The following is a 144,179-nucleotide window of genomic DNA, read 5'->3' on the forward strand; positions in this document are numbered from 1 at the left end:
TGGCAGTTCCTATACTGTTATCGGATAGATTAAGGTTCGTTGTTTGAAAACAGGCTGTTTCTCTGTAACCGTATAACTTAATGCTGAGATAGGTTCACCTTTAAATTCTTCTGTCTGGGTCGGAATTTCTCTATAATTTGTTGTAACAAGTTTTTCTAAAACTTTTATCTTGGCACTCAAAATAACCAATCTTTTTAATGCTAAAATAAAAATGATCAAACAAATAATATTCATAATTGATGTTATGTAAATTCCATCAACATTAATTATCTTCTCATTTAATTGTTCAATTTTCAGACTGCCTAATGTGTTATCAAACAGAGACCAAATTCCCTCTATTGTAAAAACGTTTCCCATTTTTTAATGTGAGAAAAAAATTCTCTTTTAACTAATTCCTTCCTTTAAGTTATCTTAATTGATTCACCAAGTCTTCCAACTGCATAGAACAGTAGAAGTCCAAGGGAGTTTCAAGGCAGCTTACCTGGTGTGGTAGCAATCGAGATGGGGATCTAAAGAGAGAGAGAGCGAGCCCACTACCCACCAAGAGAGAAGCCAAAGAGACTCCAGCCCATGTGGGGTGGAGACTCTGGCCACGTGCAGCTCTGGCCTGTGCCAAGGGCCCTATAAGGCCACAGGCAGCTTTTTCATCCAGCTGTGTACAGCTTGGGTCTGAGTCCCAGGCAAGTGGCTTTTTAGTGAATTCGTGCCACAAACGTTAGGGCGCCAGATGTAAGACGAATTGCTAAACGGTCTTATTAATAAAAAAACAACAACAACCCAGAGCCAGATATTGCGGTTAAAACTTAGAGATCAGAGGAATAGGACAAGCCACAGCCAACCTCACCTGACCGACCCTCAGCCTCCAAAGAGACCTACTTCCTGTATACCCATGCCTATACACCTTTCTGTCCCTGCCTTCTCACTTCTTCTCTCTGCCCAGCTACATCACTTCCTGTCTGTCTGTACAGATCTCCAGACCTCTATGGTTAGTGCTGGGATTAAAGATGTGTGCCACCATGCCTGGCTCTGTTCCCAGTGTGGCCTTGAACTCACAGAGTTCCGGATGGATCTCTGCCTCCCGAATGCTAGGATAAAGGCATTTGCTACCACTGCCTGACTTCTATGTTTAATATAGTGGCTGGCTTTTCCCTCTGATCTTCAGATAAGCTTTATTTGGGTATATAATATATTGAGGGACACAATATATCACTGCAGTACACCCATTCTGTCTTAAAATTTTGTGTGAAACATCAGCCATTTTGAATTGATCTTCAGTTTAAACAATCATTTTCTCTTCCATATACTTATCCTGATTTTTATTTTATTTTATTTTTTTGTAGATTTCCATTTTTCAGGTCCATCAATTTTTAAGGCTTCTGCACTTATGTTTTTAAGTTCCAAGATCTCTGTACTCTCTGAACCCCCCTTTTCTTCCTTTTAAAATAACTTTTTAAAAATTATTCTTTGTATCTTTCACATCATGCATCCCTATCCCACCCATCTGCCGTCCCCTTGTATCTGTCCTCTGCCCTGAACTGCTCCCCAATAAAACAAAATAAAATTTAAGATAAAAAAGGAAAATAGTGGAGAAGGGGGGAAGAAAGGGAAAATCTCATTGTGGAAGTTGCAGTGTGACACAGTGAGTCATACAGTAAACCCCTTTATCCACACATCTTTACAGGCATGCATTCATTGCAAAGAATGATTGCTTTCATTAGAGGACCATGGTCTCTGCTGCACTATTGACACTGGATCCTCATTGGGACTCCTCCTGGACATCCCATTACTGCCCTGTGTTGTGGAGATCCTGTAGCCCTGGGTCCGCAGAACTGTCCCACCCTAACTGTACTCTAGCAGGTCACAGATGGGGTGAATGTTGGAATGGGTCAATATTTAACCCTCTGAATCCCCCTTTTTCTAATAGCATATTATTCTTGCTTGAAAGAAGTATTACTTTTCTTCTCCCCATGAAAAATTTAAAACTTGTTGCTACAATTTAAACTCATCTTTAGACCTCCATTTCCATCAATGTTACCTTGTTGCATTGCTTTAGATTATTTCAGGATCTTTTATCAAATATCTAGTAGTTTTTGGCTGTCAATTTTGTTTAAGATAAAGGCAAGATGGGCCTATCAGACTTGTCAGCCAGATTGTTCCTGCAGTCCTTAAGGTGTGGCCCAGTGGGTAGCAGTGGGTGGGTACCTTTTGGCTTTAATTTATGAGCTTCCCTCTATGCAAGTCCTCCAGTTCTTTTCATAGAGATGATTAGACCTTAGGCAAACAGCTTTCTAGAAGATAATTAGGTACTGGATAATTAGGGACTATTCTTACCATTCATTCAGATTTTGATTTTTAGTCCCTTATTCCATTAAGGGCTTTCCTTCTAGATCCCTGCATGCCTACTAGCTTTAAGGCTCACACCTATCTGTAGATTCATCCATAGAGATACATGTCCATTGCCTACCATGACTTCAAAGCCCATTTTCCTGGTTTTATAGATTGGGGAAGAGCAATGTGCTCCTTACACAGACATGAAAGTTGAGTCTGGTGGTCCATGCCTGTCCTCCCAGAACTCAGACTATGGCAGGAGGATTTCTAGCCTCTAGGACAGGAGAAGCTAAGTCAGAGGCCACATAACAAAACATAAACAATAAGAAAAGACTGGGACAATATGTCCTATTGATAGCTCAGGCCAGCAGCCCTGACAGTGCCAACTGAAACTCTTTTCAGTGTGTGCACAAATCAGGCTGCTATTCCTGAAGGGCGGTAGGTTTCATCTTTCTCCACTACCTAGGTCACTCCCCATTTGTCTGTTGGTGTCCAATATGTCAAAATGTAGTCAACAATTTCTAGAGTCTGTGGCCTTGGAACTCCTCTCTTTTTGTACCATTTTAAAAACTTCTGTATTGGGGCTGGAGAGATGATGGTTCAGTGGTCAAGAGCACTTGTTGCTCTTTCAGAGGACCTGCAGTCCATTGATAGCCCACATGGTGGCTCCCAATCATCTGTAACTCCAGTTGTAGGGGCCCCACCGCTCTTCTACTCCCAGAGGGCATCAGACATGCACTCAGACATGTATATAAGCAAAACGCCTGCAAGCAAAACACAAGGTAAAAACTACTTTAAAAAATCTTCTGTTTTGTTATTTTAGTAAGGTCCAAGGAGAAACTGTTCATAAAGTCACAGGCTTAATCTTTCAGATTTAATAATGGAACAAACTATTTTGATTGGGTAAACCCTGAAGAAAGTCCATGCTTCACTTTTCCAGAGTTAGAAAAAAACCATAACAGTGTTTGCCACAGCTTATACAGACAGAGATCCTAGTTCTTGGTCAGCTTTGAGGATGACATACAGAATTCTAAAGCATTGTCTGCTTGTCCCATGCAATGTGATCACAGACTCTGTGGATTTTGAAGAGTTGTCCTAGGGTGGATGCCATTCTACCCACCTTCATGTCTGCAGGTCTTTTCTGTTTTGTTTTGTGCTCTGCCTTTCTAAGTCAACTAGAGAAGACCTGGCAGAAGGCATTGAGTCTGTCTTAGCCACATTCTGTTTCTGTGATGCTGATATGGTAAGGGATGTGGCTGTGTAGTGATTTCTCCAGACTGGCCACCTGGACCCAGTGGCCAAGAAAGTCCTTATGCAGAAACAGACAGGCAGTAGAATTAGAAAGACTTGTGAAGGAACAAATGAGTCTGGGCATCTCAGTTGCTGACTTAGTTAAGGAGGGTGTTGCAATCAGCCTCTAAAAGCTAGGAACAAATGTTGAAAGGTTAGATGTTCTTCAGTATCCAGAACACAGCTCTGGCAAATACCAAAATATTGGGTAAATAAGACTTAGGTCAGCTTCTATTTTAATCTACAAATTTGACTAAATTCATGGGTGTGTGAATATGTGCCTATACCATCAGACCTAGGTTCTCTCATAAAACAATAGCAACAACAACAGCAACAACAAAACAACTCAGTAGTTTCCTTTATTTTATTAAAGCTATTTTTGTTGTTGGCACAGGCTGTTTTTATTTTCTTTTTTAAGTAACTGTGGAAGAACAGCTGGATGACTCCACTGGTAATTGCTCCTCCCCTGAGTGGCTAAGTACTGGCTGGGGACTGCAGACCAGCTCTGAGGTAGGCCACACTCCAGCGTCTAGCAGAGGATTGCCGAACAGGTATGGAGGGCAGACATCTGCCCTGCTCCACACAGTCTGGAAGCTCAGGCTGGGTAGCAGTGCCCTCAGGGTGAAACAGGCTACTCACTCTAAAACTCGTCCTTGGTCACAGCCTCTTCTCCTATAACTCCTCCCTTCCTTTCATTATTTTCAAGATGTTTACAGTATTGAGAACAGGGATGACCTCATGTGGGTCTCATATGCTCTGTATAAGCAGAACTTTCTAGAACAATATCTATCACATCAAACCACCTGGGTGTGGTGTGGCACTGATGGGAATGTTCGGAAAGTAGAGGAGAAAAGTGTTATATATAATGATGGAAAGTTGTCCCTTGTGTTACTATAGAAACACAAACCAAGGTACTATGGACTCCACTTCAGACAGATGGAAAGTCTCAAAAGGTGCATTTGAGAAAGGAAAGATATTCTGCTCAAATAATGACATAGATCAAGCAAAAATTCAAATAATAATAACAAAAGTGCTACTGCAAACAAGACTCAGTGCTTGTGTAGGAAACATATACAGATTTATAAGTTCTTGCAACTGACCTAGTTGGTGGAGTCCTCCCAGGACATTCTCAACTCACTTCTCTCTTGTGATCTTTTTCTGTAGGGACTAGCACTGTTAGAACAGAACCCATTGTTCTATATTCTAGCTAAGGCTGAATTGGGCATATAACCAATTTCTAGGCAGAAGGGCTCCTTAGAAATCTGGACTGCACAGAAAGATGCATGGAACAGAACAGGACCAGGAAAGTTGTCACTGTGCCCTCTTTCTTTGGAGAAGATGTTCATTAAACTTCTGAGTATCTATTGCCTTTTGAACTCCCTAGGTGGAAGTCAGGATCACATCACTGAGCGATCCCATCTAAGCCTATCTTAAGACACAGGAGTGATTATAGTTAGGGAGAAGGTGATGGGGTGTCAAATCTCAATATGTACGGTTAAAAACTCAGAAATATGGTGCTAGGCCTTTATGGTGTGGTAGTGCCTTCTTGGTGGTGGTAAGAAGGGATACGGGATTCATCTCAGTTTGCTTGGAGTTTGTTGTTTTACCATTGAAATGCTCATATCAATGAAAGCCCTATAACCTCAGAGAGGCATAGACACTTGGTTACCTAAAGCTAGGGTGAAATTCCCAAAACAAGTTTGGTAGTAAGCAAGCTTCAGTACATTCTAGTTCATTTTCTCTCGGTACATGCTATCACAGAAAGGATAATTTATAGAAATGGGGCTTATTCTGTCCCAAAGTTGAGAGGCCAAGAAGTTGCCTTCTTGTAGGCAGAGTCATGAATGAACTGAAGGCAGAGTCATGAATGAATTGAAGGCAGAGTCATGAATGAACTGAAGGCACAGCAGGTTAGGAGACGGAACTTGGAAGAGAGCTAACCAATAGGTAAGTTAGGACTTACTAACCATTAACTGCACGAACTGATCAACTCATTCATGAGGGCAGAGCTCAAACAGCCTCCTAAGATCTTCCTGGCTCCTATCCATCACTCATAATGAGTTACCTTTCAACATACACTTCAGACACTAAAGCCAGTGTTCAAACTATAGTACAGTGGAAACAGATTCCTGCATTTAGTGCTTCTTGATGGCAGTGGGCAAAATTTCTATCATGGTTACAGTTTGTGGTGGATGTGGCTGTTTCCTCCCAGAAGCTGAGTCTTGGGTCTTTCTCCCACGTTTCCAGTGTTTTCATGAGTTGGTGAATAGTACGTAAACACCTTTAGGGATGTAGCTTCCAGCTAAAGCCCCTAACTAATACATTATCTTTCTCTCCAAGTCTATCCTTGGCACCTGAAGTTAGGGTAGTCATATGTAACACAAAATTAGGGTGAAAACCAACACTGAAGGATGGCTGAGTGAAAAGAAAGAATGAGTTGTGTTCTTCCTGGATGTGTTAATTGGTTTCTGTTGCTGTGGTGAAACACCACCATCAAAAGAAACTTGTACAAGAAATGGTTTATTTCAGCTTACAACCTCCTGATCACACTCTATCACTGTGTGAAGTCAGGGCAGGAACTTAAGGCAGGAACTTGGAGGTAGGGACTGAAGCAGAGGCCATGAAAGAATGCCGCTCACTGGCTTGCTCTCTATGACTTGCTCATTTTGATTTCTTTACACAAACCAGGGCCACCTGCCCAGGAATGGCACTGTCCACAATGGTCTAGGCCCTCCCTTATCAATCACTAATTAAGAAAATGCCCCACTGACTGGGTTATAGCCAAAAATTATGGAGGCATTTTGTCAATTAAGGTTCCCTTTTCTCAGATGAACCTGGTTTGGGTCCAGCTAACAAAAGCCAACCAGCACTGAGGCAACATTGAAGCAATGGGCAAGTCCAAACATTGCCTTTCTATGACCTCTCTTAATCCAAGAAATGAATGTCTGGCTTTCCATCATTGTGTATAATTTTAGGAAAAGAGCCAAAAAGTTTTAAGCTATCTCAAAACATGCTGGCTCAATTTAAGCAGCTATGATGTGACCAGCATTTTTTCATCACTTAGTAGGATTCAGCTTTGGACTTTTCTGCCAAAACTGTTATTTATGATTTCTAGGAAAGCAAGTCCCACATTTCCTTGCATGCTTACCCCAATTCTTCTATGCTTTGAAGTGTTTTCTAATTCTTTCATTTATCATAGAAGATCCTGGATAAAATATGAGAATATGGTCAGTTTTATAAACATTGGATATGGAATGATAGTAAAATTTGCTGTTTAAAGTCTGCTGGGAAGCTTTTGCTGCTTTCTGTGGAAGCTCATAGTTACATGGAACTGGAGAATTACTTCACATCTTTTCTTGCTTGTGTTATGACTCTGCAGAAATGGTCCTGGAAGAGACGGTCAGAATACCTTGTTAAAAACAAGGGGGCCCCTTCTTCCAAACAAAGGGAAGACAGATTTTGGCTGGATGAAGTTTTACTGGATCAGATGATCAAGAGAGAAGATTGATAAAGAGTGACATGAAGGAATGGATGAAGAAGAGGGAAAGAATTAATCAACACAAATAATGAAAGGTAGATAATAATGAAGAGATAGCATGGAGTTCTCAGACAAGAAGCAGGGCATCACAACCAGGCAGTCTGTGACTTACGATAAGCTATGACCTCATTTGTCATCTTAATTTTTAAGAAGTCTCTCCATTAACTTTATTGTTTCCTCCCTTCAGCTCAGTGACTCTGTAAAATGCAAGGTGACCTCAGTGTTCGAAGAAAGAACATTTTATCAAGGGAAGATGCTGTTCTCAAGGCCCAGTGCTTATGGCCAAGTTCTCTCCAGCCTGGAATCTGTCTGCAGCAACTATAAAGTAAAGGAGATGTCATTTTCTACCTGACAGTTCCTGCTCCCCGGGGCCATTGTCTATTGCAGAACTGCAGTAGGGATCCACTGCGGAGGAGGAAGTGTTTAGAGTTTATTACTGGGACGGAAGCCACTGCCACTACTCACAACCCCTTCCTGGTGTGTCTACTTCCTTCCCAGCTGCCTTTCTGTATCTTAACTCTTCACTGTGCAATGTTTACCAGAACCCGGAATGGTAAACCATCTCACATGCCTACTTGAGCAGCCTTCATAAATAATTACCATGGTGATGGAAATCCCAGCTATGAAAGTGACTTTTAGGGAGTAGCTGCTTAGTTCTATTTCTGAGCAATTTTAAAAATGGTATTTGTTCATCACATATTAGCAGACCATTATCCAAAGCAGAATCATTTAAATTGGTTATCTGAAGCCCCATTGAAAGGCTTGTGCACTACTAAATCCACGAAGGATGAAACAAACACTCAGACTACTCAGACCATAAAGGCGGAAGGGAGCACTGTGAAAATATTGTAAGTCCTCCATTATCCTTTGCACTACTTGCCCTTCCAAACTTCATGTTCTCTCTCTCTCTCTCTCTCTCTCTCTCTCTCTCTCTCTCTCTCTCTCTCTCTCTCTCTCTCTCTCTCTCTCAGCCACTGGGTCCATTTTATGCTGTTTTTATATGCTTGCATGTAGGACCATCAACTGGGGCATGGGTAGCCATACAGGGGCTTGCCTCAAGAAAACCAGCTCCCTCTCCCAGCAGCTCTCAGATTTCCACAGATCCTTGGCTAGAGTGGGACTTTGTGATCCCTTTCCCCATGCACGTGCGGGCTTGGGGTGACTCAGTGTTGTGCGGATCATAGTTGCCATGAGCTCACGTGTGCAATGGAAAACATCATTGGCCGGTTGCTATGGTTCTGTATCACGCTCCTACAGCCAAACAGCCATCGCATTCACCATCTTCATCACATCAGCTCCGCTGATCTTCAAGAGTCAGTCATATCTGGTCTGTGGGGTCCAGAGGCCATGCTGCCACTGGAGCTGTGCCATTCTGGGTGGCCTTCACCACCACCTGGGGTCATTGTGACAACGAGACCCCGGCTGCTATCGAGGATCATATTTGGGTCTGTGGGTCTGTGGTCCTACTGCAGTCGAGGTCTGGGTTGATGTCTGTGGCCCTGTGGGAGCCCGTTTTCAGGTTCCTCGTGGCTTTACTCAGCAGGTTTGCATAGAGAGGATGATCAGGACCACAGGCCTGAGTGCAAGTGTCTGAGATGGTCTGCACTTGGCTGTGCTGGGGGGAGGTCTTTTGTTCCACCCCTTGGCGATTCTATAAATACCTTAGTGCAGAGACAATCAGGGCTCATTGGAAAAGGTTCCAGGCCCTCTTACGGCTATCCTTATTTTCTATCTGTTTGTCTCCACAATCTAAATCTTTCTATCTAATATTTCCTGCTCTTGTCACTCAAGAAAACTCAGGGGAACTGTGGGGTTGGTGGGTAAACGTCCCACATGGCCCATGTTGCCCCTAAAGACCACATGAAGCCTGGAGTCTGGGCTGCAACCTGTGGCCTTGTTTGTGTCCAGGGGCCATGCTGCTGCCAGAGCTATCCTGATCTGACTGGCCAGGGCTGCCACCTGGAGCTAGAATGTTGACTGGGGCCATGTCTGGGTCTGTGTTCCAGCTGTATCTGGACTATGTTGAAGTCTGTGGCCCAGGTTGCCACTAGGGCCCGCATGGAGACCCAAGCTGGGTCACAGCCTTCAGCCTTGTTGGAATCTGGGAGCCATGCCACAGCAGGGGCCATACAGATCTGAGTGGCCTGTGCTGTCCCCCAGGGCCATGGTGTCATCCAGGCCCAGGCTGCTGCTGAGGGCCATGTCTGAGTCCAAAGCCTCAATAGGCCATGATCTGGATTGATATATGTGGTGCCTGTTGCTACTGAGGGCCATGAGGATGACCAGCGTCAGGTCAGCCACCTGAGTCCAGGTTGGTGTCTGAGGGCCATGATGCATGCGGATCTGAGTGACCTGCACTGCTACCAAATGCCATGGTGATGTCCAGGCCAGAGCTGCAGCTGAAGGCCATGTCTGGGTCCATGGCCCTACTGCAGCCACTCTGTGTTGATGTCCGAGGTTCCTGTTACCATCAAAGACTGTGCAGACACCTGAAGTCTGAGGCCTTATTGGTGTCTGAGGGCCACCCTGCTGCTGGGGCCAACGCAGATGAGTAACCTGCACTGCCATCTGGAGCAATGGTGACATCTAATGGCTGCTGCTGAGGACCATGTCTGGGTCCATGGTCCTACTGTGACTTGGTTCTGTGCTGAAACCTGAGTCCCTTATTGCCATAAAAGGTCACCTAGAAGGCCAGAGTTGGGGCTGCAAGCTGAGGCCTTGGTGGCGTCAAGGGCCATGCTGCCACCTGAGTGGACAGTGCTTCCACCCAGAGCCAAGATGTCATTTGGGCCCAAGCTCACTTGGAGGGCCATGTCTAGGTCTGCGATAGCTGGGGTCTGTGTTGATGTCTGAGGTCTGTGTGTCACCTTAGGGGGCTTTAGGAGCCATGCAGAGATGAAATCAGAGGGCCAGGCTGAGCCAGCCCCGCCCTTCCCTGGCCCAGGGAAAGCTGACCTTACCTCTTGCTGGGCACTGAAGCAAGAGAGCTGGCCCCTGCCTGCACTTGGGAGAGATGGCCCAACTCCTCAACACAGATGAGAGTGAACTGACCCCCAGGGCATGGGTGGTGTTGTTTGTTTTCACTCTTTTACTCTTTTGGTTCTTTGTTTTTTTTTTTTTTTTTGTATTTTGTTTTTTGTTTTTTGAGAGCCTGCCACTCAGCTCCCAAATAAATCACACACGGAGACTTATCTTAATTATAAATGCCCAGCCTTAGCTTGGCTTGTTTCTTGCCAGCTTTTCTTAACTTTAAGTTATCCCATCTATCTTTGCCTCTGGGCTTTTTCCTTTTCCTAGTTCTGTATATCTTACTTTCACTCTTACTCCATGGCTGGCTGTGTGGCTGGTGGCTAGCCCCTAGTATCCTCTTTTCTTGTTCTCTTGCTCTTTCTTCTTTTCCTCCCAGAATTCTTCTTCTATTTATTCTTTCTCTGCCTGCCAACCCTGCCTATCCTTTCTCCTGCCTCGCTATTGGCCATTCATCTCTTTATTAGACCATCAGGTGTTTTAGACAGGCAAAGTAACACAGTTTCATAGAGTTAAACAAATGCAACATAAAAGAATGCAACACATCTTTGCATCATTAAAACAAATTTTCCACAGCATAAACAAATGTAACACATCCTAAAATAATATTCCTCAACACATGGACACAGAGGAGCTGACTCTGCCCCCTCGCCTGAGGCAGGTAGCCCCAGTGGCCTGGACTGACCTGCTACCACCCAGGCTGACAGCCAAGCCTTGGGTTGGCCCACCCTAACATCTACCCTATCTAGGACCTGCTGGAGTTTGTGAGGGGACTGGTCCTATGGAACAATACACACAGGATCTCCAAGACTCGGGGCAGTCATGGGATATCCCAGAGGAGTTCTGGTGAGGATCCTGTGATAATGGTGTACCAGAAACAAGAGACCTTGAACCAGATCAGTAACTCCTTGCAATGAACATTTGCTAGTAAAGTTAATATGACAAAAGGGTATACTATATGACACACCAAGGCCCCCAATGCCACCAGGATGAATGAAGAGGTGCTGGAGAGGTGGGAAAGGAGAATCAGAGGTTTTGTTTGTTTGTTTTTGTTTTTTGTTCTTATTTTTGTTTGCTTTATCACTTATTTTGTTTTGTTTTGTTCTGTTAGGGGTGCTGCAGGGGTGAAGATATGGGGGAACCAGGAGTTGAGCAGAATTGGAATGCATGATGTGAAACTCCCAAAGAATCAGTAAAGAAAAATTAAATAATTAAAAAAAAAAAGGCTAGCCAGGCGGTGGTGGTGCATGCCTTTAATTCCAGCACTCAGGAGGCAAGGCAGGTTGATCTCTGTGAGTTCAAGGCCAGCCTGGTCTACAGAGTGAGTTCCAGCACAACCAAGGCTACACAGAGAAACCCTGTCTTGAAAAATCAAAACAAAAAATAAATAAAAGGCTTTAAGTGGGTGAGTTTTGTTGTATATATTTGTTAGCAAACACATTCATGTCTTCATCTCCTCAATGAAGAGATGAGCACAGCACAGCCACCAGAGAGTGCTTCCAGTGAACAAAGGGGGAGCTTTGTTCATCAAAAGCTTAAGCACAGCCAGATGTAAGACTGGAAGAAGCAAAGCATGGAAATGAAGAAACTCACTGCTTACAGCTGTGGAGAATTGAGATACAATGATGGAGACAGCAGAAAGTCATGCTGACTGGACCTGGATCTTGTTCATTTTCCTAGGCCTCAGCACAGATGGGAACATGTGTCCTGATACTCACCCCACTCCTTACCCTCTTCTTCACTCACCCAGAGCTCATCCGTGGCTTGGTTGGGAGGCAAGATTTTCTTTCCATGTTGAAATCTTCAGTCGTGAAGGATTTCACTTGTCTCTCACTGCAGTAATTCTGAGCTTGGCTTTAAGCAGTCTCGGAAGACTTGTTGGAGGGGCTTGTTTCTCATTTCCAGTGTTGATGGTGCAGTGGTAGACCTCTGCTGTATTTTTTGTCCAGTTTTCAACCCTTAGGACCCCTCCTAAGCACAGCACCTCACCCACATCCTTACAGATTTCCGTATCAAGCAGGGCAGCACCTCTCTGACTTTCTGGCTGGGGAATCGAGTAGGGGACTGGATGATACTGCGCAGGACTCTGCCCAGCCTGGTGGCACACTAAGGAGCAGTAGATCAAGATGATCAGACAAGATCTTTGTTGACTTCTCTCAATTCCTGTGTATACCAGTCTTATAATGTGTGAAGCTCCATGGCATGCACTGTGAAAGAATGAGGACAGTAGCAGGAGGATTGGGCTTTACATGGGGAACATGAGGGAAGCCTGGGCGATTGCAGCCAACACACTCCAAAAGGACAGTGGAGCTGGCCTGGGCAGTGCAGTTGTCGCTCCACAAGAGTTAAGTACAAATCAAAGAATATGCCCCAGTCAGGCAGGGTGGTGCATGCCTTTGATACTGTCATGCAGGAGGCAGAGGCAGGAGGATCTCTCTGAATTAAAGGCCAGCTTGGTCTAGGTAGTGAGTTTCAGGACAGCCAGGGCTACGTAGAAACACCCTGTCTCAAAAAACAAACAAAAAAGTCCGACGGTGGTGGAGCACTCTAGCACTTGGGAGGAAGAGGCAGGATCTACTGAGTGAGTTCCAGGATGGCCAGGGCTACACAAAGAAACCATGTCTCAAACAAAACAGAGAGAGAGAGAAATGTATGCTGCTGCTTCATTTATCACAGGATATCAGAATCTCAAGGGTTATTTGCCAAGTAACGGTGGATTGCCGCTCACGCACACTCCCAAACTGTGAACCAAACACCCTCTTTAGCCATACCATATTTCTCTACTGATAGATCTGGACACAGTGTTTACAATAGGAGCACAAGTAAGGAGGGCGTTTATTTACAAATAAGTAAAGACTGAACTTTTAATCTAGGTGAAGGGATTGCTTAGTTTCCTAGTTTAGTTGGAAACCAATTTTAATTTCTCCTTCATAGCCAGTAGGTGGCGACCAAGATAGCAAACAAAAAAAGTGACAACAAACTATTGTTTCTCTGTAGTGGGTTTTAAGTTGGGAGCTCAGTGGTACACTTATGTGTTGCACTACACACTGTAACTATGAGTACTCTACTCAGTTAGTTTTCTCAACAAAACATCATCATTGTCACACTAATTTTGAGAGAATGGCAATATATTTTAAAACTTTTAAAATGAATTATGGTTGTCATTTCACGTACTTGTCTAATATCAACCTTCTACCCATAGCTCACAGATTGTATTTCTGAAAATAGGAGTATTATTATAGTCAACTTTTTAGTATGAAATTACTCAACAAGGGGTGTGTGTGTGTGTGTGTGTGTGTGTGTGTGTGTGTGTGTGTGTGTGTGTGGTGTTGGGAGTATTCTTACTATAGAATTTGAAACATCAGCTTTCAGAACCCACAGGTCTTCCTTACAGAGATAAACAACATGTGAACACCAGGGAATTGTGTTTTATTGAGCTCCCTTCTGATTTAATCTCCCATCTCCCATCTAGAATTATATGGAGATTCCAGGCACCATGCCATGAAATAACCGTCCTCTCAAGATCCAAGTAATGCCACACGAAAAATGGGCAACACAAATTGAACCTTTTTTTACCCTCTGCAAGTCTATTTTTGTTTTTTGAGAGGGTGAGAGGATGGAAGGGTGGACCTGGGAGGAATGGGAAGCTAGTGTGATCAGGATTCATTGTATGAGATTCCCAAATAGTTAACAAAAATATTATATTTTGGGGGAAAATTTTGGAAATGATCCACAATTCAGAGTAGGCAGCTCTCAGCCTGCTCTGGTTATCTGTTCATTTAGTTTTGATGGATGATTGAAGTCAGATGCCACAGAGGAGGCCCAGTGAGTGATGGCTGCTAAGCTTCTAACTGGTGGATCCCCCATTCATCTTTTTGCAGCTAATTCATTTGCATAGGAAAACTAGATGTTAGCCCAGTGGAGATCTTCTCAGTCTGAATATTGGCCATTTTGTCTCATTTGACATGATCCTCGGACATCCAGACTTTCTGTGAATTTGTAGATTTAGATGAAAATGAGAATTCTCTTTTTTTATTTATGGAGTTGCTAAAGTTTCTTCCTTCCTTCCTTCCTTCCTTCCTTCCTTCCTTCCTTCCTTCCTTTCTCCCTCCCTCCCTCCCTCCCTCCCTCCCTCCCTTCCTTCCTTCCTTCCTTTTCTTTCTTTCTTTTTTTTTGTGAGACGGTTTTTCTGTGTAGCCCTGGCTGTTCTGGAACTTGCTCTGTAAACCAAACTGGCCTCCAACTCACAGAGATCCCTGTGCCTCTGCCTCCCAAGTGCTGATTAAAGGCATGTGCTACCACTGCCCGGCTTTTCTAGTGTTTCTTTTTGCTTTGTCTATAATAAACACACAGACAAAACATCCATACACATAAAATACATTAAAATTAAAGAAAATTTACAAGACTAAAAACTTAAATGTCCATGAAAAGCTATCATCAGAGACACACATTTTTAGACTGTTAAAATTGCTTCCTTCATCACTCTTAGGTAAGCAATTATTAGGTTTTCCTCTTTTTATTTTTATTTAAGAAATAAAATTGCATATATCGATCAAGTATAATATGGTGTTTTGAATACATAGGCAGTACAAGAAGAGATGGAGGCAGGAAGATGTGTTGGTCTTTGCCTCCTAAATCGGTAAGATACAGGCAGGTTCATCACGCCCAACTACTATTTATTGCTCCTTTGAAAAATTTAAGTGTGTGTTTCCTCTGGGGGGGAAAAAACCAAAAAGGACATGGCTTCACACAAATTACAACCTCTACTGTCAGATAGTTGATGTGGCACACAGTTTCTATTTAACCTTCAGACTGCACTGGACCCTTAGCCATTACACCAGCCAAAGCATCAGATCATAATCACACACTGTACTTGTCAAATTTCTTTAGTGCATTTCTAGGACATCTCTTTAGGGATCACAGTTACTTTTGTGGCTTGCTCTTCCATCTAGATGTGTTCTGTGTTCACCATGGTTTCATCAAGAGCTTATTTATTTTCAAACTGACTCCTATTTTTTTTTTACCTTTTCACCTTTTGAGAATTTTCATGCATTGTGGCATAGCAAGATGGCCCAGAATTGATGTAGATACTGCATGCTCCAGTCCTGCTGCCTATGAGTTCATAGGCATTCATGTGTGTATCTGTGTGTATACACATAGTTACATCGCACCATGAGAAGCTGTGAATTGTGTTATTTCCAATTTCATTCGAATGTGACACTACTTACTCTAGTTTTATCCCTTTGGTTTCAATAGCTACTGCCTCCTCTAACAGCTGCTTCCAGTGTCTTTCCATCTCTAAACAACCATACACATGGACTCTTCCCTTCCCAGTTATCCTCTTTCTTTCTCTTAGGACCCCTCACTCTAAACTAGCCACACCCATACAGATGCAAGGATGACTTCCCACATTCAGCTTCTGAGGCTTCAGTATGTGAATCTGCGTGAGCCTCTGAAGTGCACTCCCCAGGCTCCTGCCACCGTGGCTGCACACACAAGTCCTAAACTACCCCCCTTCAGCTTTGCACTGGCATTGGATGGGCACCCTCTTCATGTTACCCAGGTTCCAGGCTAATGTTATATTTACCCCACCTCCTCCTCACTCTCACCTTGCTTCCTGCTCCAACCTCCCCTGTGTAGGGATGCTCCAATTGCTTCCCATGGGCAACAACTCCCCATGATGTGCTTCTACCATCACCTCGTCATCCTCTTTAGATTCCAGCATTTTGGATCAGAACTACTTCTACCTCCACTAAATGTTCCCCTCTCTTCCTGCTCCTAGACTCGGTCTTCAGACCAAACTATCCCACAAACTCACCAGTGTCACACTGTTGGGTCTGAGGCCAGGATGCGCCTGTTTTGCATCCACTATTTGACTGACTTGGTCTCTTACCCCTTGAATAGAGTGCTCTTTCCAACTCTTGGGTTCTGACTCCCTCTGCAAAGCAGTTGTCACAGTTCCTAGGAGGCTAACCACGGCTTTTCTACATTTTTAAAAGTAGCTACACATTTACCATAAAATGACTCACCAGATTAAATTAATTTATCCCATAAATATTAAGTTGTGAAGTACTTTTGGAAGTACATAATTTAAAATATCATGTAAATTTTATTTTCATTGTTTTCTGACTCATGAGACATTCCAAGATTTGCTGCATTTTTCTTGGTTATATTTTATTATTTTTGTTGTTGTTGTAGAGAAAAAATATAAACGATGAAATTTTAGTACTTTGAAGCTTACTAGTTGTGTTTGGTTTGATATTGTACATGATCAGATGTTTAAAAGGTTTAGCATGAGAGTGAAAAGAAATTGTTATTTTTCATTTACAGAGAACATTTTATGGAAATAAACTAAATCTAGTTTGCTAACCTTACTTAGCTTCAGGCAGCCGTTGGTCTATACAGTCTGTGCTAGGTAGGTAGGCCTGTTCGTCCATGAAGTCTTTCCCTCTAAGGTCTGAGATGGCTAATCCTGTAAATTTGGCTGGACTTAGAATTATCACTAGAAACACAGTTCTGGATTTTTCTATACGGTGTTTCCAGATAAGTTTACCCTGAAGGGAAGATGCCTTCCTTGAATATGGGTGGCATCTCCTATAGGCTGGAGTTCCCAGCTGAATAGAAAGGAATGAACCAATAACCAGTATCCATGCCCCCTGACTGTGGATGCACTTAACCAGCTGCCTCGTGCTCTGCCGTCATGACTTCCCACCATGATGAACTGAATCCTCAAGCTGTGAGCCCAAAGAAATCCCACCTTCCTTCATTTCCTTTGGTCAGGTATTTTGTCCCAGAGACGAAAAAGTGACCAGATCCTACTTGCAAAGTGATAGACAGCATAAAGCAGCAAAGGTATCTTTCTGGGACTGTTCTTGAAGGGTCTACATGGTACAAGGCACACAATCCATCTACCCTGTTTACTCTCTTTTCTCATGCTCCTTTTGGGCCAGCACTGGGCTCCCATCAGTGAAACATGACTGTAGATTATCACAAGCAGAAGACAGAGGCAGCTGTACAGAAGTTCAGGAACTTTGCCGTCTCAAGCCTATACCTGATGGTCCTGCAGGTTCTGGTTTATCCACATTTCATTCCAGACTCTCTATAATTTCAAAAGAAATGCCTTCCCAGTAATATTGATAGTTTTGCTTTGCTATTTAAATCCTGTATGATAGTATGCTTGATCCATGAAATACTTAGAATGTGATACAATCACTTGACTTTATGATCATTCTGCACTTCAAAAACATATATTGGTTGAACAAAATGAATATAATGTCTTTAACAAGTGGAAACTAGAGGTGTAAACTTCTCAACTGTGAGTCTCCAGATATACCTAGAAAGGACAGGGCAAAGGCTTGGTTGCCCTGACGCTACGTGACTTTACCCAACCCATGGTGGGCCTGGCTACCTGTTCAGGAATTTGTCAAAGTGCTTTCAGCTGCAAATTTTTCATTTATAATGTTCTCAACCATCTTTTCACCTCCCCAAGCAACATCTTCCAAAGTAGTTGGGGGTGGCGGGGAGGTAGGCAGGTAGGCAATACAGGAAAAGCTTCTACCTTCTGCAACTTCTCTAGAGTAGCCGCTGCTCTTCACTGGCTCTGTCTGTACTTGGCAGGCAGTACAGTGACATCTGGGCTAACCCCGAGGATGGGGTGTGCTCAGAAGTCTCTGCAGAGAAACACAATTGATGTCAAACCTTCTCTAGAGTTCTTGATTTCAGAAATTATCTCAGTTCTAAACCAAAGTTAGAATGTGTGTGCGTGCGTGTGTACACACACGTGCACACAGAGCATTCAATGAACTGAAAGTGTTTAAAAAAGAAAGCACGTGAAGTTTGGAAGGAAAAGCATTTGGAATAAGGAGGAACTGCAGCATAGGGAATGAAGAAATGGATTTAATCAAGGCACATTATATGCGTGTGTGAAATTCTCAAATAATGAAATGGAGATAAGAAATAATGTTTGTGTCAAGATATTTGAAATTATTTACTTACTTTAATCACTGAGTGATTTGGTTTTTTAGGTTTGGGTTCATTAATAAAGACAATTTTTTCTAAATACCTGTGTGTTCCCTTTAAAAAAGAAGAGAAGGAAATAAGGAGTGAAAAGGGAAAGAAGAAAAGAGGGACAAAGGGAAGGAGAGACAGAAGAAGGAGGGAAGGGGGAGGGAGGGATGGAGGGAGAGAGAGGGAAGGGGAGAGGGAGGGATGGGGGGAGAGAGAGAGGGAAGGGGGAGGGAGGGATGGAGGGCGAGAGAGAGGGAGGGGGAGAGGGAGGGATGGAGGGAGAGAGAGAGGGAAGGGGAGAGGGAGGGATGGAGGGAGAGAGAGAGGGAAGGGGAGAGGGAGGGATGGAGGGAGAGAGAGAGGGAAGGGGAGAGGGAGGGATGGAGGGAGAGAGAGGGAAGGGGGGAGGGAGGGATGGAGGGACGAAAAAGCAAGCTTGTATACTTTGAGTTAACTTCAAGACACAGCATCTCATATCGGGAGAGCTGCATCCTGTATTCAATGACATATTTAGAGGAATGGGCAGTTGTGTCTCACACAGATTATGCCATACTATACATTACGTTTTAAACATTGTCATTAATTTTTACATAATGCTGAAATAACTGACATACTTTAATTACTACACAGAAAAGTAGATTCAAATTGCACGAAGAACAGTAACACGATAGTTCTATTGATTCCTTGTGGCAGAGTCCAAAGCCTGGCAATGCAATGTTTTCCTTCATGGCATCATTCAATTACATAATAACTATGGGAGGTTTTTCCAAAGCAATAGGCTATGTTTTTGAATGACCAGTATCATTGTCACTGGAGAGCAGGGTCAATGATTGCTCACAGTACCTGACCCTACAAACACACTTTGCAAGCAAAGGTTTTCTTGTGACACACAATAATTGTCAACCTGGAATTTCTCCAGATATATTCTCTCACCCTTAGTGACTGGCACTGAGAAGAGATTTGCGTCTTCCTACCCACAGCTGTACTCCAAAGAATCCCATTTGAGACCTAGAGGAAACAACTCTCTCCTTTCTCTTGACCAAAAAAAGGAGGTGAAATCCAGAAGTCCAGAAATAGTGCAAAATTAAAACATCTTTCACTTAATGACAGTCCCCTTTTGATGTCTAAGGTTAGTAATTTGAAGGATTTTGCTTCCTGTGTGAAAAGAAACAATGAAGATGATGATTGCAAAGGACCTTTGGAAAAAGCTGTGTGCTTTGGGGCTTTGGCACTTGAAGATTCTATTTTCACAGAAGATCTCAGATGTTCCTTGGAATATCAGTGGAAAATAGTAAACCACTTGTTTGACTGAAGGATAAAAAACAAAAACAAAAAACAAAAAATCCACAGCCACACTCCTAAACACGAACACACACCTGGCGGTTGGCTACATCTAACTCAATGCTCTCACACCAATCAATGTGTTGGTGGAAGTAGGTAAATCTGCCTGAACCAACTCCATCTGATTTTGGCTAACAGACTTTCCAGAAAGTGACTCTAGTATCTCAGGGTAAAACATCAAACAGGATGAAAGTTATCAGTGGAAAATTGCAAGGCAAACACGAAGCGAAGACACCAATAAATTATAAGAAACACTTGCTGTAAAATAAATTCCAATTTTGCTCATTTCTACCATTACTTTAGACACTCAGTGCTTGAGGTGATTTTGAACCTACAGTGTATGGACAGCTTTGCGAGTCAGCTTTGTCCTTATCTTGCAGTCTAGCTCCATAATACTTGGAAGTCACAAAATTAAAGTGTATTTCCAAAAAAACTATAATCTCCCCCGCCTTTTTTAAAAGTTAGCACCCATGAAGAAGGCAATATGAGTTGTGCGTGAAAAGCCCTGCAGTGTAATTTGACAGTCTACAAGAACCACAGCTGTGGCTTGATCATGCTAAAAAAGACTGGTTTTCTTAAACTGACCATCTCCACTTATGAAAGTATCTTTCAATTATAAAATCATTTCAAGTGACCCAAACATGCAATCTACCTACTATGTAACAAATCAATATTGCTAATAATGCGATGTGATAATGCTTTTGTTATTTTTATAAAATCCATAATCCCTAGTTCTAAATACTTAGTATCTATCAGTAGTTAGTTAATACTGTAATATCAGCTATGCTGGAAAATCGTGTTATTGTTAAGGGAACACTGCTTTTAAAAAATGTTTTGATCAAGTTTCTTTGTATATATGTGATTTAAAAATATTCCTTTGTAGCTGAATTCTAATTTAAACCCAAAGATTTGAGTACTCTAGAGCTGGACCATATCTCCCACTCTAGTGGTAAGTTACATACAGGCACATATGTGATATTGTATTAACTGAACCCATGACAAGAATTACTGTATATCCACATAGGCCTAAATGTGGAAGGGATACTTCAACAAATATACTTTTCCCACCTAATTATCACCTCACTTGGTCGATGATCTTTTGGTGATAAACTCTGTGCTCACAACACTGCCATTTTCTTTAAGACAAGTGAAATACTTGTGACATGACATCTGAAATACTCTGTCATGTCAAATTACCAATCACCTAGACAATTTTTCATGTGTCAAAGGCGTAGAAAGAAGACACTGGACATTGTAGGTGTGATGCAGTCCATGAAAAGACTGCAGACTTATTACAAGGTTTGGAGGTTTTTTTTAGAGTGAAGAGATCACATTTTGTAAACAGTTTGTGCCCAACTTATACAAATGGCTAGAGCTCAAAAAGGCTTCATGATGCAAAAATCAGCATTTCAGAGAAATTTAAAAGTTTCACTTTATCATTGAATAAGTTAATGTCTATGTACCATCTTGCATTCTTTAGCTCCTAAGAAGACACATTGGCTTTGCACAGTACCTTCACTTGAAAACCTGTAGTCACCTGACACCATGGTGTTGAAGCTAGTCAACAAAATGGAAACACTACCTTCAAAAGCCCTCTGAGAGTCTTTCATAAAAATTCTTCTAGTCTTAGGGAAAAACTGATTCTACCTTTACCAGGAAAGGCTATCTGGGATTCTGACAGAAGCTAACTTTGACCTGACATTGTCAAGAGCACTCTCCTGCTATGATTTTTACCCAGCGTTTGTCAATAGGTGAGTTTCTCAGGACTTCTTCTGATTTTGGCTTTACATGTGTACATTTTACAATGGCAGATGTTCTATGAAATGGTGGGTCTCTTTTCTAGCTTTCTTTTTGATACAACCCTTTTCTTGTTGGGAGGGAGATGGAAGGCACTCAACAGAAGACAGCAGAGATGTGCAGTTGCCCTGGGAAGTGACAGAGCATCCCCCAGGCCAGTGTTTCACTCTAAGTAGCAACACTCCATGATTTTCCAGATTCTGAATCCACAGGCACCACCTGCAAGTGTGTACAGGACCCCATGAGTCACACCCTGGGAGAGCCCAGTGGATGATGCCCACCTGTGTTCTCCTCTGATGCCTGCCTCTATCATAGGGCATAAAGACTCCGAGTTAAAAATAAAAGAAAGAAAGAAAAACAAATGGATACATGAATTCCAGCATCCAGCCAGAAGTCCAGAGGCAACAGTGAACAGAGAAGGGCACAGAGCTTCACGCCTCGTGTGTGGATTAGACAGGGATTTTGTCCGTTGGGGATATGACATCTTCCACTGTGCCATCCTTAACGATGTTATTATGTTCAATATCCAAGTTTTCTTTCAACTTGTTGAGCTCGAAGTCATGAATAATTTTGATAGTCATTAACTTTTCTCGTTTGATTTTCTCTACGACATCTTTTGGAACATCGGGTATCATCCAGGCCAATAAAAATTTTAACAGAAACACGACGTGCTAGGAGTGATAAAAGAAGATCATAGATACTGTTAGGATTATCAAGAATTTAGTACGGAGTCCTTAAAGGTCCCCCTGAGCATCTGATAAACTCTGTTGGACACAAGAAGCACGAAGTTGAATCATGTATACACATACAGGTGTATGTGTGCATGTGTGTATCCTGTAGTTTCCACACACACAATGGAGTTAAATAACTATGTTTAAATAAGCAACTAGAAAAATGGAACATGGATATAAAAAAGCCTGCTCTTTATGGGTACCCCATCCTAAGAACGTAATAAAACATCTCTAAAATAATCCTAATTTCCTTTAGACAGGGAAGCTCACACTCAACCGTGCCATTGGTGATTTAGTGTGAAGGAGAAACTTGAAGCATACTGACCATTTTGTTTGAGATTCTTAGAATATTTTCAGGAATGAAGGTCACCAGCAGTGTAGTGTAGAGTAAAAAACAAGAACATCAGTTTGGCATTTCTATGAGACACAGTAGAATGTTCAGGAGCTATGTGAAGAGTTCTTATTTATTTATTTTTTTTAAAGATTTATTTATTTAGTATACAATGTTCTGCCTGCTTGTATGTCTATCTGCAGGCCAGAAGAGGGCACCAGATCTCATTACAGATGGTTGTGAGCCACCATGTGGTTGCTGGGAATTGAACTCAGGACCTCTGGAAAAGCAGTCGGTGCTCTTAACCTCTGAGCCATCTCTCCAGCCCAAGAGTTCTTATTTTTAATACCAGAAAGCTGTGAGCACAGAGGCACAGGCTATGGTGTAGAGTGGAGGTAGGGGCATGCATTGAAAGCAAAGTTTCTGAAAAGTGAAACTCAGAATACGGAATGTGGACAAGAAAGAAAGAGCAAACACTGTGGGGATACAGGAAGGGAGAGAAATTTCTCACCCAGGAGTTGGGCTGCTCCCCTTGGCTTGCTGAGAACAGAGTCCCAGCATGGTTATTAACACTAAAGCCTTCTCCCCCTTCTCAGCTAGAACCTCCACTTAGGAGTCTCACCAGGAAACCCTTGCACAGCCCCAGTAGTTCCTGATTTTACCTCATCATACTATAATCCCATCTAAGGTACCTCTTTCAGAGCCATTCTCTAATCTCATGTATCAAAAGGAAAGAAAAAAGTTCCGTAGTAACTCTGGAGAATGAACTTCAGAGCTTCTGGGTCACTGTGGTCAATGCTCAGACGCTCAGTTGTGTGCATCCCATACCTACTTAGGTAGGATCTTTTTCTTTCCCTGAGTGTCTTTCTTTCTCTTCACTCGTGTGCTTAAAATATATGTTAAAAACATCTTAGTACAGGGTTGAGTGATGACTCAGTGGTTAAGAGCACCAGCAGCTTTTCCAAAGGACCTGGGTTCGATTCCCAGCCCAGGGCAGCTAACAAATGTTAACTCTGGCTTCAGGGAATCTGACACCATCTTCTGGTCCATGTGGGCACCACACTAATCTAGTACACAAACATACATGCAGGCAAAACACCCATACACATAAACTAAATTAAATAAATATAAGATGGACGTTCTTAGTAAACACTGGCAGTCTCCGAAGAAGTCGATGCCATGCTCATGAGTGTGCTTGGATGTATTCCTTGAGTGCTTTTCCTTCTAGTTCTAAAATTAGTTGTTGACTGATGGTGTTCATGTGTCAGTATGTGGATGACACGGAGAGGTCATAGGACAACTTAGAGAAGCTAGTTCTCTTATTCTATCACATGGGTTCTGGAAACCCAACTTGAATTATCAGGACTGGAGGCAAGCACCCTTACCCATGGAGACATCTTGCCAGCTCCCTTCTTGCTATTAAAAATATAAAACAAACAAAAACCAAACCCAACACTGCTTTATACTGGCTAGGCCTGAAACTCTTTCTGCATGGACCCATTGGGGATAGGAAACTGCAGACTGAACTGTGGATTTCTAATGAAAGGTAGGCACACACCTCTGCACACTAGACTTGTAACCTTTTCCCTTTAACCCCCTGATTCGTGAATGTACAATACTATCCACTGTGCAATAAATTGTCTAACAAGAAAGAAAAAGAACAAGACAGACTTGAACCAAGAAGAAGGAAAGCTAATGAAAAGAACAAAGGGACGGCTCCATCTCTTCACAGGTGAGGACGTATGATCACTGAAGTTTGGAGCAGGGTAGACATCACAGCAGAGAAACCATGGAGAAAGGGGGCTTCTGAGAAGGAAATCACAGAGACAGACATTTTCCACACACACCCCAAACCTGAAGGGTGTGCTTACAGATCTAGGGACCTCAGTCAGCTCCTGGGACAACTATGCAGTCCAGTAGCCAACAACTTGCTTGTGAAGGTTCAGACTGGCAGAGCTGGCGAGAGAACACTCAATGTTGGTTCATCTTAAGGTCATTAACAAGGGACTGGGTGGCCCTGTCCTTTATAGCAGCATCAAAAACTGGACCAAAGTGGAGCAATGTCTTAAATGTTTTTCAAGAGTGCCTAAATTGAGGTTAAAAATGTAGCCAGGCGGTGGTGGCGCACGCCTTTAATCCCAGCACTTGGGAGGCAGAGCTGGGCGGATCTCTGAGAGTTCGAGGCCAGCCTGGGCTACCAAGTGAGTTCCAGGAGAGGCGCAAAGCTACACAGAGAAACCCTGTCTCAAAAAACCAAAAAAAAAAAAAAATGTAATGGCAAACAACCTCAGACTTTTGATTTCAGAACAAATGACTGTCATATTTGTGGGTAAACATTTTAATATTCAAGGTCTCAAAAACAAGCCACTTATAAGCTTTTAATATTTAAGGTCTCAAAAACAAGCCACTTATAAGCTTTCTTCAGAGAGTTCCTGAAAGATGAACCTCAAAATTAGGTAGCAAACCCAAGGGGAGTACTCTTACTGGCTAGAAGAGTGATCTAAACATTTTATGGGAAATGTGAAATAAATTAAAGAAGAATTTAAATCTGATGTAGGGGAAGGAGGGGGAGAGAAAGGAAAGAAAGAACAGGGGTGGGGAGAACATAAACCTAAGCAAAGAGAAGTTTTAGGAGGCTATGGCATGAAACAAAGATTACTAATATTTATAAAGTCATAGTATATGAACCTTAATTAAACTCTTAGGTGAAACTCTGATGAATACACCATTTGAGAGTTGAGCATGATTAAACATCAAAACTGTATCATTTAGTGTATAAAGCATGTACCAGTAATTCTGACCATCAGTCACTCTAAAGGGAATGAATAAAGGCTGCTGATGAACTGAAATGGTACCAGATCCAGGATGCATGGCTACTAACTCACCAAACTATTGTTTCTTGAGATTTTGTAGTTCAGGAGAAGAATGATGGAGCTCTACAAATCAAATATGCATACATGTATACATATATTATAATTATCTTGAGGGGTAGGAGGAAGATGATGGTGTATATATGAAGACAGTGTCAAGTGTGCTCCTGTGTGCTACATGTCACTGTAGGAGGTCAACAATCACAGCCTAACACTAAAATCTGGGTCTGTTGGGACATTGTTCTGCTAGAGCTAAACTGTGACACAAATGGGCTTCAAAGTTGAAAGTGTTTGCCTTTGGAGATCAGGATTTGAGGCTAGTGAGAAATGTGTAAGGCTCTATTAGCTACACAGAATTATCTGATTTTAAACATGCATGCAATGCCTGTATAGCAATAATGAGTCCTGTATAGCACTAATGAGTCCTGTATAGCAGTAATGAGTCTGAGGAACCCCAGTTGAACAGCATGTGCTCAGGTTGGACCTGTGCTGTACTTGGGCACTCCCCAGGGGGACCACATCTTATTTTTTCTCTTCCTATTTAATGAGTTTTATCCATCCTTCCTCTGTGATAGTTACATTTTCTTGTGAACTTTCTCTCCAAATATCGCACCTCGAAGGAGTGCCCTGCAGCGGGCAGAACCAAGGTTTTCGACTGATACACAGATGGTACCAAATCCCAGCTCTAAGTGTAGCTAACTTACCTTAAGTCAATGACTTATTTTGATGACTATCAGGCTCATCTGTCAAAGGTAAAAAAGTAAGGCTAGTTGATGAGAGTGCTCTGGAACAGAGCCTTCAGAACAGATGTTCTGCAAATCAGCCTTTTCCTGACCTTCGCATGCATTTCCTCTCTTTTCCTGTTGCCAAGGTGCCTTTACCAATTGTAAGTGAATGACAAGCTCCCAAAGAGAAGTTGCAACTTACGACAACAAATGATTCCTTAAAAAAAAAGGGAGGAAGCTAACTTCCTGATGGCAGGTGTGTTTAGAAACAGCTGCTTAGGGGAGTGGCAAAGGAAAGGGGAGAGATGAGAGGGATGGGGCAAAGTCCAGGTCAGCTTACTTCTATTACTATGATGAAGACCAGCTTGGCAGCAAGGACATGCCAGAACTGCATGTTATGGGCATACTTGTTCTCATGATCAGGAGGGTACCTGTAATCTCTGTACCTACAAAACAAAACAAAACAAAAAGAACAAAAATGAACATAAATAGGTAGACCTATAGATAGAGACGATTTATGGCAGATAGCTATGATAGATGATAGACAGGTAGACAGATTGAGAGATAGATAACTTATGATAGATACAGATGATAAATAGTTGATAGATAACAGGTAGATAAACAGACATGGAGATAGATGAGAGATAGACAATCTGTGATAGATAAATAAGTAGATAGATAGATGATAGATATATATGACAGGTAGACAGAATGACAGATTTGGCAGTAAGTTTAATAAAGAGATCTGAAATAAACTTTTATTATTTCTCTAGGAAATTGAGAACAAACACAGGTCACAGGAAAGTAACAGATAATATTAAACCTTTTTCTGTTCTCACAGCTCCAGGCTTGTACTACTTACCCATATTACCTCCCAAAGAGGAGATAAACCAGAGCAACTTCCTTGGTATCGTGTTACTTCTCCCATGAGAGGCCAGGCTACCATGGCATTTCGTTGAAATCCTCCTCCTATCTGACCCATCCAACTTGCTATGTGGACCATTTCTGTTTTCCAGAGACTCTGTTTCCTTTTAGATGTACTGACAAGGCAATGTTCTCTTTCTGGACTCTTCTTGTGCTTAGACTTTCAGAATATTCTTTTCTACAAACTCCCTAGACCGATGTTCTTCAAAAACTCACCCCAGCTTTTAGAAAGTGGTGAAACCAAGAAATCAGACAACAGAGATCTCAGTCTTGAACACTGTGCCATGATCCCTTTGTAGCCAAATGTGCCATAGATCAGTGTTTTGTCTTATTATCCTGAAATGGTTTTCTTGCTCCTTTTTGGAATCCCCAAGGGAGAAGTTAGTGTGAGATTGAAGTTGTGTGTACAAATGTGTGCATATGTCTATCAGTCTGTCTGTTATCTATCTACTGTTTACTTATGATCTATTATCTATCTGTATCATCTATTATAAATTATCTCTACATATCAATCTATTTATCTATGAATATGTATCTTTATCATATATTAATACCATCTACCTATTTATCTCTATCATCTATAAATCTATCTTTATCATATATCTCTATCATCTATATATATCCATCATCCATCTTTACTATATATGTCTATCATCTCTATATTTATCTATCAATCCATTTTTATCATCTATCATCTACTTACCATCTATATCTGTCATCTCTCTATCTCTCTATCTGTCTATCTATCTGTCTATCTATCTATCTATCTATCTATCTATCTATCTATCTATCTATCTATCTACCAATCCATCCATCCAACCACCTGCCTATCTTTATCAGTGATCTATCATCTATATTATCTCTATTATCTACTCACCTACTTACTGACTATTGTTTTCATATTCTATGGTATAAAGATCCCCACAGAACATGAAACACTGGGTGTGGTAATAACAGTTCACAAATCCCACCTCACACATTCTACCTGAAAAACCTTTAAGTAGAATACTGGTGAACAGGTCCCATTATTACTTTGTTATCTCTATTTTCTTGGTGTATTTTCTGGGGATAAATGGTTAAAATTCACTAAATTAACCATACTGACTGGTAGATGACATGGTTCAAGTCCAGGAAGCTTGTATTAGCAATTCAAAACCAAGAAGCTATTTAAAAATAACATGACCTCCACCCATAATATTCCTTCCTTTTGTATAGTCTGCCAGGTCATATGATGGATGAATTCCAGAACTGATGCATGGTATTAACCCAGGAAATGTGTTGTCTCAAGCAAACCTTTTACATGATAAGGCAAACATTAGGGAAAAGATAATTTAAGGAAGATATTAAAAGCACAATGCTAGACTATAGACAGAGGAGACCTGCAAGTGGTGAAGTCTTTCTTTTCCGCCGGTGCTGTGTGGTTGGGGAAGTCGGCTATCAGGAACACTGACAAGCTGTTGTTGACATACCCACTCAAGGGCTCCGTGGAATTCAATGAGTAGGCATAGAAGTAAACTAACCGCGGGATGATGTCAGATGTGAACGCAACAATGAAGGCCTGATGGACAAAGAGGAAGGACAATGATGAGCCCAGCCCAGTGCTCCAAGTCTGACTTGTATGCAAGCAAACTTCTGTGAGCCACATGAACATGAGATGACTTAAATACCACTCTAGAACATTCGAAGGCTCATGGGTAGACTGGGATTGATCTTCCAAAATTCCATAGCTACAAAATAGCTAAGTCAGGAATTGAACCTATGTGTATTTGCTGCCCCAAAGCATGCTCTCTTTCTCTCCTTGGTCTTGTCATGGCTCATGATCCTCATTGACACATTCATTCTCCTTAAATTCCCTTGTCTGGGCTAGGAGAGAGACAGGTGGGGGATAGGGGAAGTTATGTGTCTGTATCTCTGTGTTTTTGTATCGATGTGTGTGTTTCTATTTGTATTTGTGTGTGTCTGTTTATATCCATAAAATCTGTGTGTATGTGCTTATATATGTGTATATCTGTGTATATTAATGTATGGATATACCAGTGTGTATTTATGGCTGTGTCTTTCTGTGTGTCTGTGTGCATCTGTGCCTTGTGTATGTGTATTGAGTGTGTCTATAGCAGGCTGATGAATTAAAGGAAAAAGTGTGGGTTGGCGCTTTCTTGGAGCTTATTACAATTAATAATTCAGAACTTCATCTATGGTGATGCTATTTTTTCTAATTCCAATGGTCACAGAAATTGTTTGTTTATTCTAGACTACATGAGTGCATTTACAACCATCTGTCTGACTCTGGCACCTGTGCATTTAGTGATATATTTTTTAAAAGCCATTTCTGTTACTTCTGTGACTACAAGGACATTTGGTATTTCTGTTGCTTATTGAATACATCCGCCATTTTTATTTCTAATATTGGTCATTTCAAAAAAAATTTTAAATCTGGTACAGAGCAGGCTGTCATTGTTTTAATGGGTTTGGGTTTTTGTTTTGTTTTATTTTATTTTTTGTTTTTTTCAAGACAGAGTTTCTCTGTGTAGTCCTTGTTGTCCTGGAACTCAATCTGTAGACCAGGCTGGACTTGAACTCACAGAGATCCACCTGCCTCTACCTCCCGAGTGCCAGGATTAAAGGTGTGTGCCACCACCTCCTGGCATTTGTTTGTTTTGTTTGTGTCTTTTTTTTCTAGCAAACTAACTCTTTCTGTACTCAGTATTTATGTTAATTATTATTTTATCTTTTAAGTTGACTATTATTAATTTTGATTTTAATTTCTTTACTGCTTCTATTTGCGTGTTGTGTCTCTAAGTTTTCCTTTGGTGGCTGAAGTCACATGCTTAGGTTAGGTTTTTCTGTTTTGGTTTTTAAAGAGCATTACCAGCCATGGATTTTTCTGTAACTGTGCTCCACCTCATTTCTTCATGCTCCCACTGTATTTGAACTCTACAATTTCAACCATGTTTCCTTAACATAAAGCTTTCTAAAATAAATCACACATATTCAGTTGTCAAATCTCCTTTTGATTATCTCAGTAAAAGCTTCAATTGATAAAACATAATTTTAGATGAATATGAAGGTTATAAAATTAGTGTTTGTGAAATTTAGTTTAAAAAATCATTTTATAAGTAAAAGTAAGTAAATTTATACTCTATATTATACATATTTGTGTATAATCCATCTTTGACTCCATTGTTCAAACATATTATATTGTCACTGGTTTTCTGACTAGATTAGCACAATCTGTAAGACACTATCATCACGAAATTCCAATGGGAAAATATTATTTTCTTCCTATTGTTCTTGATCAGAAAATAAAGTTGAGGGTGGCTTGTCCTTACAAATCCCCACTGTGATGAAATTGGTGCCAATGAGGATTGAGTCAGGTGTCATTCATGCTCAGCCACCCCACAGAAAGAAAAGGAAGGGCGAAATCACCCCATGGAAAGAGGCACTTACATTAGTTGCAACAGAAAGGATGGCCATTCCATAGAGAATGTCCTGCCAGACACCTATGGAGTGAGCTTTCGCAGCGACAGGTCTCCTATACTGAGTCGTCAGCTTCCAGGCATCCACGCGGATCTCTACAATGTTGTTCATGAGAGCAAACAGGGGGGCCAGGGGAAAAGAGGCCACGAACAATGTGACAAACCCGAACTGAATAACTGGAGAGACACAAGTCAGCCATCATTACCAAGGAGACGAAGGGCCATTCGACCTAGCTCCTGCCACTTAGACCCTCACCTCTTTTCACCTGCCTCATGATGAAGTGAACAAGCAACACTGATCCGTTCCTCACTCTTTTTAAGGAACCTACAACTACTCTGAGGGAGAAGCAATGTGGGTTTCAAGGTGTCACAGCTTTACCTAGAAAACTGATTTGTCTATCTAATTTCAGTATCTTCAACACCAAAAATAAATACAATACAGTCCGCCAATGAATTCACTGCACAGTTATCTCCTAACTAGAAGAAGGTGTGAGAGTTTTCAGTGTAAACTAAGTCTTGGTTGGCTCTCAAGACACAGAAGCTAATTTTGCTATAAATACTATTTCGTACCCCCATGTCAGTACTAACTTCCTCTGCCTGTATATACACATACATGCAGAACTTCCACAGTGAAAAAAATACTGTTTCATCACTCTCGAAAGCAAGAACTACTTAATTGTATACTGAGTTGCATGAAACAAGAATTCCCATCGTTTTATACAACAATGTACACACTATTACCCAACTAATGGCATACAATATAAAGTACATTATGGTAACGCTGGTTTATCTTGAAGGATAAAAATGTTTTCTATCACATCAGCAGATTTTTAAGATAAAATATATAGCATATATGATAAATATTAATTACTTAGTCATTTTCAGATCACCTTTATTGCACCAGGATTTTGATAGTAAGTACATAAATTGCCCTCTATAGTTTCATCAAAGCAGGGGATATTGGTGAGCAGAAGTGGCCTTGGCAGACCACACAAACAACCTGAGCACTAGTTCTCTAAGGGAACAAAGGAAAACTGAATCATTTTTTTCATCTGTTCATATATCCAACCACCATCCATTCATTTATCTTCCATTGATTCATGTCCCTGTATCTTCTTCCATCCATCTGCTATCCTATATACATATTCCTGCCATCTGAATATATATATATATATATATATATATATATATATATATATTCACCTGCTATCTATACATCTCTCCACCATCAAAATATCTATCTTTATTTCTTTCATATGTGTGTGTACATCTGCCATCTATTCATCTACATGCCTATCCATCCATCCACTTACCCACCATTCATCTACACATATACAACCCACCTATCCATCCATCAATCCATCTGCCACTATTCACATATCTATCATTATCCATCCATCTGCCACCTATCCATATATCCACCATCTATCCAACCGTTCACCTATGTTTTATTCAGTAATTCAAACATCTACTATACATAAGAAAGAAAGAAAGAAAGAAAGAAAGAAATTGCGAGAGATGGAAACTATTCATTTTATTAGTGTTATTGCTGCCTCAGAATCATGATTGGAACTTACCTGTTTCCAAGTACTCATAGAACAGCCCAAGTTGTCCGAAAACCTGAAGGTCATTATCTTGCTCCCAGCGACTGTATAGTTTCTCAGAGTGGGTTCGGGTTTTTCGACGTCTCCACCAATTAAAAATCAGGCTGTTAGAAATGATAAAAGTTGACACTTGGAGAAAGAAGCAAGAGAGCCAGTGTGTCAAGTCTGGAAACGGTCAGAAAGGGAGGAGGCTAAGCACCTTAACCTAGCGCAACAGGAGATAAAGTCCAAATGAAAACCTAGTGCTGTTTTCGCCACGTACAGAGGTGAGGAGAAGGCAAGCGATCTGCCTCTGCCTGCTGACAAGAAGAGCGCTCACTCAGAGACAGTCAGGTTGATAGAGCATCTGAAGGAGATGGTTAGTGCCGGGGGCAATAGCCAGTCTCCACACCACTACAATGCTCAGGAAACACTTGTAGAAGTGAGAAATTAAGTATCGTAGAAAGTGTACACGAAAGGAAAAGCAGAGGCTTATCTGAGTACATGCAATAAGACTACAAACCACTGACCAACCAAATTCCACACCATATAAGGTAGATTATGGTAGTGTGGGGATCGCTTCTGGGAGAGGGAGTCTTTAAAACTGTGGCCCCTGGTAGGGCCACATACCTCCAGTGCGTGGCCATATACCTATGAGTATAAACTGAGCTCAGGGAACCATAGCAAAAGAAAAGTGAAAGAAAGTCTAGGATGTGGGAAGTGGATGGGGAGATGGATAGTAGTGGATTTAGGAGGAGTTAGGGGGAGAGTGAACTGAATAGGATTAAAGTACAGTATACCCATGCATGAAATTCTCAAAGAATCACCACAAATTTTATATTAAAAAAATTAAATTACAAAAGTATAATATGCAACATGCAGAATATCCTACTGGGGATCTAATACAGTGAGTCTCCAGTTAAATCCACTTTACTCAACAGCAGAAATAGTCACTTAAAAGCACCATAGGGGGTGAGGCTTATGTCTTTAATCCCAACGCTACAGGAAGCAGAGGCTGACAGATCTCCATGAGTTATGAGCTCCAGGCCAGCCAGAGCCACATGGTTAGACGGTATCTCAAAAACATACAAAAAAAAAAAAAGGCCTGTATTGACACATCACACTGCAGTCAGTAAATATGTACACACGAGTGAGTATATGTAAGAGTTATTTGTCAATTGATAATAAAACTAAAGGGGAACTAAAGAAGAACCCCCCACCACCACCACACTTTTTGAGACAGGGTTAATCTATATAGCCCTGGCAGTCCAGGAACTTAATCTGTAGACCAAGCTTCCCTTAAATTCAGACATTTCCCTGCATCTGCCTCTCCAAGTGCTGGGATTAAAGTCATGTACCATCTCCTGGCCTAGAAGAAAAGCTTTGATGGCTATGCAATTAAATAAATACAACAAAAACCTCTATTACCAGAGGCATTCTACACTGTTCATTAAACATGAGTTGTTCCCATTTGCTTAGACATTTTCTCACAAAGATACCATGATAGTAACATATATATATATATATATATATATATATATATATATATATATATCCGTCTTCTTGCACTGTTATTTAAATCAAACATGCAATGTGTGAGTCATACGTACGGTTGACAGGCTTCATGGATATTTCCAAAAACCTGTTTCCCAATCATGATGATGGTTAGCTGGGTTGTCAGCTCTACCAGACAGCCTGCAGGATCACACTGTTCAGAAACAAGAGAGGAGAAAACAGAGATAGAGGAGGAGAAATGGAATTTTGCAATATATGGAATATCAGAAACTCAAGAAAGTATAGTAATGAGTTATAATATGGTCATCAGAAGCAATGATGGGATTTGGGAGCCATTCAGTCCCATAGACCATGGACTACTACCAGGGTAGCTGCATCATACCCATTTGTGGACTATGTTAGATATACAGACTTCTGAGTCTTAGAAAATTGTGAATCCTTATGTCTAGGCTAGGATTAAAAGGTGGTATAATTTCCATGTGATCAATTTGAAAACCATTGGTCATGTATACCAGACCACAGAAGAACCATTTCTTGACTCTTGACCCTTTGCAGGATGTTTTCAAGAATAAAAGTTCTATTCTACTTACTCTATATTTTACTGCCAGATCATAGGCTCTTTGAAGATCAGTGTCAACTGTCACCCTATTAGAATGTAGTAGAATCACTTGGGCAATGAGCCTCTGGACATGTATATGGAGGATCATTTCTATTATAGTAATTGAAGAGGGAAGACCTGCCCACTGTGGGTGACACCACTCTCTAGATGGGATCCTGGACTGTGTAAGTGGAGAAAGGGGACTGAGCAGCCACAGGCATTCATTGATCTCGGACTCCTGACGGTGGATTCCATGCGACCTGCTGCTTCAAGTGCCTGTTGCCTTGACTTTCCTGCCATGAACGACTGACTATACTCTTGAACTGTGAGAGAAAAGAAATCCTTTCTCCTTTAAGTTGCATTTGCCACAGTATTTTATCATAGCAACAGAAAATGAAACAAGACAGGTTTCATACAAATTCTTGCTCAAAGGAAACTCAAAAATCTAACTGATGATAAGACGGATCAATGGTTGGAGCCAATGTCGGGACTTCTACAACTCGACAATGTCTGAGTTAGTGCTAGGGAGAAAGGTGGGCCTTAATTATCTGAGACCATAGATCTGAGCTAGAAGAGAGTCCTTACCTCTTCACTTCTCCATACGTTAAACATATATGTGTACTTCCCAGGGTAGCCCATGAACTTCCCTTTAAAGAAGGCCACATAAAAGCAAGCCGAGTAATAATTCACAAACTGGAAGAGAAACATCTTCAGAGTGAGACTGCTCTCATACTCCTGGTAAGTTCGAGGAATTTCTGCCAATAAAAATCACCAAGGATAAATGCACTTTCCCTGAATGCTGTACTTAGAAGTGGCTATCGAAGCATACCATTTCAAAGTGTGTGAACATGCTCCTCATTCTGATCTCAGTTGAGCAATATTGAAGAGCTATGTGTTTGTGCTAGCTTCCTGCTGGTCATGCTGTGTTGACCCCATGGCCGGGAGAGCCTAGGAAGCAGTCACTACATTTCAAGGGTGGGGATTTCTCTAGGTATAAGACAGTGTGAGTGTGGGGTTTGAATCCCTACAAAATTGGATGTGCCCCTTGCCATCACTGCTAGACACTGCAGCAAGTCCCATCATGCTTCTCTCTCCTTTGCTCCTGGTTAAGCTGGTGTAAACCAGGTAAGCTTATGTCAAGGGCTGAGACGGTTTCTAACTATATTGTGCTTCCTTCTCATGAACTAAACTGTGCCTGTAAATGCTGGCAGAGATAGCATGTGCTTTCTCTTTTCTTAATTAAAATGCAGTTGTGGTTTGTAGTTTAACAGATTCTAAAGATAAGAAACTATTAATTTCTCTCCAAAGACTGTTAGAGCGTTGTGAGGAGTGCAAGAGTAAGGGAACACACTTTCTTCCATGAGTTAGTGATTTCCCAGTAGAACAGCGGATGCAGACACTCCCATGACACTTTCAGGAAGAGAACAAAATATTCTAAGGACACAGATAACTTCCTTTTGGTGAAGCTTGGCTGAATTGATTAAAAACATCTCAGCCGGGAGCTCAGGGATAATTTTCACTGAAGAAGGCCATGCCTTTTTGGTGTCTTTAAAAGCACCTTACCAGCTCTGATTCACTCACTTGCTCTTGCCCAGAGAAAAAGTAAACTTGACTGAGAACACAAGATTTGAAGGTGATGCAAGGGCTGCTTCCAAAAGTGCTTGCCTGCTGCTTGCCTTGGCGTGGAGCCGTGAGAGGGATGCCCTTGACTGCTAGCTAAGTGGCTAGCCTTGTCTATCTCTGGCTCTGGGTTTTTATTAGAAGACCATTTAGGATTTGTGCAATAACTGGCGTTCCAACGTGGGGCAAGAATTTCCACCTCAAACCCAAGAAAGCTTTAAAAAGGGGTTCTAAAATGGAGCCAAGAACAGCTTCCTAGTTGTGTCTCTCATGCGAACCGTGATGCAGAGACGCCAGCCACCACTAAAGGAGCAACAAGATGCCCAGCAGACGGGTAATGCCACGGCAACGTGGCAGCAAACATATTAATAGGAATGGGTTAATTTAAGATGAAAGAGCTAGCTATGAAGAATCCAGAGCCATAGGTCATACTGTGTGTTTACTTGGGACCGAGTGCCTGCGGGACCAGGAAGGACACAGGAAACCTTCTGTCTACAGTGGGTATTAAGGAATTCTTAAAGAATCAGGTGTGGATCTACTCTGAACAAAGCAGCCTGAAAATTGTGATTTTCAGAGGCCATTTCCCTGGGAGAGGGTCCAAAGCTGGATGTGTAGTGTTGGCCGAAACCGGTGTTTCAATCACTTTTGTAATTTGGCCAGCTTACCCATTTTTGTAATCCAGGCAGATATCCTCTCATAAAAAAAATTCAAGATCACAATGACAATGCAGTTCAGGCATGATCCGGAGAGAGAGGTGGCCATCTGGGGGGTGAAGAAGCTCTTCACATTCTGCAGGGTGGCTTCACTTTCCATGAAGGTGGCAAAGGTGGCAAAGAATGACAGGCGATACACGATGATGGACACCATGCTGCTGAGGAGGAGAGCCATCTGAGGGGAAAACCGAGAGCCACTGCATGTGCCGTTTTCCCATTTTGTCATACTGCTCAGCAGCCGCTCAGGCAGAGTGACTCCTCTGACCATAGAGGCATCAGAGAAGTCACCACAAGGCAGAGGGCTTAAAGAGAAGTCATTTGGTGGCTATGGGTTAAGCATAAAATAGGGGAAAACCATTGCCCATTGTGACAGAAAATATTGTCAACGTGATAGGAGACAGGACGATGAGTGCGTTATCTAGATTAGATTAATTGAGACAGGAAGACCTGTCTTAACCGGGGGTGACATCACTCTATGGGTCTGGGATCTGGACAGGATAAAAAGGGGAAACTGAGCTGAGTACTGACATTCATCTCTTTTTGCTTGGTGACTCTGAATGCAATGTGACCAGCTGCCTCCAGCTCCCATTGCCACACAGTCTCTGCCATGATGGACGGTGCCCTTGAACTGTGAACCAAAATAAACTCCCTTTCCCTTCAGTTGATTCTTACCAGTTACTTCATCATAAAAATGTGAGAAGTGACTACTACATTCAACTTTTTACTTCATTTCCTCAGTGTTTACAAATGACAGCCATATTTCTGAATCTTTAGCTACACCTGTCATCTATCAATTCATCCATCCATCCATCCATCTATCCATCCATTCACCCACCCACATACGTATATATGTATGTATGTATGCATGTATATAATGTCTGTCTGTCTGTCTCTATCTATCAAATCTCTATCACTATAGATTAATTTTTAATGTTGTAAAGAAAATAAAAACAATAATTCTGAACCAGAGACTATTATTGCCACTAATGAATCCCCCTTTCAGGTAAAATTCCCCAAAACATGATCTAGGCTTTCGTTATGTAGTTCCCACGTCAATTTTGTATGCATTGTATATTGCAAAGCACTGTGGCTCTGTATCAATTCAATGACTAGAAAACTTGATTTTAAATTTGAGGAAGCAAGTCCCATTGAGTGATAAGTAGAAAACGAAAACAGAACAACCATCCTGGAGCCATGCCTCCAAGTTCCCTTCTCAGAATTGATCCTGGGGTGGCTATTGGTCCTCCTTTCATTCACATTTTTCTTCCAAAAGTTGTTACGTAAGCCAAGAAAACATATCCCAACTAACTCCTTCAAGATACTAAAAAATATTTTAATAAGAACTGTTAAAAAGTACAGTGTATATGCACTGAAGTTAAACCACAGTCTAAAATAGTTAATTTGTTTACACCCCAATATGACATTCTCTCAGGGGCTACCCCCTCCCCCAAGCTTCTTCCCCAAAATAAAAGGTAACTGTGACAAGTATACAAATTTAGAAAGGAAAAGAAAGTAAAAAATCACTGGGGTGGATAAATGTATTAGTTATAGATATGGAGAAAAACCAACTCCCTCCCATAGATATGTCTTCCTTGGATTTTATTCTCTTTATTTCAACAAGAAAAGGAAGTTTAGTAGTTTAATTGCTTGGTCACATGCGTAGATATTTTGAGGAAGATAAAGACAAATGGGTAACGTTGATAACACTAACCAGAGACTGTAATGAAGATGAACCTGACACTCTGCCTTGTTTTCAAGGTATCAGTCAATGGGACAGACAGGGACAGGTTGTGAAATCAGGACTCTGCTCTCCTCCCCACCTCCGCCCCGCCACACGCATCTTTCTACAAATTTCAGTCTTGGGGAAAATCTATGTAAATTATGGCATGCTTTGTGTGAGAGGTGTAGTCAATGTAGGAAGAATGGGGCATTGCAGGAATGGTCCAAGAGCTGATGCATCAGAGCTATGGAGAGATGCTGGTTAATAGAGGACTGTGTTCTAAAGAAATGGTAAAAGGTTCCAAAATGGTGCTTACCCCGAAGACCACTGTGGTCCCTGACACAAAGTACCATGGGATGCGGTGGCACAGAGGCATGTGTGGCTCCAACTCCTGTAATGTTGGAGAAATAACAAAGTCACACTTTGTCCTCACAGTTGGGACTCCAAATGACAGTAGGAAGATCAAGGAGTATGCTAAAGGTAGAGATCTCACAAAGTGCTCTCTCATTCCATAGTCCATGGCAAGTACCTCCTTCCCTTGAAGAGAAGGCCATCAGACCCTGAAGTGACATCCCACATGAGGTGAGAGACTTAATGAGGCAACCTGCTTCCTAAGTGTTGGGTTGTGGTGGCTTCCAGGGCCTGACAGAGACAAGACAAAGTCCAAACCTCACCACTGATACATGATGAGGTACAACTTCATTCCATCTGGAATGTTTCCTACTTGCTTTACAGCATATGAATTTTCTGGGTTACTACCCAAAACTCAACAGGTCAGGCTCTTCTACCTCAGTCTTCACAGCCTTTAATATACAAGATATTAATTGGATCCGCTGACATTCTGAGCTACAGTCAAACATGTATTTTTATTTACGAAGGTTGCTATAAAGTAAAGAAGAGCTGTCAGAAAACATGCAAACCACAGAATTATACAAAATATAAGAGTCCACATTTATGGATTTTCAAGTTGGACCAAGAGCTACAGAACATTCTCTGGGCTGAGAAGCCTTCTAAGAGCTCTATGGAGATGTAGGATGTGCACACATGTGTGCACACAGAATCTTCTGCACTGTCCCTGTGTGTACCCAACGGATGTGTGCTAATGTGTGCTAGTGCCCGTTGATGGTTCCTATTTCACAGTATAAAAAGACAACAGAGGCATGCCACTTGGCTTCATCAAAAACAAACAAACAAATAAACAAAATAAAAGATAGACTGAGTGTTTACATTTGGATTTTATGGCAAGAAGTATGTATAGATTCTCCCTGATTCTTTCATTTCATTTAGCTCTAACAGATTTGAAATGACGAGGCAGGAATTTTTCATTTCTGGCAATAGGTTTTAGTGTTTGAGCACAACCAGAACTCTCACATGTGGGTCTGCATCAGTGGTACATGACTATTCCAGAGCAGCTGATAGCAGAGGGTTCCCTGAAGAAACCCCTACTCCATGTCTACCATACCTCCGTTACAGGATTTATCTTCTTTCGTTTACACATGGCTTCGAACTCAGGCCTCAGCTGGAGCTGCTGATGTTCTTCTTCGAAGTCTACCAGATCCCACTCATACTCAAGCCTGGCTTGTCGCTGTTTCCAGAACTCCAGAAACAGTGTGACTGCAGTAGAAGAAAGCACCGGGGTGGGACCATCAATAGACGGCCAAACAAAAGTAGCAGGAGAGCAGCCCTAGGGGCCGAAGGGGTGGCTTGCAGTTTAGAGGGCCCGCTCTTCTGGCAGAGGATCTAGTTCAGGCCCCAGCATTCACATCTGGGGGTTCACAACCACATTTAACTCCAGCTCCAGGAGATCTGATGCTCTCTTCTTGCCTCATTGGGCACCTGATGTGCACATATGGCATGCACATGCATGTGCATGTGTGCACATACAATTGAAAATAATAAAAATAAATCTTAAAAAGAAACTTCCACTTCTGTTTTTAATTATTTTGTTTGTCAAGCACTTCATATGTTGTCAGTTGGAAATGCTGACAATTTTTTATGGTGTGTTTATCAGTGACTACCGTTGTAACACTAAGTAGTAACAGAAATTATTCATTATGAATATTCAAGTTAACTTCTTAGTAGTTAAAAACTGTAAATTTCCAGATGGTCTACATTGCTTCCTCATGCAAAGAATCTGTTACAATATTTCATCTTGACATTTGCTAAACACTAACAGCTGGTATGAATTTCAGAAACAGCGTTCGGTGACCGCGGTGTGGTGACACCTTAGGTACACTGAACAGTTACACCCTTCTCATGTCAGAGTTTGCAATTCTGAATAGAAATGAAGAAAACAAGGTAACATAGGCAGGGACAAAAGATGGAATGGAGAAATATCTAGTAAAAGAGTATTGCATGAAAATAGAAAAGATATATTCTAAAACCCAAACTAGAGTCATGATTTCCATGGGTTTCTTGAGATTACATAAATCCACAAGGATCCCAAGAATATCCTTGGAAGGGGATTTCTGTAAATTTATAGAACTCCTGGCTTGTGCATTTTGGATTGAGCTTAAATAGGACTTGATATTTTTCCATACAAGAAAGAGTGCTGTTGGACCCCATGGAGGACAGGCCTGCCCTCTCAGCTGATCAGGAGGCTGAAGCAGGCAACTGGCAAGCTCAAGGCCTGCTTTGGTTAGAGTAAGTTTAAGACCAGCCTGAGTAACTTCCTGACTCAATATAAAAAAGGAAAAAGAGGCTCAGGGATGAAGTGTAGTTACAGATTCCTGTGCAGCATGTGTGAGGAACTAGGTTCAGTTCTCTGTATGGGGGGGGTGGGGGCAGGGAGAAGGGAAGATAAAAAGAAAAGGGGAGAGAAATGACAGTATTCAATACGTATTTGAGCACACAACACACCCAGCCCTGAAACTTTGGAAACTAAAGCCTTAAGAATGCTTGTCCTAAAACTGGTAGACCAGTGACTGGAGTCATGAGTCCATGCGTACCTGCTTTGAGATAAAGGCAATGCATGGGCCCATTTCCACCTCTGCCAGGTAGAACACTATCTGCCCTACAGTGGACACTGCAGAATATGTCAAACTACAGTCAAGACTGAGTCAAATGAAACCCCTGCATTTCTGGCATAAACTCTGTGTGGGTGCACATCTTAGGTGAGAAACACACAACACAAGAAAAGTTAGAAAGAAATGCTTATGGCTTGGTTATATAATCAAGCTTCTCAAATGTAAATGATGAGTTTAGAAATATCTTAAATATATGGTGCAAAGAATTTCTTTGCTTATTACATAAATACTAGCAAAGAATTACAGCACTAAAAATGCTTCCAGTGGCAAAGGAGGTCCAGTCATCAGTGAATATCAAAAACATTTGTGACCAAATAACTGCAAATCAAAACTAAAATGAGATGATACCTAATCCATCAAATTGCATCTCCAGTGTTACAAACTAAAATCAGAATGTGTGTAAAAGTCCAATTTTATGTAAGTCATATAAAAATATAGTAAAGCTTTTAGGTTGTAAATACAAATTTTCCCCACAAATTCACATGCTAAGTATTATTCTTAGAAGGTTATTCTATAAATATATAAAGATATTTGTTCCAAGAGCTGGGGATATAGTTCAATCTGTAGAGTGCTGGCCTAGCATGCCCAAGTCCCTGGTTCCATCGCCAGCACCACATAGACTCTGTGTCATGGTGCACACTAGTAATTTCAGAATTTAGGAGGCAGAGGCAAGAGGATCAAGGTCATTCTCAGCTACACAGAGAATTCAAGGCCAGCCTACACTTTATGAAATCCTGTCTTAAAAAAGAAAAGTGTATTCCAAATTCATGAGCAGTCATAATAAAAAGACAGCTAAGTTGGAGGAGAATTTGTACTCACCCCAGATCCCCATGAAGATTGCAAAGAACACGGTTGACTCATTATCAAATAGATGGGAGAACTGTAAAAGCAACAGCATCATAAAAACCACTTAATATGAAACAGGTCACCACAGGAAGGAAGCTCCAGTCTTCATCCCACCATACAGCACACTTACCTTTGAATGCAAACATGTGGTGTTCAGTCTCCAGTAATCACACAATTCATCACAAAGTGGACACATGATCATCCGACCTCCGATGTTAGGGTCGCAGATTTCAGTGCTACCCAGAGAAGTCACAGAAAATGCAATGTAGTTTGGAGTGAAAAATCTGACCAGCTCTCACCAGACTCACTGTTTAATGAGCTTCCACTCACAACAAATGTGGGAATGAAGCAAATATTTCTATAGTGGCATAAGTCCTACACAGTCTAGAGAACAGACTCCTCAGACTACATTTTAAAAAACAGTTTGACATAGAAGACCTAAGAAGGATCAAGCAAGACAGCAGCTAGGATGGATGGGGAGCGAGAGGTCATGAGGTACCACCCCTAGCAGAAGAGCTATTGACAATTGATGGCTGGTGCTGGTAAATGGAGAGTCAGTTTTCTTTGGGGATGTGGCCCCTGAGAGGCCACATGCTCCAGGACATAGTCCTCCATGCATGCATATGAGGTCAACACCAAGTGGGCTCCATTTTAAAGTGAACATAAGAAATTGGGAAGGAAAATGGTGGAACACAGAGGAGGAATTGAAGGGGTAGGGGTAGTTTTGATCAAGACACATTGTATGCATTATAAAATTCTCAAACAATAAAAAGAATAAATGAGGTTAAAATAAGTGAAATTAAAACCAAAACAACCACAAAAAGGCAGTTTTCATAAAACCCTTGGCAAGGAGAAGCACTACATGGGAGGCTGCTTTGAAAATACTGCTTGTTGCCACAAGGAAGCATTTTGTGGGGGAAAATCAGGAGGCTGTAGAAGCTTGGACAAAGGCAGTCTCTATTTGGGCCAGTCTCTTGTGCTCACCTAGTTTCGTTATTTTCCATTGATAATAAGCCATAGATGAAGCAGGCTAAGCCAACCAGAGCTGCGACCAACAGCATTTCTGTGTAATACCCGAGAAACACAAAATAGATACCAATCTTTTCACCAAAATAATTCCTGTGAAAGAGAGACAAAATCAGAGGCTGGGAGGAAACGGTGGGCCAGATGCACTGGCAGGCAAAGTTTATGGTAGTAGAGATGAAAAGAAATAGCTATGTAAGAAGGAAACCACTACGGACAGAATTTAAATGTTAAATAATATCGTATTGAGAACTATCAAGAATTTTAAAGTTTCCATGTGTTTTAAGTAAGTTATTAAATATTAAACAAATTTATAACAAATTATTAAACAAAGAAATGTTGCCTCTATCAACTGACAAGTTAAAGTGGCAGACATAATCTGCCTGGACGACTGTCTTGCTTCTTTCAACAGTTGGAGTGGGTACTCCGGTGGCGCTCAAGTGTGACTGTAACCCTTGCTTCACAGAGTGGAGAAGTTTACAGTGTCGTTCCAGACACCTGCTCGTCCTCACAGCCAGGTTTAGCTGCGTCCACCCTCAGAGACCTGAGGACAGCCCTCCCTGCCTCAGAGAACTCATCACCGAGTCTGTGACCTTCCCACAGATTCGACCGCCCTGAGGGTCTGAGAGTTTTCTGCTCAATACTTTGAGAACTACAGAGAGTGACCTGCAGTTTCCAAGTTTGCCCTGGGAGGAGGTAACAGTGAGTGAGCAACAGGGACATAAATGTCACCTCCCAGGGAGGCCGGTTAGAGCAGATTTTAAGTAGATTGCTCATGCCCCACGTTAACTCTTCAGCTTGTGAAACCTTTCTAATTACAAAGGTGTCTCCCTGTGTGTCTTGCATCTTGTGTTTTCTTTGAAACCTTTTTGCAGTTCTGCTTTTGCTTTTTCTGAAATGCTGTCTATCACAGTCCCTAAGCAATCTGCTGTCGACACTTCCCCACAGCACATGGGAATGGACCTGCATCTCTCTGAGATTTTACTAAAGAGTAAAGCAATTTCCATAGCACCGCACAGCATCAGTATCACCCAAAGACACTAATATTCTTTTCTATTTTTCTTTCTGTCTTTCCTTTTTGAGATAGTCACACTCTGTAGCCTAGACTAGCCTTGGACTCTCAGCAATCCTCCTGCTTCAGCCTCCGCCGCCATGCTGGAGTTGCAACGGATGCCTGCACGATATTTAAGTACTAAATACTTAATTTTTTAAAACATATTCTATTTGATCTTCCTTTGCCACATTAAAGTTTAAAGAATCTATCTTAGGAGGTACAGTGAGCATATGTTGCCACAGGCACAAGAATTCTCAGGAATCCATGAGGAAACTGGATGTCTTAAAAAACTAGGTTTTTGTTTGTTTTTCCTTATTTGGAATTTCTTTTTTTTTTTTTAAATTGGGAATCGATTTTTTCCCATAGCATATATTTTGATTATGGTTCTTCTTTCCCAGCTCCTTCCAGGTCCTTGTCTCCCTTCACCCGAATACACACTTTTTCTTTCTCTCTCCCTCATTAGAATACAAAGAGGAATGTAAATAATAATAAGATAAAATAAAAACAAACAAAGCGGGATAGGACAAAACAGACAGAAAAAAAAAAACATCCAAAGGAAAAGCAGAAGAAATACACACACACACACACACACACACACACACACACACACACACACACGGAAAACACATAAAAACAAAACCAGAAACCATATTACATAAGCAAAAGACCTGTACAACAAAAATAAATAAATATAAACAATTAAAAATGCTGTCAAAACACTGTGAGACTGAAAACCTCCAAAAAAATACTGTAGAGCTGGTTTGATATGGCCACTTAGTGCCGGGCATAGGGCCTGCCCTTAAGGACGGTTTGTGTACCCAGTGAGTCTCTATCGGAGGAAACTAACTTTTCCTTTGTAGTAGTTATCACCTGGATATGATCTCTAGGTTAGGAACGGGCGTTTATGCCTCCTCTTAACTCTTGGACCTTGCCTGCCCTGTGCAGGACCTGTGCAGGCTGCCACAGTCCCTGTGAATTCCCATGTGCAATGGTCTTGCTGTGTTTACAAGTTCTTGTTTCCTTGGGGTCCTCCACCTGCTCTGGCTCTTACAGTTTTTTTTTTTTTTTGCTTCTTTCGCAGAGTTCCCTGATGAATTTGATGGAGACATCCCATTAGGGACTGAGTGTTTCAAGGTCTCTCATATCGTGCAGTCGTGGGTCTCTGTATTTGTTCCAATCCACTGCAGAAGGAAGGTTCTCTGATGACGGCTGAGCAGGACACTGATCTGTGAGTGCACACTGTGTCATTGGGAGTCATTTTACTGCTATGTTCCTTTAGCAGACAAGTAGTACTTAGTTTTCCTCTAGGTTGCTGACCTCTCTAGTCTCAGGCTCTTGGCCATTTAGGCAGTGCCGAGCACGGGTTCCCTCTCATTGAGTGGGCCTTTATTCAAATCAGACCACGGATGGTTACTTTGACAACTTTTGGGCCTAGCTGAAAATGGCCACTTTCACCTCCCTTTCACATTTCAAGAATAATCTTCCTTGATATTAAAAATTTAAAAGGCCTGTAGGCCTATAATTATTATTAAAATAGTCTCAATGTAGGAAATTGCTGAACCATTTCCTAAGTGGAAGCAAAAGAGAATTTATTGTTTACAAAATGAGGAAGCATAGGAAGTGTTTTTACTGAACTGTGGACTTGATGGATAAACTTAAAAGCACCGAATAACAACTAACCTTTGTGTATGTGTAACTCGCATACTAAGCAAGTGTCTTCACACCAGGCTGCAGTCATGGCCCTCATCTTACTTTTCTTCCTTTTGTTTGTTAGTTTGTTCTTTGACGATCTCATACATGTAAAATGTACATTCTGATTATTTTAACCCTCCTTCTTAACCTTCATCCCAACTTTACACCCCCTGCCCCCATTCATGGCTTCATTGGTGTTGTTTTCTGTGAGTTTGACTAGTCTCAATTTTAATTATGGGTGTGTATGTGTCTTTGGACTTGTGCACAGAAGGGTAGTGCTTATAGAGGCTGGAAACAGGCACTGGATGACCTCATCTGAAGTTACAGGTGGTTGTCCCGGAACTGCTCAGATGTGGGTGCTAGAAGTTGATCTTGTGCCCTCTGGAAGAGCAGCAGATGCTCTTAACTGCTGAGCATCGCTCCAGCTTCTGCTGCAGTTTTGACACAGGACCACACAAAGTTGCCCAGACTGGCCCTGAGTTTAGACTGTACCTCAGGCAGGCCTTGACTTGTGATCCCTCCCGTAGCCACTTGAGTAGCTAGGGTTATAGACCTGAGCCACCAGGGGCTGGTCCAACTACACCTTTATTTGAGGGCACTGAAAGCGAAAGGCACATCATTTGTATTATAGTAAAAATGTAGATAATTGAAATACCATTTAATATTAAGTATTAAGACATTAACCTTTTCACTATTTGTAACAAAAATCTAATAATATAAGAAATACTTAAAAGACTAAAATACACAAACATTCCATTATTCTAAGTCCTCTTATAAAAGGGGTGTGTATATGGCATTTCTTAAGATGTTCATTTTCCGTGGGAGAGCTGTGACTCGTGCTGTCTATATACCCTCTGTAGACAGAGGAGGTATTGTAGTGATGTCTGTGATGAAATAACATGAAGACGTTAGGTAGAACTGATTGGAATAAAGCCTTGAGGAATCAATGAACAAAAGTCAATATCTATTCTGAAATAATTCCTTTGCGTGTAAGTTCATTGGCACCTGAGGATCAGGTACTCCACTGCTATGGTGTTATGAACATACCATTAGAGTCATTGCTGATCTATTTATTCTAAGTTATTTAGTATGAAACAGTTGCCAGTTTTGTCTCTGAGCATCACGACAGAGCAATAGGCACATGAAAGAGAAATTACAGGAAGCTGTGAAGCTGCACAGGAAAAGGTGCTAACGAAGCACATGCAGCTGGAGATGAAGACACCCATGACAGCAATGCTGGCATTAATATTTTCCTTAGAGTATGAAAAAATCATCACTGTAAATTGCAGAAAAAAATTAAAAATATTTGGACATGGTATAGAGTTCACATGAGTTGTGTGATATCTGAGAGAGTAGGATTATTCATTGGAATCCTCTCTATTTGTCCTCTCTCTACATCCAGTCACCCACCGGTTCCCATAGTTCTGTCATAAAGATAGCTTTCTAACTGTCCTGGTTAGGGTTTCCATTGCTGTGAAAAGACACCATGACCATAGCAACTCTTATAAAAGAAAGTATTTAGTCAGGGCTTGATTATATTCAAAGGTTTGGTCTATTATCATCACGGTGGGAGGCATGGCAGCACACAGGCAGACATGGTACTGGAAAGGTAGCTGGGAGTTCTACATCTCAGCAGGCAGCAGGAATAGAGAGACACTGGACCTGTCTTGAGCATTTGAAACCTCTAAGCCCATCCCCAGTGACTCATTTTCTCCAACTCCTACACTAACAAGGCCACACCTCCTAATAGTGCCATTCCCTGTGTACCTATGGGGGCCATTTTCATTCAAACCACATTCCATTCCTTGTCCCCCATAGACTTTTAGCCACATCATAATACAGAAATGCATCTAATCCAACTTCAAAAGTCCCCATAGTCTATCAGTCTCTACCCTGTTTAAAAGTCTTAACTGTAACTCTTAACTGTAATCCCCTATAAAATCAAAATGAAAAAGTAGATCATACACTTCCAATATACAGTGGCACAGAATATAGACTACCATTCCAAAATGGAGCATAGTGAGGAAAAACTGGAGCAAAGCAAGACCGAAAACCAGCTAGGCAAACTCCCAACTCTGCATCGCCATATACGTCAAACGTTCTTCAGATCTCCAACTCCTTTCAGCTTTGTTGACTTTACCTCACTTCTTTCTTGTGGGCTGGTTCACTCCCTGTGAGCCGCTTTCCTTGGCAAATATCCCACAACTCTGGCATTTCCTTGGGGTCTTCAAGGCAGTTGAGGCTTCGCCTTCACAGCCTCACACAATGGCCTCTCTGGGCCTCCATGCAGGGACACCCCTGACACAGGCCTGGCCTCAGCAGCTTTCCTTAGTCACAAGTGGACATTCTATAACCTCTTTCTTCTATCCTTGACTCTAAAGCCAAAAACACGTGACTGAAACTGCCAAGTTCTACTGCTTGCTGGATTTGGAACACGCCTCCCTCATTCAGATACATTTTCCCCTGCTTTCTGTTTTTGATGATTTCCTTCACTGCCTAAGCCTGGCTGCCCTGAAACGCACTCTGTAGACAAGGCTGGCCTCAGACTCAGAGATCCGCCTGCCTCTGCCTTCTGAGTTCTGGGAATAAAGGTGCACACCACTATGACTGGCCCTAAACTTTTCTTTAATTCCTTTTCACAAGATTCCCTGTGGACGACTACACAAAGGTTTCCTGGTGTGCTGCTGTCATCCATAAGCATAATTCTCTGGTGAGGCATCTGTTATACTCTCTTGTCAAATTCTACATTATCACATAAGTCTCTCTGATATTTTAGATAAATGTACTTTATTGATATGTTTATTATACACATTTTTCAGGCTGTACTATGTCTTTAATCAAATACACTCTTTATATTGTGTGTTCTGTCCGATTTGAGAAGTCTGTGCCCCATTCAAGACATAGAGATTCTTCTCTTCTATACCCTTAATTTTTTGTTTTGGTAATTTTCGATATGATATGTATTTCTCTGATTAATTTAAATTTATATTCATATTTGTGCACAGGAAATGGTCCAGATACACATCTTGTACATGTTCATCCACCTGTGTCAATTTCATTTACTCTCACAACTGCCTTTTTCTCACATGGACTTCTTAATCATTTTTGCTGAGAATCAAGTCATTATTATATATGAGTATTTCTGAGCTCTCTTTTTTATTATAGTTCTCATTTGGAACCAATTTCAAATACACAGAAAAGTTATGAGTAATTAAAAACATTCACATATATCCTTTGATTCTATTATTTATTGTATATTGATTGCATGCATGTTTAAAAATTTAAAATTATAGAACCAAGAACTTTACAGATCTCTGAGGTCAACACATCAACATTTACAGACTACTTTCTCCTGTATTCTAAATTCTTTTACTTGGGGAGTGAAACAAAATTAGTATACTCACTTAAACTAAAATGTAGACAAATCACATCACATTCTCAAAGGAAATAAAGTATCATTTCCATGTTAAAGATGAACCACATATCATTTCAGTACCATGACCAAGTGTGTGCTGCTTATACAAAGTGGGAATTAGGCTGATCATGTCCTGGCTAAATGCTAGGTCTTGACCCTTAATAGCCATGCTGCATCCTTCCTCTTATAAATGGTGTCAACAACTACCTTCTTCCAAATGAAAAATTAATAGTAAAGAGAGGAACGATGAGACACTGTCACAAAGGCAGTGATCAGAGCCTGCTGTAGAACTGCGGACACACTGGCTTTTAATGGCCACAATGCTAAATGTACTTACCGAATCAAATCTAAAGGCTGCTCCTTGTAAAAGTAAGAAAACCGAGCCCAGTTCTGGCGAAGGATGTACCTCTCATTGATGTGAGTAGGAGTTCTTGATGGCTTCCAATACTGGCCCTGTGCACAGTCAAGGAGAGTGTAAGAGAAGAAAGCAAGAGACACAGATGATGGGGAGGGGCCTCTGGACCGGCGGCCAGTGGACAAAGGTGACACCATCTTTTACTCATAGATTTCCAATTTATATTCCACTCACGTGAAATCATTTGCTAACATTATCCAAAAACCCACAGTCAGAGTGATTTATTTATTAAGTTGGCCTAGTAAGCAAAGTACTACTTATACCAGTAGCTGTTTAACCCATCAAAAAAAATTATGTGTACTTAAGGACTGCTGAGGATAGAGTGAATATCCAGCTTCAAGTTTAACACAAGTGAAGATTTATGATAAAGTATGATATTTTATATCCTACTAATTCAAGCTTTTGTTGTTCTGTAGATAATACCACTGAATTTGGAGAAGTGAAACTTAAAGACAGTGTCCTTAGGGTGGTATTTGGGGATGGTGTAAAACACCACTCTAAAAAGCACACAAGAGGAATCCCACCACTTCCAAATTTACAGATGTCAAAGATAATGAAGTCTAGCTGCTTCTAAACAACTCAGCGTTATTCATTTCCAATAAACAAGGGAGGCTGTGCTGAAAGGCTGGATGTACAGGTTAAAATACCCCGAGACCATGGCAGGAGATGGATTTATAACAGGGCAATGTGTTAAAAGAATCAATGTCCTGCAGGTAAGTAAAAGAACAAAAATCCTCAACGTGTGCAAGACATAATCACCTTTATAAAGAAAGACAGACATAGAATGCCTGGCAACATGCGTACTAATCTAACAGGATCTTTCTGTATTATTGGTATCTTGACTCTGTAATCCCCATACTGTTCTTCTCTGGAAGACTGTGGCCATCTTGGGGTGGGAGGCAATAGAGAATGGACAGTTTCTCTTCCTTTACATTAAAGGATCTCATGTGAGTTAAAAGGGGAAAATACTTCTATGAAATTGCTGTTGCAGCCTACAGAAGATCACAGTCATCCTTGCAGAGCCAGCTTACAGTCCTATTTCACAATGCAGATTGGTTGGTTGCAGTTTAAGTCACATGGAAAAGTTTGGCTGAAGGCCTTTAAAAGTCACTTCTAATAAGAGACAGAAAGGCTGTGGACTTGAATGGAAGGAGAGGTATGGAGGATCTTGGAGGACTTTGGGTGAGGGAAAACCATGCCAGAATATAGTGTATGAAAAAAATCTATATTCAATAAAATAAAAATAGGAAAAATACCACTTCAGCAGAGCAGCCATCAAACAACCAGTAATCAAAATGGAGAAAAATCTCTCCCGTTTGCTCCAATGGAAATATCTGTTTCTTCCCCTTGCTGAGGGATGTGTTTCTTGCAGGAAATATCATACAAAAGTCTTTTCCAGCTAGGACAGAGCAACTGAGACAGAAATGAGAGCCAAAGGATGGTCTCAAAGTAGAATAGACATCTCCAGCTACATGATTTCTACCATGAAGCCATGGTGAAACTGAATGCACTTCACCACTCAAACGCAAACGCCCCCACCCACCCCCGCCCCAGGTTGCCAAGCTATTATCAGGCTTGACAACTAGGTTCAGCACCTGGAACAGTTACTTTTTTGTGGAACACGTAAGGCCCCCTATTTTTGTGCATTGAGTCATCAATCCCAAAGAAAAAGTCTTTGGAATTTTGGTTGTTAGTGAAAATACTTCTGATGACTGACATCCTCAGCACCCTCAGCTAGACATCTGCTTCATTTCAGGCAATCCCTGATCTCTGAACTTGAATTCATGGTTGTGTGAAAATATTAGCCAGCAAAAATGTTTTCCTTGTGACTGGAGCCAGTTCTACATTTGATGGATAAGCATGAGTGCATTTGCTCTTTAAAAAATTCAAAATCTATGAGAAAAGATGTGATAGAAATTTCTGAGTAACATGTCATCCAATTTTTTTTTATGTAACTACTATTTCCAGAATAGCTACTAAAGAAAATATTGTGTGCAAATATAAATGACCATTAAAAAGACTTTGCATTTGAAGTGCCAGCACGAAAAGGAACTGAGAACACGTTAGCCTTGCAAGTGCACATCTCAGGCTGGAAGCAGGGAATCTGGAAGATTTCCCATTGTGAAGGAAAACTAAACAGTTCAGAAAGAAATCGAAAGACGTTGGACAATTGCTCCACCCCCCAGGAAGGCAGGCTCTGACTGTGAGAGAGGGAATGGGCTCTGCATTATGGCGGTCGCTGATACTCACATCGTGGAGTGGATAGGCAGATAAGTACGTGCCGGAGTTCAGCAGTCTTTCGATCCCAATCTTTTTCTTCCCTTCTTCCACTCCAAAAGGGCATCGTGACAGAATATAGTAAACCTGCCAGGGAGGTACCAGGAGAAGTCAGCACATGAATTCTACCAGGGAAGCATGCAGAGAGACCTCAGCACATTAAATCTATGAGGTAAAAGTGCAGGGACAAGCACACTGAACCTCTCAGCTAAGTGCGAAGAGACCTCAGCACCCCGCGGAACTTCATGCTTTTCACACTTGGAAAATCACAAGTGAACAGTGTCTACTCTGAATGGACACAGGCTCTGACTGCAGAAAAACACTTGTCTTCAGGGGCTGTGAGAGACATAGATTGAGGAGTTGTATAGAATTGGTAGGTGTTTCATTCCTGGGTTCTGACAATACCCCCATGGCCTTGCTGGGGGCCTGGGGTGCATGAATCATCATTTATTTTTCTCCTCTTGTCTCAAATTCCTCTGAGGTGCTCATATGCCACAACTCTTTACTAGAACCAGCATTTTAGGTACCATTAGTAATAGTTCACCTGGAGAAATAGGAGATCAAATTGATATATAGTCAGGCTGTTTTCAGTATTTCTTCAGCCAATCATGCTGATGATATATATGGGGCCTTTGCCTGACATCAACTTGTTAAATTCATTAACTTAAATTGGTCCTGTGTTGTAAGATATTTTGTTTGTGTTCTGGCAAATAAAGTTTGCCTAGAGATCAGAGGGCAGAGCTAGCTACTAGTTAACCAAGAGGCCAGGCAGTGGTGGCACACACCTTTAATCCTATCACTTGGGAGGAGGAAGCAGGAAGATTGGGAGTTCAAGGCCACCCTGGGCTACACGAGATTGAACCAGTCTAAAAGAGAAACCGAGCCAGGTGATGGTGATGCACACCTTTAATCCCAGCACTAGGGAGGTGGAGACAGGAAAATAAGGTGGGTGGAAACAGGATCACGGGCCCCCATTTCATCTGAGGATTCATAGAGGTAAGAAGTTTCTAGTGGCTGCTGCTCTGCTCCTCTGATCTTTCAGCTTTCACCCTCCATCTGACTCTGAATTTTTATTGTTAAGACTAACTAGAATCACGCTTCAGTAATGTCTCTTCTACCACTTTCTAATCACCTCTATCAGCTTTCTCTTTGGTGTTTCCTGTGATGGTATTTTTATTAATCCCCTTTATTCCGCTTTGTCCTCCAGGACCTTGTCAGAATGCCTCCTTTTTCAGCTTTCTGATTTTCCTCCTTCTGTCACTGTGTTAGATACAATGCTCAGCCCCTCTTCTCTCACATTTCATCTCTCATAGACTCATTGCCTATGGTGGATACTCTCCATGAATTGTCATCATCTAATCTGGTCATCCGTCTTAAGGGCACCTAGTATTCAGTCTTGCTAACATAAGCTTGATGGTTATGAATCACATGGTAAAAAATATTTTATACGCTTTGAATTATGACCTTAGGAATTGGTCACCAAGGTAAGAATTCTGCCTCGGGCATTAACAAAGTAGAAAATTTATTCTAATGTGTATTGAGATATACAATATGGAGGTAACAAGTTACACATACTGTTGTCAAAGAAAATCTGGACTTGGCTAAGAATGGCTTTATTCAGAAAGATTGCTGTGGAGGACAGTGGCCACTGCAATGGGAGGGGCACCTAGCCAGATCTGTACCCATCAGGACAGGCAGAGGGCTGTTTGTTTTCTTATGGGGAGGGGACAGGAAGGTTCAGGGAGCCTCTATGCTAATGCTCCTGTTCACTGTGGCTCAGGGTAGCCTATGGTCAGGTTCCTGTGAGGGTCAGAGAAGCATCATCAGTTGGGTAGCCTTAACCATCGAGTGCTTTCTTCTGATGGGTGCACTGGCTCTGCTAACCATCTGTGAGACAAACTAGGGATGTGGAATGAGTCTGTTGGCCTTTGTTACTAAAACATCTCAACAAAGTGAGAGATGTGAGCATGAACACAGGTCCAAAACACTTGAACTTTCTCTGATGCCAAAAAAAGGAATTAATTCTCACCCTCTTCTTTTCTGAGGACATTCTTTAAGAAAAATTGCATTTATAAATAATGACTTCTCCTTTGAGATAAACAGAAGTCTCAGCAAAAACCTCAGTAAGCCTCTCCTCACTGTTAGAGACTATAGTTGTCATGAATTATTACGCACACTTCGTGGGAGTGGAGGGAGAGAGAGAGAGAAAGGGGCGGAGCTTTTCCTTAAGAAAAGGCTTCTATGTCAGGATGCATGGCGGCCCCAAGGGGCGGGTCAGAATATTAACAGTAGTGTTCAATAGTTTTAGCCCTATTTCTTCTAAAGGTGGAAAGCTGGCAATGGACAAACTGAGCTGAACATCTCAGGGACTGGAGAGTCCGTCCTATGGTGGACACGTGAGATGGTGTTAGGGAGTCATGGTGGTGGTGAGGTGTACATGGCCAGGTATCTCTTAGGTCCGCTGAGGGAGAAAGGTATCTCCAGCAAGCAGGTTCCAGGAGAAGCCCAGGGGGACAGGGCAGGTGCTTCTTTAGCTGTCCTTACTTTTGCAAATCACAGAACTTGTGAAGCTCACCTTTGTGAGCATTGATACAAAACCAGAAAGCTGATAGAGGTTCCTGTCAGAACAGCAAGAGTCCACAGCCATCGTGTGTTGACTGCCTATTACTCACCGTCACAGAGGACTGACAGCCACCACACCCTTACACAGGAAGTGCTTCTACAGTGACATCTGCCTCACACTGATGCCATTTTCTTTAATAATTATAGTGAATAGTGATTATTGTTTCAAATATGTAATTACCTCAATTTTCGTTCTCATCTTCATTTCAATCTCTGAATATGCCCATGGTTTACTATGGTATGTGTACTACAGACATAATGCTCTGCTAATGTATATGCCTATGTTCCTGATGTATATGTATGTGTGTACATACATACTCTGAAGAAGTCTTATTTTTTTTAGGTTGACAAAATATGCTTTAGTTATGTGCAAAGCTGCACTGTGAAGCAGAAAGTTGGATGCTTTCTGTAATTGCTACATGTTAGTGGACTATACGTTTGAGAAGAAATAGATATTTTTCTTTTACCATGCACAAAAGTTAACTCCAGGCAAATAGTAATCCTCAGCATGGAAAGCGAAATAATGTGAGCTTCTCACTCACCACTGTTTACCTCACTACTTAACACACTAGGACTGTTGGCCGAACTTGGTCTGTTGAGACTCCTAGAGCCTCAATCCTGGGGCTTTTACTCTAAAACTCCTGGTGACCGTGTTTGGCCTCCACAGCAATTCAAATCTGTCTTCAGGCTCCACTTCTGGTTCTGGCACACCTGTTTACATCTGCAGTTACTTTCCCCACAGAAATCTTGTGCCCTTCAAGTCATCCATTCATATTGGAATCAATTCCTTGCGGGCCCTTCATGATTTTAATATTTGATCTCCTCCAGTGAGCTGTGAATATTTTAATGACATCTAGGATCGTGAATCATTTCCAGAAGATTTTCAATTCATCAGAACGATCACTATCTCTCTCAGCTGTAGCCTTATAAAACACATTTTCTGCATCAAAGGGCCTGAAACTCAGTGATCCACAGGCTGAAGAATGGAGGTCTTGCTAGCCGCAGGAAAACAAGTCGTCTCATGCTTCACATGAGCTCATGCTGAGCTCCAGGGAGCGGAGCTGTACTATTCCTGAGGTAACAAGAGGAATTGTTTTCCTGTGAAGTACATTCCATCTGCGGGTTAACATATTCAGTTTGAGGCAGATGTGCTGGCCCTGGGCTTTGTTGTTCTGTTTACAGAGCACAAAGGGAGGCACTCTAGTACAGTTCTGAAACGCATTAGGATGTTCAGAATCCCATGGGAGCGCGGGTTTGAGCGCGGGTTTCGATTTAAAGTCATCAACTGCCTGAGCCCCTAGCATCCTGCCCTTTAATGCTCTGAAGCCAGCATCTCCACTCCTACAGTGAGGTCCTAGAGGACATCATCTGATGTTGGAAGACATTGCTGGCTTGGTCAGAGACTGGAGTCTTCTCATGGTCTGGCAGCTTACTCATTTAGGTTGGCCACATGGAGCTCCCTCCCTCCAGCAAGGCTTCCTGCTCTCTACCTGCCTTGATCTGGAGAATGTCCCTGGGCCTGGAGGACTGACCTTATTTAAAAGCTGTTTCTAAACCATATGCCCAAGTCATCTTTAGCTTGACTCTCGTCACAGATCCCTGCTAAGAAGACTTGTGCTAGGGGCTCTGCTATAGGACCCTACTGCCACATACAAAGCCTTGTGATAGGAGTGTGCCACCTAATGCAAATTAGGGTTTGTCCCCAGGCTCACTGATCCTATATATTCCTTATACTCTGGCATAGAATTGAGTGGATTTACCAAAATTTGTCTCTGTATGTGCTCATGGGCCGCCAAAGCTTTCTGTCACCCCATCTGCCTCTTTCCCCTCTCCGCTTGGTGGCCAATAGGCCTAGGGGGAAAGAGCACTCCCACAGTCTGAAATGAAGCTGCTGCATCTACACTGAGAATCTGCTAAGAGCACAGCCACATTCACCAGTTCCATCACCCAGATCTTGGGCGCCTGAAGCTGTGGCTCCTACCCCAGGACCTGTGACTTCTCCTGTATGGGTATACAGGAGACAGCTTCTTCCCTTAAACCTCCAGAAACCAGCTTCAAGCTCTTCTGCAGCAAATTCCTCACATTGCTCTGGATTCATAGATTGAGGGTAGGGTCTAAATCTGCATTAGGTTTTGATGTAAGGGAATGTTGGCTTAAAGGTTTGATCTTCTATCCAGACCCCAAAATGTTCAGCCCCAAGCTGAAAGGCTGTCTTATTGTATGTCTGTCAACTGCAGTACACTTTCAATTTCCTTCAAGAATTGATGCTTGGCGTCCAAAATTTGCATGACCGGCACAGGCTGGCCATCCACTGCATTTCACATACCTTTCTTATTAAGCTTTCTCACTCCTGGCTTTTGATTCAAATTGAGGGACTTTGACTGGATCACACAGAGAGGCCACTGTGACACTGTATGCCGAGGTGTTTTGTCTCAGGGAAGAGGGATCCTAAGGGGTGCCAGAGAGATGGGGGAAATGCTAGTCAAGGGGAGAGTCAGAATATATCCAGCATTCTCTATCTCTCCATCTTTTTTGTGTGTATGATTATCATTTTCTTGGGTTTATTTGTTTGTTTGTTTGTTTGTTTTGAGATAGGGTCTTAACTCTATTGCTCAGGCTTGGCAAGAGCTCACTGTGTAGCACAGACTGGTCCCAAACTCGTGACAATCTTCCTGCCTCAGCCTTTGAAGGGCCAGAATCCCAGGCGTGAATCACCAGGCCCAGCAAGTTCACTCCATTACATGGTCCACTTTTGATGTTCATGAAGGATTCTAACAGTCATATAGATACACCGAGATCCAGAAGAGTTACATACAGTTGGAAAATGCTGTTTATAGAGCTTCTCAGAGCAGGGTTCCACCAATATTCAGAAAACATGGTGTCTGTGAAGCACAGCCAAGTGACATGCATGTACTATAGCAATGGAATGTGTCTACCATAGGTGGACAGGAAGCTGTTGCCCTTCCTTTAGTGTGCTCTGAGGGCCAGCTCTGTCCTTATGACCAAAGTGACATAAAATTCCTTATCTGTTTTGCTCTCCATGCAGATGCATTAATCAGACAATCAATTTAAAACTCTTGTTAACTGTGTAAGCCTTTTCGCCCATACAGGTGGCTAAATCTACAGCTTCATTCATGCCCAAAATTCCATCCTTTTTCTACTATGATGGTGTGTGCACACATATAAGTCATGGGGAAATCTCTAGGTTGGACTTTATATATGTGTATCACATGTATGCATATATAAATTCGTACTGTGGTGTTTGAGAAGATGCTTCAGATGCTTTTCAGTATGAGAGTCTATCCTGTAAGGTGCTCCAGTGATTTATTCAGTGTGTCCATACACAGACTAAAATGTTGAGTGAGACAGGAAGGAAGGAAGGCTTTCTGCACCAGCCTTCTAAAAGTGAGCATGGTGCTTCTATACTACGGAAGGATGGAAGTCCATACTTCTCACTTAGAAAACATGCTGGCAAGGTTTTTGAGTGACAACAAGAAGCCAAGGGTGAGGTGAAGGAATAGCAGCCACTTTCCCATGCTGAACAGCCTCCTGGTCCATCTTTTTGGAAGGTGGGATGAAGCCTAAATCCAGTGCTTTGTATACAATAGGCTGGCACTCTGCCAATGAGTAGCATCCTCAGTTCTTATCAGCAAATATTTAGGGAACACGTCATTGACTAAACTTTCATTACAGCACAGGACAGTAGTGGGATCTCTGCTTCCAGAGAAGTTATCTTATTTAGGAAACAGCAGCATTCTGGCTTGAAAACAGGCCTTCTGATACAACAGCAGGGCCTCTTTATTCCCCGAAAGGTGCTGCTTTGAAGTGTTGGTCTTTATCTTTTAATCCTGGTGGGAAAAGAGAGAATTTTTCCCCTTCATATTCAATTCGTATTGTACCAAAATTCTAGGAGCTACACCTTGTTTGATATCTCTGTGAATTTAAATAAAAATATTTGTTTAAGAACTGGGAAGAGAGTGGAATGAGTCATCTTTTCTACTTACACAGGGAGAATGTGTGGTCTCAAGGGGGAACAGGTCTGAGGTGGTTGGAAATCAAATGGTGCAATTAAAAACACACACACACACACACACACACACACACACACACACACACACACACACACGATACAAAGTACAAGAACAACACGGGACCACACTTTTTCTTCTGAAGTCAGGTGACTAATGACTGTGACAGCTACTCCTCACTGAACACTTGCTGTGTGTTAACTGCTGTCCAAACTTTCTCCAGATTCATTCACTTAATTCTCAGGGTAACATAAATGTGTGTGATCTCCACTTAACACAAGGAAACAGCAGCGTGTGGGGCTTTCAGTCAGCAGTTTACAAGACCTAGGCCTACAGAAGAAGAAGAAATATTGCTGACAGGGCTGAAGATGATTTTCATAGAAGAGAAAATGTCTGAGGCTCCTTGAAGCCTATCTACATATAAAGAACTTAGAATATTCAGACTAAATTAAAGTGATCAACATTCTCTGACTTTAAACTTATAAAATCTCATTTTAAGATCATGAGATCAGTTTACAATGACAAACCCTTGGGCTGCTCTGGGGTGACATAATGCCCTCTTCACTGTTGTACCCACAATCAGTTGCTTGCTCTTAAACAATATTTGAGAGATAGGGATCTTATCAAGTTAAAACTGGACCTACCAGGCTTTCAGCCCTGCATAGTGCTATCAGATGATTATATTATGCCATGCCTAGAAAAACCTTATTATTGAGCCTATACAAGCACAAAAGCTCAGAGTTTACACACCACACACAGAGAGGTGCCTAAGGCCTTTACTACTTACAATTCTGTTTCTCGTCGAGGATGGAAAGAAAGTAGCCTGGTCTTCGATGAGGAAGAGATCCTGACGGTATCTGCTGAACTGAGCAGTGAAGTAGTCACGGTGAGGATACTTCACAGTGGCTGGGAGCTTCACAGGTCCAAGCATGTAACTCAGGGGTGGGTACTTTGGCTGCCGGTTGTCACTCCACTTAATAGGCATCCTGATTCCCAGTACTTCAGCATAAGTGACTAGGACCTCCCATGGGGCGTGGATCTTCACAAAGAAGGTTTTTCCATCTTCAGAGTCCTGCATAAAAAAAAAAGAGACCGAATGAAAGTTAAAAATTAAAGAAACAAATCTCAAAATTTTCAGTTTAATCAATTTTCAGCAAAGTTTTTAGGAAATGAGATTCCTCTATGATGTTTATGTACGTGTATTATGGTGGTTTGAAGGAGAATGGCCTCCCTAAGCTCATATGTTTGAGTGCTTTGCCCCTATTTAGTGGAATTATTTGGGAAGGATTAGGAGATGTGGCTTTGTTGGAGGAGGTGTGTCACTGGGGGAGAGCTTTGAAGTTTCAAAAGCATACTCCAGGTCCAGTGTCTTACTCTCTGCCCTCTACTTGTGGATCAAGATATAATTTCTCAGCTATTCCTGCCTCCACAACATGCTCCTCCATCATATATTCTTACTGTCTAAAATCATTGGCCTCTAATAAACTTTCTTTTATAAGTTGCCTTGGCCATGACATCTTATCACAGCAAAAGAAAAGAAACTAAGACATGTAGTAACATAGGAATAAACATATATACATTATATGCATGTGTATATATGCATAGCACAGGGAGAGAGTCACAGAGACACATGGAGACTGAGAGAATTTTCTATGAAATATACTTCAGGTCTATGGCTATACTACCATGAATATGCTCAATGTCATCTCAAATATTCTTCAGTGTGACTATTTCACAGCTATAAGTTATGGGAATTCTATCACCGGTCCTGAGGGCCAATTGGGAGGGGCGTTTTGGTCCAAGAAGTGGGATTTTCATTGAGTATGGACGTGACTGAGGGAAGAGGTGGCCCTTTCCAGCGAGCGACAGTGGGTGTTAGAGGTGGCTTGTGACTCGGCTCAGGTCCCCCTTTTTGTTCTTTAATATTTGTGCATGGATTTTGTTTGTCAATACATGTAAAGGAATCATTTTGCATCTGGTGCCCAACACGGCCTTGCAAGAAAATTCAAAACTGTGTCCTTCACGCTTGGATGTGGGGTGGTATGGTGGAGGGTAATCATTGTTCTGCCACCCCTGCCTTCCCGAACGGCTGCTTTGCTGTTCAATGGAGGGTGCACACCCCACCTTGCCTTCCAGAGTTCCTGTTTTCTCAGATGCGGACTCCTAGCTCAACCGCTACTACCCCATACAGGTTCTGCAGGGCATGCACAGGTGCTGGAGCAGGTCCTGGTCCTGTTGCTTTGCACAATCGCTTGGTGTGCTGCTGCCCTCACCCACATACATGCTATGCTCAGTATGCACAGGTGCTGGGGCATTTGTCCCCCGCATATGGGTTCTATTCCACACAAGCACTGGGACAGAGTCTGGTCCAGCCACCTTCAGCGTTCACTCAGCCTGCTGAGCCTGAGCTACCTTGGTGCTGCACAGGCTCCACCTGCTGTCAAACATCACCACTCCATCTCTGCTACCCAATCTTCGGAGGACTGGGAACTGGTCAGATACTTGGGAATTTTTAAATGGTAAAGTAGGCTATTAAGTAAATTAATTAATTTAAATAAATAAATAACAATTAAAAAAGAAGAGGGGAAAGGACAATCTTAAAACTTTAAGATTGCTAAAAATTGACTTGTTAAAAATTAACTTGTTAAAAATTGGAAATATCATAATGCAGGGAATTTAGGACCCTGTTCACTGTTACTATGGATGTGATATAAATAGAAAAACTAAATGAGGAGATAAACCACTTAGCTGGTCATAATTAATGTTGGTCATAATTATTATCAGTCTAGTAATTCATATTTTATCCTTAAAAATGTTTTGATAACTGTGCCAAATATGAGAAATTGACTGATAAGATACAAGCCTTAGAAAAGGCTACTGATAATATGCAAACCCTACAAATAATTACTAAGGAGAATAATACAATTTTGACTAATAAGATAATAAAAGCTTTAGAAATATTTACTGATGTAGAGAATAAAAAGGTGACTGATAATTGCAAACCTTAGAAAAGCTTACTATTCAAAAGATAATAGCCTTAAAAAAGGCTACTACTGATAATATGCAAGCCTTACAAATAATTACTGAAGAAAATAATACCATTTGACTTATAAGCCTTAGAAAAATTTATTAAAATAGATAGTAAAATTATTCAGACATGCCGGGTGATGGTGGTGCATGCCTTTAATCCCAGCACTCGGGAGGCAGAGCCAGGTGGATCTCTGTGAGTTCAAGGCCAGTATGGTCTACAGAGTGAGATCCAGGACACACACCAGAACTGTCTCAAAAAACCAAAAAAAAAAAAAAAAAAAAGAAAAGAAAAAATATTCAGACACAGACAGAAGAATTTAGAGGAGAACCAACCTCACTATTACCTTATGATATTAGAAAAGAACAGCCCAAGGTTATTAGAAAACCAGCCTTAACTTATACAATTACCATTCAAGAATGACCACCAGTTATAGGCATCCCCATGACTATTCAGAACTTAACTGGGATCCTATAGAAATGTTAGATTTAAAGAGATTTAAGGAAGCAATAGTTTCATATGATATGTATTCACCTTTTGTGAAGCAGATGCTAAATTCATGGGCCCATTGGAACAGAATTATTCCACAAGACTAAAAAGATTTAGTTACAGCAGTGTTGGAATCTGATCCCCAGTTATAGTGGACTACCTGGTGGAGAGATGAAGCTAGGGCCATTGAACAGCAAGATATGGTTAGATGTTATGAGATTTCCCAAGATGAAATCCTTGGTGAGGGCCATTTATGCTGATGTGGAAAGACAGGTTACATTTTGATGATCATACCTTGGCCCTATTCTGTACCATAGCTTTGAATGCTTGGAACAAGATTCAAGAATCAGAAAAGAGGACTGAGACATTTACTAAAACTATAAAAGACAAAAAAGAAGCCTTCACTGAATTTTTGCAAAGATTGACTCCAGCTGTAGTAGAATGATATCACATTTAGAAGTTAGACAAATATTAATTGAATCTTTGGCTTTTGAAAATGCTAATTCACAATGCAAATGGGTAATTGGGACTTTAAAGGTAAGATCAGCACTCATAGAGTAATGGATCTGAAATATATAGTCACTATTGAATATAATAACCATGATGATTCTTGGATAGGAGAGGTGATTTCCAAAGGCTTGAAGAAAAATCAAAATGTCAAATGTTTTAATTGTGGTAAACAAGGTCATCTAAAAAGGGATTGTAGGCTGGGAATTCCTAGAAACAATGTTTTTTTTTTTTTCTAGACAGAATGCAAACAGAAGGCCCCAGCCTTCCTGAGTATGCAGAAGGTTCAGCAAAGGCTAACATTGGACCAATGAATGCAGATCAACAAGGGACAGACAAGGTAAACTTTTGCTATCAGGAAATGCCTTGGGGGCCTCTCACAGGCCCCCGTGTCAAATTTGGTTCAATCATTGCCTGTTACCATGGAAGAAACTCCACAGAGCAATTAAAGGACCTATTGTTAAAAAAATACTGTTCTGGATGACAAAATAGCTTAGAAAATAAAACAAAAATTTCAGGAGAAATCATAAAACAAATATTTTGGCAAATTTCTATAAAGGATCAAAGACCAAAGTTAACAATACAGATAAATGGCATTAAAATTGTGGGACTGGTAGACACAGGGGCAGATGTAACTATAATGGCATCAAAATCTTGGCATCCAAATTGGCCTCTTCAGTTGGTAAATGTTCAGCTTCTAGAGATTGGAACTTTATCTCAGGTGAAACAAAGCACAAGATGTATCAAATGCATAGGGCCTGAAGGACAGAGAAGAAAATCAAAACCACATGTAACCAAATAGCAATGAACTTATGGGGACATGATTTATTACAGCAGTGGAAGACACATTCCTCCAACCTCAGAAACAAACCATAAAATAGAGAATGCTTCAGGGAGAAATGTAAAAAGCAATTCTCTAGAGTGGTCACAGACTGATCAAGTTGTACATAAACAGTACCCAACAGCTGGTGAACCTCTCAAAGGTGCCAACAGCTCTACCTTTAAAATGGTTAATTGATAAAAATGTCTGGGTAGAACAATGTTCTTTGATATCAGAAAAATTACAGGTATTAGAACAGCTGGTACAGAAACAGCTAAATGCTCAGCATATTAAAAAATTGACCAGTCCTTGGAATTCTCCTATATTTTTCATTAAAAAGAAATCTGGAAAATGGAGAATGTTAACAGATTTGAGAGCCATAAATAAAGTAATTCAGCGGATGGGCCCTCTACAACCTGGAGTTCCCTACCTTCTCTATTACCTAAAAGATATTATAGTGAGTGATTTAAAGGATTGTTTCTTTACTATACCTTTACAAGAGCAGGACAGAGAAATTTTGCCTTCATGATGCCTACTTATAATAATTCTCAGCCTGTTAAAATGTAGCAGCGAAAAGTTCTGCCACAAGGGATGTTAAACAGCCCCATCCTGTGCCAATATTTTGTACAACAGCCATTGGAAATAATTCATAAACAATTTCCTCAATCCATAATATATCATTGTATGGACAATATCTTACTAGCTGATTCAAACGTAGATACCTTAGAAGAAATGTTTAAGGAAGTAAAGAAAATATTGCCTTACTGGGGATTACAAATTGTTCCTGAAAAAATACAAAGAAGAGATTCTATTAATTACCTAGGATATAAAATAGGTTTACAAAAAATGTAACCACAAAAGATACAAATCAGGAACGATCAATTGTGAACTCTTAATGACTTTCAAAAATTACTAGGAGACATTAACTGGCTATGGCCCACAATTAGATTAACAACTCAAGAACTAAGTAATTTATTTCAAACTTTACAAGGTGTCAAGAATTTAAATAGTTTAAGAAAAATTATCAGCTGAAGCTGAGAAAGAATTGGTTCTGGTAGAGAAAAAAAATTACAGGATGCTCATGTGGATTGTTTGGACCCAGAGCTTGATTATATCCTAGTCATTCTACCTTCTACCCATTCTCCTACTGGAATTCTTATGCAGAGAAATGATAATATTCTGGAATGGATATTCCTGCCACACAAACAGAGCAAAAAAATTAAAGACCTGTGTAGAAAAGGTTTCTGAATTGATTCTGAAAGGAAAATTGAGACTTCATTAATTAACAGGAATGGACCCAACAGAATTTGTAGTACCTTTTACTAATGCTGAAATTTCCTCTTTATGGACAGAAAATGAACATTGGCAAGGAGCTTTCAGTGATTTTTTGGGAGAGATGAACAACAAATATCCCCAAGGCAAGAGACTTCAATTTATAAAAAGAACCAGCTGGGTCATTCCTCAGATTGTACAGGAAACACCAATATTTAGAGCCTTAACCTTCTATACTGATGCAAATAAATCAGGAAAGGCAGGTTATAAATCAGGATATTTAAGTAAAGTGGCTCAAAGCCCTATAATTCTGTTCAAAAGTGCTATTCTCATGGTATTATTAGATGTTTTCAGAACCTTTTAATATGGTTACTGACTCTCAATATGCAGAAAGAATTATTTTACATATTGAGACCACTGAACTTATTCCTGATAATTCAGAATTAACTTTGCTATTTATACAATTACAGGAAATAGTCAGGAATAAGAATCATCCCATATACATAGCCCATATCAGATCCCATATGGGTCTACCAGGCCCTCTAGCACAAGGTAATGATGAAACTGATCAGTTATTAGTAGGAAATGTGCTGGAAGCCTCAGAACTTCATAAGAAGCACCATGTTAATAACAAGGGTTTGTAAAAGGAATTTTATATCACTTGGCAACAAGCCAAGGAAATTATAAGGAAATGTCTTACTTGTTCTTTATATAATCAAACTCCATTGTCTACAGGATTATCCCAAAAACTACTCAAAGAAATGAAATTTGGCAAATGGATGTGTTTCATTTTGCAGAGTTTGGAAAATTAAAATATGTACATCATACCATAGATATAGATTCAGGATTTCAATGGGCAACTTCTTTGAGTTCTGAAAAGGCTGATTATATAATCACACATCTATTAGAAGTTGTGGCCATCATAGGAATACCTGTACAAATTAAGACTGACAATGCTCCAGCATATGCCTCTAGTAAAATGAAACAGTTTTTGCATATTATAACATAAAACATATTACAGGTATACTACACAATCCCACAGTACGAGCAGTTATAGAAAGATCTAATCACACTTTAAAAGAAATGCTTAATAAACACAAAGGGGTAAGAACAACCCCCAGAGATAGATTGCACAATACCATATTGACTTTAAATGTTTTAAATGCTAATGAAATGGGAACAACAGCTACAGAGAGGCATTGGATAATAGAAAAACACCACTGAACTAAATCAGCCAGTATACTTTAAAAATGTCTTGCTCAACTATGTTCATAGCAGCATTATTTGTAATGCCAGAACCTGGAAACAACCTAGATGCCCCTCAACTGAAGAATGGATAAAGAAAATGTGGTACATATGCACAATGGAGTACTACTCAGCAGCAAAAAATAATGACATCTTGAAATTTGCAGACAAATGGATGGAACTAGAAAATATCCTGAGTGAGGCAACCCAGACTGAGAAAGACAAACATGGTGTATACTTACTTATAAGTGAATACTAGATATAAAGCAAAGGACAATCAGACTGCAACCCACAGCTCCAGAGAAGCTAGCTAACAAGGAGGACCCTAAGAGTGTTGCATGGATTGCCCTGGGAAGGGGAAATAGATCTTCTGAGTAAACTGGGGGTGAGGGAGGAATAGAGGCTAGGGGATGGGGGATGAGAGCATAAGGGAATGGGATGGCCAAGCCCTTGACAGAAGGAGACATCACAGGGATAGGGAGAAACCTGGTGCTAGGGAAGTTCCCAGAAATCCACAAGGATGATCCTAGCTTAGACTGCTAGCAATAGTGGAGAAGGTGCCTGAGCTGGCTTATCCCAGTAATCAGATTAGTGAATACCCTAAATGTCATCATAGAGGCTTCATCCAGTAACTGATGGAAGCAGATGCAGAGATCCACAGCCAAGCACCAGGCCAAGCTCCAGGAATCCAGTTGAAGAGAGGGAAGAGGGATTCTCTGAGCAAGAAGCATCAAGATCATGATGGGAAAACCTATAGAGACAACCGAACCAAACTAAAGGGAACTCACGAATTTTAGACCAAAGCTATGGAGCCTCCATGGGACTCTGCATAACCAAGACAGTTGTATAGCTTGGTCTGCTTAAGAGGCACCCTGGTAGTAGGATCACCATTCCTGGTGCATGAGCTGGCTTTTTGGAGACCATTACCTATGGTGTAACACCTTGGACAGCCTTGATGCAGGGGGAGGGGCTTGGACCTGCCTCAATGGAATGTACCAGACTTTACTGACTCCCCATGGGAGGCCTTACCTTTTCAGAGGAGGGAATGGGGGATGGTTGGGGGGAAGATAAGGAGGAACAGGAAGAGGGGGGAATCTGTGGTTGGTATGTAAAATGAATAAAAAAATTTTTAATAAAGAAAAAAAAGAGGGAGTGGGTATTTTGATGTGTAAAAAAATGTTTGACCTCAGAATGGAAACCAGGATATGTATTGCATTGAGGAAGAGGTTTTGCTTTTATTTCCACAGGAGAAGAAAAGCTATGGATACCATCAAAGTTGCTAAAGATTAGGTTCAAACAGGAGAGACCTCTCGATTAGGAGAGATGATAATTCAGCAACTGATGTGATGATTCAACCTGACAAGTGGGAAAACTCACCAAATTAGGGTCAGGACAGGGTTTTATTTTTTTATTTCCTGGAAAGTAAAAACATCTAACTGAGGAATCTAAAGATTCCTTTGGACAAATGAAGCATCAAAAAAGGAAGGGAGAACAATCCAGAAAAAATTACCAAGAAAAAGAGTAATCTGACCTAATGGTATAGAATATTTCCTACAGGGTAAATTTCATAAACCTTTCAAAATGTATGTTTTTGCTCTACAGACATGTCAAACAGGTAGTTTCACATAGTCTTGACTCAATTAAAAACTAAAGCTGGCTTTGGAGTTGGAGTGTGGCTCGCTTCTTCTCTAAACCCAAGAATGTTTGTTAAAAGAGAATTCAAAGCCTGTCTCATATCAGAAGAGCCACCTGATATGGGACAGAAGAAAACCAAAATCTAGAGACTATTATATTTTCACTAATCTCATAACCCTCTGACTTATTTTGACTCTTTAAAACTTTTCTTAAGGTATAAGTACTATCTCAAAATTTAAATTTTCTGTTTTGATATTAATGATATTATGAAGTACTAACTAATTCTAGCCTTAGGCTTCACGTAGCTTCCTGTACATGATATCAGACTTAAGTTTAAACAGATATTTAGGAATTAAGCCTAGATATCCCAAATGTATTTAATAGATCATGGTACTTTAACCTCTCTAAGATTTACAGCATATGATGTTTAATATGCTTAAGTTTTCTACAGTGAACAATAAACAATGATCTCCAAAGTCTCCATAAAGATGATGGTACCCCACAACAACAATTCTACTTAGATTGTGATAATACCACTATGCTGATAAACCACCCAATGATTGGCTTTGGACTACAAACTGCTGAGGATAATTCCAAGGTGGCTAGCTGAGATGGTCCACCCTCTTGCACTACTCCAGCTAGGACTTCAGATAAGCTCTACACTTTTCCATTGCTCAGAGACCGGCAACAAATGATACAGGTAGCTCTCCCAGGACATGACCATTATTTAATTTTTTTCAGGGTCCCCTAGAGAAGCTGTCACCTCCCCAGACAGCAGGAAGCAATTTTAAGAACATGACACCCACATTCCCAAGACCTTGGGTGGGTGGTTTTTGGTCTTTCATTGTGTTATAGGTATTTGTTATCATGTCGGGGGTTGGGGGGGTTGGTTACAAGTTGTTATTTGGTATGGACAAAAAAGGGGGTGATAGATATGGTAGGATAAAAGGTAGATTATTGAATCTACTTTCAAACTAAAAGAGCAGCTACTAGTCTTAAATAATTTGCATTGGTATTGATTTTTGTATATTGATACAAATTTAAGGTCATTTTTGTTATACTGTATGCATGTTTTTACTTCTGTTGAAGATATTTTTGTATATTGTTATAAACTTGAGGTTATTGTCCTTATGCTGTATGTCTGTTTCTATTTTTGCTTAAGGTATTACCTGTACAGCTTGTTTACTTATGCAATATGAAGTCTTAGTCCTTAAAAGCTATTTAGGCTAATAAAGAAATATAAGCTAACACCCATAACTATCAAACTTATAGTCATGTTAGTAATGTTTTCTAGATATGGAGAGATATATTTCAGGTAAATAGGTAATCTTCAAACACTTTAAAGACCTACAGAATATGGCGTTTAAAATGTTTTAATAACTTAGACTTTTCTCCACATGAGACATATCTGCTCTTGGCAGCACTGATCTACTTTTTTTTTTTTTTTTTTTTTGCACTGATCTACTTCTAAAGAGAACAATGGGCATTGAAGAAACTCCAATATGGAGTTTGCTTTCTTTGTAGCATAAGCTAGCCAGTAGGGCAAGAAACTTCCCTTGCCTCGACTGTTGACAGTACACTGTCCAAACTGGACAAGCAGGACACAAAGAAAGTCGACTGCTGAACTTTGCCAGACATGTTAGTACAAAATTTCAGGTTCCTTCAAAATTTCCTGCTTCTGAAAAGTCTGTCACATATTTTAGGCCTGTAGACCAAAGATGGATGCCACAATGTTGCAGAGGAAACTTGGGTGACTGTCCAGGTAGCCAACTGTTTCTGTCATTTCTCACATTTATTTGGAAGTCGCTTGCTTGCACTTCTTGCTTACTCAGGTAATACTAGTTCCTTCTCAGGTCTTTGATGGAGTTGAAGACTAGGCAGTTATAATTACAGTTCTCCCAAATCTTGGCAAAAGGAATATTAGGTATAAAACTTTGAACTCTTCAGGAAAGGACAGCTAATGGAGTAATCACTATAAATTTACTAATTACTTATGGACTAGACATTGAGAATGTATTTCTTACTTGATAATTGCTCTTGTATGTAGTTTCATTTTTATTAAGGTTATCACCTTTCCTTTCTATTTGGACAATACTTGATAGTAATTCTTTTTTTTTTTTTAAGACAGGGTTTCTCTGTAGCTTTGAAGCCTGTCCTGGAACTCACTCTGTAGATTAGGCTGGCCTGAAATGCACAGAAATCCACTTGTCTCTGCCTCCTGAGTGCTGGGATTAAAGTCATGTGCCACCACCACCTGGCAATAATAATGCTTATTGTATATAGTTTTACTATATTAGTGTTAGAACCTTTCCTTCTTAATTAGACAAAACGGGGAAATGTTATGGGAATTCTGTCACCTGTCTGTTAGCCAATTGAGAGGAGTGTTTTGATCCAAGAGGTGGGGTTTTCATTGGGGATGGACATGACTGAGGGAAGAGGCAGCCCTTTCAAGCTAGTAGCAAGCCATGGTTGGTTTTAGCAGTGGCTTGTGATTTGGCTCAGGTTCCCCTTTTGTTCTTTAATATTTGTGCATGGATGTTGTTTGCTAATAAACGGTAAATAAATCATTTTACTCTGTGAGTTCAAGGCCAGCCTGGTATACAGAGTGAGTTCCAGGACAGGTAGGGCTGTTACACAGAGAAACCCTGTCTCAAAAAAATCAAAAAAATAATAATAATTTTACAGATATATGCATAATTCTGGACACTATAATAATTTATAGTGAGCTTGAGTTCAGGATTTTGTTTAGATGATTATATGAGATTATTAATATATATTATATTGTATTATATGCATGCTGTTAGATATTCTCACTCTTCTTACACAGTTACTGCATAGAGCCCACCTGAAGGTGGGAAAATAAGTTACATGGGAAAATAAGTTACAGATTGTATTGTATTTCACATGTTTATTGGTTCAGAACTTATGAGAAAAAAATTATTTGAAAATAAAATCAAAGTTAGAGGATATCAGAAGAGTCACAGATAGAATATGATCTTAAGTAGGGCTTTAATGGCAACTTTAAAGTAAATGAACATGAATGGGTTAAAGAATAAACTAATGGAACCTATTCATGAACAGAGTATCATGGGTTAAATAGTGGGCTACCTTGCAAGACAGCCAGGTTCAGTGTAGAATGTGACAGGCAGCTTCAAGGGAAGACAGCTATGTAAACAAAGTGCTTCACCTTTCTGTACCAGGTAGAAAACATGTGTGTGTGTGTGTGTGTGTGTGTGTGTGTCTGTCTGTCTGTCTGTCTGTCTGTCTGTCTGATGTTGCATATGTAGAGTGTGGGTGTGGGTGGCTGAAGTCAATACTAGGTGTAGTTCCTTAGAAGCCATCCACCTTGTTTGTTTGTTTGTTTGTTTGCTTTGAGACAGGATCTTTCACTGGGTCGGGGGCTCACCAATGAGGGTAGACTTGATGGACAGTATGTCCCAGGGACCCACTTTCTTTTGCCCATTATTGGCTTTATAAGTACATATTACCACATCCAGATTTGTATATGGTTTCGGGGTGAAACTTGGGTATCCATGCTCGTATGGCAAGCACTTTGCAGACTGGTCATTCTCCCACTTCCTATGCTCCTACTCACTTTTCAAAAGTTTCACTGAAACTTAACCTCACTGACTACTGACCTGTGGCAATGAAGGTCTTCTTGTCTCTATGCACATTTCTGTAGCCAAAAGATTCATGTGTTATTCCAAACCCATCATCTAGATGGCCAAATACATGAATAAGAGAAAGACACACTTAAAATAAGAAGCTTGCATAATTTATCAAATATAGTTACCATTTTGTCTTCAACTTCCAACTCAAGACCTGTTTTCCTGAGATTTAGATGAAATTCCCGTCTTCTCTCCTATGGCAAAAACAAATGGAAAGGGTGATGCAGGTGCTCTGTATCAGTGGACAGCACCAACCTGACCCTTTGTGGTAGCTGGAAATGCCAGGCCAACCCTTTGGGTTTGTTCTTAGTGCCAGAGCAATTCTCTGTGTCAGTGCACAGTGACAGGCCAACACTCTATGTTAGCTGGCATGCCTGGCTAACCTTGGTGATGGCTTATTAAAGGCTAGGCAGACTCAAGGCTGTGCTTCCAGAGGGTTCTAGGACCTTCCATGGTTGTACGTAAAAATACCCTACAAAACATCCCTACCTTCAGGCCATGGGCTGATTTTGACCTATACCATAATTGACAAAACTCTGGAAATACAAAATAGGAACAATCTCTAAGATTCACAGGCGCTATTTGAAGATACACACAAAATTTAATTGAGTGATTTGAAAGTATGAGAAGCCTTTGGGGACAGAGACACACAGGCTCCTAGCTGGTCAGGACTCAATATTACAAAAACCAGCGATCCTCATATCAATTATTCTAATGTCACTACAGGCCACAATCTCATCGCGGCCTTTGCTCTTGAAGAGCAAGAGGGCTTTCACTTAGAGAAAGAAAGGGTAAGATTCACTACAGGTCATGGCTTGCAGATAATAATTACTGTAGGAGTTAGACAAAGCATTGATGAGTAAAGCTTCTTCCAGCCACCGCTGTGATTGAAGTGTGAACATTTTTATAAAGACTGAAATTTGAAGAGCTTCACTAGGATGTTCTGAGTCATTTATGAGCAATAGGCTCCTTTACATTGAGGTTCTGGTGAACTTTATAAGCAATCACTTTAGTATGTCCTTTCCCCTTCCAGTGTTAGTATGAAGGGGCCTATGTCTGAAAACCCTCTCTCTTCAGCTATCTTTACTTAAATACATTTCTTTAAAAAATTAAAAAAAAACAGTAGGCATGGAGAGTAATTTAAAATGCTGTATCCAGCACCAACAGAGTGACTGAATCTTGAGTTGCAAAGACATGGGCTTTTGTAGCTTAGAGCATCGCCCCCCTTCAGAGTTCAACAGGACTGATGGCAGAAGTATGAGTGAACACCAGCTCATTAAGGATTATTTTAAACATTAAAGCTTTGTAAGTAATGAGATTGTTCTAGATTGGTTAAAAGGTTTTATTGACTTTTATTTTATGTGTATGAGTGTCTTGCCTGCATGTATGTCTGTACACCATGTGTGTGAAGTGCCTAAAGAGAACAGAAGGGGACATTTGACCTCCTGGAACTGAAGATATGGACAGTCCTGAGCCTCCATGTATGTGCTGGGAACCACATCAAAGGTTTCTGCAAGAGTAGTCAATGCTCTTAACTACTGAGCCACCTCTCCATCCACCTTTTTTAAATACTTGCACAAAACTCAGGGGTTTCAAGAAATCTATAATTCAGTAATCCCAGCCTATTGATCCAAATCACCTTCTTTTGTACCATGATGTATAAGAACAAAAGAACATATTTGAACCTGAACCCTTTGATTCTAGGAATGATTTTATTCATGCATAAATGAAGAAAACAATGTCAAGTCCTTGTACCCCATCAATCAATGCATTTATGATAGGCATGCTACTTATGTTAAAATTTTTCTGGTCATATTTTGTAATACATCAGTGATGTTTTATCAATTATGCACTCATATAATCATAAATTTACATAGCTGTAAAATTAATCAATACCAAGAGAAAACTAAGGCTTAGAATGTTATGGTTAAAGATAAAAATATTTCAATCAATCTATTTATGTTTATTGTTGCAAGGTTATGATTTAATGAGTAATAGAAGATGCACAAGGGTAGCCATTCACATGAGAAGGAAAATGTGTGAAAAAGGCATGGAAATTTTAGATGAGGAAAAATTTTAGCTGTGAGAGGGTTTCTTCATACAGATTTTTAAAAAAATGAATGATAGCATGTGTCCAATTTCCATATAATTCACTTTCTATAGACTTATGCCAGGAAGAAATTTATAATATGTTATAGCTTTACAAAATTCATTTGTATAGTGTGTGTGTGTGTGTGTGTGTGTGTGTGTGTGTGTGTGTGTGTGTGTGTTTGTACATGTGAGTATAGTAGCTGTGGAGGCCTGAAGAGGGTATCAATGTCCTAGGACTCTAACTGATTCTAAGAAATCCCCTTCATATATATATGAAAGAGAGATTCATTCTGTAAGTGCTGCTACTCTAGAAAACCTTGACTAACACACTGGTTAAGCAAGACAAGAACTGAGATTTGGCTATTGCTTTGTATGTGGAGATGGACATTGAGGTTGGGGTACATGGACCTTTGTATGTAGTACACTAAGGGTTTTATTTAAAGTAGTTTTTGGCAAATAAATATAATATGGAGGAAAGGACATGAAGACACATATAGTGTCTTAAGCTGGATGAAGATAAGAGGGGTAAAGAGAAGTAACTATGAAGATGCCTGCAGGACCTTGCTTACTGCAGCTCTGTCACGTCAGCTAAATTACCGAGTCAGTCTGCATGCTCATCAACAGATGTGGTGTTTTGAATAATAATGGCCCCCACAGACTCATATATTTGAACGCTTAGTCAGCAGGGAGTGTCACTACTTAGAAGAATTAGGAGGCCTTGTTGGAGGAAATGTGTCACTGAGGGTGGCCTTTGAGATTTCAAGAGCCTAAGCCAAGCCCAGTAGCTCTCTGTCTTCCTGCTGCCTGTGGATCCAGATGTAGAATTCTCAGCTACTTCTTTAGCACCATTCAGCCTGCATGCTGCCATGCTCCCTGTCATGATGACAATGGACTAAACATCTGAAACATAAGCAAGCCCCAGTTAAATGCTTTCCTTTGTAAGAGTTGCTGTGGTCATGGTGTCTTTGCACAGCAACAACACTGACTGAGATAACAGATGAGTGAGTGGACAAGGAAAAATGGTCTATACATAATGGAGAAGAATGAAATTATGACATTTGCATGGATATGTTTGAAACTGGAGATCATCACGTTAAGGGGAGAAAGCTGGACTAAGAAGGCTTGTGGAGTTGAGGAGGGGTGTGAAAGTAAAAGGGGGAACATTAAAGATGTTGAAGAGGAATGGAGAAAGAAACAGACAGAGTGAATATGATTGAAGCATGTTATACACATGTATGAGAATGTCACACATTCCATAACCAACATATGCTAATGAAAATTTACAGAAGGAAAGAGGGAAGCAAGGGAGAGATGGATAGGTGAAGGGATGGAGGGAGAGAGGAAGAAAAGAAAAAACATGGCAATATACTATAGTATCTTTTCTGGTCTGTGTGATAAAAAAGGTATGGGCAAGAACAATCTGAGAGGTGGGTTAAACAGACAAATGGAATAAAGTTACAGAGTTACAGTTACTTGCAATGATCTAATTTAGGAGAATGGATGGTTAAGTAAAAGCTAAGATCATTGGTAAAGGACATTCAAGAACAGAAATGACAAATGCCAATATAAACACTTACGCATGTGCTGTGTTCATGGGTCATCAGAAAGGAGTGGTAGAGGAGAGAGGGAGAGTGAGCCAGAGGTGACAGTGGCAGAAAAAAGGGAAGGCCTGGGGTGGGTAAACGGCAGTGAAGTCTCTTGGATGAGACTCAAAACTCAGCAATTTTAGAAACCAAAGAGGAAGAATCAAGTCAATGAGGTACTCAGCCTATACTGTCCCTATTGAAAAGGAAGATGGTTGTGAGAAGCAAAAATCCTCAAAGAAGGGCCAGGTGTGAAGGGATCATCCATAGAAGATATAAAAAGATACAAAAATAGCCATTGTCTGTGAATTTCAGAGGCATTAGTGGATGGATTGGGTAGAAAGATACAAAGCTAAGGAAGCTCAGGTTCTGGGGATAACACTCAGTTTTCAAGTTGTTATCTGGATGACATTTCAGCATATAACGAAATACCTGCACGCACGTGCGCGCGCGCACACACACACACACACACACACACACACACACACACACACACACACATATAAATCCTTACACATGCAGATCAAGTCTCTTAGCCATCATTTCAAATACTAAGCACCCATCACACCTTACCAGCATTCTGAGGACCTGGACATGGAACAAGGAACAAGACAACATGCTTGTGGGCTTAGAAGCAGGAAAGCAAAAAGAATAAACAAACTCAGAAAGTAATTAGTGGTAAAGTCAGGATTAGAGCTCAGCACAAAAGTGAACTTTTCATTAGATCGGTTGACCATACGCTTTGAAGATGAAAACTGCATATGAAAAGGAGATACTAGCTCAGTGGTTCTTAATCTGTGGTTCATGACCTCTTGAGGGTCACATACCAGATATCCTGCATATCAGATGTTTACATTACAACTCATAACATTAGCCAAAGGACAGTTATGAAGCAGTAATGTAATAATTGTATGGCTGGGGGTCACCACAACATGAGGAACTGTATTAAAGGATCACAGCATTAGGAAGGTTGAGAACCACTGCACTAGATTCAGGGATAAATCCTCTATGCGAGGGGTCACACTTAATATCTAAAGCAAGGTGTATGAAATAGATATCAGTTACATAGAAAGAGAAGTGGGAAGAGAGAAGAGGAGGACAGGGGAGGAGAAAGAAGTTGCTGCCGTCATTGTCTCCAAAGCATTCAGGAAACAAATGTGAATTGCATGCGCAGTGGCCTCTCAGTAGGTTCTTTCTAAAGAGTCTTCCTCTTCCTTCCCCGCTTCTCCCACATAAGCACTTACTGCCTTTATCTCCGAGTCTTTCTTTGGATCTTCCACATAGGAAAGGACAAAGTCAATCTGCCTAATTCCATCTCTGAAGAAGATTGAGTCTTTGCTTTGCTCACTTCTTTGAAACTGTAGAAGACATAAGTGATAGGACTTTACATGAAGGCAAAAACGTGAAGGGAAATGACTGCACTTCGGCCACCACTTCCCTTTTCCATTCTTAACACAGCAAGTCAAGACAAAACATAACAGAGATCAGGTCCCTTTTATAACGTAGAATTCCACCAAGAGGGTTAAATGATACATACTTAGGAAAGGCTGAAACATATTAGTCGCATGCTTAAACACATTAACCACATGCTCTCACAAAAGTGCTGCAATTAGGCCAAAATATACAATGAATATACTTATACATTGACAGTAAAATGCAAGCTCAGACAGAAATGTGTGGTTTTAATGAAACACCACACCAATTAGTCTACTAAGTAATGCATTTCTTACACACTTCTTCCAGGGCATAATCAAAAACTAAGGTGCAGTTAAGAATCAGAAGCAGGTAGTTGGCCAGTGGCCTCACCATAGCTAAGTCCTACAAATATCTGTCATCTATGTCTCAAGTGAGCTACAATTCATCTTTTCTTTATGATTTTATGAAATTTCTCATTTTAATAATGTCCAGCCCATGAACTCCTTTACATGATGTCCAGCCCATGAACTTCCCTTTCATGATAGCAAAACAAAATAAAACGAACAAAAAAACCTTACTGAGCATTTCACGGGAAACAAAAGAAATTCCACATTTGATTTTGTATTCCTCACCATCCATATAAAAAGTAGGATACTTTGTGCTTTTGAGTGACAACCCCCTGTGAGAGGCTGAGCATCATGCAATGGTTGGTGGGAGGTCTTCCTGGAACTGGTGGATGGGAGCTAGATCTCTGGATTTTTCTCAGCAGATATCTCTGCTGGCCTGGGAGCATCTTCTGCAGCCCCTGAGCTGCACCTGTCAGCCCAGCTGAGAGTCCCCATAAAAGGGACAAGTGGTGCCCGGCCACAAACAGGACAGAAACCTTGTGCCTGATCTGTGGTCTGTGAACGCAGTAATTCTATTTACCTATGGGTTGCTGCTGGTTGTGATGGGGGAGAAAGAGGTTCTCAAGGCATATGAGGATAAGAGTCGGGAAATGAACAAAGAAACAGAAATATCCATGCTTCTCTAGTTCATCATTAATGATTTTAGGAGCGTTCGTATTGTTCAGAAAAGCCAACCCTAGGATTTCTTTAGGACTGGAGTTACAAATGACTGTCAGCCACCATGTGTTGCTGAGGTTCAAACCCATGACCTCTGGAAGAACAGCCAGTTCTCATAAACACTGAGTCATCTCTCCAGTCCCAAGTCTTCAGATTCTTAACAAAATTTGTTTAGAACTCAATGGGGCAGAAAAAAAAAAATCCATTCATTTTGTTACAGACAACTGGAAGCTATTAAAATACGCCATGCTTTTATTTTGCTGAAAACATGTCATAAAGAACACATTTTAGAATATATATATATATATATATATATATATATATATATATATATATATATATATATATATATATATATATATTTGTGTGTTTATTTGTCCTTAGAGATGCCCAGTTACTACAAAGCAGTACCCAGTTAGGGTCTAGCTTGCTATGATTTACCTAACTGGTGGTTCTTGAGCCTCTGAAGCTGTTCACACTGTCTGTGTTTGCACACATGCTTTTAGGAAGTGGGCTCATCAAATGGAAAAGATTGAGAACCACCACGGTTAAATGCCAAGTCCCTGGGAACTGAGAATCAGTGATCAACACCCCCACCCCGTGTTTATGGCATTCGTGGAACTGAATTCAGAATTCAGAAAGCACCAGGCTGTTACTACAGACACTCAGGCACAGGCATCAGCAGCCAGTACTGTTTTACCATAAGACGCCTCCTCAGGAACAAATTGAATCTCTTCTCAGGCTGTGAAGCAACCAACGGAGAGTCAGCACAATTCCACTTGGGCTTCAAGATTCCAACACACAGGCACACATGAATAAAGCTATGCTCTCTAGTGGATGACTATGTTGAGACATTCCAGCCTTGGAGTAAGGCTGTTGTTCCCTCATAGGAGGGGTTTGCTTACAGCTACCACCTACCTGGAACGAGTTTATCATAGCAAGCCCTGGTTTCATGGTGTGAACATCAGGCTAGAGCAAGCTGAGACGTTTCTGACTTAGCAAGACCTACTCTGCCTCAACACCAAGTGTTGCTAGCTACAACAAGCCCCAGCATTAATTATTCCAAATCATCATGACACTGAAACAGTCTGAATGCCTGCGAAGATGCCGCCCCTCAGAAAGCCCGTGTCCACTGCTGCTGTGCTACAGGGAAGCCGATAAACTCTCCACTTCTGCTTAATGTGTGTCTCGGTGAATCCTTTCACCTCTTAAGCGTTATCCACACTACAGGGCTGTCAATCCTACCCCTGGTACAGCATAAACCTTCAGTATGTGTCTACAACATTTAAAGTCCAACCTCAGAGGAAGTGAACAGGAAGGAAGGAAAAAATGGGAAGAAAAAGAATGAAAATAATGAATAGGAAAAAGTTGTAAATGGACAAATCCTTTATTAAAACGACTTTTAAAATATGTTTGGAACTTAGCTGAGAAAGAAAAGAAATGATAAACAAAAATGTGTTAAACAGAAAAGCCAAGTGATGTAGTCTGTTAAATGTTCTTCTACCAACAAATATAGCAAAACCCTGACATTACTCTGGGTGACTCATAGTGTGGGAAATTTGCATAGCAGTAGAGCGTGGTGATATACACCTATGATCCCAGCAGGCCTGAAGCAGGACTGGACATTCCAAACCAGCCCAGGGAACACAGCTACACTTTGTCTCCAGGAGATTAAGAAAGAAAAAAAAAATTGCATGGGGCTTAATTTTAAACATTCTATGACTTCCCCAAATACTGAGGTGAAAAGGCATAGCATTCAACTACTGACATAATGAATTGTCTTCAATCTTTTATTACCATGGTATCATTTAAGACACCAAGGAAATTACCTGAAGTTGGTAGAAGGGAGAATGGACGCTATCTGAAAGAGCTCATTGGTTAAGCTCGCCTAGCAGGCCCTGTATTCAATCCTCAGTGCTGTGAGAAGGAAACTAAGACTTGAAAAAAAAAAATCAAACCCATAACATCCAAAGGCCCACATTGCTTATATTAAATAAAAGTGAAAAGATAAATAATCACATAAATTATCATTAAAGGACATCTGCTTCAAGGCTGTGGAGGCCTAAGCAGCTGGTGCTGGCTGGTGCCTGCGCTGGGTAGTATTTTGATAACTTGACCCAAGCTAGAGTTATCCGAAAGGAGGAAACCTCAGTTGAGAAAATGCCTCTATAAGATCAGGTTGTAGGCATGCCTGTAAGGCATTTTTTTAATTAGTGACTGATGGGGAGGAGGGCCCAGCCTATTGTGGGTGATGCCATCCCTAGGCTGGTAGTCCTGGGTTCTATAAGAAAGCAAGCTGAGCAAGACATAATGAACAAGCCCGTAAGTAGACCCCTTCATGGTCTCCTCCTGCCTCCAGGTTCCTGCCATGCTTGAGTTCCGTCCTGATTTCCTTCTGGGGTGAACAGTACTATGGAAGTATAAGCCAAACAAACCTTTTCTTTCTCAACTTGCTTTTGAGTCATGGTGTTTCATCGAAGCAACAGAAACCCTAAGACAGTGTGAAATTGCTCTTCTGAGAACTAATGAGCCTTTGTGTGTGCAGATAGAAGGGTTACTGCTGTGGACACATGGGTGCATGCTGGATGTCAGACATTGCATAAACTACATTCTTCAGCTGGTCTGAAGTTATTCCCCTCTGTGCTCTGATTTTCTTGGCATCTTTTGTGAGATTTGAGGATTATTGTCAGTCACTGTTGACTTCCCTGAATTGACTATAGATTCACTAAGAGACATGAGGACACTGGCGTAGTGTGAAATCTAAATAGGTATTTTAATAATAAAAAGCCGGGAGCCAGATATTGGGTTAAATGCTGAAAGATCAGAGAGACAAAGGAATAAGCCACTACCACATTTTACCTCTAGGAGTCCTCAACCTGAAAAGGCCTCCAGCCAAAAGCCTTAGTTCCTGTCTCCTCATGCCTTATATACCTTTCTCTGCCCATCCATATCACTTCCTTCTTAGTGCTGGGATTAAAGGTATGTGACTCCCAAGTATTGGGATTAAAGTTGTGTGCCACCACTGCCTGGCTCTGTTCCTCTCCTAGGCTGAGTCAATCTCATGTAGTCCCGGGTGGCTTTGAATTCACAGAGATCCAGATGGATCTCTGCCTCCTGAGTGCTAGGATTATAGGCATGTGCCACCACTGCCTGGTCTCTATGTTTAATCTAGTGACTTGTTCTGTTCTCTAATCTTCAGGCAAGTTTTATTAGGGTACACAATATATCACCACACCCTAGGGTGGCATGATGAGCTTCATAATCTCTGAGGTGATGAAAGTTAACCCAAAAGGGGCCATAGACTAAACACAACTAAAAGCTATTTTGCAGAAGAAAATCAGAGAAAATTTCCCTTATATTGATGCATGAAAATATTCCTTAAAGAGAACACAAAAGGTAGAGGCCAGTAAAGAAAAAAGAAGGGAAACTGAATTTTAAAAACATTTTTACATTTATTTTAGAAAAAGAAAATAGTCCAATGATACTCCAACCGAAAACCAGGATGCGTTTTTCCAGCCCTCCTCACCTTCCTGTGTTTAAATTCAAGAATGTCTCATGTACTTGATTTTCTCCTTCTGGGTTCCAGAAACAGTCCCTTTCCTCTGCTCCCTAGTCCCATGCACAGTACTGGGTTCATGGCTGGTATAGCTGTGCATGTTGGGAATCTCCTGCACTTATACAGACCGGACAAGTGAACCTTAAATCATCCCACTTTGAATATGTCTAAAAAGATCTTGACGGAGACAGATACACTTCATGGTAACTGGTTGTAATGAAAACCAAAGTTCTCTAGAGGAGTGATTCATTCTAGGATTAAGGAAAGAAATGTATAAGATGAACTTGCAGTACCTTGTAGTATCAGAAATGAAGAAAACATCAAAAATAAAACAGAACACAATAATGGAGTGTGTTCAAGTTATACAGACTTCACTAAAAAGCTCTCTAATGCAACGAATTACAGTATTGCTGAGTTTATAACACAAGATATAAAATAAATATCTATGAGTTGACGCAGAGGAAGGAAGGGGAGGGAAGGGAAGGCCACAGAAGAACTCTAGGGTAGGGGATTGTGGCTTAATGGTAGAATTTTGTCTAGAATGCCCTGGGTTCAAGCTTCTACTGGTAGTGACAGTAAAAAAAGTTACTATTATCTACTTTTAAGATTAAGCACAACCCCAACCCCTACGTACACACTGCAAACTGACCCAGAGTCTAGTACAGAATAGAAGAAGAGAAACACACAGAAACATTGTAGTGGAGAAACCTGAGAGCAAACCCACTTTAAGCCAAATAATCAAGGCTAAAGCATCACAATGTGCCCAGGATATGATGCCAAGCTGGTGACAGTTTTTACTTTTTTCATGTCCAGTTTGAGTCCCAAGAAACACATTAGGAATGCCGCAGCTGAGGTGCACTCTACGAAGTAGAAGGGCAACATAGATCCTGGAGGTCACCAGATACAAGAAAGTACTCAGAGTTGTCTCAACCATGCAGAGGAGACATGGCTACTAAGCACAGTTAAGGACCCTCAAAGACAATGTCAGAGGAAACTTGAACTCCATTTCTTGTCTTCCCAAATACCAGCCTTATTTAGTCAGTAAATTTAAAAAAAAACACCTAAACTTAATCAAATTTAAAGTTCAATAACTTCTGAGTTGGATCTAAATTTAATTTTTAAAGTTTAAATTACGATTATTATTAGTCATCAATTTATAAGGAAGCATACTGTAATGGAGTAAGAAGGCTGAGGGTTCAAGTCCAAGACCCCCCCACCCCCATAAACACAAGGTGGCTTTGATGAAGCTTCTACAACACCAGGACTTATTAAAGTGCAAACTGATGCCCTCTGTATGGCATTTTCATGACCATGTCTGATGTAATTTTTTTTCTTAAAGAATTTTTCCAAAAGTAATACATTCTCAGATAGCACACATGAAGACCTGGGCTTTAAGTGACAGAATCCCCAGTTCAGGTCACAGAAGGACACCTGTATCTGTTCATCCAAGAAAGGAAGCATGGATTACTGCTTACCGATGGCTGTCGCTCTTTAGAGATGAGGAAGCTGGTCTCTCTGGTGTCCGGGCTCTGTCAATAGCAAAAAGTGGATGAGGGAGAGGGAGATACAGAGCTGTTAAGGATAGCCCAAGTAAAAAAAACATAGCATTTAATTTCCCAAAGCAAGAACAGCAAGGTTCTCTCTGTAGAAATACTGCACCATGAAATATGAACTCTATTTCCCCATCTGAAAAGGTATAAGAAGTTGCAAATATATGTACATGCATGCATGTGTGTGTGTATGTATCTGTACATGTGTCTGTGTATGGTTGGAAAGAAAAAAGAAGATGAGAAGAACAGAGAAAGGAAAAGGGATATTGTAGAGGACGCTCTACTAAGTCATGAGACAACCTGCAACAAGTGAAAAGCTTAAAAACTTGTACATCACAGTAAAATAACCAGGAGCTCTAGTAGGTTTAGGATTCTGAGCAGGACCAACAGGGAATACACATCACTGACTAGATGTTTTATGCTTCTTGGCTTTGGCTTGAAATTATTAAAAAGTTGTAGCTTTGAAGATGACACATCATTCATTAAAAAAAGTACACAATTCAAGAAAATCCCTGTGTACGTATGATACACACAAGCCACTTGCAACTAAAACATTTCTGCTTTCTTGCACATGGGTTTTCAATCCACTTGTTATTCAGTGGTCCACACACCACAGAACTGGCTCCTGAGGTCTCTCTCACCTGCCCACTTTCTGAATTTCCAGGACTGGGATCAGGAGCAGCCCCAGCTAACAGAAGTAACCTGAAGTCCATATCCACACTGGGTACTCAGTTATCTCCTTTTGGGAGCATCATATCTAGCATCTCACTATGACTGGTTGGTTCTGGGCAAATTGGTTTTGAAAAAACAGTTAGTATGGATTAAGGATACCTCAGGAGCTTTTGGGAATACGCTCCTGTGCTGTAGAGCTTACACAGTGAAATTGCCAGGAAGCAACAACACTCTCTCTGCCTTCTTAGCAATGATGAAGACAGTGATAAGCACAGGTAAATTCAAACTACTTCAGCTTACCTAAGTTACACTTGTGAATTCTACTTGTTCATCAAACTATAACAAAATATCAAATAAAATTAACCCATCAGAAAGTCCTGAAATGGTAGCCTCTACAAACAAATGATGAAGAGACAGATGTGTTGCTAGAGTTTTCCTGCCTGGCCCACAGTCAGAACAAATCTCTCTCACCTGCCAGTCCCACAGCCGCTCAGACCCGACCAAGTAAACACAGGGACTTATATTGCTTACAAACTGTATGGCCGTGGCAGGCTTCTTGCTAACTGTTCTTACAGCTTAAATTAATCCATTTCCATTAATCTATACCTTGCCACATGGCTCGTGGCTTACCGGCATCTTCACATGCTCTTTCTCATCATGGCAGCTGGCAGTGTCTCTCTCACCCAGCTTCCTGTTCTCTCAATTCTCCTCTCTGTTAGTCCCGCCTATACTTCCTGCCTGGCCACTGACCAATCAGTGATTTATTCATTGACCAATCAGCAATACATTTGACATACAGACCATCCCACAGCACAGATGTCTCAAAGGTTAAGAATGATTGTTGCTCTTCTGGAGGACCTGAGCTTGGTTCCTAGCACCACCTGGAACTCCTGCACCTTCTTCTGATCTCCATGGGTGCCCGAACACATGTGTGCGCCACACACACATATGCATTTTAATAGAAACAAAAGGAATCTTTTAAAAACCATAAAAATTATGTAAGAAATAAGTGGTACATTTCTACCATGAAGACAATAAAGGAACTCAGATTGTTTTTACTCTATCCCTTAGCCTTGCAATCCCACATCTGCATTCTCTGATCATACCGAAAGAACAGTTGTTTTACATATGAAATGGCTGAAGAAACCCACACAGTAATGTCCTCACAGGTACTTGGCAGGGAACTTGACTCTCTCTAGCCTTAGGGAAAAGATAAACTTGTTCTGATTTGGCCCCCAAAACTACAATTATGTCTTCAGCTTGAAACATAAACTGATATAGTTTTCTTCTTTTTAAAAACTCTTGTCTAAGTATTTCATTGTCTCCCTTGACCTAGACCTGTTATGCATAAGAAGAATCCTTCCTATGGTCAAGCCTATGGTTCCCTCAACAGTGGCAAGCCTTTTACATGTGCCTCCTTCCCAGTCCCCAGCCACTAACCAATTAAGTGGTACAAAGTGGAACAACAGTGATAAGTGGATGGATGTCACAAACTTCTACAAGTAACAAAATGTGATCTTATTCATTCAGAGGACTTACAAATCATCACATTACTCCATCATGTGTATTTGAGGTGCGCAGCATGCTCACTTTTCCTCTCTCCAAGTGACTACACCCATCTGGGACTTGCAGATACAGAGACCAACTGTATCTGATTTTATTGTTTTAGTTTAAAGTAGGTTCCTAACTCTTGAGTCACTTGAACCAGACATAGCCCTTGATAACAATATATTCCATACTAACAAGCGTGGTGTAAACAGATATCACACACACCAGCATTACACTTCCCCACGGTGTTAGGCTGAAAGTCATCATCTTGCAGTTCAAACCCCAGCACATCTGAACTTACTGTACAGGAAACCTCAATATCAATTCAAACTTATGACTGCTTTCCAATACTACACTAGCTTGCTCCTGTTCACTTTAAAACTCAGTTTTTAAAGGAATTTTCAAACTTGTGAGACTCTTAAATCAAGCAACTGGCTGACAGCCAAACTATTCAGAAAGGGTAGGTTTTCTTGAGTGAGAATACCAATCTAATGTTAAATTTAAATAGTAAATGAGGCATGGGATCTGTCTCACACTAAAAGATGAGCAAGTGAGAGAAGAGAGACCACAGTGCATTACAGGAGTGGATAAGTAGGGTCTGAGGCAGCTACATAGCTGAGGTGCTAACCTTGACTTCATCTTTGTATTTTACATATAGTGAGCTAATACACAGACATTGGACTTACCTCAGGACTTTGGAAAGCATACTCTTTTTCTTTGGATCTTAAGCCTAGAGGAAATAAAAAAAAGAAAGATCCGTTATGCTGACTACTATGGTGATATTTTATTTGTGCTGAAATGTGATTTTATTTGTATGTTAATAAATAAAGTTGCCTGGGGATCAGAGCTAAAAGCAAGCCATTTAGCAGAAGTCTGATGGTGGTGGCACATGTCCTTAATGTGATCACATGGCAGGCAGAGTCTCTGTGTAGTCAAGGACACAGCCAAGCGTGGTGACATGAACCTTTAATCTCAGTATGAACCATAGAGACCTGGAGGTCTGTATAGACAGGCAGTAATGAGGAGATCATGTGTTTGGGTTTAGAGCCAATGAGCAGGTAGAACAGAAAGGCAATAAAAAGACAGGTCACACAGAAGAAGGTGTCTCTCTCAGGGGAAGGATGGCAGTGACTGGTAAACTAGAGGTAGTCTTGGGCTTCGCTGGTGCTCTGATCTCTTAGGCTTTAACTCTGTATTTGGCTCTGTGTTTCTTATTTACTAAGACCATTTAGAATTTTGTCTGCAGACTACTCTTGTTCAAAAGTCTTCATAAGGAAGAAATAGGAATTCAATAAACCAAACAAAATTCAAAGAAAAATAACTGAAATAACGTAAGATATTCTGGGAGCTAAAATGTTCAAATCAGCCTCCAAAGGATGTCTCTTTCTAAAAACTCATTATTATCATAAAGACACAATCTCATTCACCAGGAAACAAATGCAACTCTGAACAACACACTCATCAACCAGAGCCCAAGCCTTGGGAAAGCCCATCCAGTGGGAATCACAGAACCTACCTATTTGCTCTCTCTTTCTGTGAGAGATAATATTTTTTACTGTTATTTTCTGGATTTATCAGAGTTATGTAACATTTTAAGTAGACAAAATTACTCTCTAAGCACCCAGATATCTTCACAGTGGTCAAATATTAAGTCATTTGGACACACATTCTCAGCAAGTTCCTGACACTACAGATTGACACATGCAGATTTGATTCTTAATATCTGAGGGCTACAATTTGGGAATACACTGAAACATATCTCACAAGTCAATAACTTCCTACACAACAATATATTTTTGGAGAAATATCTCAATAGAAGTCATATAAAATGTTACCACTTACAGACCATCTCCAACAAATAAAACTCCAGGAAGAGTGAGCATAAATTCTGAAAATGTAGAAAATATAAAACTACCAGTTATGTGGGGTCTTCACAATCTAGGAAACAATACAGCCCAGAAAAATCTCTCAGTTGACAGTGATGTAGGAAGCTCAATACCTCTTCACAAGTTGTGCAAGACAATGGTGTTCATAAAGACTCACAGAAGGCTGGGCACAACAGCATTAATCATTGTGAGGGAAAGAGACAGACCATATTCACATAACTTTATTACAGTATGTGGTGACAGTCATTTCTTTGTTGTTAGTTATAGTTGGTCATCTCATGTTGACTAATTTAGAAATTAAACTTAAGCATAGTCATGATATAGAAAGATAACAGGGTTTCCTGTTAGCTACATTTTCAGGCTCCCACTTGGTCCTCAAACTGTGTTCCTTACAAATAAAGGGTGGGTACCGTACACAGGGACATAATGCATCATGGCAAACAGACACAGCATCCAGAGCTTCCTTTGCAAGAGTATGGCATGAACACAAAGCTTTCAGCTGACACATCAGTGGCGCAATGCCATCTTCATCCCATAAGGTGTGTGAGCATTCAATGAACTGATGTGTACACTTGGTGTGTAGGAGATCCTTGTTGATGTTGTTGCTATTTCTGGGATATTTGATATTCCTAAATCATTTTCCAAAGTTATATAAATTAATTAGTTGGGTTACGTCTCAGAATGAAGCTCTGATAATTATTTGTATATTCATGTCTTGTGTTACAGGAGGTGCTCTTAAGATGTTGACACTTATAAGCACAACATGCACATTAATCAACAATGATTGCATTTTCTGAGTGTGAACTTTTTCATGCAAGAGAGGAGAACAGAAATAACAAGTCCTCTGAAAGGTGTATCACATACAAAACCACATGGCAAGGGCTTTCCCAGTGAATACTGCCTCAATATGTAGCTCAAGATTCAACAGTGCCCCAAACAGTTCTCGTTTGATTTGGGAATGAAGACTGCTGATTTTTACATGCCTTTGTGCTATGGTTTGGATATGGTCTGAGTGTGTCTTCCAGAGTTTCACATGCCGGAAGTCTGGCTCCTAGTGTGACAGTGCTGAGAGGGGAAGGGGAGAGTCTAGATACACATAATTGGAACACTGCAGGCATCACATTGGGAAGAAGTTACTTTAATTCTAGGGGATCCTCAGCCATCCTGAGGAGAGCAAACTGTCAGAGAAAGAGCACGACTTGCCCTGATTCCTTCTGGCATTGTGTCTGACCATAAAGTGTTCTCTTGCATTTGCTCCTGCAGTGGTATCTATCAGTCATCATCACACGTGGCTGAGCCAGAAGGCCCTCAACCTACACATATGTCAATTCTTCAGCTCTAAACCCATGAGCTGAATATTACTCTGCTCCTCACATACTATCGCTATCAGACATTCCATTAAAGCAACAAAAATTAATTAACAAGCCTTATGACAAAGAGGCGAGGCAAGGCTCTCAGGGATATACATTTGTCTCTCAAGTTATGATAGCAGGAGACACCAATTCAGGGAGGTTTATTTTCTTGAAGACAAAAATTGTCACAATTACACCAAAGAACAGTGCAATACACAAATAGGGTCCTGTCACAGAGTCATCAAAAAGCACATCCTTAAATGAGGTGCACAGAGCATTTTATGGCTCCGTTTTTTATGACGAGAAAGATGAAAACTCTAAATAGGAAACCCTCCTTTACCTGCTGCTCCCTTTGTTCTGTTAACACACAATTAGGCAGAAAAAACTCTTTCAAACTCTCATCTGAACTTGACACGATGGATTTGAAGATGCTGACAAAGGATGCTGTGAGTCTCCCGATCTCCCGAGCCCTGCTTGTGCTCCCCTCACACTTTGCCCTTTCATCTCACACTTTCCTTCTCCAGAGTAAACTGCCTCTGCTGGCTCTGCCCAGCTGATACTTCACATTGTGGTGGTTCAGACATTCTCCTCTCTAGCCTTGCCCCAAACCACTTCATGAGTACTTTTCTGTGTGTGGAATCTTCTGAGGAGCAATATTGAGGAGGATAGATGTTTTCCCCTAATATATTACACACACATACATATGAACACACAAACAAACACAGAGATTGTTAGCTATCTCACACACAGATGTTCACATCTCAGACACATTTATACACCAAACAACAGGCCTGGGGCTGGAATGAAGGCTCAGAGGTCCAGAGTACACAGTGCTCTTCCAGAGGATCAAGGTTCTGTTCCCAGCACCCATATCAGGCAGCTCATAAATGCCTGTTATTCCAGCTCCAAGGAACCCAAGGCTATCTTCTGGCATCTAACAGGCACCCATCCACATGGCAGACACACAGACATACAATTAAAGATAAGCAACATAAGGGGCTGGGAAGAGGGCTCAGCAGTTTAGAGCACATATTGCTCTTGCAGAGGATCAGGTTCCATTCTCAGCACTCACATGGCAGTTCCCAACCATCTGTAACTTCAGTCTCAGGGGATACAATACCCTCTTCTGGTTTCTGACGGCACCATATATGCATGTGCTACACATACATACAGGTAAAACTCTCATTCATACAAAATAAACAAATCTAAAAACCAATCTAAAATAAAAAACAGCAATTTTTTTTTATGTTTAAAAAAAAATCAAGGGGCCTGAGGGTGTCAAACATGTGAGCACTTTGAAAGTCTCCCAGCATGGGAGACTTGCTGTAGGCAAGCAACCAGAGCTGGGAAGGGTGGTACTAACCACTGAGGAGAATCATCATTTACACACTAAAAGGGAAAGCCAGCACAGACTGAGTGACACGTTTCCACGGAAAGCACCTTACTAAGAACATGCTCTCTTGCAAAACCAAAGCCCCAAATAGCTCCTGCATTTGCCAAGAGATCATCTCACATTACATGCTTACCAGCAGCACAAAATAAAACACAGTCATGTAGCACCATAAACAGTGTTACGGTCATTATCAGACCACAGATGGGTTAGTGTTCCCAAGTTTGTACTGTTCCTGGTGTGCAAGAGGAAGTTCTACCACTCAGGCTTTTGAAGTCACCTAACAGCAGATTTCTTAAGTGTATTCCTATTGAGAACAACTAACAACTGCATGGGAACTTAAATAATCTCGTAACGGGCAGGTGGTTTATCAGAGACACTGTTTAATATAGCTATAATAATATGACATTACATTCAGCTTTTAACTTCCAACAAGAAACTTTTAATCTCCTTTTTCCAGTGCCAGCTTGTCCATAGCAGTCACAGAAGCATAAACAACAGTGTGGTAGTTTGAATAAGAATGGCCCCTGTAGGCTCATATACTTGAATTCAGTCTGTGTGGACCTGTTTGGGGGAGATTAAGAGGTGTGCCTTCTTGAAGGAAGTATGTCATTGGAGGTGAACTCGGAGGTTTCAGAAGATCACACTACTTCCATTTCATTTAGTCTCTCTCTCTCTCTCTCTCTCTCTCTCTCTCTCTCTCTCTCTCTCTCTCCCTCTGCATTATGCCTGTGGATCAGGATGTAAGGTCTCAGCTCCTGCTCCAATGTCATGTTTGCTGGCATGTTCTGTGCCATGATGGTTATGGACTCTAACCCTCTGGAACTCTAAGCCCCATAAATGTTTTCCTTTACAAATTGTCTTGGTTATGGCAATAGGAAAGCGACTATGACAAATGGGCAGCCAGACCAACACCCCAAAGCATGGGGCATTCTGATTTCATACCCAGAAAAACAAAAGTTGTGCAAGGATCCCTGCTGCTGAGTCCCGATCTCTTGACTCTCATGCTGCCAGGTCCAGAGATATGGACAGGATGCAGACACCAGACTTTCGACCAATATAATTTTCTCCCACCTCCATTCAAATCAGAGGGGTAGCTGTGATTACCTGTACTATAGTGGCATTTGCCATGAAAAGAGACGAGCTTCATGAACATTCTGAAATTTCCTTTTTTTCTTTTTCTTTTTTGTTTTTTTTTTTTGAGACAGGGTTTCTCTGTGTCCCTTTGGAGCCTTTTCTGGAACTCACTCTGTAGCCCAGGCTGGCTTTGAACTCACTGAGATCCTCCTGCCTCTGCCTCCTGAGTGCTGGGATTAAAGGCATGTGCCACCACTGCCCGGCTACTACATTCTGAAATTTCTAAGGGAGACAGAAGCTACATATGTCCTTATGCCAAAGGGTTGCTAACCCCACAGCTTGTAGTAAGTAGCCTCACTTTGAGACTAAATCACATTGAGCTGCAAATACCTGAAAGACTGAAATAGTTCATCTCCATGTGGCTGCAATGAAATATTTTTTATTTATTACCCAGAAATTATCACATCATATATACTTTTTGTTTCATATTTTTCCTTCAAAGGACAAACAGAAGCCACTGGTGGGATTGAAAACTATGTAGACACTTAGTGGCCATGTCTTAAAATAGTCAGTGCAGAGTGACTACATATTCCATAGACCTCCTGTGATAGATGCAAGAAAAACAAAACACGCCAATGTTTAAACAATAACTGACAAATGCGTGTTCATTGCTGTATTATTCACTGTAGCATAAAGAGGGAAATTAGCTTTATGTCCAGGATTTGACAAATGAATGGGTGTGGCGTTCCTCCACAAGGGAATACCACTTGTCAAATGAAAGGAATGGTACACTATGTGACTGAACTTCAAAAATGTATCATGAGCACAGACTTCATGATTCCACTTACTTGAAATACCTGAGCTAAGGAAACCTACGGTGACAAGAGGTGCACTGCCTGCTGGGGTTGGGGAACGGTCACATAGAGGGGGTCAGCTGAAATGATGAAGATGATGTCCCATGACTCTGTGGCAATGGTCACAAAACTCTATCAATACACAGAAACCATCAACTGTATACTTAAATGGGAAGATTTGTGGGATGTAGATTATGTCTCAAAAAAGCCATTTTTTAAAAGGGAAGAGAGAAGTTCAGTGTGATGGTGACCCAAGCCTTGAATCCCAGCACTTGGGAGGCAGAGGCAGGCAGATATCTCTATGTTTGAGGCCAGCCTGGTCTATACCGTGACCAGTTTCAGAACAAAAAATAAAAGGTGTGGGGTAGAAGAGACAATAACAATATTTCTTGGTCCCTTTAAGACCTAATAGTAAGACTATACTTGTATCTTCTAATTTTTCTTTTTAATGGATCTCTAATGTCAGCACTCAGTCTGAGACAGGATCTCTGCCAGGAGTCTGGCTGAGCCACGGAATGAGAGATCTTACCCTTCCCTCTTCTAACACCCAAACACCTTTTATATCTAAATAACGGGGGGAAAAAAAGAGAACAAACAAACAAAAACCAGAATTACTAAGAGAATTGAGGCTTGGTGATTCCAGCAGGAAAACTGTATGTTTAGGAAAAATGTGTTAACTAAACTACAAACCGACAGACAGTGCAAACCCCAGTAGAAACTGACTAGTGTTCTCAAGAGAAGTAAGACTTCAGTTAAAGCCCTCTCTCTCTCTCTCTCTTTCTCTCTCTCTCTCTCTCTCTCTCTCTCTCTCTCTCTCTCACACACACACACACACACACACACACACACACACACACACACACACACACACACACACACACACTATAGAGTTCTCAAAAGCTGTTAGAACTTAAGAAAGCTGTTAGACCTTAAGGTCTGTCCTTCCCATAATCACCATCTCAAAACATGTCTGAAGGTCCACAAAGAGCTGACAGGAAGATCTCAGGACCAGATCCTTACAGGAGGTCGCCATCTGTGCGCTCTCCTTGGAAAACCCACCTTTCCAGAGTGGGATCCCCTGGCCAGGGCACCACACCACGCTAATCACTCGGGGTCAGTGGGGTTCAAGACAGGTGCCCGGATATCCTAGGGAGTCACAGGTTGCAGGTACCGGGCGCTCAGGTGCATTGGGGACATCGCGGGGGCGCAGAATGTCACCCACCGCCTGGCAGGCACGGCGCAGCACGGGGCTCCACATGCTGCTGCGAACCTCCCCGGGACAGAGACCCACAGCTGCCAACGTCCCCCAGAAACCACTCGCGGAGAAGTTTCACGCGCCTGTTCAGCGCCGGCCTGCGGTCCTACCTTCCTTCTCCACCATCTCCAGCAGGTCCGGGTCGCCCATCTTCGCCAGCTCGTTGAAGGCACTGATGTGTGAGAGGCAGGGGGAGGCAGACCGCTGCGACAGGCGGCGAGAAGTCTTGGGGTGGAGGCTGAAGCGGATGGTAGGCCGCCGGTATCCCAGCCCTGGCGGCAGTATCCCGCCGGAGCTCTTCCTCCCCGCGGTGCTATAAAGTTGTGAGTCCAGACCCAGGGGCATCTGGGGCGTCATGGACGACGGAGACACTTGGGACACCTGGGAAGCTCCAGTGCCCCGGGGAGCCAGGGACGAGCGAGGAGTCAGGGAACAGCGGCACCTAGCCAAAGACTCCTGGCGGTATCTCAGGCTGGGCTTCCTCTCCAGGCTGTACTTGCCCAGTCTCCTGTGGCGACTGGAAGCTACATCCCTATGTTTTACTATCCGTAAGCGATAGCGCTGCTCTGTCCCCTCCATGTAGGGCTCTAAGTACTGCTCCTGGTCCTTGCTAGGCTGTTCTGAATAGCTTTCTTGATCTTGCTGCCTGGCCTCTTGCTCCTCCAATTCACTCAGGCGATTCCTCCACTTCCCTCTAGGCCTTGCTAGCAACTTGTGCCTAGGGACCACCGATTCGCTGATCTCTCCGGACAGCCCGGATTCCGCCCCACTTTCTGCCTCCTGGACTCTCAGCATCTCCATCCTTCTTCTTCCTCCCTCCTGGATTTCCAACTGGTCCTCCTCGGAGACCCTCACCATGTTCAGATCCCTGGAGACTCCAGGCCTTTCCACCCGACTTGCCCCCTCGGGGACCCTCGATATGTCTACATACGGGGCGACTTCAGGTTCCTCCACCTGTCTCGCCTCCTCAGGGGCCCTCACCACATCTACATCTTCTGGGACTCCTGGCCCCTCCACCCTACCAGCTTCCCTGGGAACTCCAGCCCTGGTGGACTCCTGGGAATCTCCTGGCTCCCTTCCTTCTTGACCCTCCAGCTCCATACTCAACAGGCTTAGAGCTTCCTGTTTCAACCGGTCCACCCACTCAGGGCAGGTACCCACACTTCACTGTCCCCAACCTTCCTCACATCCCCTCTGGTGAGCAGCCTCAGCCTACTAGTAGGCCTGGTTCCCCTGGATTGCTTGGCCCTCCATTCAATGTGAGGCCGGCTTGGGCAAAAGCTTCTTCCCAGTTGGGAGTTATTTTCTGTCGGGTGAGAAAAAGACTCACTTCCCTTAAAGCACCTCTCCCTTTAAGGCATGTGCATGACGTGGGTCTTCTCCAAGGTTCCAGAAGACTCTTGGCTAGGTATCTGCGGCAACTTGGCCATTAGTTCTTTAAAGGACGCTTCCTGGATGCTGAACCAGGGGTATTTCCACAGTGGGGAGAAGGTCAGACACTGGCTAGAAAGTCTGTGTTCTTTCAAAGTTGAGTGGGTATGAGCTAGTTACATGTACACTCACAATGCATGTGATGGGGGAAACGGAAATATGCGAACATCTTTTACAGTCTAGATGAGACGAGTACCTTCTAGGGTATGCGGGGAGCACTCCATCGAGCATGCTGGGATGAATGTTAACTTCACTCTGCCTCTTACCTTGAAAATGAAGCAGAGAAATCCCCAGGGAACAAATTGCTCTGAATTGGACCTGGCAGCCCCAGGAATTAGGAGATAAGAATTACTGACAGGGTAATCGATGAGTGATGGGCTGAGGGTGAGGTGGTCAGGCACCTGAGCAGAGCACCTTGGCAATGTAGAGGGCTAGATTGGGGTGATTTGAGAATTAAGAAACAATCGACCAAAGAAAATTTGGCGTGACTTGGGTGCGTGGCTTCTGTGTGTTTCTCTGTTCTAGGATGTTCCGTAATGGAGGAATCACCTTTTAGAGATTCTGGGATGGCTACGATTTTGCTCCAGGGTTGTGGCCTCTGCTTCTGTACAGTCCAGATTTTCTCCCGCTGAGCATTTAGGGACACGCCTGGCATGGCAGGAAGAGAAGAAAAAGGGAAGAAAGGGGAATCGGGTACAGCAGCCAGGAGGTCAAAAGTACAATAGGGTGGGTAGCCAAAATTCTGGATTATATAGGGAAGAGCCTCTTGGGGAAGGGAAGTCCAGTCCCTGGGCTGGAGAGTTCAGGGTAGAGGGTGGGGTATGAGAGCCACATCCTGTAACAGGTAGAGACTGAGGGATACTGGGAGAACCTGGAGGCCAGGTCAGCTTTGATATGTTAAATAGGCACCTGGGCCATTTGTCCTGGGTTTGAAACTTAACATCCTCTAATCATAATTATGGCAGAACTGTTTGGTTCTTCCTCATTGTCCTTTCCTTACACACTTCAGTTAAATCTTCGTGGCAACATCATCACAGGAGCACACAAAGATGTGTCTCCTAGGTGATTCTAAGACATGTTGTCACTCAAGATTAACCTTTCCACTATGTACCTGCTATTTGCCCTAGTTCATCTCTTTTCCTAAGATAAAATACCCTGACAAAAAGTAACCTAGAGGAAAAAGACTTTCATTGAATCTACAGGCAGGTTTTAGTCCATCATAGCCGAGAAGACATAGCAGGGACTTGAACCAGCTTGTCACATCACAATTGAAACAAAGTAAAGACAGCTTCTAAGAAAGCACCACCAACTTGTCTTGGGCAAGTTGGCTTCAAGGTTACTTGTTGAGTGGGTGCTCTGGAGACCCTAAGGGCCTGCCTGGTGCCATTGCAGCATGCTCCATGGCTTCTGGAGGTGATGTTCCTACTGATGAGGAACAGGCTGCAGGGCCTGGAAAGGAAAATAAGGATAGCAACAGAGAAGAGACTGGATCCATACAATATGCTATCTCCAAGGGCAGCTTCAGGCACCAAGAAAGAGTCTACTTTAGTCCCATCCATCACCAACAAGTGACGTGTCTGTGAAGAGGACAACTGCACTGTCATCTGGTTTAGGCTGCACAAAGGCCGGACTCAGCGATGCCCAAACTGTGGAACTCATTATAAGCTGGTGTCCTACCAACTGGCCCACTGAGCCCCTGCATTAACTTTTCAGAATGTGATAGAAAATTTCTCTCTAATAAAGACTAGCCACTGCATTGGCTCCAACCTCCATGCCTACCCTCCCCCCCCCCCGAAAAAGAAAGCTCTACCTATTTTAGGAAAGAGATCCCGACCATCTCATAGACAAGGAACTAAATGTGCGGTAACCAAGAACAACCTCTGCCACACCTTGGTAGCTGGGATAGGAGTTACCAGCTGACCCTGGGAACAAAGGGAGTTTGGTACAATCAACAGCACTCGAGAGACCTGTGAGGCCAGAACAGCCACTGACTGCCCCCAGCCGACAGCATGCTCTTCCTAGCTCCCATTTCCCTGAGGAGTCTTCTTGTAGTGTGTCTCATTCCAGGCTCCGTGACCGGAGAAATCCAGGCTAACGTAGCCAGTGAATCCTTTCAAAAGCATTTAGAAATCTGAGCCCGAGAAGAGGATAAAGAACTATGCAGATTACAACACTATTACAAAGAAAAAGAAAAAGGATCCAGGAGAGCCCGACAGCACAGACCGTCATCTTCACATCACTACTTAAAATGGAAACAAGCCAGTTCTAATTTTGTTGAATATTTTAAAATTGTGTCTAGAGCATTTTTTGTCATGTCTCTTAAAATGCCTTACTCATTGTTTGTTGGAAATGACTTAATCCAGTTTGAAGCCACAATGGGCAATCCGGGAAACCACCCCAGATTCGTCCTTGCTTCCACATTCCCGCTGCTGGCCCGTCCCTGCCAGCTGATCTTCTTTCTCCCAAGCAGTGCTTTCTAATGGGGGGGTTAATCGCTTGATGGCTCAGCGGAGCCTATTACAAACACTGCCCCATTCACATTTTAGCGGTATGCCTTCGTGTCTCTTAACCTTTCCGAGTGGCAGCTCTATTATCCACAAAATGAAGAAAACAGTTCATCCTGCACAAGGTTGTTCACTGTTCTTTACTTATCTGAGCCAGGTAGATAGTCTGGTGCTTAAGAGCTCTTGTCGCTCATGAGGAGGATCTGAGTTCAGGTCCCAACATTCATGTCAGGTGGCTCACAACCATCTGTAACTCCAGTTCCATGAGGTCTAAAGGCCTATCCTGGTCTTTTGAGGCACCTGCACACATGTGTACATACACATACATGTATACATATAAAATTTTGAAAAACCTTAAAAAAATAAATAAAACCTAGAGTGTCTTCACTTTGTTGTATTTGTTATTATTGAGGAGATGCTGTAACTTTTTACTACTAATATCCTTAATTTTTTCAAGGAGATTGATTTGATCAATATGTCATACTTCTGCAATCCATGGTGCAAACGTGAAAGTTTGCAAACTTAAAAAAACTAAGTACATGACACATAAAAGTGTCAATACAAACATTGTTTAGAATATTGGAACCAATTCTTAATATCCAGTGGAGTCTATGTTGATTAGAGTGGATGTTAGTGCTGTGGCAATATAGTTAAAGCCTCCGAGAAATAGTAGATACCCATCAAAGATGACCTCAAGCTTGGATTTAAATAAGCTGTCATCCAATTCAGGCTCCCCAAAATATACTTACTATTAAAATCCCAAAAGTGTCTTTGAAGATTAAGTTTCAAATAAAGAAAAAAAACCCAAATTTGAATAAAATATAAGAGCTTCAAGTTAGTGAGAACATGTATTTTATGTATAAGGAAATTGATCAGAATACTTATAAAGTATGTTTAAATAAAGACAGTCCATTTTCAAGGTTTATAATTTATATGCAATTTCAGTAAGTGATACCCAATGAGTGAAATTAAAGAGTTTCAATGACCCAGTGGTTAAGTCTGGGGTTTATCTACCCTAAATAAATCTTCATGTGTGTGCTCCACCCAGCGATAGCACCGTGTTTACCAGGGGTATCTGAAATGGCAGGAATGTATTTGATTTCTCCAAATGCTGGGCACACTTTCAATGGGGCCTGCTGCGGTTTGTAATTTCACGCTTTAAGTAGACAGTTGCTAATCAAATTCTTTTTTAGTCCCTTCAAGCAAATTCTTCTTTGTAAGAATGGTCTCTCACAGAGAACAGGAGCCCACCCTACTTAATGATATGTTCATTTGACATGGAGAGCAGGGCTATGATCCAGCCCTGTCATAAGAAAGTCCAAAGACAGCGAAGAGGGGACGTTTATAGTCAGTGTTACGTGCTGGTAAGTCATCAGTGTCTACTGCACTGAAATCAGCCACCTTCAGCAGATCAATCTCAGGGCTGGGTCTGCACAGCCAGATATGCATGGGTAGGGCTTTTAGCCACCAAGAGCAAAGAACTGATGATTCCTGTCAGAGTATGCCCCTCTGCAATTATTCAGCCAGGCATTTCCTATTTCCAGCCATGCTAATGGCTAAGCCCACTTGCTTTTCTGAATTATGAAGAAAAGCTTAAATTTTCCTTTTAACTATTTTTATCTTTTTCCTTCTCTTGAACACTTGCCAAAGCCTAGGCATGCATTCTCAGATACTCCAGACTTTCTCATTCTTTTTCTATGAAGTTATTTCCACTCCCTAATCCTCTGTCCTCCATGTGGCTGTTTATAAATGGCATAGATTTCTCTCTTCCTCTTCTTCATCTTCCTCCTCCCAGAAGCTGGTCAGCTCTATGGAGATTTTATTTACTCAAATAAGACTGTCCAAAAAAATTAGTTTTTTGAGACAGGTTTTTTGAGACTATCTCTGTGTAGTTTTGGAGCCTGTCCTGGAACTCACTCTGTAAGACCAGGCTGGCCTCGAACTCAGAGATCCGCCTGCCTCTGCCTCCCAAGTGCTGGGATTAAATGCGTGCGCCACCACTGCCCGGCAAAATTAGAGTTTTGATGACTTCTGCAAACATATTTCTAAAGGCACATTGAGCAATACAAATTACCAAATTTGGCTGATTTTGACCTAATCCACACAAGTTTCACATGGTTCTGTTTAACTACTGGACAGTGGCAAAGCCTGAGGAACCAAGGGGAAAAAACACATTTTTTTGTGTGGCTAGAGTTTAACTCAAGGCTGTACCATTGAATAGCTTTAAAATCCTTATTGAGATGGAAATATTACCATGCTTCAGTTTCCTCAGCTTTCAAATGGGCATGATGTTCTTTCTAAGTGGTGGTGGGGTGGGGTGGGGGGTAGCGTAAAGAGGGTTAGGCAAGGTTAAAACTCTAAAGTCCTCAGCATATCCCAGACTTAATAATAATAATTAATCCCTACCCCAGTTGAGGGATGAGAAGTTAGATTTCCTGGTAGGCAGAAAGACATGGAGAGGGATCATTGGCTAGATAATAAAGATGATGAACTCCCAGCCGGCTTCTACCTCACCTTCCTGACCCGAGACAAAAAAGCCTGACAGCTGACAACACAGGCCTTGTGGGCTTTTTCTCCTCCAGTAGGGCTTTCCTGCTGATGGACCGGCTCAAGTTCAAGGCCTGATTAGGACATGTTTGTGAAATAGCTGTGGGCCAATCAGCCATTCTGTCTTTTTTCAAGCTGACCAACCCTGAATTAGGGGGGAAGACCCCTCCAAGGCTTACACATGCCCAGACCTCAGGGAGAAGCTGGGCTTTCTCTTGTATCCCACTCTATGCTGTGCAAGGTCTTCTTCTCCGCCAGCCTGCTGTGTGTGTCTCCTTGTCCCAATACAAGCCTTTCTTCAACTGTTGATTCTGTCTGCTCCTGTTTCCTATTCTCATGATTTCTCCACTGCTACCTGTTGGCCTGTAGACCTTTTCCTGCCTTTTCATTCTTTAGCTGTCAAAGAAACAAAACTGATCGAGATCCATAGAGTCTAGGCTCTAGACAGTAACGGGGACATCCCACAAAAGGATCTCCCTGCTTCCTTGGCAACATGTGTACAATAGGCAGAGAATGGCTGTCTTGAGCATCTCTAGGAAGTACAATTCAGAGCTTTTTGCTTTATCACTTAATCCTTCTATAATGGCATGAGATATGAGAGAGGTATTATTATTAGTGTTGTTTCCATTTTATAGATAAGACACTTAAAAGTGGCCCAGAGATATGCTTATAAAAATCATAGTCTAATATACTGGAAGTGAATTTGACTTAAAAGATGTTCAGACCATCAGACCACAGGAGAAAAGATGAAGGATGGTGGTAGGAAGGTGTGGAGAGTGAGGGAAGGAGGGAGAGAGGAAGGGAGGGAGAACTTGCTACAGGTGTTTGAACTTGGCTTGGTTGATACATTTTTTTAATGCATGAGTGCCAGCCAGCTGCCTATCATACACCTCCATGTGCCACGCCTTTATTTGGTGTGATCATGGGGTGTTTATCTCTGAGACTTTGAACATCTGCGAGTGATTTTGGTTTAGTACTTTAGAATAAAAAAGGGTAATAATCTACAAATATATGCCCTGTGCCTCTCTTTGCTTAGATACTGGTGGGGAGGGTAAGGACTTCACCCACCATCTAGTGATCCCTTGCTCATTTTAACAAAAGAAAGCTAGTAGCCCCATCCTGTGAGGGTCACAGCTTCCTTAATCCCATATTTTGCAACTTTTGGAAGGAAGTCACAATACACAACTTAACTTTAGGCTCAGAAGCTATGCTCCACTTCCTCAAGATAAGGAACTATGTAAGTTATTCAGAATTCTTCTGCATAGAAATGTTGTATCGGTGGCACATGCCCTTAATCCCAGCACGTGGGAGGCAAGGCCAGGTGGATCTCTGTGAGTTCGAGGCCAGCCTGGGCTACCAAGTGAGTTCCAGGAAAGGCTCAAAGCTACACAGAGAAACCCTGTCTCGAAAAACAAAAAAAAAAGAAAAAAGAAAAAAGAAAAGAAAAGTTGTCTCTTGCTTCTGATTCATTCATTCCATAATTTATTTGTATCAGTGCATCACAGATATTTATTTTATACATTGGATTACAGTGCTTTTTTTATTTTCAAAGAATTAAGGCTAGTGAGATGGCTCAGCCAGTAAGGTGCTTGATGTCAAGCCCCAGTGGCCTGAGTTCAAGCCCTCAGACCCTTGTGGTAAAAGGAAGAATGGACACACCATGGCATGAACAGCTCCCCCCAACAAACACAGTCATATATACAAAATAAACAAATAAATGCTATTACAAAGGCCCTTAATACTTTAAGCATTGTAAGAAATCAAGGCAGGAAATGAAAGTATTTCTAACTTGGAGTCACATTAAAATACATTAATAAGCATATTAAGCCAACTTGAATCAAATATAACTATTGTTGTATAAAAAAGTCTTTCAGTATTATAACTACTTTGAAGGAAATAAAAGTATTTACCAAATGACTTTTTTTTTCAAATGATTTTAAACATATATGCTTAAGTAAAGGAAATTTGGGGCATTATTCTTCAATGTCCGTGTTCTAAGAACAGAAAGGACCGTGAAAGACTCCTGAGCTGTTGTTGGTGTGGGATTCTGAAAGATGCTGATGCTATAGGAAGCAACGTTTCCACTCTCAGCACAGGGGCTGGGCGCATAGGAAATGGGAAGCTAGGGGGACCCCTGCGATGCTGACTTGGTGGCTTCCACAGTTTCTCAGGAGAAAAAGATACAAAATGAGTGTGGAACAGTTTAGGTACTACCATGTAAGGAAGTGTCCAAAGGAAAATTAAAAACTAGCAGGGCATGTCAAGAGTACAATGGGGATGTCCCCAAGTGACTCCTGAAAAAGCTAAGGACAGAGGCTCAAAATAAGAAGTAGAATTGCTGGATTGGTGGATTTCAATCCATCCACTACAGGAATACAGAGGCAGATGCTGTTAGTGAGGGCATGATGAGCAGAAGGGGAGAAAGCAGAACACAGGACTTTCTTATTTTCTTTTTTTTTTAATAATATTTTACTATCATTTTATATAATCGAGTTGTCAGTAGCTCTTCCTTCCTTCCTTCCTTCCTTCCTTCCTTCCTTCCTTCCTTCCTTCCTTCCTTCCTTCCTTCTTTCTTTCTTTCTTTCTTTCTTTCTTTCTTTCTTTCTTTCTTTCTTTCTTTCTTTCTTTCTTTCAAGACAGTGTTTCTCTATATGACAGCCCTGGCCATCCTAGAACTCGATTTGTAGACCAGGTTGACCTTGAACTCACAGAGATCCTCCTGTCTCTGCCTCCTGAGTGCTGGCATTAAAGACATGTGCCACCATGTCCAGCTAGTTTAATTAAATTTTAAGAAAATCTTTATAATCATATTATATATTATATGCAGATATGATTATAAAGGATTATCTTTATAATTTAATACAATATTTTATTCTCTGAGACATTCATATGTTTTGTTTATATTCACCCCCAAATTTTCCCCCTAAGTCTTCACAGATCTACCCTACCCCTCCTAACTTTATGGCTTCCTTTTTCCCTTCCTTTTTTAAAAATAGCCCCCAGAGACCAATTTTCTTTCTAAAGCAAATATTGTCACACCAACACCATGTTTTTTGTTTTTTTTTAATTTCCATTTTGTTGTGGACTTGAACTAATGCTTTATACATTCAATGCTGTAAATGTTTATTTGTCTGGTTCTGCATTTCATGGCTTCTAGTAATAACAAAATTTCCAACCTATATTCTGGATGTTAGTGGTTTGGGAGCATCTACAATTCTGTACCGATACTTACTTTCCTCACTTCTATATTGTGATGGTGGGGGCAGGGGGTGAACTGTAGTCAGAGACAGAAAAAAAAGCCTCCATGACAGGAAGCTAGCGAACAGAAAGGAGAAGGGGGTGAGACAATTACTTACAATCCAGATGGAGATTTCTCCATTCTTAAGAGAAGATCTGAGTTATCTGTCTACTTTTCATCACGTTCAGGGAGTAGCACGTTTCTCTAGATTGCAACCCACATGCACCTCTGTGTTGAAGTAGCAGATACTCTATACAGATGGGTTCCTCCGAGGTCTCCATACTTTCACATCTTGACTTTGTCTTTAATACCTCTAGTGAGGTCTGCCAATTTTTCCATTTTCTTCAGTATTTAGTGCCCTCTGGTGTTTAAAAAGAGGCAGTCACAATGAGTTTTGCTTTCCGCTTTCTTCACCTTAAGATTTCTGGGTGCAGTTGAATTTTATCTATAAAAATTTTTATTGAGGGTTCAAATACTTGCAAATTTGTTACAAAAATTGAAGGACTGGCAGGACATTGAATTCAGGCAGAGGAATTTAAAAACCACCCGAAATTCCCATTTTCAAATGAGAAATGGAAATTGCTAGGACACAGTTACAGGGTTGGGGGCGACTTTCATTTACAGAGTCAGAAAATGAACCCCTCTTCCCTTCATCTGCACATCTCATCTCTTGATGGTGTAGCAGATGTTTGTGGGAATACAAGTGAAAGCAGCTAGTGGCGGTCAGACCAGGTGTGGAGTCAGCTTTCCCTGTTATATGAGTACTGTAATATTTCTGTGGGACTTCCCTTCTCCTAAGAACTTGTCCTTCCTCCCTCTAATTCCAAAGCTCTGCACCTGCCATCACAGAGTCTTTGGATTGCTTCACATGTTTTAACACAGGCTTCAGTTTTCCCATCTGCACTCTGAGCTCAGCTACTCAAAAACTCCAAGTCTAGTGGAGGCAGTGGAGATTCTGACTCATGTGTGAAACAACAGAGCATCCCTGGACTCTAACCTGCGACACAGGCTGACTTGGTGGAAGTAGAGGGCTTGTGCTGGTTTGGGGCCCTGCCATTTGTCACTTCCTGTCAAACCCTAGCTTAACTCTCTGTTCCACCTGAGACCTTTTAATGCCCTAAGACACACTGTTCTGTCAACAGCAGTAGCAAGACTGAATTTCACAAAATGCTCCATCCTGCAAGTTGTTTATTAAACATTGCCTTCAAACATAGTGAATTTACACTCTGGAAGTGATTTTGTTATCTCCAGTTCTGTTCCTGGGTCCCACATGATGAGAGAACTGACTCCCACAAATTGTCCTCTGATCTCCACATATGGGTTGTGACATCAGCACCTCACCCCCAAATATATATATATTAGAACTTGGTGATTATGACTAGTGAACTAGCAAGAATGTTGTAACCCAAAGCCACATGATCTTGTACTGTCTTGAGTCTACATGTTGGCCATTCATTGCCAATCCCTGTGTCTGGCTAAAATTTGTGCGACTATCAAAACCTTTGAAATGTACTCTTATTAGCTTCAGCTGACCCCAGTGATTTCCACATCCTCACAGCTTGTCCAACCATGCTGCTTCTGTCCTGTCTAAGGGTACTCCCTTCCTACCTGCATTCAGTTCTAAGTACATTGTCCCACAACATCTGAGACCTGTGGTGAAGTATCTGTATCGCAACAACCTGCCTACCTGTGCTTCCCACTAATGTGCTTGGTAAATGCCTTGATTTGGATTCCTTTGTTCTTTAATTAATAAAATCTTCATGGTGGAGCATGTTATTTTGGGCAACTTGAACTCATGGTCCAGGCCATGGCCACCCAGACTTGGATCAGTAATAAAATCTTGTTGTCTTCAGGGTGAGAGCTGTGTGTTTTGGGGTCAACTAAGCTTTGCCTGAGATATAAGGAGTTAGGTGGTAACCACCTAGAGATGAAGCCTCGGGGGATGAATCCTGTATTTAAATGGAAATTAATGTGGGTATGTTTAAACACCAATGGGATGATCCAAGGACATGCAGCAATATGTCAGAGAGGAAAGGCGAGAGAGGGCTAATCACTTGCACGATCTTCCAGGAGAGTAATGATAGAACTGAATCAGGTAGGTAGGGGATGCCTTTATGTAGGATAGGACCAGTAAAGAGGTGGATATTGTGAAGAAAAAGATATATGTCTGCAGGCAGGATCATGCACAGGTGTATAAGGAGTACTTATATTTTCTCCTCAAAGTCAGTGTTCTTCTCATCTGCCTGACTTTAAGTGGGAAAGGAAGGATAAAGGTTTACGTTTAGAACACAAGATCAAAATAAGGGAGAAGTCAGTTAACTAGACAGACACCAAAGGATGGGCTAGCAGTACTAAGAGAGTATCAGGGTGGGTTACCTAGTGTATTAGGTGGTCCATTTGCTTTCCTTGACTAACTCACTCTAATTCTATTTGCTTTTCCCCAAAACACAGAGTAGCTGAACCAAATCCAATAAGAAGGCAGCCATGGAAACAATATTTTACATTTGTTCCAGATAGCACAGTGTCCTCCTGCCTACTCACCGTAAATAATTACATTTTGAAATTCCCTCAATCGGTTCCTAACATAATTGAATACATTAACACAAATGTAGCCAATGATCTAGTTGGTGAACGTTTGAAAATATTCAGAAGAAGAAGAAAGAGGACATCAGAGACCATGAAACCACAAAATCCAGTGAGGCAGTGGCATCCTGATCTCCTGACCCTTCCTGGAGTTGGGGAAGGCTGAAAGAGGTGGAGGCTCGCACAATGCTTCTGAAGGTTCATCTCCGAGACCTGTGCTCACACGAATGAAAACGCTTCTATTCAACGGGAAGGAAGGACATTCCACAGAACAGACTCGGCTTTAAACAACATTTTACATTACCCTGGGAGACCTTGGGTCCCAAGCTAGGGAGAAATATGTGAAAAGTGGTAAGGGAATCCTCTCTTCTTCTTGCTGCTTCTGCTTTATGTATGCAATCTATTATCTCTTAGTGACACTGGCCTTATGTAGTAAACAGACCTTTAATAGGAGGATGACTAGGGTTTCCTCTGCTTTAGCTCTTCATATTTGCTGCGTTAGTATTAAGAAAATTGGACTACCTTTCTGAATGGAGGAGGAGTGGATGGGGGATAGATGAGAGGTGGGGGAGGGAACAGGAAGAGAGGAGGGAGGGGAAACTGTGGCTGGTATATATGTAAAATAAATTTAAAAGATTAATAAAAAAAGAAATTTGAACTAAGTATGGTGGTTTGTTCCTGCAATCCCAGCATCTGAGGGCAGAGACAGAAGGATCGACTTAGATATCAAGTGAGTTTGGGGCCAGCCTGGGCTACAAAGTGACACCCTACCTCAACAAACAAACACACATATGTACATACATACATACAAACATATACATATAGAAAATACACATATGCATGAACCTATGTACATATATTCATAAATGTCCATACATACATGTACATATGTACATACATACACATATAGAAAATATACATATGTATAGATGTATATACATTCATAAATGTACATATATATGTAAATACAAACACACTGTATTAGGCTTTGTAGGAATAGAATTGAGAGAACAAATCTATATAGAGAGCTATATGTGCCCAGGATTGAGGGAGTCACATCTCTGGGTGTGGTCCAGCTAGTCCAACAATGGTTAGCTCCTGACAGAAAGTCCAAGAACCCAGTAGTTGTTCAGCCCGTGAGGCTGGATGTCTCAGCTGGTCTTCAGTATCGGCCAGAATCCCAAAGAATTGGGCTCTAATGCCAGTGAAGGAATGGACTTGCCAGTGAGAGTGAGGGCAAGCATGCAGAGAGCAAACGCTTCCTTCTTCCACATCCTTATACAAGCTGCCAGCGGGAACTGCGGACCAGATCTAAGGTGGATCTTCCCACTGCAAAAGATCTGGACTAAAGACAGGTCTTCCCATTTCAAATGAATGAATGAAGAAAAAACCTTCACAGTTGTACCCAGACATTTGGGTTTTGGTTAATTCCAGATGTGGTCAAGTTGACAACCAAGAAGAGCCATCACACACACACACACACACACACACACACACACACACACACACACACACACACAGAGGTACATACATGCATGCATACACAGGGCCTGTCCAGACCAGGGTCTGGCTTTTTTCCCAGTTACTGGGCCTACACATTTGCAAAACTTGTTATCCATGCTGAGTGCCTTGACAGTTGATGCTACCAAGGTTGTTCATGGTGGTCTCCTCTGGCCATATAATGTATCCTCACCATTCAGGCAGGCCAGGCTGTCGGGGACCCAGTACAGTATGCAGCTCCATCGATCTTGTCCAGGTAATGAACACCTATAACAATTCTGGACATCAAATCTCATTTGAACTCCCTCACTGTCTGCATTCATGCATGCATATATACAAACATGTAGACACTTTGGTCCACAAAACAACGCTGTCTCTGACTCTACAGGACAGAAGGACAAAAACAAGAAGGAAGCTGGGTGTTGTGGGTCTCATCTGATGAGATCTGATGAACTGCCCTTTGTTTCTATCCCTGAAACTAACAGAGCAGCTTTCAATAAGTAACATGAATCCTTACAGTAAGTTATTGGATCCAGGAGTGGCCCGTGGAGCCTCCTAAATTCTCCTAAAGCAGAATTACTATCAAGAATTTGGGCAGACATGACTATCTAAAGAACCATGCTCAAAATATTGCAGTGTGCTGTTAGGGGGTAACTCCAGGTTCTTCAGAATAAAGTTAAAACTCTTCATTATGGGGGGTTTCAATTGCATACAGCAGGAAGGCTTATCCATTCTTGAAAAACAGTCTACCCCTCCCAAAGGCCTGGCTGATATCTCACTTTGCTCTATTGACATTTCAGCCCATGAACAATGGCCCTCCGGGAGGCTTAGCAGTGAGATTGGAAGGCCCCTTTCCTAACAGCAACACCATTAGCACAGAATTGATGACTCTCAAACATCTTGAAGCTGTATATCAGTTAAGATCCAATCAGAAGACACAAGCACACGCTAACTTCAACAGGAAAATAATTTAAAGATTATTAAGCACCAAGGGCACAGGAGCAAGTAGAGTTTGGTGAGGAAGAGGTAAAGCAGATGCTGAAGGACTCAGGACAGAGCAGCATAAAGCTCTAGGAATGAGGCAGTGTCCAGGCAGAGTCCCTACTCCCACCCCCAGACTGAGCTACTCCTTGAAGGAGACTCTGGTGGGGACCAGTGGATGGTACTGTGATGCTTCAGTAGTTAGAAATTAATGAGAATTTCTCCTATGAAACTTAGAGAAAATTACTCTCCAGGGGCTATGGATGTTTTCCTGGGAATTTGTTTTATGTAAGACTTTTCAGCAAATGTGCCTGCATGAAGAAATGCTGGGGTTCTGCACATGGGAGCAGTTGGCACTCCCTGCAGCAGGAAGTGACATCTGGGGAGCCTTTGTGCTGGAGGAGATGGTCCCAGATGTGTGACTCCCTGAACCAGCTGAGTACACACCTTGAAGTGCTACTCATGTGCCCTCTACTGATAAATCTTATGCCAGATTTCAAAGGGCCCAGCTCCATTTTTATAGGACAGGTAATAAATTAGAAATTTGGACTTATAAAAAAATTAATTGGCAAGTAGGCAAAGGTGAAATGCATATAATGTTTTTTTTTTCCTTCTCCAACTTGAGAGTTAAGGAACTTGCCTAAAGGTCCACAGTTAGGAGGGGCCACCAAGGCTAGGTCTCAGATGCCCCCATGTTAAATTGAGTATGTAGCTTTGCTACCACATGGTCGTGCAACAGAAATAGAGTTTTAAAAAGTTCAACTCACATCCTAGAATTTCTTCTCTCTTTAAAGAGATAACAACAAAGAAAAACTGCATGTGTGAGAAATATCCTCACTTCATAATAAGAACATGAGAGACTCTGAATAGGGAAAGCCAAGCAGTTCCCTTTACAACTGGGCACAGTGAAGAAGGCTGTACCAGGCTTTCTCTTTTGGGCCACCAACAAGTTCCTAAATCATGACATGGAGACTTATTATTAGTTCTGAATTCTCAGCCTAGCTTAGGCTCCTTTTTTGGCTAGCTCTTTTAACTTAAATTAACCTGTTTCTCTTTATCTATCTTTTGCCTCCAGGCTTTTTACTTTTCTTTCCTTCTGTATATCTTACTTTCACTGTTTCTCCTGTCTGCCAGCTGGTGGCTGCCTGGCTGGCCCTGGGTGTCTCCCTCCTTCTCTCCTCTCCTTCTCTTGTTCCCCTCCCAAGCCTAGACTTTTCCTCATATTTATTCCCTCTGTATGTCAGCCTTACCTATTCTTTCTCTGCCTAGCTATTGGCTGTTCAGCTCTTTATCTCCTTATTAGACCAATCAGGGCCTTAGGCAGGCAAGGTGAAACAAATGCAGCACATCTTTACATAACTAAACAAAGGCAGCATAAACAAAAGTAACACATCTTTACACAGTTAAAGTAATATTCTTTAACATAAACAAATGTAACACATCTTTACATAGTTAAGATAGTATTGTAGAAGTAACCACCTTATTCAATAAGAAACACAGAACCAATGCAAAGATGAAAGCCCAAGAGGTCAGAGCTAAGAGCCTTACCCTTCACTCTGGAGCTATCCTCTTCAGCCAAGAGAACTACTTCCTGTGTGTTTGTCTTTATAAAGACTTTCTGTTCTGCCTTTTCATTGGTTGTAAACCCAACCACATGACTGCCTCATCACTGCCTGTCTGTACAGACCTCCAGTTCTTCTATGGTTGGTATTGAGATTAAAGGCGTGTGTCTCCAATGCTGGCTGTATCCTTGAACACACAGAGATCTACCTAGCTAAACTAACAATTAACCTAAAATTTTTCTTTCAGGATAAAGATACCTTCGCCCATACCCAGCAGGAAGCAATTTTAAGAATACAACGCCCACATTCCCAAAGAGGTGGTGTGGGGTGGGTGGTTTTTTGGTCTTTTAATGGGTTTTGGGCCTGGGATAATTTTCATTGCTTAGGGGGGTTGGTCACAAGTTGTTGTTAAGGGTTAGGAAAAGGGCTAAGCAAAGGAAATTAGATTTAAGGTTCTTGTTTAAAAAAAAAAGACAATTACTAGTTTTAAATATTTTACATTGGATTGGATTGTTTTATATACAAATTATATATATTGAAATTGATACTGTTAGAAAATGCTATATGTATATTTCTAATTGTACTTACACCGTTCATTTAACAATGTAATGCAATTTTCTGATCCATGAATGTTATTATTACCAACTATTAGGATATAAAGAAATGAAAGTTAGTAGTTAAACATTATAATAGAACTTGTAGTCATATTAGATATGTTTTCAAAATTGAGCAGATATATTTTAGATAGACAGGTCATCTTCAAACCCTTCAGAGATCTACAGAAAATGGCATTTAAAATGTTTTAATAACTTAGAAAAATTTTCTTTTTGTTATGACTATGAGACATGTCGGCTCCTGGCAGTACCAATCTACTTCAGAGAAAATATGGGCATTGAAGAAACTGCATATGGAGTTAACTTTCATTGTGGCAAAAGTTAGCCACTGGACAACAAAGTAGCCTCGAATCAACTGCTGACAAACAGGACAGACAGGACATGAAACAAAGGACTACTGATTCTTGCCAAAACAAATGTGGTTATGGCTTTATCAAAAGGCATCTTCTGAGGCAAGGACAATATGGCACCATCCCTGAAGTGGCCTTCGCAATCTGGAAAAGGTACAGTGCCCTTTTCTTCGAAGGCAGCTGAACAGGCAGTGGGCCAATGGCTTCTGATGTGCAATGGAACAGCAGCTGAAACAGTTATTCTTGAAGAGTAACTAAGCTCACACCTCTCAATAGTAGACTGGCATTTGATAGAGGGATGTGGAGAAGAACAGGATGCTGAGATGAAGCCACACACACACACACACACATAGCCAAGAAGAATGGACAGCTGAATTAAAAAAACATCAACAATTTCTAGAATTTAAAATCTTGAGTCATGACATGACACTAGTGGAATTCAGGTATTTCTGGTACATGGACTGCTCTCACCCAATGTGAGGTCGAACTATTGACCTTGTGTACATCCTACTTCACAAATGAGTCCGTCAGATACGCTAAGCCTATAGGCTGAAGGTGATGCCCCAACACTGCGGAGAAACCTTGGTGACTGTCCAGGCAGCTGGCTGTTTCTATCAACTCACATTTTTTTGGAAGCTGCTTGCATGCCCTTCCTGTTTTTAATTTTTATTAGGTAATATTATTTCCTTCTTGGGTCTCTAAGGGACTTGAAGATTAGTTAGTTAGAGTTGAAGATTAGTTAGTTATAGTTGAAGATAAGTTAGTTATAGTTGAAGATTAGTTAGGATAGAAAGTGAATTAGGTACATTTTGGACTTACCAAAATAGGATATATAACGGAATTATTTTCTCTGAATTTGTCAAATACAAATGGACTAGACATTGTTTAGGTATTTATTACTTCTATATATGGTATATAGTTATTGTACTTTTGTATATAGTTTTTCTTACATTAGTTACAACTTTTTTCCTTTGTTCTTTTCATTAAAATAGAAAAGGGGAAATATGGTGATATTTTATTTGTACTAAAATGTGATTTGTATGTTAATAAATGAAGTTGCTTGGGGGTCAGAGCTAATAGCAAGCCACCGCAGCACTTGGTAGGCAGAGCTAGGTAGATCTCTGTGTGTTCAAGGATACAGCCAGCATTGGAGACACACGCCTTTAATCTCAACACCAACCATAGAAGACCTGGAGGTCTGTACAGACAGGCAGTGACGAGGCGGTCATGTGTTTGGGTTTACAACCAATGAAAAGGCAGAACAGAAAGTCTTTATAAAGACAAACAAACAGGAAGTAGTTCTCTTGGCTGAAGAGGATAGCTGCAGAGTGAAGGGTAAGGCTCTTAGCTCTGACCTCTTGCAACTTTATTAACATACGAATCACATTTTAGTACAAATAAAATATCACCATATAATATACCAAAACAGAAGATGGCATACGTTTGGGGGGTCTCAGTGGTTTAATTAATGTCTGATCGTAACTGGTGGAATGGTTTCTCTAATTCCAAAATCTACCTCTTGCATTAGCTACTTAAAATCCTCCCTGCCTATAAGCAATGACTTCTTCCTAAGTATGTATCAGAACGTTCTAGGATTAAAGCAAAAGGGACTGCTATAAGGAAGAGCTGTACCAGCATGGGCTGGTTAATAGCTTATATACATGACATCATGTCCTGTAGAGGGCTATAGATACTGGAGGACGGGGGCACTGTTTCCTGGAAACTGAGCAGAATGTACAGATTAGAGTGAATAGGGGACTGAGGCAAGTCTGTAGGAAAGATCTCTTTACAGGTCAGTAATACCTTCTGGCTGCTTGCTTACCTTGCAATACAAATCCATTGCCCCGTGAAGTGTCCTCGCTTCTATCTACTTTAGCTGTGCACTGTGAATTTTATCTTTAAACCTAGGATTGGGTAGCTATATAATCCAATGCAAAGATGTTCACTTGGAGCAATTTCTTCTGATTCATAGTGTGACCACAAATCCCACTGTTAGAGAAGAAGCATCTATAAATGGCCAAGTTTTTCAGCGTACATGTAGAGTTGTTACATGAGTTGTCCCTCTCATTTCTTGTCTCTTCAAAAGGAAGAATTCAGAGGAGAGACATGGTTTCAATGGAAATTTATCTACCAAAGCAAACCACTGTAGAGAGAGGTTGGAGTGGGGAGTTCAGAGAGGCAGGATAGCAGCCCAGGGGGGTTCACGTTGTGGATTTTAAGGAAGTTTTGATAAGGCACATGGAATATTCATGGGGTAAAGTGACATTATTTGCCTTTTAAAACCATAGTGGACCAGATATTCCTTTTAGGGTATTTCTTCCATGATCTTGTAGAAAGGCCACAAAAGGAAGGGGTCAAACCCACAATGCAAGTGATACCATACTAAAGCCAAGGCCTCTTGAAGATGCAGAGCCTGCTCTAATGTACACACATGGGAACATGTTCAGGTGCTTAGTGTTTGCACAGCATTATGATGGTTAATCTTCATTGTCAGCTTGACTGGGTTTGGAATCACCTAGGAGACACACTTGTGAGCATATTCCTGAAGGTGTGTCCGGAGAGGTTTAACTAAGGGAAGACCCACCCTTGGCCTGGGAATCCTTGATTGTATACAAAAGAGAAGGCAAGAGAGTAAGTGACAGCCAGTGCTCAGCCTGAATGGGGCAAGTGTTTTAGTCTCCTCCCAACCCAAAGACTCAGAGAACATCCTGAGAAAGGGCACAGAAAGAATGTAAAGACTGGAAGGTGGCGAGGAGTGCGACGGAGTGCAATATTCTGGACATGGCATGGCTGTTATACTCAGGACTTTGCAGAAGCTATGGTTACTTTCACAAAATCAAACTAGCCAACAGCATGGATGGAAGAGCAGCTCATGAGCCCCCCTTCTAAATGAGGAGCTGTTTATTCATAATTGATAGCTGCTGGGTAAGCAAAGGGAGAATAATTTTTCTCTGGATGTGTGGTCACTGGTAGGTTGTTCTTGCTCCAGTGGATGGCCCTAACCCATGTTGCACATAGGCAGCACTAGTTGGATTTAATGGGTTACTAAAACAGCAGCAGCAGCAGCAGCAATAACAAGAGAACATGCAGTTTGTAAGGGGTTAGGACATGGAAAGGGGTTGGGGGAGCTGGAGGTGAGGAATATAGGGTGGAAAAGATCAGATTACACTATATATAGTATGAGATTCTCAAAGAATAAATAAAATATAAAATACAGAGAAAAGAAGTAGAACAAAGCATGTCTCTTCCATATGGTAGACACAGGGTTACCAGCCTCATCACATCCCATCTGCATGCCTTCCCCAAAGTGATGGACTATACCCTCAAACCTGTGAGCCCAAATAAACCCTTCCTTCCTTCAATGAGGAAAGTAATTAATACAAGCCAGAGCAATCTGTCTGTAGCCTTGGAGATGCTTAGTCACACAGGCATTTTGGGAAAGAGAGCGCCCAAGACAAAAGGCATCCTTGTGTTTTTCTTGGCTCCTAATGTCTAACTCCTTGACACTGCTCAGGAGCCCATGATTGATCTCATGACTACATGCTCGTTAAGATATTTTGCTGCCCCAAGGTTAAGACATTGTTAATTTTTAAAAGTGAGATTCTATATTGAAGTCTTGGGCCCTAGTTTCAGAATAGACTGGCAGGCTATAGAAACAAGAAATGGGGCTTCGACTGTTTGAAGGACTCTTTGCCTCAGATCTACCTTTCATGTCCGTTGTCCACCTAAGAGTACAGGTGCAATATTGATTATGATCTTTCCTCTGAATGTCCTTTCACTTAAGTCCCCAGGTAGGAAATAAAGTCAGTAAAATCCAGGCAGGTTTTGCAGCTTTTGGAAAGAACTTTCATGCTGTGGAATTGGTGGTATTTACACTAGTCTGTGTAGTAAATCAAAGCAGATATCTGGCTCATTACTATTCTATGGACTCTGATGGGTAACTGCGGGATCTGAAGCTACCAGGGGATGTGTATTTAAGGAATGCAAGCATGTTTTCTTGTGAATATACAGAAAATGCACAAATTTTGGCAAACTGGTTTATAGTAGGAGAAAATATCAAAACTCAGTCTAAACACTCTCTAAAAGAAAACACTTGGAAAACATCTCAGACACTTTCCCATCCATCTCTGCATTTCATGCAATTGTATGTGCACATGGAAGTTCCCCTTTGATAAAGAACTTCGGCCTCCTAAAACCGAGGGTCAATGAGGACAGGATGCTGATATTGAAATGACAGACACACTCAATGCAAAATCACATTGCCAAAAGGGACCCCAATTTCACACACTCAGAAATTACTTCTAAACAGGCAGAGAGACTGACCAAAATGGGGCCTGCTCCAAGCTAGCACTTCAGATGCTCTCTCCATTTCTACTAGAGGTGCTAGTGTTCACATGATAAAGACTCTGGCAATATGATCAGCAGCTTCGTTTCTTTCTCTTTAAATAGGGATAATAATCCTGTAAGTATTGCTGTGACCACCACATTAATTAACAGCCCCCCAAAGGTACAAAATATAAATTTCTATATATTCCTGGATGTAAAATGAACATTTTAAATCTTAAACTATCAGGACACTATGGGTATTAGTTCTTGTATTATTTAAAAGGAAACTTAGATAAATCTACTCTCTGACTATGATTTATACTTCCACTGAGTTTTTACAACTGACATTAAGCATCATTTAAAGCCAACCACAAGGTATATGTTACAAATCCTCAGAGTCTGTGGTGCAACATCATCAGTGGCTGGTCCTTGCTATAAGAAATGTGACAAAGGCATTCTTCTATTTTAGGAGCCAAAACCTTTTAGAGATGGAACAGCAGATTATTGATCTCAGCGTGTCTTCTGTGATCATAACACAATTTTCAGAAATGTAAGTGGTACAGGGGACAAGATCCTCTTCACGGTAGGCGAGTGAGGGAGACACAGCCTGGGAAATTCAGTCGAGAAGAGTGTATGTGAGAGGACGTCCTTGAGGGTGCTCTGTCTCTACTTCTACCTCTGCCTCATCTTCATTATTCTTTCTTTTTGTACTTATAATTATTTGCCATTATGTGTTTACATACTTGAAATTGATTTACTATCCCAAACATACATTTTGATAAAAGTGCATTGCATATTACAAACATGTACATGTGTAGACAGACACTCAGAGAAAGGCTTTGCACCCATGCACTAAAATATAAGTAACACAAGAAAATAAAACTCAGATGTCCAGAGAAGCCTTTCAGTTTGCAGCAAACTCTGAGCACTTACTTTTGAGGTGAAATTAGGTCAAAATTTTCATTCTTGAAAATATGTGTTCACTTCTTAACTCTAAGTGCAGGATGGGAGCCAGTGCCTATGAGAACTTGTCTGAGGCTTTTCCAGGACATTAACCATCTTTCTGTCATGGTTACGTATTGTTGTCTCTGGGATTTACTCTTTCTGACATTATTCTTACAAGGTCTTCATGTGTGTGTGCCAAAGAATGGCCCCTGACCAGGAAGGCCCAATGTCCTGTGGCCAAGGTGGTCTTAATGTCCACTCAACTTGATTGATGCTAGACTCCCACTTCCCTTTCCTACTATTATTTATTTTTGAATAGTTGTAATTCTAAACCATTTCCAGTCTCTTTGGGAAGTAAATCTCTTAAAAAACTGCCTGCTAGTTTTATGACCCAAACAATGCCTCTCTGATGATAGGGAAATTATCCCTTTGCCAGATAATTATCAAGTAAGATACCACTCCATCTCCCAGTGTTTATGGGAGGGCAGGTATCTCACTCCAGTAGCTGTGTTTTTTTGTTTTCCCAACCTGTAAAATCAGCCCTTGTCAGAAGATGCAAGAATAAGTAACTATTTTGACTAAGATGGATTAGTCAAGAAGGCCTTTGATGCTACCACCCCACTCCTTAAACCAAATTCAGTCTTGGTCTCAGTGGAGTGGAGCATTAGTATAAGGACCTAGTCTGTACTCCCTGCTCAATCACTGATACTACTTCTGGAATACAATCTGCTGTGGAATAGTGCTTTTGTACACTGGTTTAATAAAATGCTGATTGACCAGTAGCCAGGCAGGAAGTATAGGCGAGGGTAAGCAGACAAGGAGAATTCTGGGAAGAGGAAGGCTGAGTCAGGGGCTGCCAGCCCGCTGTCCAGGGAGCATTATGTAATGGCACACAGGTAAAGCCATGGAACACCTGGTGACATATAGATTAACAGAAATGAGCTGAGTTTAAATGTAAGAGCTACTCAGTAGTAAGCCTGAGCTAATGGCCAGGCAGTTTTAATTAATATAAGTTTCTGAGTGATTATTTTATAAGCAGCTGGGAGGTCTGCGGGCCTGGGCAGGACTAGAGAAAACCTCAGCTACAACAATCAACTTCTAAGTCATGTCTGGTGGCTCATGCCTGTCCTCCAAGCATTCCGGATGCTGAGGCAAGAAGATTCCTGACTTTGTAGCCAGGCTGGGCTACATGGTGAGTTTAGGACTGGACGACAGAATGAGACTGTCTCAAAAGGCAAAATGCAGTCCTCTGCCTGCTTGTCTTGTCCAGGATAGCTTTGAAAGCTTCCCTTTCAGGGATTCATCTTCAAAATTAGAAATCACTGGAATGCTCTGAGAGGCCCAACTGAGTCCTTCTGGTGCCCCCTTTATTTTTTGCTCATAATGTTTATGGAAGCAGAATTTTATTTCTTGGAACTTCATCTTGAATTTATGGCTCTTTTGGAGCTTCTTGCTATGGCTTTATAGTTACAGCTGAGTGTTCCAAGGTATGTCTTGTTATTATTATTGTATTAGCAATAACCATTTAATAATATAGTTAAATTTTATGCAGTGTTTCACTTGGTGTTTTATAGCAATTACACATATATAGCTCCGTGAGGGTATATGTGTACTCAAAGACACCCAAGCAGTTGCCTACTTATATTTAATTTACTGATTTGGAGAGTGAAGTCTTCTGAGTCTAATTTTTAATAAAAACACATTTATGAGAAATATGTACAGCTCAGTATAATTCCATTCACACAAGAACATTTCAGAAACAGGAACTATATAAATCAGGGTTTGGTGACTATTTCCTGAGTCAGGCAAAAGACTGGAAGCTAAAAGACACTCAGAAAGCAAAGCTTCGAAAGCATACTTTCCTTTGGAAATCTTTCTTCCATTTTGAGTACACATGTCAAGTAAGATAAAGCCATGGGTAAATCACAATGCTTGGTCAAGAAGCCCTTCTTAGGGCTGGAGAGAGACGACTCAGAGGTGAAAGTACTTGGTGCTCTTGCTGAAGACCCAGGTCCAGTTCCCAGCACCCATGCTGGGTGGTACAACTGACTGTATCTCCAGTTGCAAGCAATGCAGTGCCGTCTTCTGGTCTACATAGGTACCCAAACTCATGAGCACATACCCACACACAGAGACACATGCAGAATTCATAAAGTAAAATAAATCTTAAATAAAAATGTGACAGGCTTTTTTTTAAGTTCATAGAGGGAGTTCCCCTGCTTTAATTTCACTTTAAACTCATAACAACTAGAACCAAAGCAGACAGATAAACTAATATATTTTACTCATAATTTTGAATGTATGGTGTCACGGGGAGAAGACTGTTTTGTGGAGGTGAAATTCTTCACTGGAAGCCAGGTGGTAGTGGTACAGGCCTTTAATCCCAGCACGGAGGTGGCAGAATCAGGCAGAACTCTATGAGTTTGAGGCCAGTTTGGTCTACAGAATGAGTTCCAGGACAGCTACACAGAGGACTGTTACACAGAGGAATCATATCATGTCGAACAGACAAATTCATTACTAAAGGAAGAAACTGGATGGTTACTATCAAGAGATGATTTTGTCACATGCTGAGAGTAAACCTTCATGGACCCTTAGGTACCATGCTAAAATTAACGTCAGACTTTTTACTTAAGGTTCATAATGTCATTAGAGATCGGACCCTGTCTCTGCTCCTGTTCTATTATGACTTGAGATTGTTTTTATCCTAGACTTTGCTGATAGACTTTATGTCACCACATGTTATTCTTGTAAGTCTTGAAGCTCCAGGATGGATAAGCTTTAAAAAGTATGTGCCAAGAACAAGACTAAAGATTAGACAGACTGAAGACCTTTACCAGCCAGAAAACCTATCAAAGAATCTAGAAACTGAAAGCAGGCAGTTACATATTTGTAGTAAAATTAATAGCTTGGTGATGGTTCCCATTGCCCTGGTAAAAGACCCTAACGAAAGAAACATAATTGAGAAAGGTCTTACTTTGACCCATAGTTCAAGGGTACAGTCTATCCTGGCAGGGACGTCAATGTGGCAGGAGCCTGAACCAGCTGTTTACAGCTGTTTACATCATGTGCCCATGATGCAGAAGCATAGAAAGATGAACGCCAGTGTTCAGCACGCCTTCTCTATTTATACAGTCTAGGATCCTACCCAGGGAATGGTCTCTCCACTGTGGGTGGGACTTCCCAACTCAGTCAACCTAACTACTATAATCCTCCATGGAGGTGAATCTAGATTGCCTCAGATTGACAACTGGATTGAGCAATGAGAAATTCTGTCTGGCCTCGACACCTCCCTAAACACCCTCTTCATTTCTGTAGCAGTGGCAGAGCAAGGACTTCTGAAGATCTGGTGATGGAGGTGTAAGCATGTGCTTGGCTTGCTGTTCCCTGATGTCCTTCAGGATTCCTGCTTCTATTAACACTCTGGGAAGATTTGAAGATGGAGTCTTCTGTGTCTGAAGGAGACAGAGAGGAGAGTCACTTGGGCCCTGGGTGTGATGAGGCAGAACAATCCATAGAGGAATACAAGAAGGAAGAGTGCAGCTTGCCTAGACACGGACAGAATGGATGTGGACAACCGGAGGCAGAGGCCGAGGCCGAGGCTCAGAGGTGCATGGCTCCTGGGGCTGTAAGCACCCAAGCCCTGGCTTCTGAAAACGCCCTAAGAAGCAGCCAAACCCAAGAGAAGGGCTGGGCCCCATGTAGATAGGGGAGATACAATTCTTTTTCTCCTCTCATCAAAGTAGGTCAAGCCTATACGATAACCTCTGCAGGCCTCTCTCTGTTAAGGTGAGCAAGGACCAATGTTTACATGTTTACACCCAAGGATTCAGGGGGTGTGAGAAGCATGACTTAGAGCAAGTGCCCACAGGAATCTGATACTGTCTCCCCACCTCCCCCCTCACACCATCTACACCAAGATGAAGGGAGCCTTGGGGTCTCCTTGGTGAGTTTTCTTTTAGGCTGTCCTTTCAGAGAAGAGTAATTGGGTCTAAACCTGGTTTATTGATTTTTATTCTACTTTATTTCATTGGCTTGTGTGTGGTATAGAGCTGTTTACTCCCTGATGCAGAGGATCTGAATTCTGAATCGAATACAAGTGTACAGCTACTTTAATGGAGTTTTCCTGCTAGAGACCTGGGGTAATATTCAGAATCCCTGCCTGGTTACTATTAATAGTGGACACAGAAGATTCCTCCTTCACTGAGCACTGAATACGCCGGGACCAACAGCAGAGGATCTCATGTTGCCTGTCATCAGCGAGGCAGATATTTTTAGTAATTCTATTTCAGAGAGGAAACCGAACCTCCAATGGTACTAGTGGTTCTCCCAAGGCGACTCAGCAGGCTTCGTAAGGGACTCCACAGCTCTTACTGGGGGAGGAGGTCAACAGAATACGGCCTTCATCTGTCTTGTCTTTCCCTCCTTTTATGACCTTAAAAAAATCCTTTCCGTATTTAGTGGTGAAGTCAGATCACAGCCTGTACACAAGGCAGGAAGCATGGGGGAAAGCTAGAGATACGGACAGTTTGAAAAAACCTTTGTGAAAATGCAGAGAGCAGACTTCCCAGCATAGAGGTAGAGATAACGGGGAAACTAGTTGCATGAGTATTTGAGTTTTAATATTTTCAATTGTTTTTTTATATTTTTAATTTAACTAATTAATTTGCTTTACAACCTTTCCACAGTTTCCCCTCCCTCCTCTCCACCCATTCCTTCCCCGGCCAACCCCCAATCCACTCCTCCTCTGCTTCTGTTCAGAGCGGGCCAGGCCTCCCATGGGTTTAATTTTAAAAAATTAATTGAAAACAATTTGAGGCTGGGTGTGGTGGCGCATGCCTTTAATCCCAGCACTCAGGAGGCAGAGGCAGGTGGATCTCTGGGAGTTCTAGGCCAGCCTGGTCTACAGAGTGAGTTCCAGGACAGCCAGGGCTGTTACACAGAGAAACCCTGTTTTGAAAAAATCAAAAAGAGAAAAAAAAAACATTTGAAGAATGGTCCTTTGTATCCCAGGCTGACCTTCAACTCATTATGTAGGCAAAGATGACCATTACCATGGATCCTCCTGCCTCTACCTCCCAAGAGCTGGGATGACAGGTATGGCTCACCAGCCTGTGTGGCCAGACTTTTTTTCTGATCTCTGTATAACTGTATATATATATGTATATATATATATAATATATATATATATATTATATATATATATATATTATATATATTTCCTTGGTCAGAATCCCAGCTCCAATCCCAGTGAGTAGAAAAGCCACTAAAGCACTTCGCCCTTTGAGACTTTGATTACAGATTTATCTTAGTATTTGAATATAAAGAGGTAAAACTCATCTTCCCACTCAGTCTGAGGCAGGGTTGCTGTATATTTCTTCCACTTCCCTGCCTTAATTTCAGATACTGAAATAATTTGGTCACTCTGAACTCCAGTTAAAGGGAAATAAGTACATGGAGCGGTGTTGGTTAGTGCTACAACCTATATTTTAAGGTATGCAGAATAAGTTTGCTTTCCTTTTATGATTTACTTATTTATTTCTCTGTCTCTCTGTCTCTGTCTCTCTGTCTCTGTCTGTCTCTGTCTGTCTGTCTGTCTGTCTGTCTGTCTGTCTGTCTCTCTCTCTCTCTCTCTCTCTCTCTCTCTGTGTGTGTGTGTGTGTGTGTGTGTGTGTGTGTGTGTGTGTGTGTCTGCACTTGAGTACTGGTACCCACGGAGGCCGGAATAAGATGATGGATCACATGGAACTGGAGTTGAAGGTGGTTGTGAGTTGCCTAATGTGGATGCTGGGAGCCAAACTCTAATCTTTTGAAAGTCTAGGCATCACTTGCAATTCTGAGCCACTTCTCCAGAACAAGCTTACTGTGTAAATCAAAGGCACACTAGTCACATCTCTCTGGGAAGTGCCAGTCTACTCGGATGCCAAGGACAGTCTACCGGCAGTGACAGCCATTCTTTCTATGTGGGGTTGCTCCAACTACTTGAAAGCAGTTATCATCCACGGTGCCTGACCTTGAAACACAAAGGAAGGTTCTCAGCTATCACAATAATCAAAATTGCCCTAATACATTTCTGAATGACCTTAGCATATGCACCAAGCCTCATTAAATACAAGTGTAACTGCCATCTTCTGTAAATCCACAGAGTACACTGACCATTGAGAAAATGAAAGCCTTGGAAGAAACCCTTTAACCATGCTTTTATGTCATTCAATAGACTTCAAGTAACTATGGGAACCCTCTCCCATCTCCTTTGTTTCTCTTTAAAGCACCAAGTGGCATCCTATAGATCATCCTTAGATATTCTGCTTTGTTCAAAAGGACCAGGATACGAATATCAAAATGTAACAAGACAATCATGATCCCTTCACACCTGGAGCACACTCATGGTGCATTGAGCCCTGGGGACTTGTGTGCTCTTTCAAGCACTTGTGACCTAAGCAGCTGTTTCCTTCTGACACCAGCTGCCCAGTGTCTGTGTAAATGGCTCAGGCCAAGCAGTTATCTATGCTGTCAGTTATTCATTGCGTGGTTTGGACTTGGACGTTTCAGTTCACTGGCATTTTATCGAAAAGCAGGAGGCTCGTATGCAAGATCCTCACCCAAAGGCAATCCTGGGAGCATATGCCTGGCCCATGTTTGAGTTGTGCTGAACACTCGTACCCCAGCTGTGATTGCTATGGCTCATGTTTATTGTTGTTTAAAACACTGTACCTGGAAAAGCCTACAAGTGTTTCCATGCACATATAGATGTATTATGACATAGTCGTCACCAAAGAAAAATGTTATGTTTTTAAAAATTATGTTTTGCAAGCACTAGGAGCTAGCCCAAGAGCTGCCCAGTGGCTGAGTCACAATTTGCTTTTGTTGCTATTTATTTATTATTTATTTACTTATTTATTTTTGTTGTTACTGTTGTTTTCCAAAGAGGGCTGACCTGGGGCTCCTAATATAGTGGAGAGTAGCTTTGAACTCTTGACCCTTCTGTCTCTACCTCCCAGTGTGAGTTATAGTTTAGACCCAGAAATCCTCACCAGGCAGAAATCTTTACCATGCCAGTCTGTAATCTTGTCGTAAAAGAAGGGGCCAGGTCCATTAGATGGAGGAAAGGGGGCTTCTGGAGTGAGGGATGGATGAAGGGAAGAACCTGAACTTGGAAAGGACAATTATACAAAGTTCTCAGAAACCATTATTTAACTATTTTTAGCCCATTTCCACCCCTCCAAATAAGCTTCGCTTCATGCCAAATATCTAAGGAGCATAAAGGTAACTAGTGCTTTGTGAGCTCCCGGGTACCTGTGATCTCCATTATCAAGGAGCCAGATGGCAGCTTCAGGTTGCTCAGTAGCGCATAATAGACCAAATGAAGGTTTGCTTTTTACCAAAAATGCGTGAAAGGAGGTTTGGGTTTCTGGCACTCCAGCCTGCAGTGGGCCGGTGTCTCACAAGATTATGAGGTTTTTACTGAAATGACCTCAACTATTCCTTTCATCCCATTCCCATGCAGAATGTTTTTCTTCTGCTCTTTGCCTGATAAGTTCTATGAGTTACTAATCTCTGTTCTCTCCTGTTGCAGCTGTAGACATGGATTCAAAAATGAATCAGCACTGCAAGGTGCTTTCTTTTGTTAGTCTCTTTATTGTGAACGGTTTCTATACGTATTTTCACATATTTGAATGGTAAGCAACGTGAGATGTGTCATTATAAGCAGTTAAGTCCTAAACTAGAGTTCTTTTAGCATCCACCATCAGGCACATTTTCTCTTTTTCATCAAAATAACAAAAATGCTGCACTTGGAACCAGTTGGAATATGAGATACGGAATAAACCATAGTGGGCTTTGGAGAACGTGCTGCGAAGCAGAAGCCCAAGATTCAAACAACCGGTGGAATCCAGAGGTAAACCATGTACAAGATGGACTGCTGTATGAGGCTGCTGAACAGGTGGACTGATGGCCGTCTGTTCCAGAGAGTGAGCGCCATCTAAGATAGACAAGCACCACTGTACCACGGGGCGATAATTGTTCATTCTCAGCGTCTTTTCCTATAAAACCAGCAACATTAAATATTAGTAGCCAGTCTCCAAACCTTAAGCGTGAGACATGTGGACCAGTGGGCTATGTCTCAGTGCTTGCCACCTTCAAGAGACTTGGTTCTACCTCCACAACACTCTTCCTCAGAGACCGGGAGCTCCTGGGATCAGGCTCCCTTCCGGTGCCCTTTTTCTCTCTAGACCTGATACTCAGCATTCGGGTGTGAGTGTTTCAAGCTTCTAACAGTTAAAGAGCCAGCAGGGGGAACCCACAGACTGCGTGACTCAGAACTGTAGGAATAGATGTTCAAGATTTATCCATAAAGGAAAAGAACAACCATAACATTAACAACGAAACAACACAGTTCTTAAAAGCAGCAGCCCAACTTCAGGTGTCTGGTCAGCAATTTAAACTGTCACGGCCCTTCTAGCCCTGGCTTTCATTGATCTACAACACCAAGGCCCACTAACCAGCATTCACACAGTTGGAAATATTCAAGGGGAATTCTTCTCCTGAACTCTCGTCCATGCGTGGAAAGCAGCTCAGTTGCTGTAAGAAACATGATCTATCATGCGAACTGAGTGTTTGTGCTGGGATGGGGGGGAAAGGGTGCCAGGTCCTATTGTAATTAGACCTTTTTTGTTCTGAGTCTTTATGTGCAGATAAACGTACTACCTGTAAATGTTTATATTGTAGATTCACTGCTTTCAAGGACTGTTTTGGTTAACTGTGTAAACTCATCTACATGTATGTGTGTCCATGCATTCACATTGCTGTATTGCTCTCTCGAATTCTGTGGAGAACTCTTGACCAGTCTTTCCTTATAACCTTTACCTAGCGATGCCACATAGAGAAATGGATGATATTTATTCCATGGAGGGGGATTGTGATTAGGACCATGGTGATTAAAAGCTCTACTGGATATAAGTCACACATGGCTTTGGGGAGCACCTTCGGGTCAATATTTGGAAGATACTCAGCCGACTTGTGTCATGGCAAGGTTCTTGGCACCCAGGGGTGAGGGTTTGCTCTGCGTGAGCAGAAGAAGGAACAGCAGTGACCCATTTGCTTCTTTACCAGGATTTCTCGCTGACTCTGTCAAAATACAAATTAAGTTGATTTGTCATTTTTTTTTAAATTCATTTTGAAAATATGGAGTGAAACTGGAGACTTGATTTTCTAGGAAGTGTCTCCCTTGAGAGTTTGCTTTTTCTCACAATTCCTGTCAAGATCTTAATTATCGTTGCGACAGTATTAAGGGAGAGGGGTTGGGAGGAAGTTATGAGATGGAGCCCTCATAAGTGGACTAGTGCTTTTACGAGAGAGAAAGAGAGCCCCAAGTCCTTGTTTCCACTGAGTAAGCAATTCACACACAGTGGGGAGAAGGTGTCCCGGATGCTGAGGACTGCATGGGTACCATGCTCTCATGTTCACAGCCCTCAGAACGTGGATTTATGCTGTTAATAAGCCACTGAATTTATAGCAATTCATTTTTTAAAGACTGATTTTGTAATTTTCTCTCTCTCCCTTTCCCCTCCTGAGTCCCCTGCCCGATCCCATGTATGTGTGTGTGAGTGTGAGGGTAGGTTTGGCTGGGTGGAGAGGTTGGATGCATTGTGGGAGGGATCTCTGGCCAGTAGCATGTAGGGTGGTAGGTTCTGGCAGAATCCTATACATGGGTTACTACACAGACAGGGGCAGCCAGATTAGGCCTGGATACTGGATGTGGGACCCAGGCTAGATATGGCAGATTTGGGAGGGTGCGTGGAGGGGAAGGATCAGAGAAAATCACTAGGCTAGACTCTGGAGAAGGATCTTGGAGTTCTGACTTGTTGGGGAGGTTGGATGTGGCATGGGAGTGACCTGTCCTGTCCCATTTCTTCTAGCTGCTTAGACCACATAAGTACCGCATATTGCTTTTGTGAACTCAGTGTTATGATTCTGGGCCTTGGTGGTAGTGGTGGTGGTGGTGATAATGGCCACTATGAAAATGACAAGATATGAATGACTTTAAGAGCAGCCTACCTGTCTCAGGTTCCATCTCTTGCACGATGTCTAGAATTTATAATGTTGGGCTACATGCTCAGATGGAAATAGTTATAGAAAGCTGTACAAATTTCATTAATGAGAACAAAATTTGGGTTTTATTTTAGAATTTGACTTAATCCTATCTAACATTTTATGAGATGTTTCACAACTTTCCAAGATAAGAAATGAAAGACAGTTGCTGTAGAGATGGCTCAGTGGTTAAGGGCACTTACAATCTTCAGAGCACTCACGTTTGTTTCTCAGCACCCATGCTGGGAAGCTGACAACTCCAGCTCCAGGGGATCCAAAGGCCTCTTCCAGCCTCCATTGGCTCCTGTGGCAGAGTCAGCCACCCTCCCCCGCCCTCTCTCTCTCTCTCTCTCTCACACACACACACACACACACACACACACACACACACACACACACACAGTAAACTTGGTTCATTGTTAAAAATTAGCAGAACACACAGCAACAGCTCATGCTATCAATTGACATAATAATTACTGGGAAATCATTTGAAACTCACTCACAAAGGTATTCGTTTGGTACATGTTTGTGGAACATTTAAAATATGTCAAATATTGCAGCAATGCTTTGTAAAACATTTGCAGGTTTCTTAGTACCTAGTGGAAACTAAGTAACTACTTGATTCCTGTCTAATTCAGCGCAATGATGATCAGATGGGGAGTGATTGACAAAGCAGACAGAGTACAGGATTGGGGCTGAAAGGCCAAACAAGCAAATGTACACAGAGGATGAAGCCTGAGGCTTAGAAGACAGCCCATTGAGTCCTCTATGAGGACTGAGCCACCCTCTACCTTTGACTTATAAATTCACTATACTGAATTTATATTATAGGAGGGAAATTCAAGATCCCTCCTGTAATATACTGATTGAGGATTATTGACATGGTGAATTGGGAATAACTGATAGAATTTTGCTCTGATTTTTTAGACTTCTAAACTTCTTCAATAAAGTCCCTTCAAAAATCACAGAAATTCATTTGATAGGGTTCTTTTTTTTTTATCAATACTCAGCTAAGCTTATACACTTGGAAAAATTAATTAACTTTCTCTCCAAGATCACACTGCTCATCTCTGGCAGCGCTGGGAATAGATGTCTTTAGCTCACAAGCCAGAGCTCTGCAGCCAGCATGATTAACACTTTATACACCAAGCTCTGAACTGCCTCTTATGTTTTGAAATATTTTTATGGACAGAAAGTAAATGAAATAAATGGGAGATAAAGTCTGTATTGTGCTCCATGGAGAAAATCCAACTTTGATAACCTTGGTCCTCGAAGGACCTTGGCAGTTCTCACCTTCTGAAAAGTAAAGGCAGCCTGGAATGCTGATCTTTGCTGGCTCATCAAGACTGCTGTGTGTAGGACAGATTCTGGGAAATGATAATGTGGAGGATCTCAGTCTCCTAGTCCTCATCTTCACAGCTGAACTTAGCGACCTTGGAAAGGTCCAAACAACCTTTCCTCCAGATTTTCTCATAATGGAAAGCTTTTAAGAGCCTGTCTCTCATGGAAAGAATAAGCATAGACTACATCACTTGCTCTTTAGTACTTGCCAAAGAAGAAAAACAGATAAAAAGTACCTGTGAGAACAACTACATGTACAGAAAACATTAGAATTATTCTGCGTGCTTCTAGAGGATAGAATGAGAGAGTGTTACAACTACAAAAAGACAGGATTTGTCAGACTTTAAATACAAATTTCTGCATAGGACTGCATAGATGAGCAGGAAAAACTTGCCTATTTCTGCTTCTAGTGTGCCCAGGATTATCTCTCTATTGGAATACCTTTATCCCTTGCCTTTGGTTGTTCATCAGGGTTGACTGTCAGCCACCTGGAGTCAGTGCCTTAGACACTGTGGTAAAACCTCATAAAGTGAGCATTTTTACAAAAAAAAAAAAAAATTCTGCAGTTCTACAGGCTGGGAAATTGAAGACCAGGGTGCTAGAGATTTGGAATCTGGTATAAACTTCCTTCTGATTCTCAGATCTCACACCTTCTCTCTGTGTCCTCAGATGAGTAAGGAACACTGGCTGTATTCCTCATGGATCTATCTTCATGAACTAGGTATAAGAGGTGTGGTTGATGACATGAGGCACTGGTGGATATATCTTCTGGCTCATGTTCAGATGATGCCTAAGATAAGAGGGAAAACATCCATATATCCAACAATGTAACAATAATCTCACACAGTAATATGAGAGCCAAGTTGTATTTTAAGTTTTAATTGCTGTGCCTAAGAGATCCATAAAACAAAATTCCCTCTAACCTGTGAGCCCCTTGCCCAAGGACAGATACCTTTTGAAATGCTGGAGCCTGTTGTTTAAGGGAGATACTAAGCCACATGTTTTCACTCCCCTAAACAAGTTTGTTTGACCCAACTGCACCGGATGTGCTTGATCACATGCAGGCGGGAGGTATGTGGGCAAGAAATACATCAGGATGTATGCTTGTCCCTGATTGGGTGTGGGTGTGAGGGGGTGGGGTACAGGAAGTGTGTCAGGATATATGCTTGCCCCTGATTGGACCTGATAGGGAAAATGGTGGCCTTATGGTTGTGCCTTTATAAGCTTCTGCAAAATGTGACTCCTTGTCATTTTCTGGGAACCTGGGAATGGAAGTGGCCAGAGTCCAACATCCTGGCTAATATTTAATTAAAGCTTGCTTCAAATTTGGCTCAAAACTGTGGTAGTGGTCTTATTCTTGCCCAGTGAGAGTACCATAAACCTAGGTCCATAGTCATCAGTCAGTTTATTTTCCCAAGTATTATATGGTCATCTTTTTTTTTTCCCCCAAGCAAAATCAAATTTGTTTTAGACCCAATCAATGAACCATAATGAGCTCAAATCAACTGTCTTGGGAAGGATGGGAAACAAACTGGGGAAGAAACCAGGTCTTCAATGATGTTTACAGAATTCACCCACTCTAGGATATCTGTAACATTATGACCAAGTTTCTCAGTCACTATGGACTTTTGGGCTATATAATTCTTTTCTTGTGTGTATGTGGTCTTTAAAATATGAACATATAAGAAGCATAGACAGCCTTGGTCTCTAGACATTAGGTCTTTGGAGGACCCCATGTCCAATGATAACAGGTGACATCATTTTGGGATGCAATCTTATAGTCCCTGCTCTTAAGAAGAATGTATCTCAGTAAGATGTGCAGTTAATTTTCAAAGTCAAGTCAGTATTAAGGTTTGTATTTTTAATTACTTGTAATATGTAGCATAGATATTAAATACTCCTTTGCAGAGATGGAATTCACTTTATCAAAATCAGACTTTCCATAATCCAGAAGAGCACACTCTGCCAGTCCTCTTGGACTTGGTAAAGTTTAGGACAGAGAAAGTCCTGAATACTAAAATAAAAGTCATTACCATGGAGCATTAATCCATACATTCTATCCTTTGATAAAACTTCTAAGTGTATTTACAGTTTTGTGAAGTCTTTTTAATAGAGAGTTTCCTGGCACGTTGATGAAAGAGAGTGTTTGGCATGTGTTTATGCTAATTATTGACATGCTGTTGCTATTCTCAAACCCACAAATCAGAATTTTCAGGGCAAGGCCATGGCTCGTTACAGGGGTGATATTCCAGGGATTGGGGGAACTCACAGGGTTCCACTGAGTAGGCTTTCCTATTTCCCCAGCATTTCTAAACAATTCGTCTCAAGCAGCTTGCCCTATTGATGAGTATATGTTCTAATTACACTAAATCAGAAATAATTAGTTATAGTTAACACCCTGACCTGCAGAGCATAAGTATTTTATTCAGGAGTTTTGAAGTAGGGGAAACAGTCTGTGTGGTTTAGGATTGGCATGGTCCTCGGGTTTTCAGGTTAGGGACTATTGTCAGAAGCCTATTTGCTAGTCACTTGGTTAACATGTTTTGGCAGCTTTTGTTAGCTACCCACATTTTGATACCCAGGAGTTTTAATTTTTCTTCTATTTTTAATAAATGATAGTACCTATCTCACCAGATTGTTGTTGTTGTTTTTAATTCATTATTTTATATGTATGGGAGTTTGGTCTGCAGTGTGGATACATACCATATGTATGCAGTGCTAACAGAGGCCAGATCCCAGGGACTGCAGTTACATGAGATTGGGAGCTGTTGGGAATCAAACCTGGGTCCTCTGGAAGAGTAGCCAGGGCTCTTAACTGCTGTACCGTCTTTCCCACTCCAAGGAGAATTTATTCTTAACAAACTGCATGTTTTTCTCTTGATTTATCTATTTCCATTGACACTGAACAATTTAGAGCTTTAGAGCAAAACAGATCAGAGTTTTAGTATCCTTGGCAATACGTAATAAAACTGGCCCCACTTTCTAAACTCTAAAGTTGGATTCTATAGAATTAAAAAAAAACTATATCCTGATATTTTGGTTTATTTAAAGAACTCAAAATTGAAGACAGAACCAGTGGGATAAATGATAATTTTCTACAAAAGTAAATTTATTACATCACTTGTGATGTCAAATTTTGGAAATTGTGCTGGAGAGATGGCTCAGAGGTTGAGAGCACTGGCAGATTTCCAGAAGACCAGGGTTCAGTTCCCAGCATCTAACTGATGGCTCATAACCATCAATAACACCAATTCCAGGGGATCCAGTTGTCCTCTTCTGGCCTCAATGGGTACTGCACTCATGTATTACACATATGTACATGTAGACAAAACACTATTAAAGAGTCATATTTTGTGTCTAAAATAGGCAAATGGGTAGGAAAGAAACAAATATACTATCTTAACATAGTATATATTAATACAGAAAAATAAAAATAGACATTTAAATAAACAGGGGTAATAAGATTTTTACTATGTGTTTGATATAAATTAGGATGTATGCTCTATGTCCTACTAAGTGTGTATATATATGTATATGTATATATATATATACTTATATGATTTATTATGTGTATCATACGATTTTATTTCTAATACTAGATACAGAGAAAACACATCAAAACATTAATAATGGTTTGCTTAGATCTGGAGGAATCTAACTGGAGGAATCAGTGAACCTTTTGTTCCCTTATAAATTCTCAAATTTTCTATAGAAACAATGTGATAATTTAATATATTAATAAGCTCAGAGTCTTTAAGAAAGAAATAGGGGGTAGACAGGTGGCTCAGTGCTTAAGCGCATGTACTGCTCTTGTAGATAACTGGAGGTCACTTCCTAGCACCCACATCAGGCCACTGCCTGCAACTACAGCTCCAGGGGACCGGACACCCTCTCTGGTCTCTGTGGTCACATGTGCATACACATAAATAAAACTAAAATTAATTTTCTAAAAGGATGAAGGTAGAAATAACTGTGGTGGTATAACTCTCCAAACAGGTGGTTGCTGTATCCCTAGGCGTTTACAAGTTGATCTACGTTGGTTTCCTATGGGTCTTCTATACTTTGCATAGGTTTGTTTACCTTTGGTTGGATGTGCGTAGTCTTAGAGCTTTCTAGAAGGAATGACTTCTGAGTCTCCCAGAATCTGAGATCTGGGATAGCTGGGATTAAGTAGCTAAGGCCTTGCCAGGCCATGGGCCCTGCAATAGCACTCTGACGATATCCAAAGGAAGCATGACTATTACTCTTGATCTATTTATGGTTGAGCACCTGCTCCGGAGGCTTCTACCATTCCAATTCACCTTTCTAAAATGGGGATGTGAACTGGGAAATCCTGGTTTGTGTACACATCCATTTCTATTCTTGGCACATTGTGGCTGAGTCTCCTAATGGTCCCCGAGCAATGCTACCAAAGGGAAGATGTGAGTCTGCAACATTTATGAAGGTACTTCTGTTGACACAAGCACATTCTATTACACTAATGTTTGCTTTAAAGAGCAGATGGCAGGTCCCTGCCTCGACTGCCTGTCCCATGCATGCTTGGGAAGTTGTGTCTGCGTGCTGGCAAATGTTTTTAGGCTCTTTCCAGTAGCTATCACATCAGTGAGCGTATGATCATCCTGATAGCCTGTTTTAGATTCCAACACCCGATGCTTTCCCTGAGTGCTTTGTAAAAAGCGACATTGATAATTTCCACCTCTAACGCCGCCGTAAGAGTCTGAAATGTCTTTTCAGAAGAGAACAGTGATATGAAAAGAGGAAATTGAAGTAAATTAAGTCAGGAAGCTTTCTCAGCAATCAAGGAATAAGTTGTATACCACCATGACATTTCCACCTGGAACTCGGTGCAGGCTTATCAATTGAGCTGATGAGCTGTGCCTGCATATAAGAGAACCAAGACAGGCAATATCTTCAAAAAGCAGCCTGCTTTATCACAGTCTGTTTTTCTAAGCTCCTAATCAAGGACATTTATTTCCCATGGTTAGAGTAGAAATGGAAGTACCCACTGAGTGGAATTAGTTATTAGAATTCTGTCTTGAATGTGGAATTCTGCAGTAATCTTAAGGCTCACCTACTCAAGCATAAACGCTCCTTTCCCTACCACATAACCAGAAATTTGTAAAACTAAATACGGATAGGTTCTTGGTTCATGTGGTAGTAGAAGAAAGGATTCATCAATAGGAATAAATGAAAGAAGGTGGTTCTGGTTTTGTCCTGTTGCTCTGACAAGCACCATGACTGGAGGCCACTTAGGGGAGGACAGGGTTTATTTCAACTCAGAGCTGACTGACAGTCTATCGCTGAGGGAACTCAGGGCAGGAACTTGAGCAGGGAATTGAAGCAGAAACTATAGAGGATCACTGCTCTTCCTGGCTAGTTGACATACCCATGCTTAGCTAGTTTTCTTTTTCTTTCTTTCTTTCTTTTCTTCCTTTCTTCCTTTCTTCCTTTCTTCCTTTCTTCCTTCCTTCCTTCCTTCCTTCCTTCCTTCCTTCCTTCCCCCTCTCTCTCTCTCTCTCTCTCTCTCTCTCTCTCTCTCTCTCTCTCTCTCTCTCTCTTTCTTTTTTTTTTGTTTTTTGAGACAGGGTTTCTCTTTGTAGTTTTGGTTCCTGTCCTGGATCTCACTCTGTAGACCAGGCTGGCCTTGAACTCACAGAGATCCACCTGGCTCTGCCTCCCAAGTGCTGGGATTAAAAGGTGTGCGACACTGCCACGGCTAGTATTCTTATACAGCCCAGGATCTCTTTCTCAGGGAATGGTACCATACAAAGTGGGCTAGATCTTCCTATATAAATTAATAATCAAGACAATCCCCAACACACATGTATACAGAATAATTTGACCAACTATCTGAGCCTCATGGCCCAAACAAATTGATGGATAAAAATCAGCCTTTGTGAGAACTAATTGATCTTCCTGTGAGGTGTACTTGAGGCACAATTCCATTGATCATTTGAACTCTGAGGGTCCATGTTGATAATGCAGCACAGAGATATTTTGGGTCTCTGAGAATTAGTGCTAATCTTAATCCAGGCACAAAAATCCATGGAAAACCTGAGTGTTTTCATTCATCAGTGCACTCTCACCCTGGTCAAAGCCTGTGGATGCAGGTCCCTTTGGAGAGTGCTGTAGATATGTTCTGCATGCTGTGAATGTGTTGCTCTGATTGGTTGATAAATAAAATGCTGATTGGTCAGTAGCCAGGCAGGAAGTACAGGCGAGACAAGCAGAGAAGAGAATTCTGGGAACAGGAAGGCTGAGTCAGGAGACGCCAGCCTGCCATGCAGGGAGCAGCATGTAAAGACAAGGTAAAGCCACGGAACATGTGGCAACATGTAGATTAACAGAAATGGGCTGAGTTTAAGTGTAAGAGCTAGTCAGTGGTAGGCCTGAGCTAATGGCCGAGCAGTTTAATTAATTAAGCTTCTGAGTGATTATTTTATAAGCAGTTTTGGGGTCCATGGAGCTGAGCGGGGACTGGAGAAAACTCCAGCTACAGGGGAGAGCTGGCAGAAAGATCAACAAGTTTTCAGTGGTTCAGCAGAGATCCTCTTCAAGGTTTCTGATGGTCTTTTGATTAAAGGGGCTCTAGATCCACTATAAATAAGCTCAGATATGGTAAGTGTTCAAATTTGTTTTCATTTTTTATTTTATTTATTTTATTATTTATTTTTTTAAAAGATTTTATTTATTTATCATGTATACAGTGAGTGTTCAGCTTGCAGGCCAGAAGAGGGCACCATATCTCATTGTAGATGGTTGTGAGCCACCATGTGGTTGCTGGGAATTGAACTCAGGACCTCTGGAAGATCAGCCAGTGCTCTTAACCTCTGAGCCATCTCTCCAGCCCTTGTTTTTATTTTTTAAATAATTAAACTTAGACAATTTTTCTTCAACCCAGAACTATTTCACATAGAGTTCAAGGAGGAATTTAATGAATTACCTGTGCATTTCCCTTCTGAGATACCAGAATCAACCGCCCAGTACTGTAGGTCCACCTGAGGCAAATTATTCTTGTTGCTGGTTTAATTCTGATGTGTATTATAGCAAGGCTTTTCGTCTTGCCTCTCACAACTCTGTGTTTCTATCTGGTTCCTGGTACTTCAGAATTCTGTTATCCTAATAACATTAAGAGTTCTCTGCTCTGATAGAATGGAGACAAGTACCAGAATCTTCATTAGTTAGAGTTTGCTAGAGAAATAGAAATAGTAAGAGTAGAGTGTTGAGGGACAGTGGGAGGGAGGAGGTGGGGAGAAGAAGGAGGTAGAGGGTGAGAGACAGGGAAAGGGTGAGAGAGATTCAAAAACTGGCTTGCATGATCTTGCAAGCCTGGGCAAATTTTGAAAGTCTGCAGGGCAGAAGATTAGAGATTCAAGTATTAAGCAACTATAGCATTGAGAACTGAAAATATTAAGTTTCTCCTTTGCATTTGAGAAGTCAACCTTCTGTGGAAACCTCTTTGCACTGAGACTTTCAGCTAGTAGAAGGAGAGACACCCACCTTACTCAGAGTCTGCTGATTCCAACAACATGTTTTTATCAAATAACATCAGAACCTATCTAAGGTCACAAAAAAATATACAGACCCCTCAGAGATAATCACTTAAGCTGTAAGGAAGAGATCTCTGGTTAATAAGTCCCAACAATGTCAGTGTTGGAACACTTCCCTTCCATGCTTGTAGGTTGGGAACCCCATAGCATGACTTTTCCATGCCATTTGTATTTATAAAATTTTCATGTTTCCTATGTAATTAAAAGCTGTATTGAGTTACATGCTATAAATGGCATGAGTTTTGAGAGAAATATATAGCCATGAAACCCTTAACTGTATGATCCAAGTTTCTTTAAATTGCATCTCCTTAAAAACAATTACAATCTCCAAAGGGGCAAAATAAAATACAAATTCCACATAGAATTTGCTATGAAAATTCAGTGTTGTGTGGTTATAAAGCCCAGGAGATAGGTTTGGTGCATATGGACATCTTGATCTCTGCTGTTCTGTATTTGTTTCCCACACATTTTTATATACCTCAGCAGTAATGTGCACAGAGAAGATGCTGAGGACATGTGGAATGAAAAAATAAATCAAATGCTATAACTAATAGAAGAGAAAGCAATTAATTATAAGTTCATTAAGATAATTGCATTTCCGTTCCTTCATCTCTTTCCTTACCCAGCAACTTTCACATATTAATTCAGTTCCCAAGAACAGTTTTCTATCAGAAGGAGAATACACTATCCAATTGATGTGAGAATTTTGGTTCATTAAGCAGCAATGTTTCTCATTATACATGAAGAAATTAGATTTAGGATTCCTAATCAATCTCTTGTGAGTTTGATTAGTGTCAGTCAGCCCTCCAGAATTGGATCAACCTTGAATAAATGAATAGGTGAGAATTTTTGACATGGAGAAGATGAGGACTGGATCCTAGACCCAGGGAGACTTTGCAAGGAACCATGTAAATTGTCAACAGCCTTCTTCCTAGGGAACTGGTCTTAGAATAAGGTAGAGAGTGATTGAGAAAGACACCTTATATTGACTTCTGACCTCCACAGTCATGTGCACACACATGCATATATGTGCCTATACATAAAATTGTATGCACTTTGAAGTCATGAAATAAAGAATTCTGTAGCTAGAGTTTTCCTGCCTGACCCACAGTTAGGACAAATCTCTCTCACCTGCCAGTCTCACAGCCGCTCAGACCCAACCAAGTAAACACAGAGACTTATTTTGCTTATAAACTGTATGGCCATGGCAGGCTTCTTGCTAACTGTTCTTATATCTTAAATTAATGCATTTCTATAAATCTATACCTTGCCACATGACTCGTGGCTTACCGGCATCTTCACATGCTGCTTGTCATGGCAGCGGCTGGCAGTGTCCTCTGACTAAGCCTTTCACTTCCCAGAATTCTTCTCTCTCCTTGTCCCGCCTATACTTCCTGCCTGGCCACTGGGCAATCAGTGTTTTATTTATACAGAACAATATCCGCAGCACTTCCCTTTTTCTTTTTTTTCAAAAAGGGAGGTTTTAACCTTAACATAGTAAAATTACATATAATTTGGGAATTTGGGCATAGCTTCTGTTACTACTTTCTGCTGGAGGGGGGCTCTGTATCTTATGGGGACACAAAGAAAATTTTAGGATTATGGAGTAGTCCATTAGGCTGTATTGTCTGAGCCAATTGCCTTCAAACCATTCTGGATGTTGGATCATCTGGGCCATGGTGTCATCGGAGACCTTTCAGGGGGTCTTGGCTGGTCAAACCTGATGTATCTTAATCTGGAACAAATCCATAGCCTCTGGCTTTCTGTGGAAACAAAAGCAGAGCCTCCTTTCCAAAGCAACAGATCCTTACATCCAAATTTTGAAGTCAAGGTACCTTTAAAATATACATTTTGGCATAACTCAACAGCTTTTGTAATCAAATGTTTTTCTTCAGTAACGAATATCAAAGAGAACATAATCCAGATTCTCTGTGTGGTAGCCATCTTTACATGGCTTATTTTTTATATTACCTTGAGCCTATTGCTTTAAACTTCAGCATTCCAAGACTGAAACGGCGCTGTGGCTGCTGGCTCCGCCCACCTCAGCTTCCCAACATGGCAGTGGTACATTTTCCGCCAGCTCTGGGAGCCATCAACTCTCAGAAATAGTGGGTCGATGCTTCTATCAAAGCAGCGTGTAGCCCAGAAACCTCTTTTTTTGTTTTGTACTAGCAAAGGCTAAATCCACCATGCAGCTTAATGTGCCACTTGCAGAGGCCTCATTCCCGCCATACTGCAGGTCGAGCGCGCATGCCAGGAACCCGCCATAGTAGATAGTAGCTCAAGCACGCAGGCTGCCGCTACTTGAAAGAGACAACTAGGAACTGTTTTTAGCTCCATTTTAGAATCTTTTTACTCAGGTTTTAGGTGGAAACTCTTGCCAACACGTTGGGCGCCATTTGTAGCTGGAGAGTTTTCTCTCCGGGTTCTGCCAAACCCTGGCAGTCCAACAGCCCACTTATAAAATAAACACACAGACGCTTATATTATTTAAACTGTTTGGACTAATGGCTCAGGCTTCTAGCTATCTAGTTCTTATATCTTAAATTAATCCATTTCTATAAATCTATACCTTGCCACGTGGCTCGCGGCTTACCGGCATCTTCACATGCTGCTTGTCATGGCAATGGCTGACAGTGTCCTCTGACTCAGCTTTCCACTTCCCAGAATTCTCCTCTCTCCTTGTCCCACCTATATACTTCCTGCCTGGCCACTGGCCAATCAGTATTTTATTTATACAGAATGATATCTGCTGCAGAATTCCTTTGATATCCTTGGTGCCAAATGTAGGTTAGTCTTATACAAAGTGAACTCTCTCCCAGCAAACAATCATGTTCCAAAAATCAACTGGAGTGCTGATTCAGTGGAGAGTACTGGACTAGTAAAATCATAAACATCAGTGATAGACACATACAGACTAGAAGAAGCTTTCCAAAGCCCTGAATTTATCACGTGATTCAGAACATTACAGCTATTTGGTATCATAAATTTCCTTTACTAAATGTTTCTTTGAACATTGAAAAAAGTAGTGTGTTCATTGCAACACATGAAGTACCACAAACTGATGGCTAAAATCAGACTCTTGGGGATGAATAGTTGGCTCAATGGTTAAGACTGCTTTTTGGTTTTGTAGAGGACCCAAGTTTGGTTCCCAGCACTCAGGTCAGGCAGCTCACCACCCTCTGTGACTTCAGCTCCAGGGGATCTGATGTTTTCCTCTGGCTTCCGTGGTCTCCTGTACTCTTGTGCACATACTCACACATAGTTGTATATATGTCATAGATGCTATTTCTAATGCTTCAGATTTAGTGGTGGCTGAGAGAAGTTCTATCAGTTTTGTTCTCTACTGTTCAGCACAGTATGAGATGAATGCTGAGATGAATCAGTGTGAATGGACCATAAATTCAGTGCCGAGTGCTGTCAGGTAAAAACCGTAAGACCTTGCTGAGAGGGTAGGGTTGCCTTTTTCTCAGTAAATCAACACTCCAGTATTTGCACTGGTGTCTCAACCCTAAATTTAAGCTTTAGATGGGCTGTTAGTAGCAATCAAGGTACTTAATGTCTCCAATACTCCTATGAGATCATTTTTAGACATGTTAGGTGGGATACTGCAGATTTTATTCTCAGTATGGTGCTTGCATATGCTGAGTCTCCAGCAAGGGTTTGCTGCATTAATTATTTTGCTTGCAGGGCTTGGCACAATGACATAGACCAGCAGGTTCTCAAAAACTATGTGCTAAACGGTCTTGCAGCCAGAATCCCTGGAAGCAGAAACGTGTAGGACTTGCTTGCCTTCCATGTTATTATTCCAACACCCCCCCCCCAACCATTCTAAGTGGAAATCCCATCTTGACCTCATCCTCTCTGTTGATTATCTCTTTCTTATCTTTTGCTCCCCTAGTTTTGTTCTGTTTTCCTATTCAGATGTACAGTGGAGATGGAAGATCCTTGTTTATTTTTTTCAAAGCTATTTCCACAGCACATCAAGCAATGGCTAGAACATGGCAGGCATTAAACACATGCCAACCACAGCAATCGAATTTGTGGTCCATGTCCTTTGTATCGTAAGCACGGTTTCAAGTGATTTACATGTTTTCTCCTTGAAACATAGAGACCAAGACATTTAAAAAATGTCCTATCCAACCATACGGTCAATGAACAGCCTGGTGGCTCTACAGACGCCCAGCCTCCTTCGGGGTCTTCCTCACTGGAGGCCTCTTACGTTTCTGACTCTGCTCCTAGACGTGCTGTCTGTTGCTGTCGGCCATTCTCTTCATGGCTGTGGCCAAGTGCACAGCAAAGGAACGGAAGGGATGAAGGGTTAATCTCGCTCATGGCCATGAGCAAGTTGGTTTGTGTGGATGAGGAGGCTGAAGGCCACAGAAAAAAAATGGCAGGCAACACGGTGCAAAACTCCATGCCTGGGCTGAGGCATCCAGAGTGAGACCGGGAACTGCAGTGTAGTTTTCTATATCCTCTGGATATTATTAATCCTGGCATCCTCTCCCTCCAAATACTTGCAGAAACACCTCAGCACACAGACATGCCACAGGCTATAGGAGCATGTCACTTGCATGTGACGCAGTGATGGTTCCTCTTCACTGTCAAGTTGGCTGGAATAAGATTCACTTTTGAAATACATCTGCAGGCGTGTCCATGAGGGCCTTTCTGGAGAGATCTAAGATCTTCCCTGGATACCGGTGGTACCACCCCATAGACTGGAGACCCACCCTGACTAAGGGGCAAATGAGAAGACTAGCTATGTACTTTCTGTTTCCCAGATGTGCCCAGATGTGACCCAGCAGCTTTCTACTCCGGCACACTGCCCTTGAGCCTTCCCCCTTGTTTGTGTTCTCACTTCCGCCCACACTGTCTCCTGGATCTGAAACAAATGTTTCTTGAAACGGAGTTTGCAAAGCTTTAAATACAGCGAAGGTCACCATCAGCATCACACCAGTTATCCTGGATTCCAAGTACTTCCAACTCACTCACTATCTCACTTTTTAAATTTATTACATGTATATTACATTTTCATGATACAACCATCAAAAAATCATTCATGTAAAACAAAACTTGTACCTGTCGGTTTACTCACTGGACACAAAACTTTTACATGTGCTTTCTGCATATTGTCAGAGATTTCTGAACCTATGTACAAGGGTCGTGTATGTTATATACGCATATTTGCAGGAGTTAGATCAGACTGCTTAAGAGCTCATTTTTACTTGGTAACTCATGTCAGTTTTTCATTTCAGTTATTGTACCTCTGCCTTACTACATGAAATATTTTAGGATTTTTCAACTCAGTGTTCTGAGATCAATGTATTGCACTTCTCATTATGTGCTGGATAACTATCACTCCTCCTTCCTGGTTCATCGTCTACTTGGCCCTTCACATTTGACCCCCCTCTTCTTGTGCCTCATCTTTTTCTCTGCCCTGTCTACTCTTATGTTTTACATATAGGCCGATTCAGTAAGATGGGCAGGTACCATGGAAACCAAGCAGTTTTTATAGTGGTTATGTATGAAAGTCAACCCTGTGCTTTAAACATCTCCCCATGTTGCTGTTCATTTCTACAATTCAATATCTTGTGAAACACACTCTATTAGAGAACATGAAAGACTCACTCAGTATTCCTTTAATTCTCATTTATTGACATTTGTCTTATCCTTGTGCATGGAGTGAGAACATTAGTGAGTGGTGGAGTTAGTTTAGGGGAGGCAGACACTACTCAAATGCTCAATGTTTTGGAGTCACCATACTGTAGTAAGTTCTGGAATCTATCAAATAAAAAAATAAAACAAAATTTAATACATAAAAATATTCTCAATGTTTCTTGCGATGTGAAGTTTCTGCTTCTGCTATCAGAATGGGAGGTTGTATTTGAACTGGACTTGTAATGTGCAATGAAGTACAGAGCATGCTGGAAATAATTTCTAACTCATGAATCAAAACTTCCCAAGAAACCCACATCTTGCTTTCCCCCCTTAGAACCTGGTGAATACTGTATGAAAACACTGGGATAAGGAAAGAGAAGCCTTTTATAGATACTACCTATGGAAGCCTCTACGAGGAGAGAGACCACGGGAAGACTGGAGTGATAGTACCCATGAATGCCTATTTGAGGAATGAGCACACAGAGACTGACTTCCTTGATAGCTAGTACCTACGGCCAGACAGAAGAACAAAGCCATGTTAGATCACCTTGCCTTAGCTGATTTGCCATGAGATTACCAATGATTTGGTGATTCCAGACCAGATCTAAAGGAAAAACTTCCCTGCTGCACTCAGCTCAGGACGCTGGCTCCAAACACTGAAAAAGAAAACGCTTGTTGATTTATGGTGGGCTTATAAAACAGCCAGGGCAAAGGATGCAGCTGCGGTAGTACAGTTTTTGCTTCGTCCTGTAACTATGCCAACTACCTCCTCCCGGTAATGAAGAATGCTGAGGGGATTTCAAGATGTTGCCGTGTGTGTCTGAGGTTTTCAACAACCTGTCATCTATATTTTGAGTGCAGGGTTTCTTTCTAATTATCTGCATTTATACATGCGTAATGCGTGCCTAGTGGCAGAAGCACAAGGCTAGAGGGAATTATATACATATTACCATGGACACAGCTTAACTGGGACATGAACTAGAAATTAACTCGGGCACACAATGAAAGGAAAACACTATTGGACCACAGTCTTTCGACTCTCGGTTACAAATGGCAGAATCAATGGGTAGAGATTTATACTCATCTTTGGGTACTAATGAAGATTAATTATTAGATTATAAAGAGCTAAAATCTACATTGAATGGACATCTGTACATTTTAAAAATATTTATTTCTAAGAATTTCATATATGTATACAGTGAAAGTATCTACCTCCCCCTTCACCTCCAACTGTGTCTAGAGCCCTCCCAACATTCCCCCTTCCAACTTCAGGTCTTTTTTTGGGGGGAGGTAACACATTAAATCCAGTTAGTGCTGCCCAGAGGTACACTATTGTGAGGCTACCCAGTGGACAATGTGAAAGCTACCAGTGGCCACATTCTCAAAAAAGAGTGATTCTGTCTCCCCAAGCAACTATCACTGCCTAAAGCTTCTCAGCAAGGTGTGGGGCAAGGAGATCGTTCCCTTCATCTGCTCTGGGAATTTCACCCCTTGAGTTTGTGCAGACAACCACACTCTTGTGAATCCACGAGTGGAATAGCCATGCCAGGTCTGGGAGACAGCATCTTTGTTTTTTAAGTTTAATTTATTCGGACAATTGTTTCACATTTATGCTTCCCCCTGTTTCCCAGTCAAGATTTAAAGACTACGCAGTTGGTTAGAGCAACGGCATATTGGTACAGCAATTCAGTCCCTAGAATACAGGTGTGTCATTCCACAATGGCCCTGTCAACAGCCTAATTGGTTACTGTGCCTTCCGTATGTACAGTGAGTGTTTGTAAGGCATCCACCCACTCAATACGGATTAAATCTTACAATAGAGATAGTATTCAGCACAACTCACCTTTCAACCTTCAAACTAGGTGAGTGAGTATCAGAAAGCGAAAAAAATGTTTGCCTTCATTAAAATAGCATTCCTTTTAGGATTTTCTTGTTTAATTTTGGATGTGTTCAACTCAACTGTTTTAGGCTACACTGATGTGGCAGCAGAGAACAATAAGAGAATTATGCAATGCACAATTCCATGCTAAGTAATAATTATCCACAAATTGCCCCTTCAGGGAGCGATCTTGTTCTCTTCCTTTCTGCCCTGAACTCTCTAGTCACGTCATTTGGGAGCAGATAGGTTCTGTGAAGATTTAAGGTGCTACAAGAGCATTCTATTTTTTTTTCCTGTTAAGATGCACGTGTAGAGCCTAGGAACTTCGAATAATAAATAGATACCATATGTTCTATAAAAAACAGTTTAAATTCTTTATTATTTTAAAAATCTGCAAATAAAAGATATCACACAATGTTTTATAAAAGTTGATGCAAAACTTATTCTTTTTCTGTCTGTCATGGAGTTTTCTTTCTTTTTTCTTTTTTGGTTTTGGTGGTGGATAATACCATAAAATATATTTGATGATGAAAAGGAAACATTTAATGTGAAGCTTCACAGCTTCCATTCCAAATGTCAATTCCAACTGAAGAGAACCTCAGTGAGTTGTATAGATTTGGGGTCTGGTTAGTTTTGGTGTATGATGTTTCCATTCTATAGAAAATTTAAACCAAAACTGTGCTTTTCTGAGAATATACATGTAATTAAGTGTGTTAGCTTATAGTTATTTTAACAGACCAATGAAAGTGTCTTTTCTTTTTCTTCATTTTTAAAAAAATTTATTCTTCTCAAAACAATTTTATTCTTCCCTCATATATTACACCCCCACTGCAGTTTCCTTTCTCTCCCCTCCCCCTCTCCTCCCAACCTCCTCTTCTCCCCAGGTCCACCCCCCTCCACCTCCCCTCAGAAAAGAGTAGGTCTCCCAGGGTCATCAACCAAATATGGCATAGCTACTTACCACAAGGCCAGGTGCATATTTTCACTTCAAGGCTGGATGAGGCAACTCAGTAGGAGGAAAAGGGTCCCAAAGGCAGGCAAAGGAATCAGAGCCCGCCCATGCTCCCACTGTTAGGGATTGAAAGGGTCTTCTTGTATGCCTATTTCTTACGGTACTGACTATGACAATTGTGTATTAGTCTTTTTTTATATATAGTGCTGGGGACTGAACCTAGAGCCTTGTGCATATTAGGTGAAACCTCTGTCACTGACCTATATCTCTAGTTGTTTGTGCTAGATTTTATTAAGTAAGATACAATAATTCTACATGTTGTGACTTCTCTTTTTCTTAAGAAAATTGAGTGTGTGTGTGTGTGTGTGTGTGTGTGTGTGTGTCTGTCTGTCTGTCTGTCTGTCTGTGTGTAACTTCATATAAAGAGGGCTGCACATATCTCTACCTGTGTGCAGTGAGGTCAGAGGACAACTTTGAGTATCATTCCTCAGACACTTCCTACCTTTTGTTTGCTGTAGGGTCTGTCATTGGCCCAGAGCCTTGCCAGATAAGTAGGTTGGCTGGTAAGCAGGCTTTCCATAATATGCCTGCCTCCATCTCTCATCTCACCATTGCTGGGATCATAGGTGCATGATGCCATCATACAGTTTTTTAGGTGGCTTCTGGGGGTCCAAACTCATGTGTTCATGTTTGCAAGGCAAACACCACATCCCCAGCTCCACATTGATTTACTGATACTGTATTTCAAATTCTTTTGGAGGAAGGTGGCCTCCTTTGATCTGTTTCAGGCGGCTTATACTTCATATAGCATTTATTCCAGTGTGTGGGGGGGCATTAAAGATAATTTGTAAAGCTATAAAACACTCGCAAGTAGAGGAAATATCTGTTCTTATGCTCACTGTCCTACCATTATTCAATACATATTCAAGAAAGTTAATGGTTCCAGAAGGAAGTTAGTTTTGGAAAGTGATCTAAGTGGGTAGCAGAGGAAACTCTAGCAAGTCGGAAGCAACAAACACTGGAGACTCTTGCCCTCAGCCTTTCTCCTAGTGGAATGGAATGAGAAAGGCTACCTATAAGTTCAGACATTAAACACTTGGTCCCCAGTTGGTGGCACTATTTGGAGAGGATATGGAGAAGTAAGTCTCTCTAGAGGAAGTGCATTACTGCTTCCTCCCCCCCTCCCCCGGGAGTTGAAAGCTTCCCATCTTCCAGTTCTCTCTCTGCTTCCTGTTTTCTGTTAAGGATGTGCCCTTCAAGTTTCCTGCTCCTGACACCATGCCTGAGGCTTGCTGCCATGCTGGCACTCCACCATGATGGAGTTTTAACCCTCCAGAAACCTGTGGCTTGCTGCCATGCTGGCACTCCACCATGATGGAGTTTTAACCCTCCAGAAACCTGTGGGATAAATTCTCCCTTCTGCAGCATGTTTTCGGCTCTGGTGTTCTAACACAGCAGCAGAAGAGCAACTCATGCATCTACTATATTCTTCCATCTCTCAGTGTTTATTACCGATCAGGTATGGAAACTGCCATTCTTGAAATGTTATCTGTGGCTCTGTGACCTCAGGCAATGCACATATTCCATGCTTGAGCGGTTCTTTTTGAGATGGACTGCAGGCTGCCTTCCAGCTGGATAA

At 41.4% G+C, this 144,179-nt stretch overlaps 1 protein-coding gene across 1 annotated transcript; it reads right to left on the minus strand.

Annotated features, from left to right (window-relative positions):
• Positions 1 to 21,777: 21,777 nt before the first annotated feature.
• On the minus strand, positions 21,778 to 92,493 carry Ano5 (anoctamin 5). The gene is made up of 23 exons (XM_052760225.1): positions 92,407 to 92,493; positions 91,258 to 91,367; positions 83,098 to 83,158; positions 82,382 to 82,435; positions 78,051 to 78,092; positions 76,115 to 76,228; positions 71,322 to 71,390; positions 59,320 to 59,604; positions 51,856 to 51,969; positions 49,528 to 49,643; positions 42,991 to 43,125; positions 42,137 to 42,242; positions 41,980 to 42,040; positions 39,597 to 39,748; positions 38,451 to 38,525; positions 36,367 to 36,589; positions 34,667 to 34,836; positions 33,579 to 33,676; positions 31,963 to 32,093; positions 30,357 to 30,562; positions 28,289 to 28,467; positions 26,326 to 26,431; positions 21,778 to 21,999 (listed from the first exon to the last, which is right to left on the minus strand). The coding sequence occupies exons 1-23, from the start codon at positions 92,491 to 92,493 to the stop codon at positions 21,778 to 21,780; spliced, it is 2,916 nt and encodes a 971-aa protein (XP_052616185.1).
• Positions 92,494 to 144,179: the final 51,686 nt, after the last annotated feature.

Source organism: Peromyscus californicus, unplaced genomic scaffold, assembly GCF_007827085.1.
Source record: "Peromyscus californicus insignis strain IS unplaced genomic scaffold, ASM782708v3 Scaffold_4__1_contigs__length_199733344, whole genome shotgun sequence".
Taxonomy (NCBI): Eukaryota; Metazoa; Chordata; class Mammalia; order Rodentia; family Cricetidae; genus Peromyscus; species Peromyscus californicus.

Excerpts from the sequence above, each read along its gene's own strand:
- Ano5 (XM_052760225.1), bottom strand. The coding sequence starts at position 92,493 with ATGTGGAGCCCCGTGCTGCGCCGTGCCTGCCAGGCGGTGGGTGACATT. Across the intron at positions 91,368-92,406 it reads CCAATGCACCTGAGCGCCCG|AGTTTTGTGACCATTGCCAC; the intron begins GTACCTGCAACC and ends GTGTATTGATAG. Across the intron at positions 49,644-51,855 it reads CTGCCTATCCACTCCACGAT|GGCCAGTATTGGAAGCCATC; the intron begins GTGAGTATCAGC and ends GACTGTGCACAG.